This window comes from Cucumis melo, chromosome 8 (genome assembly GCF_025177605.1).
Source record: "Cucumis melo cultivar AY chromosome 8, USDA_Cmelo_AY_1.0, whole genome shotgun sequence".
Taxonomy (NCBI): Eukaryota; Viridiplantae; Streptophyta; class Magnoliopsida; order Cucurbitales; family Cucurbitaceae; genus Cucumis; species Cucumis melo.
The window spans coordinates 11,922,215-12,066,393 of NC_066864.1; the positions used below are offsets into that span (position 1 = coordinate 11,922,215).

The 144,179-nt window shown below is 31.7% G+C and overlaps 4 protein-coding genes, 1 long non-coding RNA gene and 1 other non-coding gene across 23 annotated transcripts; 2 read left to right on the forward strand and 4 right to left on the reverse strand.

Moving 5' to 3' along the window:
* Positions 1 to 12,186: 12,186 nt before the first annotated feature.
* On the reverse strand, positions 12,187 to 22,087 carry LOC103495898 (uncharacterized). 3 transcript variants are annotated; one of them, XM_051088230.1, is made up of 4 exons: positions 21,647 to 22,077; positions 17,975 to 18,204; positions 16,767 to 16,980; positions 12,240 to 12,414 (listed from the first exon to the last, which is right to left on the reverse strand). In XM_051088230.1, the coding sequence occupies exons 1-4, from the start codon at positions 22,020 to 22,022 to the stop codon at positions 12,302 to 12,304; spliced, it is 933 nt and encodes a 310-aa protein (XP_050944187.1). In that variant the 5' UTR covers positions 22,023 to 22,077; the 3' UTR covers positions 12,240 to 12,301. The 3 variants fall into 3 exon arrangements, with proteins under 3 accessions (XP_016901828.1, XP_050944187.1, XP_008455802.3); XM_017046339.2 differs by lacking the exon at positions 16,767 to 16,980 and having other exon boundaries at positions 12,187 to 12,414; XM_008457580.3 differs by lacking the exon at positions 12,240 to 12,414 and having other exon boundaries at positions 16,588 to 16,980; positions 21,647 to 22,087.
* Positions 22,088 to 41,596: 19,509 nt separating this feature from the next.
* LOC103495831 (uncharacterized) lies at positions 41,597 to 51,045 on the forward strand. 5 transcript variants are annotated; one of them, XR_007822776.1, is made up of 4 exons: positions 41,597 to 42,411; positions 42,630 to 42,859; positions 43,312 to 43,657; positions 50,499 to 51,045. XR_007822776.1 is itself a non-coding variant. In XM_008457507.3 (3 exons), exons 1-3 carry the CDS (start codon positions 42,066 to 42,068, stop codon positions 43,588 to 43,590), a joined length of 855 nt encoding a protein of 284 aa, XP_008455729.1. In that variant the 5' UTR covers positions 41,597 to 42,065; the 3' UTR covers positions 43,591 to 43,790. The 5 variants fall into 5 exon arrangements, 1 of the variants encoding a protein (XP_008455729.1); XR_007822773.1 differs by having other exon boundaries at positions 50,782 to 51,045; XR_007822774.1 differs by lacking the exon at positions 50,499 to 51,045 and adding an exon at positions 49,397 to 49,807.
* Positions 51,046 to 58,253: 7,208 nt separating this feature from the next.
* LOC103495833 (uncharacterized) lies at positions 58,254 to 64,003 on the reverse strand. Of its 3 annotated transcripts, XM_051088232.1 has the most exons (4): positions 63,831 to 64,003; positions 63,160 to 63,328; positions 58,631 to 58,752; positions 58,254 to 58,518 (listed from the first exon to the last, which is right to left on the reverse strand). In XM_051088232.1, exons 1-4 carry the CDS (start codon positions 63,855 to 63,857, stop codon positions 58,483 to 58,485), a joined length of 354 nt encoding a protein of 117 aa, XP_050944189.1. In that variant the 5' UTR covers positions 63,858 to 64,003; the 3' UTR covers positions 58,254 to 58,482. The 3 variants fall into 3 exon arrangements, 2 of the variants coding, with proteins under 2 accessions (XP_050944189.1, XP_050944188.1); XR_007822777.1 differs by lacking the exon at positions 63,160 to 63,328 and having other exon boundaries at positions 63,831 to 63,997; XM_051088231.1 differs by lacking the exons at positions 63,160 to 63,328; positions 63,831 to 64,003 and adding an exon at positions 59,594 to 60,365.
* Positions 61,193 to 62,478, forward strand: LOC103495832 (protein P21-like). The gene has a single exon (XM_008457508.3). It carries the CDS (start codon positions 61,467 to 61,469, stop codon positions 62,298 to 62,300), a length of 834 nt encoding a protein of 277 aa, XP_008455730.1. The 5' UTR covers positions 61,193 to 61,466; the 3' UTR covers positions 62,301 to 62,478.
* On the reverse strand, positions 63,148 to 63,250 carry LOC127150774 (U6 spliceosomal RNA). Its single transcript, XR_007823353.1, has one exon. It is a non-coding gene; the product is annotated as a U6 spliceosomal RNA (small nuclear RNA).
* A 48,703-nt stretch (positions 64,004 to 112,706) lies between the features above and the next one.
* Positions 112,707 to 118,658, reverse strand: LOC103495835 (uncharacterized). Of its 10 annotated transcripts, none has more exons than XR_007822782.1 (11): positions 118,351 to 118,658; positions 117,755 to 117,880; positions 117,590 to 117,661; positions 117,220 to 117,288; positions 117,008 to 117,147; positions 116,282 to 116,343; positions 115,009 to 115,059; positions 114,800 to 114,903; positions 113,934 to 114,246; positions 113,745 to 113,805; positions 112,707 to 112,902 (listed from the first exon to the last, which is right to left on the reverse strand). It is a non-coding gene; the product is annotated as an uncharacterized LOC103495835 (long non-coding RNA). The 10 variants fall into 10 exon arrangements; XR_007822779.1 differs by having other exon boundaries at positions 113,651 to 113,805; XR_007822784.1 differs by lacking the exon at positions 113,745 to 113,805.
* Positions 118,659 to 144,179: the final 25,521 nt, after the last annotated feature.

Consider the following 144,179-nt stretch of genomic DNA (forward strand, 5'->3'; position numbering starts at 1 on the left):
GACAAAGGACAATGACAATGCCCACATCTACATCTTGGCTAGTATGTCTAGCATACTAAGCAAGAAACACGAGACCATGGTCACTGTATGTTAGATCATGGACTCCTTCCAAGAGATGTTTAAGGGATAGAAAGAAGGAGAGGTAAATGTTGCCCATTCCAGGAGGTTTTAGAAGGGTTCATCCTCTAGAACCAAATCTTCACCTTCATTCGCTGGGTCTTAGAAAATCCAAAAGAAGAAAGGAGAGAAAGGGAAGGTCTTGTTGCTGCTGCTAAGGGCAAAAGGGAAGACTAAGGTAGCCACTAAGGGGAAATCTTTCCTCTGTAATGTGGATGGATATTGTAAGAGATATTGTCCCAAATACCTTGTTGAGAAAAAGAATAAAAAATAAGGTAAATATGATTTACTTGTCTTAGAAATTTGTTTAGTGAAAAATGACCAAAATGCTTGGATACTTGATTCAAGAGCCATTAATTATGTTTTTTCTTGTTTACAAGAAACTAGTTCCTTCCAGTAGCTCTAGGAGGATGAGATGATGCTCAAAGTTGGAATGAGAGACTTCATTTCAGCTTGTGTAGTAGGAGGGGCCAAGTTGTTTTTCGAAAATAGATTCATGTTTGTTCGGAAAACTTGTACATAGTTCCTAAAATTAAGTGGAACTTAATTTTCTTGTCTTGTCTTATTGAAAATATGTACTCAATTAATTTTTCTATGAATGAAGCATTCATTTCTAAGAATGGTGTATATATATGTTCAGCTAAGCATGAAAACAACTTGTATGTATTAAGACCTAATGAATTGAAAGCAATTTAAAATCATGAGATATTTAAAGCTTCTAAAACTAAAAATAAATAAAGGCAAAAAAAATTCTCCAAATAACAATACTTATCTTTGGCATTTAAGAATAGGTCACATGAATCTCAATCAGATTGGGAGATTGGTAAAGAATGAACTTCTAAATGAGTCAAAAGATAATTCATTAGCTCCATGTGAATCTTGTCTTGAAGGAAAATTGACTAAAAGATCTTTTACTAGAAAAGGTTAAGAGCCAAAGAGCCCTTAGAACTTGTACATTCAGACCTCTATGGTCCGATGAATGTGAAAGGTCGAGGAGACTTTGAATACTTCATATCTTTTCTAGATGATTATTCAAGGTATGGTTATTTATACTTAATGAAGCTCTTGAAAAGTTCAAGGAGATAAGGCTAAAGTTGAAAAACTATTAAGTAAAAAGATTAAAATACTTTGATTTGATCGAAGTGGAGAGTACATGGATTCGAGATTCCAGGATTATATGATAGAACATGAAATCTAATCCTAACTCTGAACACTTGGTACATATCAACAGAATTGTGTATCAGAAAGGAGAAATAGAACCCTTTTAGACATGCTTCGTTCAATGATGAGCTATGTTCAATTGCTTAGCTTGTTCTGGGGGTATGCAGTAGAGACTACAGTTCATATCTTGAACAATGTTCCTTCGAAAAGTGTTTTTGAAACACCTTTTGAGTTATGGAAAGGATGTAAACCTAGTTCAAGTCACTTCAAAATCTAGTGTTGTCCAGCACACGTGTTAATGATAAATTCCAAAAAGATTGAAACTCGTTCAAGGTTATGCCAATTTGTTGGTTACCCTAAAGAAACAAGAGGTAGATTATTCTTTGATCCCCAAGAAAATAAAGTGTTTGTATCGACAAATGCTACTTTCTTGGAAGAATGTCACATGAGAGATCATAAACCACAAAGCAAATTAGTATTAAATGAAGTTACTAATGAATCAACAAGAGTTGTTGATGACGGTGGTCCCTCATCAAGAATTAATGAAACTAACACATCCTTCTCATTATTGAGAATGCCTCGATGCAGTGGGAGGATTGTATCACAACCTAACTGTTACTTGGGTTTAACTAAAACTCAGGTTGTCATTGCAGATGATGGCGTTGAGAATCCATTGTCCTATAAACAGACAATGAAAGATGCAGATAAGGACCAATGGGTCAAAGCCATGGACCTTGAAATGGAGTCTATGCACTTCAATTCAGTGTGGGGGCTTATAGATCTACCTGAAATGATGCAACCTATAGGGTGCAAATAGATCTATAAGAGAAAGAGAGATTTAGTTGAAAAGGTACAAACTTTCATAGCTAGGCTTGTAGCAAAAGGGCAATACCCAAAGGGAATGAGTTGACTATGAGGAAACTTTTTTCCCTTTTGCTATGTTAAAGTTTATAAGGATTGTTTTATCCATAGCCACATTTTATGATTATAAAATATGACAAATGGATGTCAAGACTGCTTTTCTGAATGATAATCTTGAAGAGAGTATCTTTATGTCTCAGCTTAAGAGGTTCATAACCAAAGGTTAGGAGCAAAAAGTTGGTAAGTTGAATTGATACATTTATGGGTGAAGCAAGCATCCATATCTTGGAACATTAGATTTAATACTGTGATCAAATCTTACGGTTTTTGACCAAAACGTTGATTAACCTTGTGTAGACAAGAAAATCAACAAAGGTAAAGTAGCTTTCATAGTACTTTATATGGACTATATCCTTCTTATTGAAAATGATGTGGGATACCTAATCAATGTGAAAACTTGGCTGGGAGCTCAATTCCAAATGAAAGATTTGGAAGAGGCGCAATATGTTATTGGGATCCAAATCACTAGCACTGTCTCATTCAATTTATATCGACAAAATATTTGTTCAATATTCGATGCATAACTCTAAAAAAGATTTATTATCTTTCAGACACGAGGTTCACTTGTCTAAGGAAAAGTGTCCTAAGACACCTCAAGGAGTTGAGGATGGGAGACATATTCCTATGCCTCAGTTGTAGGTAGCTTAATGTATGCTATGCTCTAAACTAGGTCAAACATTTGTTATGTAGTGGGAATAGTCAGTAGGTATCTGTCCAACTCAGAGTTAGACTACTGGACGACTATTAAAATTATTCTCAAGTATCTTGGGAGGACGAGAGATTACATATTTATGTATGAAACTAAAGATTTGATCCTTATAGGATACACTGACTCTGATTTCTAAAGCAATAAGGATTCTATGAAATCCATGTCGAGATCAGTGTTCACCAAGAACGAGGAAGTTGTGATATGGCTTAGCATCAAGCAAGGATGCATTGCAAACTGTACTATGAAGGTTGAGTACGTCGCTGCTTGTGAAGCTGCAAAAGAAACAGTTTGGCTCAGAAAGTTCTTGCATGATTTGAAAGTTGTTCCAAACATGAACAAGTTCATCACTTTATATTATGATAACATTGTCACAATAGCCAATACAAATGAGGGAAACACATAGAGAGGAAGTATCGCCTGATACGAGAGATTGTGCAACGAGAGGATGTGATCGTCACTAAGATCGCTTCAGAGCACAACATTGTTGTTCTGTTTACGAAAACTCTCATGACTAAAATGTTCGAGGGTCATCTAGAAAGTTTAAGTCTGCGAGATATGTACAATAGGTAATCTAGGGCAAGTGGAATATGTGTAATGGATATGCAGATGCCTTAGTTTATTGTATTTGTATATATACATTTTATGTAATATACTTGTACATTTTACAATTTCCAATATTTGAGGATTACTTTATTATGTACACCCTATAAAGACTTGAGTTTTAGTGTAAGTGGGAATTTGTTGGGTTTTACGTCCTAAAACTCGTAGATAGTAAATGTAATCCATTGACCATTATTAATAAAATGCTATTATTATAATTTCAATAAAGAAGTATTGATTATATTATTAGTTTTGTCTTAATAACCTAAATCCAATAAAACTAACATTTTAAGTTGTTTGATGAGTCTTGAACAATATGTAAAGACATACAGAGATCAATGTCCAAGATCAGCTTAAAGGGTCTATAGTATAGGGATAAGGTTGGGTACCTGAATATCCTAATAACACTATGGATATGACTAATTTTGTATTTGACGAATGCAATGATCCAACGTGTTCGTGTAGGTGAAATGCGATTGAGGGTATCCTATGTAATGAGTTTGCATAAGATCGAACCACGAAATAGTAAACACTAGATATAGTTAGGTTTCTATTTCATTAGGATGACCTAGGTAACTTAATCTTAATCTTAAGTGTATTATGTACTCTTGTTCGCTAGGGATTGTCCTTTGATTTGTATAGGTGAGAGTGGCCAGATTTTCGATTCAATATGCTTATCATGTTAGGGACACGACCGAGTGTGGAGCTAGAAACATAATCGCACAAGATAAAATTCACTCATTCCCGACTTTAGAGTAAGTAGATGAGTGTTTCCTTAAACGGTGTCTTTGAGACTTGAACAAAGGGTTCTACCATCTCTATGACACGAGAGAGATTTCTTTTTAGTGGTTGGATCATAAACTGGTTTTTTAGTAAAGGAGCACTGGTATTTAAGGACTAAAAGTAACATATGGGTAAAATGGTAATTTAACCCAGCTGGTGTTACGAACACTTGTGAATGACTAACTTACTATTATTAGTCTATATTCGTGGACATAGAAATATATCTACAGTGAGAAGAGTTGAGTTGTGAGTCTTTAGTGGAGTGTACACAATTAACGAATATTGATTAATGTGGTTAATGAGTTTAGCCAATTAATCTCATTGTAGCTTATGATCTGTAGGTCCATTAGGTCCCCATTCCTAGCTTGTAAAGTGTAATAAGATTTATTTATCTTGGTTGTAATTAGAAATGTCAAATTTTCTTGAGAATTAATATAACGTATGGTATCATACATTATACTATAAAGTTTATATTTTAGTTAAACTTTATTATATAAATATAATTTTGGATATGATTTCAAAATTAATTTATGAGAGAATAAAATATTTAAATGAGTTCAAATATTAAATTAATGTGTCTTAGATTCATATTAAAACTATAGGTTATGAGATAATTTATATTTGAATGTGATTCAAATTTAGATTAAATTAAATATAAGATATTTAATAATTAATCGGAGAATTAATTAATAGTTTAGTTTAATTTAATTTAATTAATTAATTTAATTAAAACTATAGGTTATGTGAGAGATGTTCATTTAAATATGATTTAAATGAAATATTAATTAAATATGATTTAATTGATTATTAATTAAATTTAATTATTTATTTAAAGTAAATTAATATGGAACATACGTGAGTGGTTTTCCCACGTTCCTATATTCTCTCTAACTTCTAGAAGAGGAAGTTATCAATACGAAAAATATTAACAGAGGGCTTCTATTACTCTGGAAAAGAAAAATTTTTACAAAATTCCCCTTTTAATTTTTGGTTTCCACAAGCTAAGATCTCTAGCTCAAAGAATAGGAAGATCTCCAAGTGGTGATGCCTCATATTAGCGTTTGACAAATATAGAGTCGCCAATGAGAGTAAGTTTTTTCTTCTCTGTATTTTTCTTAAAATGCATGCTTAGCATATAAATTTGTTTATGTTCTTTAGTTAATGTATTGGTATTTGTAGATCCCAATTAATTTGAATTATGGTTCTCTGTTTAAATCTTCTACTGCGTAGGCTATCCCTTCAAACTGAAGGTTAACTACACTGATTACTAGAAAAGAGTTGCCAAAAGTTGGCCGACGACAATCGTTGATAAATGCTAATCAAAAGTTGGACAACGACGTTCACCAAAAAGTAGTTGTCGGAGGTTACATTGTTCGAAAAAATTGTACCAAAAAATTGACTCTGTAAGCAATCCAAAAATAATAGTTGCAGAAAAACGATAACTAGTGACGATCGATGGTGGCATATAGTGTGTTGACGATAATCATTTGAAAACAATCATAAATAAATGTCGTCGAAAGTTTGGTTGGCGATGGTTATCAAAAATTGGTGATAAAAGGATGTGAATGATCGTCGTTGAAAAACGATTGTCGAAAGTTGGCAAGTGGCAGACATAAAAAAGTTTCTTTGATAGTTGGTTGATGATGGTTGTCAAATTTTTTTTTCAGAGGTTGGTTGACAACAATTGTCGTAAAAGCAATAAACGAAAGGTTACTATCAACGATTTGCAAAAAGTAGTAGCTAAAAAACGGTGATTAGAGGTTTGTCAATGACAATAAATGTGGCGATCAATAGTTGTTTTGCGATGGTCTCCAGAAAACGTCCACCGAAGTTTAGTCGGTGACAGATTCCCAGAAAGCATTGGTTTGAAGTTGGCAAGAAGCGATTGTGGAGAAAACAATAGATGAAAATTGGATGTCGATGATCTCTCGTGAAAAACAATGGTTGAAAGTCATGGACGACGGTTCCTGGAGACGATCGTCAGATGTCGGCCGAGGCGGTTGTTGGAAGTTGGCTAGTGAGTATAGCTTAAGGTGGTGATCGGAGTGTTTATACAAATTAGAGAGATTAATCATTAAACACTCGAAATTCATTATTCTAAAAGTTGGTTCTAAGTGTTTATCTTATAACACATTATTTTATAAACCCATTTTTTCAAAAATCATTTTAGGTGGATGACAAATTTTAATAAATAGTTCTCAAAAAGTTGTTTTTGTTTTTTGGATTTTAGCCAAAAATTGAATGGTCGTATCTAAAAAAATGGAAACCAGTGTAAGACACGTTGGGAAAAAAAGTTTAATTTGAAAAAAAAAAAAACAAAAAGAAAAGAAATTGGTTACCAAACCCAAGCTAAAAGTATTTATTAGATTTTAATTTCTAGATATAAAGTTGGTAAATAAAACACATATATTAAACTTTTTGTATATTATTTATATCTTTAATATATAAAAAGGCATAATGTTTAAAAAATTCCATCTAAACCCTCATTCAAATGATATTTCTTTTTTAAATTTCTGCTTAATATCGTTCCACCAAATGGAATTTATTACAAAGTTGATATATTATATATTAGTAATCAATACCTAAACTGTTTTCGTTTTTAAATTTATATATTATATATTAGTAATTAATACCTAAATCGTTTTCTTTTTTAAAAAGTCATTAAAAATATATTTTTAAATTACAATCATTTATATAAAAGACTTTAAAGATTCTTAACAAATAATAATAAACAATTGTCGTTTTATTTTTAAAAAACTAATAGACCATTGATTTAAGCACATTTTGAAATGTTTAATTGAGTAGTAACTAATCATAATTAATTTCTATTTTGTTTTTTCAATATAAATTCACCTCTGTTCAACCAAAAATGAAAATGGAGGATGGTTTGCAACTGAACATGATAGTTCATTAGGTATATTTCATCTTTCGACTCCATCTTTTTTTTAATGATCACAATTTGGAATTCACAATTTGGTTCTCTCCATTTTTATTGGCTCCTTCCATCATAATTAATTTTTATTTTATTGAATTGTATATAAACTTAGATCTTATTCTAGCAATAATGAAAAATATAGAAGGTTTACATTGAACATGATAGTTTTTGAGGTATATTTCATTTTTTAGTGCATTTTTTCTTTTATAAGATCATGATTTGGATTTTAAAATTCAGTGTCTTTCATCTTTTCATTGGTAATAGATTTAAAGGCTGAAGAGATTGAAAGGAAGCTGAAAACCAAACAAAGCGTAAGGACATATGAATAAAATTGTGTGGACAACATTTGGTAAGCAACGACAATCTACTTATATGACTTTAAAGTAGAAGAAATGAAAAAAAGAAGATAATGTTGGAGGGAATTGTGAGTCCTCAATTATGAGGTTGGAGAAAGGAGAAGATAGAGATGGTAAGATGGTGAGATGGTGAGATGGTGAGATTGGAAAAGAGGATATACAAATTTTGTTTATTATTCTTTAGTTTAAACAATTACCGTATCAACTTAATATCATTTTGAGTTCATTTTCTCGTAATCTAACAATAGGAAATCACATGTTCTTAAAAATAATGTAAAATAATTGGGTATGAAGTGGTAAGGGAGGAGAAAGATTTTGAGACTTGAGAGTAGAAAATGAGTGAGAGATTTAGAGAGTGTTAGACAATAACAGGAAATTCGATATTTGTTCAAATATTTTTTATTCTACTTTATTTAAATGGGTACTATTACTTTTTATATTAAAAAATTATCATATCATTTTGTGTTTTCTCCCTAATATTCTAGCAATAGAAAATAATATTATCTTTAAATATAGAAATTAATATTATTAGTTTTTGTTTTTAGATTGGAAAATTTTCATAAATATAACAAACAGGTAAAATATTTACAGTCCGTGTAACAAAATGAAAAAGCCCAGGAAGTTGGTATTTTTAAAAAATTCCAGGTTATTTGGTTTTTTCGTCTTTTCTTCTCTTTTATCGTTTTTCTTCTTCTCTTCTTCTGCGATTTTTTTTCTCTTTCCATTATCTTTCCTCTCTTCATATTTTTTTTCCAAACTGTTATTTGTTTCAAGATTGTGTATTAAATATAAAAAATCTATTCTTTTTTATATTTTTTTAAACTATTATTTGGTTGTTCAAAATCGTGTACTAGATATAAAAGATCTTGAAAAAAATGTTGTTTAGATTTTGGTAGCCAAATTTAAACAATCATATACAAAAATAGCCAAATCTAAACGATCATGTACCAAAGAATTTTTTAAAAAAATAGATTAGATTTGGGTAGCCAAATCTAAACGATCGTGTAAAAAAAAACGATCGTATAGCCAAATCTAACCGATTGTGTACCAAAAGAATCTTGAAAAAAATCGTTTAGCCAAATCTAAACGATTGTGTAGTCAAATTTAAATGATTGTGTACCAGAGAATCTTGAAAAAAAATTGTTTAGATTCAGCTACCCAAATCTAAACGATCGTATACAAAAAAAATAAACGATCATGTAGCCAAATCTAAACAATCGTGTATTAAAAGAATCTTGAAAAAAATTGTTTAGCCAAATATAAACGATTGTGTAACCAAATTAAACAATCGTGTATAGAGAATCTTGAAAAAATCGTTTAGATTTGGCTATCCAAATCTAAACGATCAAATTTAAACGATTGTGTACCAAATAATAGCCAAATCAAATACTCGTGTACCAAATATATTATGTACGTTGTTGACAGCGTGGTTGACGGAGAATTTTTAGAAGGTAAATATTTTGCCTGTGGACTTTTTTCATTTATGAGCCTGTAGACTTTTTTCATTTTTTGGAATTATTCTATATAAGGTAAATATTTTGCCGTTTTGTTATATTTTGTAAGTGAAAGTTAGAATGTTCTTTTCACTTAGGGCCCGTTTGGGAGAAGGAAAGAATTGTATAGTCCTTTCCATGTTTGGGACAAGAAATAAGGGGAGGGGAAGGAATATATTTAATCCCATTCTTTGTTAATCATTCTCATTCTTCCTCTCAATCCCTTCTTATTTCTTCTCTTTCTTCCTTAAAAAGTATTATATTATTACAATTATTATTACAATTACAATTATTATTATTACAATTACTATTACAATTACTATTACTATTAGTATTACTATTACTATTAGAATTACTGTTAGTATTACTATTACTATTAGTATTACTGTTAGTATTACTGTTAGTATTATGTTAGTATTACTGTTAGTGTTACTGTTAGTGTTACTGTTAGTGTTACTGTTAGTGTTACTCTTAGTGTTACTGTTACTGTTAGTGTTAGTGTTACTGTTACTGTTACTGTTAGTGTTACTGTTAGTGTTAGTGTTATTGTTACTGTTATTGTTAGTGTTATTGTTACTGTTATTGTTAGTGTTATTGTTACTGTTATTGTTACTGATTGTTACTGTTATTGTTACTGTTATTGTTACTGTTATTGTTACTGTTATTGTTACTGTTATTGTTACTGTTATTGTTATTGTTATTGTTATTGTTAACTTTCTTATTTTGCAACTGGATTTTATATATTATTTGGATTTTTGGAATATATAAAATTTTAAAGTGTTTGTTATTTGTTACATTGTTTGTTGTTTTCTCATAATATTGATTGCAACTTTTGTTCTTGGAATAACTTTGAGAATGATCTTAACTTAATTTATCATAAACTCCGTTAGAGATCAAATAATGAGAGTTAATATATTGCATATGAAACAATAATTGTATAACTTACGTAGTTTGCTATTCATTATTAGGGCTTCCAAATTTGCAAGAAAGAAGAAGCCTCTGTGGAGAGTAATCAAGATATGGGGGTGAGGATTTAGTAAAAGAAAGAGGTAAGCGTACTTTATGTTTTGTAACGTAACTTAACTTTTTTATTTTAGGAATCATGTTAACATGTACTTAGGAATGTTGCTTTGACTATCCTGCAGTGGTAGCCATTGAAAATCTATTTTGTGCGATTCGCTTAGACATATGTTTTAGGAATCATGTTGACATGTATTTAGGAACTTGATACTTTGTTGTGTTGACTATTCTGCAGTTATGGTAGTCATTGAAAAGCTATTTCATTCAATTCGCTTAGACATATGTTATAGGAATCATGTTGTTTTGTATTTACTTTGGAGAAGGGGGGCTAAGGTAAGTTTATGCTAAGTTTCAATTTGATGCAAACTAGAACATTGCTTGGTCTGTAAAGATTGAATCGAAACTTACATTTACAACATTTATATACTATGCTTATGCCTATGCTTATGTAGTCGGTGTCTTTTTTTTAATCTTTTGCATTCCTTATGGGTCTTTTATTAAAAATCTTGGTTGTATGAACTTTGGACGCTTATTTTGAAAAGTTTATTGGTCTGCTTATTAAGAAGGTGATTTTAGCTTAGCATGTACTTAATGTTTATGCTTAAGCTTATGCTTATGCATTTTCCATAATGAATGTTGGCTAAGGTTTATTTTTTTCAAATTTGCAGGTAGTTGAAGAATCCATGAACCATGGTATCAATCAAGTTCTCATTTATGCGTCAGTTTGATTAGATTAGGTCACACATACATGTAATATTAGCGTAAATTTATCTTTTGAATTATTGTAAAATCTTTACCGATAATGTAAGTTATATTTTTATTATTAATATAAATATATTTCCAAACATATGTGGGTAATGCTGAAATTTAGTATTTAATTTTTTCGAAAGAAGAAATATATGATAGAAAAATGTGTTGCAAAAATGAAGAATAACGACACCAAACATGTGTCGACATATAAGCCTTTATTAAACAGAAAAAGTGTCGTTAAAGCACATTTCTTGACAACAATTTTGTGTAACGAAATATTTACAACGACAATATATTAGTGTTGAGTTATATTGAAAGGTGACATGCTTAAAGCATCGTTATAAGAGTACTAGTGACAATATATTGGTGTCGAGTGATAGATAACGGTGACATATTTAAATTGTCAATGTAATAGTATTAATGACAATATATTTGTGTCGAGTGACAGATTATAGTGACATATTTAAAGTGTCAATGTAAGGGTATTAATGACAATATATTTGTGTCAAGGTATAAATAACAGTGACATATTTAAAGCATTAATACAAGTTTATTAATGACAATAAATACGTGTTGAGTAATAGATAATGGGACACATTTAAAACATCAATATAAGAGTATTAATGACAATATAATGTCAAGGTATAGATAACGGTGACACATGATTTGCGTCAATATAAGGGTATTGATGACAATATATTGGTGTCAAGTTATAGATAACGGTGACATACTTATTGCGTCAAGGTAAAGGTATTAATGACACAATTTTGGTGTTATCTAAGCATATTTAATGACACGTCTTTCAAAGTGTCGTTAAATAGTCTTTCTTGACAGTGGCATCAATGACGCAAAAATTGTGTCGTTGAAAGTCTTTATGACGCAAAACTTGCGTTATTAAAACCCAAATTTGTAGTAGTGACTAATGTTGATAACCTTGGTCAAGCCAAAAGTCTTTTTCCGAGACATGCCATTATTTCATAGGTTTTATTGAGATTAGATGAAGTTTATAATTTCGTCATTGCTGTTATTCAAGGAAAGCCAGAGATATCATGGCTTGATATGCAGTTAGAACTTCTTATATTTGAAGAAGAAGTTGGAACATCAAAATACTCAAAAGAACATTGGGAAAATTATCCAAAATTATTCTTTTTATAACTTCTAAGCTTGGTATTGGAAATGTATAGGGTATTCAAATGGAAAGCCTTACATATACGGGTCACAAAATTATGCTATTGTTTAACTACACAATGCACAATTTCATCACTAAAAATGAAATCTACAAAATTCATCCATATGAAAAAGAAGAAAAACAGAATCGCAAACACCAAATTCAACCCACAAATTAAGCTAAATTAATTACAGAACTTCACGCAAAGTCCAAAACCAACAGCAAATAACAAAATTCAAAGCTAAAACATCCACAAGCATATCAATGGCTAAAAGCAAGAAAAAATGATCAAACGATGCAATAGCACAAAGTACGAAAGAAGAGAAAAACAACCTTTTGAATGAAAATGGATTCTGAAGTGCTGGGATTTGAAGTAGAAGGCTGAGAAGAACTTTTAGCGCCTGGCAAGTAAAACAGAATGTCACATCTCAGCAAATAATGTAATATAGAGACAGAAAACCAAATGAAAGAAATGAGAATAAAGAAAATCTAAGAGTCACATAATAAGGACGGACAGGAGGGGACATTAACATGCCTTCCTCGAATTTTGTGCTACTTATAAACCCCAATGCAAAATTAACATGCTTGAAAAAGTTACAAGGCCACTTGATTTTCTTATGTTTCAAATAAAATTTCAAACATTTGTTTTAATCCTAAGATATAAGCATATATCTTAATTAACATTATGTGTAAAATGGACATAAGCACATATTCTAATCAATAAAACTCTAAAATGTTTTAAAACATAAGTACTTTTTCTTAATAGTAAATTACAAGAACGAAAACAATTCAAATCTCAAAGACTTCATACATATGATGACAAAAAATCATTCACAATCCAACACAGCACGCAACCAGAATTCTTTAGTGTCCATTTAAATAGAAGACCAACAACATATGCAAGTATATAATCAGATCAACTTCAAACACTGCATTTTACTAAGCTCTAAGATAACCTTACCTCATTGATATTGAACATGGTAGTTGTATTTTCCTCGAGCACTATATTTTCCATGGTAGCTCGAGCATAAAAATATGTGACAAAATATATGACAAAACATGGTCCAGTATGGTACCTTTTCGTGAATGGAAAATAATTCTTTCTTGATTGGCTTGATCACCAAGATTTCTTAGATTAAAGTTTAATTTCTAGTGGCGCTAAGCACATTTTTTGAAACATGATTGACTGAGAACTGTTGTATGAATCTTTAAGATGTCTACTCTATTGATAGCATGTTGTTTGATTGATAATCTTTTGTGCCATTGTATAATTCTTTGCATCTTTTTCTTCCAAATGACTACTATTTTAAGGATATCATTCTTGGTGATATGTAAAAAAGTCAAGAACAATTTTACTTGATACTTGAGAAATGTCAAGATGTTTGGTATTTAATACGTGATAAATGACAAGAATGTTAGTGTTGTTGACATATTAAAAACGTCGAGAATTTTTGTACTTGATATGTAAAAGACGTCAAGGTGTTTTATACTTGATACGAAAAAAAATGTCAAGAACATATGTGTTTTTACAAAACATCAAGTCTTTTTGGGTTTTATAATTAAAAATTTGGATATTTCCCTTCTAATTGTTTTTCTATTTGCTCATGTGTTAGAAAATCCAAATTTGACGAAGTTTTCCACACCCGACTCATAATTTTTGGATAATCTACTCTTATATCTTCATGATTTATCAATAATTCTAAATCTAGAAAAGATGATGATCAATTGAAAAAAGGTTTTGAAAAACCAACAAGTCTCAAATACATAAAACTAGTAATTAAAACCATGATAGGAGAAGACTCTTAAATTATACAAATTAAAGGATACCCACATATTAAAAAGAGAGAATGAACTATCATGAAGAAATCATAAAGAGCAAATATTTCACATTTTCCAATTTCTATCAACATTTTAAAATGAACTTTTTCACGAAGATATCAACTAAAGAAGAGAGGAGAAGAGTTTGATAATTGAAAGGAAAGTAAATGAGGGCACATCCTATTTTGGTTAATCCCATAACTCTTCCATCTCCAAGAAATCCAAAATTAAAAAAAAGCAACTTAAGGGAGAGATATGTGCATATATTGATTAAACCCGACAGAGATTGGGAAAACAAAGAAAGTAAAACAAATCTCAGTAATAATAAAAGTTCACAAACCATATATTCAATCATAATAAAAAACCAATATGTAAAAGTCCAAGCAACTCGCAAATGAACACTAATACTCACTCAACAAAAACTTTCAAGAAAATAAATCTATCAACCACTTTAAGGGCTTGGTCCATTTAATAGGCAAAAATAGATAGAAAATTCGATTAATAACCACTTAATAGGAAGAAATAATCACTCAACAGGCATTCAAATGCAGAGAAAACCATATTGGTCATCACAAATTAAGAAGGGAAAGAACAGAGAAAATGCATAACAACTTGACGATTTTCAAAAGAACAACCGACCAAAAGAACAAGAATCTTCAAAAACTCTACACATTAATTAGAACGATCACGGTTGGAATGCGAAGAAGGGTTTGCGAGTTTGAGTGCAGAGAAGGGGGAGGGTGGATAATATTCGAGATTAGAAGAAAGGCGCATGGAATATTTGATTTTTAGGATTTGGGCACCTAATTATATCAAATCAGCACATACACACTTCAACAATAGTAACTTCTAAACTTGGCAGTGAATTATTCTTTTCTATAACTTTTAAGTTTGGTATTGTAAATGTAGAGAGTATTCAAACGGAAAGCCCCTCTGGTCCTCAACAGCAACTTGTTTTGTATTTCGCTCTCGTTCAGAGATAATAATATATGTTTTCAGTGAGAGGCAACATAAGCGAAGGCATGGATTTCTTCTTCTTCTTTCTATTCCTCTCTTGCTCTTGTTTAAAATGGGCAGATAGAAAATGTGAGAGGCAAATGCAAGAACATTAAAGGAATAGTGAGTTCTGCTGCAAGAGAAACGTGCTTTATAAACATTTAACATAGAGAGAAAGAAGAAAAAGACTGATATTGTCTTCTTTAAGAAAACTGTCTCTGCCTTTGTCCTGTTTTCAAGCCAAACCTTTTGACACTTTTTCAGGATTTGTACAACTAGATTAAAATTCGGATTAGAAAACTAAGCCCTGAATTTTAAACAACATGCACATTTAAGGAATATGCCCCTGGACTTACAATTTTAGTATGATGCATATAAATAATCAAGTTTTTATTCAAAATATAAAAATATTAGTTATATATATAGAGTCAAATTGTGTTATGTAATATATTAGAAAGATGGAACTCAAAGAATAGGAGTAGTAGTGCATAAGAAAAATGAGGAGGACTAGTCTTGTCTTCTTCTTCTGACTTGAATCTCCTAGACTTTCCTTCCGCCTCAATTTATCTTGGTGGGGTTGATCCTAGGTTCTTGCTTCAGTTACTTGAGTACCATTTATCTACCGGAGCACTATTGAGGCTTTACAATATGACACTCAGATTTGTCCATATATTGCTTATGTAGTTAATCACCTCAATCAGATCGTCTAGTGTCCTACAGATATTCATTTGCAAGCAATGAAATGAGTGTTTCGTTATCTCAATGGTACACAGTCATTGGTCTTCTGTTCCACCCTAGTAATGATCTCTCTATCACCGTCTGTTCTGATGCCAATTGGGCAGCCAATATTGATGGCAGAAAATCTATTGCAACCTAGTACTGTGTCTTTATTTGAGCTAACTTAGTTTCATGGTCTCTAAAGAAACAAACTGTCGTTGCTCGGTATAGCACGGAATCTAAGTATTGCGCACTTGCCCTAGCTACATCTGAAATAATTTGGTTGAAACAACTTCTGGAAGAGTTACATGTCTCTCAACCCCAAAAACCTGTGTTATGGTGTGATAATCTCAATGCTGTGCTCTTGCTACTAATCTAGTGTTCCATGCTCGGACTAAATGCATATAAATTGATGTTCATTTTATCAGGGATCAAGTCCTTCGTGGGTTTTTAGATGTTCAATATGTTCCCTCTACCGATCAGTTAGCTGACTGCTTGACAAAATCTCTTACTCACTCCAGTTTCAAATCTTGCGATCCAAACTCGGGGTGATAAATCTACCCTCTCGTTTGAGGGGGATGTTACAGGAAAAGGTAAAAGTGATGAAGCATCCACTTCAATAATTAGAGTTAGAAGGCAGACTGACATATCCAACCTAGGACGATTTGGTAAATTAAATATATATAATTTGTGTATTGGAGTTAGAATAGGAATTAAAAAAATTAATAATTTATTGGTACGAAACGCTTAAAAAACATTGAAAATGGACATTGTATTTAAGAAAACTAATGGAACTTGTTTTACGAAAATATGACAATTTGGTAAATTAAATATATTAATATTTGAGTATTGGATTTAGAATATGAATTTTTTTAAAAAAATAATAAACTAATTTTCATAATTATTCCCCTAAACAAATATTATCATAAACTACCTTTTATAATTCTTTCCCCAAACACAAACTATCATAACACTAACAATAATAAACCTTCTCCCAAACTCTTTCCCTCCCCCAAACGCACCCTAAAATATAAACAAAATAATAACAAAATCAAAATTCCGTTGTATATTATTTCATTATTTATGGTGGATGAAATTATACTTCCAAGTAAAAATGATCATACATAAATTATCAACTGAAAGCAAAGATAAATTCATCAAAGGGATGAGAAGATTGGAACACCAAGTAATGAGTTTCCTGAATCGACTATAAAAATGTTACCGGAGACGTATTTAGAAGAGTCGTGCACCAAGTATCGAATGGTCGTCGTTAATGCTGGATTTGAAGTTCCAAATGTTCCTAAAGGGTTCATTCTCCTAGCTACATTCTTAATCCAATCTTTTTCCATAAGATCTTTTGTAATTTCAGATTTAAACAGTCCAGGACAAATACAATTCACTCTAATATTGTGTTCTCCTAATTCCATGGCCATAACCTGTCACAATAAATAATTTCATGTTTCACATAATTACAATTCATCATTCTTTTTAATTAATTAATAGAGTTTAATGTTAACAACAGAAAATGAGTATTTGTTATTAAAACTATATTCAAATTTAATTCCAACCAAACCATTTCATAAATAAAATTGTGATTTTAAGAAATATAACTCGAAATTAGACTAAATAATGATTAAAAGTATTAACATTTTTTAATATAAAACTAAATTGAAACTAGATCTAAGTGTGTTTTTCCAGCTAAAAAAATCTAACTCTTGGACCTGAAATTTCAAACTGCATTTTAATTCCTCTCAAGTCCTTATGTGAATTTTTATTTCTCTCATTTTTCTTCTTCGTGTTTGCCTTTCCCCTTCTCTCAAACTTTTCACTACCGCCTATTTAAGAAAATTTCTACTACTACAGTAAAATTGAAAACTTTTAACACTCCTCTCGTTCATGGCTTACCACAATAGTAGCATTTAATAATTATGTAGGATTTACAAAATAAATAAATAACAGTAGATTAATAAAACATTTAATGACACATGATAAATAATAAACAAAGAACATTAGTACTAGACTTTTTACATAGTTTAATAACCATGTGTTAATTATTTTTTTTAAAGAGCAACATTACCTTTAAAGTTAGAGAGCTTGTATAACACAGTACTCGTTTAAATCATAAGGTCGAGCCGTAAAGAACATAAATATGTAAAATACAAATTTAACTTAGGTCATTGTTTGATCGTACTAGATATGAGACAAGTTTGCTTGACACTCAAATATTATGTAGGGTTAGACAGATTGTCTCATAAGATGAAGTCAAGATATACATAAGCTGACCATATTTAAAGATAAAAAGACTATAAATGATACATGCACACAAAACACATACATGCACAAAACCTGATTGATCTCATAATTAATTAAAGCTACAAACCAAAAAACTAATCTATTGAAGAAAGTTTAAATTTGTTCAAATGAGTTTACCTTAGTCAGAGTGTTTAAGGCAGCCTTTGAAGTAATATAAGCAAGTGCTCCCCTCTGTAGTGCTCTATCGAGACCACTAATGGAAGAAATATTGATAATTGACCCACCTCTATTGGCTTTGTTCATGAGTATGCATACATATTTTGATACCAACCATTGTCCTTTAAGATTTGTTGCCATAGTATCATCCCATTCTTTCTCACTCAGTTCAAGTGGAGACTTCACATTCCCTACAAGCAATAATGTTATATAACAAAATGGTCAATGAAATAATATCATTTTATATTTGTCGGGGAAAATGACTTTAACTTTCGACATGCTTTCTGTAACGCCCCAACAATTTAGATTTTTTTTCATTTGATCATCTTAAGTGTGGTTAGTGGAATTTTGAATTTACTTGAGGAGACTTGATTAATTATTTTATGATTTTGTGATTTACTAAGTTTTGAAGATTATATTTATTTTATTTGGAGGATAAAATATTGGTAGAATTATTGTGGTAAATAAAGATATTTGGGTTGAGGAGAGAGAGAATTGATTTTTTTTGTTAAAGGTAATGGTGATATATTATTTGAAAAAAAAAGAAAAAGAAAGAGAAGGGATTGATGTGATTGGTTGAAATTAAAGAGAGAGAGTGTGGAGATTTTTGGGGAAAGGGAGTAAAGTAATAAATTAAAGTAAAATAAAATAAAATAAAAGGATTTATTTTATTTAAATTGGGCATTGGGATGTGCAATTAATGCACCATCACCATTATCTTTACCAAAGAGAAAAACCCTAGCCCTAAGCCACCGCCACCGTCGACGTCATCACAGAACAGCCGAGCCGACCGACACCCATCCGAGCCGCCACTCTTCGCGTCTTCAAGTCGTCGGACCCGCGCCGCCAGTCGCCCAAGTCCGAAAGCCGTGCGTCGCGCCTCGTCACGCGACCCGATCGCGTCTCCGCCCCGCTCCCAAATGGAACACCTGCCGGACCGCGTCTCCTCCGCCTGCAAGCCATCGTCGAGCGCTGCGTTCCGTCTGCACGCCGTCGCCCGAACCCGAAGACGCGACCCGCACGTCCGAAAGTCCGCTATCGCCCGAAGCCGACCTGACCCGCGCTTCTCCCTCACGACCTGAGCTGCCCCCCTTTCGCATCGAGCCACGCGCGGGCGCGCCTGCACTGTAGCCTAGCCGCATGCCGCGTGAGCCGAGCATTCGTGAGTCGCGCGCCTCCTACCGTAAGCCACGTTCGCGCCTGTGCCAGCATTCGTGAGCCAAGCTTTCCAGCCGAGCCGCCAGCTGATTTTTTTCACCTCTCCAGCCAAGGCAGCTGAGCTGCCAAGATCCCTTTTAGCCCTGTTTTGACCCACACTTTTCGATAAGCCTCGGTAGGTCGATTTTGATTTTTCCTATCCAATTAGGGTAGTTTGACCCTAACTAAATTTGTTGTTGGATTACACTGACTCAGCTAACTGGAAGCCAAGCTGGGGATTTGTCCAACTAATTCCAAACCAAGTCTGACCTTGATCTTGGGTAAGTCGCTTCAAGTGAGTTTTGAACCATTTTTTCTTTGAGGGTTAAATTATTAAATTGTGGGTTCTTGATCCTTTAGAACTTTCGCCACTTGGGGGAGCGTGTTGTTACTGCTAGGACTCGTTGAGTAATCTCCAGGTAAGATATTCTTCTACTGGACCGTCGATTTACATCAAGGAAACTGCATGTTTGAGTTTATGGTTACGTACTGATGATGGCTAAGTACCTATCTTAAAGTTGTAGAGAGAGAGGCAGATTTTTGACATTGTGCCTGCTGATTGACCTTATGGTTAGCGTGAATAGTATGTCGATGCTACTGTCTTCGTTTTAGAGACCTGGTGGTAGTTGGGGATGACTGATATGATATGTTAGGATTGGTACGTTATGGTTGATATGTTATGGCATGAATTGATGAAATTATGATATGTATGACCAGTTATGATATGATTGATGAGAGGTCGTGTACATGCGATGTGTAAGGTGTATGTTAGCTTCTTATTAGAGTCGTACCCACATGAGTGTCCTTCAGGATCACCACTATTATGACACAGACATGATGGAGAGACCCGACGGGGTCGCTCCACTTATGACTGCGTAGTCTGACGGGATTACTAGTCTGACATTGACATTGACATAGACATGACGTGAGTGATCCGACGGGACCGCTCACAGCCCGAGCATCTTGGGTATTCCCTTGGGAATTACCAAGGACCAGTTTGTCCCTACGGGGGCACATGTTGCACGTGTTCGGGGACGTGCCAGTTCAGGGGTACCACGTTCAGGGCTCTAATAGGGAGTTAACAGGCACCTAGTGGGACTAGTAGGGGGTCCCTTACTGAGTATTTTTATGCTCACTCTTTCCATTTCCATTTTTTTCAGGTAGAGGCAGAGGTAGAAACAAGGGCAAGCTGGCGAGTGACCAGAAGTGATCGTGGTGGGCCATAGGGACGAGCTTGCTTTTGCTTGTGTCAAAATTGGATTTCATTATTGCATTTCAGTTTTTCGTTTATTTTATTGATTATTTTATTTCGTTAAAAGTAGATAGGGCCCGAGTTAGGACTTTGCTTTACCCTTATTTCACATTTTCTTGTTAAACATTTTTATGTTATTTGAAAACTTGAGGTTTTGACTTATTCTGTTTTTAAAACTTTACAAACTTATATGTTCTTTTAAATAGTAATGACTTCGACTTAGTATAAGGAGTTGGGTCGTTATACTTTCGGTGCTAAATAGTTTGAATTTTACCTACTAGATAGGCAATGACTACCCGCACGTGTATGGAAAAATTATCTTAACATCAATGTTACTATAACAAATAAGTGTAATATACATAAATAGTAAACCAACTTTCAATTTCTCAATTTAGATTTTTTTTAATCAAAGCGTTGGTTTAGTTTAGCACTAAAATAAACCTAACGCTTTGATAATACTTGTCATGACCTTCTTTGATAATACTTGTAATATACACTCACTTAAATGATCGATATCCTACCTTGTGGTTGTTGTACTATAATAATAATTATAATAAGGTAGAATTTTTCAAAAGATAAAAAACTCAACTCTTTCCTAACTAATATAATATAATATCTTATAATAAAACAATTTTTAATTAATATAATATCTTGTAATAAAACAACTTTTTATTAAAATATTAATTTAATTAAATTTTATAAGTACAAATTACTTATTTACTTAGCTAATTACTTAATGAGCAAACGATATCATGAATATATTTAAGTAGTTAATTATGATTCGTTTTATTAATTACAGTAAAAATTTTCATTTTTATAAATAATTTGTTTATTTGAGGTTAAAAATACAATTTATAAAATACAGAGACTAAATCATTTGATAAGACTAAAGTATGGTATTTGAGGATCAAATTGTTTACTTTCTTTCCAAACCAAAAAAAATTGTTTAACCCAAATATGTCTTTAAAGCAACTGAAATTGGCTTTTATAACAATAGATCGATAACAAATATGTCTAATTCAAGTAGCAATAATTTGTATTACTGACCTCAAAGTTAGATATTCAATTTTTTATCTAAATATTATAATTAAAAAGAGAAGAAAAAGAATTCTAACGTTCCCTTCTTCATGATCTCTAAATAAATGCATTAGAATTCAACCTGATGAAACAATTAATGCACTTACCTCTTATACCAGCATTGTTAACCAATGTGTCAATGAATCCAAAATAATCCCAAGCTTTTGTTACACTCTCCTCAATACTCTTTCCATTCGCACAAACATCAAGCTCCACAGCCACGGCTCGGCGGCTCTCAACTGCACCCATAGGGGAGGTGAGTGCCGATGACAAGATTGAAAAGTCGAGTTGATTAATTTCATCGCAAAGAGATTGGAGTCTATTGGTTCGGCGTGCTGCAGCGATGATTTTGCATCCAGCTCTAGCGAGATCGAGACAGAACTCACGACCAAGCCCTGCAGATGCTCCGGTCACCATCACCACTTTGCCTTTCAAGTCATTCCATGGTTCAAGCTTAAGAGGTGAATGTTGCTGAATTGCCATATATTGTTTACTTCTTTATGGGAAATTAAGCTGTGAACGTGAAAATAGGAAGGAGAAAAGGGAGAGATAGGAGTTTTTTATAGTATTCTATGCATCTATTTATTTATTATAATTGTTGGTAAATTATGCATTAGTATGAACATTTTCAAATATAGTATAATGAATCAAACAAAAAATATTTACAAAATATAGCAAAATTTTAAATTTTATCAATGATAAACACTCTGATAGAGATTGATAAATGTCCATCGATATCTAATAAAATATAAAATTTTACTAACTATCTTTTATATATATTTTTAGCAATTTTGCCATATACAATACTTCTATTTATTATGTGATTTGAAATATATGGCATTAAGATCGCATTATTTTATTTTAAGTTGGGCAAATTTTCAAATATAAATGTAAAATAATGGACTAGTTATATAGCCGTAGAATTATTGTTTCATCAAGTTGTGTTAGATTATCCTTTTAAAAAAATATAATAATATGTAAGGCTCTCAAAATTAAAATAATTGTAGAGTTAATTATCTTAGTTTTGTTTAATTAAACTTAATTTATTGAGCATTATTTTGAATTTATTTAATAAAAATTATTTGTTTTTGTTGGAATTAATTAATTAATATATATATATATATATATATATATATATATATATATACTCAATTAAATCCAATTCCACCACAACCAACTTTTTCTTCCAAAATCTCAAATTAACTTAAATTCTCAATTATTTTAATCAATCAAATTTTTTCCAATAAATCACTTATAACTTCCAACATCAATTATATTAACCCAACCATAACAACTTCACTCCATAATCAATATTTATCTTTTTCCAAAATAATTAATTATTATTTATCTTTCTCCAAAATAATTAATTATCTTATGCAATAATTAATTATTATTTATCTTTCTCCAAAATAATAAATTATCTTCCACAATAATTAATTATTATTTATTTTTCTCCAAAATAATTAATTATCTTCCACAATTATTATTTAGGTTCCTACAACTTTGTTAAATTGATGGTTAATAATAAGGGCCAATTACGTTGACGACATTCCCAGGAATTGGTTGTGATAGTATCCATCCAATTTTTCCTCCAAAAAATATCAACATGCCTACAAAAATTCTAAAATAACAAAAAAATATTTTTAATAAAATTCAAATTATTAGAAAAGGAAAATACCATGACAATAAATAACTAAAGTTATGAATTGATTAAGAAAAATCTCAAATTAAAAAAATACAATAAATTTCAAATCACAGCAGCTTTAATTGAATAACAAATAATCTTTAAATTTATAAGATAATTTTTTCTTATCTTTTAAAAGGAATTCAATGACATAAATTCAATTTTATAGAAAAATATGTCATTCCTTTACATTTAAAAAACACACACAAACACCTAGTCATTTAACCAAAAACAAAATCCATATCATCAAAAAATTAAACCATCTTAAAAATTGTGGTATACAATTTTAATATAATTAAATAAATACTTTGTATTTGTTGAAATTGAAAAATAAATGTCAATATGCAAGATTGAAGGAAAAAATGAGTATATTAACAAAAGTGAAAGTTTAAGCATACTTAAATATTAAAGAATTTAAGAAAATTTTACCATTCAAATAATGAAAATTAAATGTGAATACAAAATACCTTGTATTTGCTATTTTATTTATTGCATAAAATCATTAAATACTCTGGGTACTAGGTAGTTCACTATTCAAATACGATGTACTTCCAGCAGCACTAGCCGATACAGAGTTAACAACTCAACTTAATGATTCCAATAAACTATAACAAATAAGGTTCGAATTGTTGCAGTCATCCCAGTAAACTATCAAGCGAGACACAAATAGATTGGAGGACGGGAAAAGTTTACCTTGAATACATTTGAAAAATTATTGAAATGAAGATGCAAATGGAACACCTCAACCACGTGATGATCGTGATATTGGGAAGTTTCGATCTATCTACCATAAAAAATAGTCTTTGCTCGTTGTAAGGCCATAATAAAAACTTATTCTATAGTTCTATTATTGTCTTTCAGTTGTATAACATACACAACCTTTTAAAATGCTAAAAGATGTATTACATAGAATATAATTAATATACAGAAATCATGTTAAACAAACAAGATATAGTCTAAAAACTAGTTTAATCCAACAATAAAATAATAAAAACAAATAGGATAAATATAAAAATTTTGAAATCTTATTAAAAATATATATCTTCAAAAAGTTATTGAAGATACATTTTTTCAAAATCTAACTAAAAATATATTAACAATTTATTAAACATATATTTTCTTGAAACCTTAGTAATAAATATATAAAAATTTATTAAAAATAGATATAATCAATTTAATACAACTTTCAAGGAATAAGATAAACAAACATATTTTGAAACCTTATTAAAACTAAGTATTTTCAAAATCTAACTAAAAAGATATTACGAACTACTTAGTTATATATTTTTTAAATCTTTCTAAATAAATCTTTTTATAAAGATAGAGATTCAGTTAGAATATAGGGCAAGGAATATTAAGGATAGAGATTTCACTAATATGTGAAAGATTTGTTGTAAACTTTACTGGCAAAAATAAATGTTCAATTAAGATATAATCCCATGACCAATTGAGCAAAATACATTTTTCATAATCTAGTCACGTATGTGCATGTCAATATTTTACTGAAAATTTATTTCACACATATTTTGTTATATTTCTAACAAAAACCTCCAATTTGGTCATTGATGAAAATATCTATTTTCGTTATTGTTGATAATAATTTTCCAAATGTAGTCCACGACCTAAAAAATCCAGAATGAAAGCAATTGGGACCATCTGCTCCTCATAGTCCATAACCTAACAAATCCAGAAAGAAAGCAATTGGACCATCTGGTCCTCGTAGGCTCTTCACTTAGAGATTATCCTTTTTTTGACTTTGCATGCATATAATCTAAACAAATATGTTTAACTAAACAATTCGACTTTCCTTTTTTTTTTTTTACATAACTAAATGAGATATTATTGTGTACAAAAGTCTAGCTTAATTTACTTATTTATCCCACTTTTAAATAATAATTATAATAATTATAATACTAGTAATAATAATAATAATCTATAACATCTACCATATTAAATGGGGCTACATAGGAGAAATATTTATATGCCATTTTTATCCTTATATTTTTCATAAATTTTCACATTGTCCTTCGTCAAATGGCTGTGATTTTTCGAAAGAAATCTTAGATGGCCTAATACATTTGATGTTGATAGGAGGTGAATCTTTTGAGATTGGATGCATATTTCCTTTCCAAGTGAAGATGTGTTAGATTAGTACATTGGTTCTTTCGATGTATATGTTAAATGAATGTGTAGAAGAAAAACAAAATAAATACATGTGTATATATTCTTAAAAAATAATTTAATTAATGAGATCCAAAAATGAGAGAAAACATAAAAAAAAAAAAAGTTTTAGTTGATTGAAAGTAATAATTAATATGATAAAACAATGCATTATTTCAAGTTTAAAAACATTACAATAAAATTGGGGTAATTATAAAATGTAGCAATTTTAAGAATAATTATTAAGTATGTGGCAATATTTTAAAAAAATTACAAATATAGCAAAGTCTATCAGTGATAGACTTCTATCGTTGATAGACTCCTATGGTTTATCAGTCATAAACCAACATTTGCTACATGGTCTATCACTAATACACTCCTATCATTGAGAGATTTTGACAGATTTTGCTATATTTGTAATTTTTAAAAAATGTTGTTATGTACTTAGTTATTTTGAATATTATTACTACATTTACAACTATTCCATAAATTTGTTGTATTATATATATTGCAATAATGGAATATTAACATATTAATTCAATAATTTAATTACTAGAAGGCTTTTTTTTCTTTTTAAGCTACACTGACGATTGTGTTTTCTAAAAGACAATAATATAAAAGGACTAAAATAAAATTTATTACATTATTAGGTTTATTTATTATGTTATGAAATTACTATTTAAAAGAAACTAATTGAAACTACAAGATTTCACATGCGTGATACATGTTTCTTGTTTAGTCTATTTATATATAATCTATAGTATATATAAAAGTCTCAATGTAGGGAATTTTTTTTTCTCTTCCTTATACCTTTAAGTTTAGTTTTGTATTTCAAATCATTTTTTGGTTTTATGGTAAATTCATTTTTAATTATGTTTTTCTTTTTGTAATATAATTAGTTATCGAACTCTCTCTTCCACTACTTTTTAAATTAATTATATTTAAGTTTAGTGGAATTAAAATAATTAAAGTATGAGGATGTAAAAAGTTGGGAAAGTAAATGTTTTTTCCTTTACATTTTAGATATTAATTTAAAATTAAATATCTTATAAAACCATTCACATCCATCTATCTTCCATCTATTCATATTCCCACTCTCACACTAATTATTTTTTCCCCTTTTTAAATATTTGGTATAAATATCTCATTCTTTTTCTTTTCTATTCATGTTCACAAGTCACAACAAAAGGTTAAGGGTGTGAAGAAAAAATCAAATCATACTTTTTACTCTCTTCTAATTTTCTTTTTCTTAATTTTAATTGTTCCCTATCTTTTATATAGAAATATGTTTATGTACATTTTTTCATTTATAGATTTTTGATGCCTACGAGCAATTAATCGACCCAATAAAAAAGATGCAGAGAAATGGATGAGGATTAAAAGATGAAAAATGTAAAAGTGGGAGACTAAAGAGAGAACGGTTAGAAGTGTCATTTGCATTTTTTCAAAAATAACAAAGTGACGAGGATGCCAAAGAATTAGGTTTTTCTATTTTTTATCATTGCTTTGTAATTAAGTATGCTTTTGATATAAAGATGTAGGATGTGCTTACCAATCTAGTATATTTGATCTTATAATCGAATGATTGATGGAAAAAATTGTTTTCTCTACTTGTATTATTTCAATAATATAATTTCTTTTAAATTTAATTATTCATTTCAAAACAATAACTAATTTTACTTCTTGGGAAATGTCAAAATAATAATCAAGTCAACGTCGATGTCCAAAATTCCAATCCTTTTAAACATTTATGTAATTGGTACATATAAAAAAACCTACTCATTAATCTAAAAATTTTATTGAATGGATTGTTTCATAGTCATACTATCAAATTTTTTATATCTTTTAGCTCATTTGATTTATACACATGCGTATAACAAGTTTTGAGTAAGAGGTTTCTCAAGAATGAAGCTGAAAAATGTATTTCAAAAAATTCATGAATAAATAAATACAGCTTGATACTATTTGTGTAATTAATTACTCTCTTTTTATTTAATTAAGTAAAATGAAAAATTAACGTGCATAACACGTTTTACCAACTAGTATATATATATTTATAATAGACAAGGAGAGACATTATAATTGAGTATCCTCCAAAGTTAGAAAATTTTTAAAATTCTAATTTGCAGAGAGATGAATATTATTCATTAGTTACTAATTAGTAATTACGTGAATGATTTGATAACAAGGTACTTTCCTTGTAGTATATAGTGAACAACTTTTATACTTCCAGAGCTTTGAACTTTTTCTTCTGAGATCCTACCATTCATTTGAATTCATATGTATGTGGTCAAAAAGTTGACTAGAGAATCCAAAAAGAGAACTTTTTTTTGGACATATTTATTCTTCTACATATTGATTAATTACATTTATATTCTTTTTCTAATTTGAAATAAATGGCCAGTTTAAAATTAAATGTATTAAATTAAAAATTTATTACATAACTTGATTTTTAAGAACTCCTCAAGCTCTCTCTAGTATAATCGTAACATATAATTGATAATTAATGTAATAATCGACTATATTAAATTTAGTTTCCATTTAGATAACATATTTTAGCCATTTATTTTTTATATTTACTTTACTTTATTTTATTTATTTATTTTTATTAAATCAAGTTGGTTTGAATTGGAATTTGTTTATTTTTTTAAAAAGAAAAGAAAACAGTAATTAAATTTCATATCTCTTCCCTATTTCCTCTCAACCACTTCCTCCACAAGTCCCACGATTTTCCCTCCTCCCTCTCAACGATTCTCCCTCTTTACGATTCTTCCCACTTTTCCACTATCAAACACGATCCTCACGATCCTGGCGTCTTAAAAAAACTACCATCTCAGTGTCATATAAAAAGAAAGAAAAAATAAGAAGGAAAATATTTTTTTGGAAGAAGGAGAGATCAGTTAAAAGGTGAAAAGCAAAAAAAAAACAAAAAAACATTTTTGCCAAAAGCTAAGTTTTTTTTTCATCTTTTCCCTTTACGTAGATTGTTCTTCCATTCTCCAAATTTGTTTTTGTTTTTAATTCATTAAATTGATTTTATTCCTTCAACCAAATTTATCTAGTTGTGTTTAATTTTTTTATGGTTAGGGTGTTTTAATTTTGTTAGGTTTAGACCAATTGAATCTATTTTTCATTAGCATATGTTTTGTATTTTAATTTTGTTGGGTTAAACCAATTGACTATTGTTGCTGTTGGGTTAAACCAATTGGATATTGTTGCTAATTTTATTGGGTTAAACCAATTGGCTTAAGGTGTTTTAATTTTGTTAAGTTTAGATCAATCGAATCTATTTTTCTTTAAATTATGGGTGTATTAATTTTGTTAGGTTAAACCAATTGAATACCAATAGAATAGTGTTACATCAAATTTGCTTCTGTGTTTAATTTTGTTAGGAATACTATCACATCAAATCTGCTTGTGTGCTTTAATTTCGTTAGGTTTAGGTCATTTGAAAATTGTTATATCAAATTATCTATGCTTTAAATTTGATTTAAATTAAGCCATTTGATTAAAATTAGTTAAATTTAGGGTTTAATTTGGTTGTTTTTATTGTTTATTAAATATGTTTGATATTCATTGATTAGATTGGTTGAATGACAGAATACCACCGTATATTATTTACTTTCCAAACATTATTTTTCAAACATTATATATTTCTAATGTAGTATATTATTTCTAATATTTTATTTTTGAATATGTGGATATTATCTCCAACTTGTATTATTTGGCAACATATATTGTTAATTGTATTATTTGTCATATTTGCCAACTATTTTATACCATAATTATTTATGGGAAAGAGTAACGTTTATTTATGGATTTTATGGTTAAAATTCCATAAATACATGAAATTTCTCAATTTTTAAAAATTAGTATATTATTTTTAAACAAAGTATATCTAACAATTTTATATTTTAGAATGAGACTGATTAGTGTTTTATTTAGAATTTATTAATTCTTTAGATACATGAAATTTTCCATTAAAAACCTATGATGGAGATCAAAATATCAAAGTTTGATATTTTAATATTCTTGAGGTAAATAAAAAAATCTATTTAAATAAAAATTAAATTCTATTTTTCTAATGGCTCTCATGCCACCCATATAATCATCAATTCATGCTTAGTTTTTTAGGTTATGAATTGATAACCATGGGACATTTAAAAAATATCAAACAAAAAACTTTGTTTTGTGAACCTCGTTAGTTTAGTTTAAAAGATAAATTTTGGTTATCATTTTTATGGGTGTTATAGAGTGCTAATATCATCCCTACACACAATTTACTCCTGAACCTTAAATTTGAATTTACATAAACCATTTTTTTTTTGTGACCAATCACACCTTAATATGATTGGTGGCGACTCCAAACCTTTTAAATATTAAAAATAAAAATGGTTGGGGATGTCGGTCGCTTCGCGTCGCAATCACGTCGCGACAGCTTGGCGAGTCCACTGGGGATTTTTGAATAATGTGTAAGAGAGTCGAGCCGTTACGTTTTTTTATCTTGAATTATTATTCTATTATAATTTATTGGTTCACTTATTTATTTATTTATTTATTTTTAATTAATTTGAATGAAATATTTGTACTATTTTTATTGGTACATTTATTTTAAATTAGTCATCATGCATTTTACACACACTCACAAGCCTTCTACCCGGGTTACAACCTTTTAGGATTAAAATTGAGGATGGAGTAGTGTTGACCTTCGAGGGGTTTCGACTCCCGTGCAGGCACATGAAAAATCCTCACTCAGATTAATTCTTTTGTTATTTCTTGAATTAACATTGGAATAAATTTTAGGGTCTTTCTCTTCTAGAAGTTTAGATGATACCAACACCATGAAATTATATTTTGACATATTTTTATCTGAAAGTTAAATTGTCCAAGTTATTTTTATTTTTTCTAAACAAAGTTTTGCATTCTTCTAAAATTTTTAAATCATACATATTTCTTTGTTTTACAAAAAAAGAAAGAAAGGTTCAATCACAATACTGATTTGTTAGGAAAAGCTTGATTTCAATAATTATTTATCATACATCCTTTAAAGGAGAATAGTGTTTACCTTGTAAAGGTACATGAAAATTGTTACATCTTCTAAAATTAAATAATTTTTTCCCAAAAATAATAATAAGAAGAGTAGTGTTTACTTTTGTTAAGACACTAAAGTGCATGAAAATCTTATTTACTTTTTCTTATTTCTGATGAGCTAAGTGATGTTCTTAAATGGGTTGAAGAGATGCAACAAAAATTTGGGAACTGTATAAACAATTCTTCTCAAATATCAGTACTGTCCAGGTGCCAACTCTCTTTTACACAAAATGATTTAGCGAACCTAAAGATGATCTGAGAAGCATTGATACCTCAGCGTAGATTCATGTTCTCGAAGAAGTATGGACATATAGCAGAGTTGATGTACATACGGTGAATTATTTTGCCTTAAGAGCCATAATTAGTTTTTGGGATCCAGCATATGGTTGTTTCACATTTGGGTCATGTGATTTACTGCCAACCATAGAAGAATATCGAGCTATGCTTAGCATGCTTGAAAAAGAAAGAGAAATTGTTTATTTCTTTAACCCCAAGCAAACAACAAAAAGGACATTGTCAAAGTTTTTAGAAACCGTCCATGCCACAGAAATTCAAAAGTATATAAAAGTTAAGGGTGGGGAAGAGAATGTGCCCTTTGATTATCTAATAAAGATGACGCAAACATACATTGATGAAGACAAAGGTCTTACACTTTTGGCATTGTGCATTTACGGAGCGGTGATTTTTCCTAAGGCAGAGGGATATGTTGATGGGAAAGTGATCAAATTATTTTTTGAAATAGAACGAGGAGTCAATCTTATTATGCTTATACTGGCTGAAACTTTTCGATCTCTTAACTATTGTAGAAATAAAGGGGAAGGAAAATTGAATTGTTGTGTTCCTTTATAATATATTTGGATACACAACCATATCAAATTTCCTGCAGAGTTTAGGTGTCCAAGGTTAAATTTCAGTAGCCCATGGAATTTAATGCGCAACACAATCAGTGAGTTTGGTATGACAATTTGGGATCCAACATATCCAAGGAAGGAGGCTTGGTTGTCTTTCTTTGTAAAACTGACTTATGAAAATGTCATATGGAAGGCTTAAAGGATGCCTTTGAAGGCAGTAATATATAGATGCAGAGATTTTCACAGTGTGCCTTTGTTGGGACCATGGGGAGGTGTTAACTATACACCATTGTTAGTTTTGCATCAGGTGTGGCTCAAACAGTTTATACCACCAACTCATAATCTGCAAGAGTCTAACTTTTCATACGATCCTGAAGATTGCCAAGGGAAAAAACGTCAAGCACTATGCGCATGGAAATCTGTAAGGAAGATAAAAGAAAAAGGACATTAAGAAGGAGTTACTAATGAGTACGAGACATGGCAGACAAACAGAAGGAAGAATATAATAGATATCTCAAGGGAGGTAGTTGAAAGGGAAAAAGAGACAAGCTTCGAACAACCAAATCAATGGATTGAGAATAGTATAGAACTAGAAGAGAAAAATCGACTGTTAGAGCAAGAGAACGAGAAACTTCATAAAGAGACAAGTCAATGGATGGATCATGCGACTTATTTGCAGAACAAACTCGAAAAGACTAAGAGTTTCTTAAAAAATCAAGATAAGTTAGAAAAGAATCTTGAGATGTTAGATAAGGAGATGAGGCGAATGAATAAAGCAAATAGGAGCTTGAAAACTGAGAAGACAATATTACAAGCAACAGTGAGGTTGTAAGATGAATATATTAAAGATTTAGAAAGTAGGAAGGAAGATTTTCTCGAGCTTGTCAATGATTTGAATACATCAATTGGAAAACAAGAAACACAAATAATGGATTTGAAAGCACACAATCATTCTTTGCTTCAAACTGTTGATAGCCTACATCTGAAGATGGCCGAGCGCTCTGAAGAGTATGAGATACTGAAAAATTATGTCGATTCCTTACACTATCAACTTACTGCATTTCAAAATTCAAGTAAGAGGATAATAAAAGAATATGAGTCATTGAAGATAGATTACGTGCAAATGAAGGTTGATTATGATCTGCAAACGAGAGAACAAATGGAACGTGTAAATCAGACAATCGAATTTCTCAAAATGGTGTCCAAAAGAGCAAATGGTTTTGTAGAATGGGCAGCTGATTTGAGAGTTAATTTTTTCTCAATGCAACCTCATGCAGATGATCTAAATAGATTCTTGAAGATGATATGCAAAGAACTAGGATATTTTGGTCGTTTTCATTAATTGTTCATTTTGCAATTTACAATAGGAGTGATGTTCATTACATTTTGTTTGTTTCTAGTTTCAGTTTGATTTCCTTTATTCTGTCAAGCTTACATTATGTTTGTTTGATTTTATTATTGTTGTTTAAATTTTATATATACTAAGATTTGCTTCTCTCTCCCTCTCTCTCTCTCTCTCTCTCTCTCTCTCTCTCTCTCTCTCTCTCTCTCTCTCTCTCTCTCTCTCTCTCTCTCTCTCTCTCTCTCTCTCTCTCTCTCTCTCTCTCTCTTTCCCCTCTTCTCTTTTACTTCAATTTTTTATTTTTTATTTATTTTATTTTATTTTTTAAAAAAGAGGGAAATATAGCTCGTCCTACTCCAATTCGTCATCCTTACAACACTAGGTATAAAAGCCGAATCATGAAAAAATAAGGATATGGATAAAATGAGACAAGAGATTAATAATCTTGAGGAACAAGTTTCAAAAATATTGGAATTGCTTTCAATGGAGAAAGGAAAAGTAGTTGTAGATACAACATAATCAAGCAATCCAATTCAAGACACAGATGATCCCATTTATTCTCCAAGATTCACTCCATGTCATATGAATGTTCCGCAGTCTCAAACTACTCAACACTATGTTCCTACGAATCTGTTGTATGTTGTTCCACCCATTGTCCCAGGTATAGAACATTTGGAAGCTTATGCTAAAATTCAAGACATGGGACAAAACGAGAACACTCCGGCTAAGAAAAAGTTAGATGTTTTGGAAGAAAGGTTGCGAGCAATTAAAGGGATCGATGTCTATGGAAATATAGATGCAACACAATTGTGCTTGGTGCCAGGCTTGATCATTCCAGCAAAGTTTAAAGTTCCTTAATTCGATAAATATGATGGATCAACGTGTCCAAGGAGTCATCTTATAATGTACTGCAGAAAGATGGCGGCGCATATTAATAATGATAAATTGCTAGTCCATTGCTTCCAGGATAGCTTGACTGGTCCAACTAGTCGATGGTATATTCAATTAGATAATGCACACATTCACGTTTGGAAGGATTTAGCTGATGCATTTCTAAAGCAATACAAACACAACATTGATATGGCTCCAGACCATTTAGACTAGCAACGGATGGAGAAGAAGAGTTCGGAAAGCTTCAAAGAATATGCTCAACGATAGAGAGATATGGCTGCCAAGGTTCAGCCACCGTTAACAGACAAAGAAACGACATCTATGTTTATGAATACCTTGCGGGCTCCATTTTATGAGCGAATGATTGGTAATGCATCAACAAATTTTTCAGATATTATTGTTATTGATGAAAGAATTGAATATGGGATAAAAAACGAGATATCAGTTAAAGGGTGAAAAGCAAAAAAAAAAAAAAAAAAAACTTTATGCCAAAAGGTAAGTTTTTTTTCATCTTTTCCCTTTATGTAGATTATTCTTCCATTCTCCAAATTTGTTTTGTTTTTAATTCATTAAATTTATTTTATTCCTTCATCCAAATTTACCTAGTTGTGTTTAATTTTTTAGGGTTAGGGTGTTTTAATTTTGTTAGGTTTAGACCAATTGAATCTATTTTTCATTAGCGTATGTTTTCTATTCTAATTTTGTTGGGTTAAACCAATTGAATATTGTTGCTAATTTTGTTGGGTTAAACCAATTGGCTTAGGGTGTTTTAATTTTGTTAAGTTTAGACCAATCGAATCTATTTTTCTTTAAATTATGAGTGTTTTAATTTTGTTAGGTTAAACCAATTGAATACCAATAGAATAGTGTTACATCAAATTTGCTTCTGTGTTTAATTATGTTAGGAATACTATCACATCAAATCTGCTTGTGTGCTTTAATTTCGTTAGGTTTAGGTCATTTGAAAATTGTTACATCAAATTATCTATGCTTTAAATTTGATTTAAATTAAGCCATTTGATTAAAAATTGTTAAATTTAGGGTTTAATTTGGTTGTTTTTACTGTTTATTAAATATGTTTGATATTGATTGATTAGATTGGTTGAATGACAGAATTCTTATTTCACCACCGTATATTATTTACTTTCCAAACATTATTTCTCAAACATTATATATTTCTAATGTAGTATATTATTTCATATATTTTATTTTTGAATATGTGGATATTATCTCCAACTTGTATTATTTGACAACATATGTTGTTGGTTGTATTATTTGTCATATTTGCCAAATATTTTATACTGTAATTATTTATGGGAAAGAGTAATGTTTATTTATGGATTTTATGGTTAAAATTTCATAAATACATGAAATTTCTCAATTTTTAAAAATTAGTAAATTATTTTTAAACAAAGTATATCTAACAATTTTATATTTTAGAATTAGACTGAGTAGTGTTTCCTTTAGAATTCATTAATTCTTTAGATACATGAAATTTTCCATTAAAGGCCTATGATGGAGATCAAAATATCAAAGTTTGATATTTTAATATTCTTGAGGTAAATAAAAAAATCTTTTTAAATAAAAATTAAATTCTATTTTTCTAATGGCTCTCATGCTGCCCATATAATCATCAATTCATGCTTAGTTTTTTAGGTTATGAATTTATAACCATGGGACATTTAAAAAATATCAAACAAAAAACTTTGTTTTGTGAACCTCGTTAATTTAATTTAAAAGATAAATTTCGATAATCATTTTTATGGGTGTTGTAGGGTGCTAATACCTTCCCTACACACAATTGACTACTAAACCTTAAATCTGAATTTACGTAGATCAATTTTCTTTTGTGATCAATCACACCTTAATATGTTTTTCATTGCATTGTGTTTGTAATAGGGTCTAGATTCTAATTCTGTATAAAATTATAAAAATAATGAATATATGCATGATATAGGTAGAGAGAGCCTACACTTTCGCGTTTTTGGTAGAAAGAGAAAATATGTTATTGTCATATAATTTTAATTTCGTGAGAGAGGGAATTAACAAATTTTGAAATTTGAGGTTTTTTTATTTCGAAATTTTTTAAATGACACAAAAAAATTGTTGATAATTAACGACGCTTTAAATGTGTCAAGAAAAATTAAATCGTGTCAATTGAATTGTGCCAATAAATAATTTTCAACGACACAGTTATACCTCACCCCATCTTTTTTATTTTCAACGACAGAATATCTTGATTAGTAGTATCATTAAAACCCATTTTTCTAGTAGTCATGGGAGAAGAGAAATCGAAGCGGTCAAGATTTTTCGACGGCAGTCTCTTAGATTGGTGGGTTCGACGGCAGTCCCTTAGACAATGTTTGCTTGTTCGACGGTGTTTGCTTGTTGGACGGGGTTTGCTTGTTTGACAGTGTGAGATTAGTTGGTTTGACGACAGTCTCTTAGATTTGGAGATGAGTAAAGTTGTTTCCCGTTTTTTGGTAGGAAAAGAGAGAAAATGTTGAACAAATTGTAAAACTCTCTTTGAATGTCGCGCGAAGAAGGAATTGAAATTTTTTTAATTTTTGGTTTTTTTATTTCAAAATTTATTTAATGACACAAAGAATTTGTCATTAATTAATGACATTGTAAATGTGTCAAGAAAAATTAAATTGTGACAATAGAATTGTGTCAAGAAATAGTGTGTCACTTCTATTTTCAACGACACATTTTACTTCTATCCTACCCCTTTTTTATTTTTAACGACACAATGTTTTGATTTGTAGTGTCGTTAAAACCCAAATTTGTACTAGTGAGTTTTCATAATTCTTCGATAATCCTCCATTTTTAGAGTTACCTCTTCTGGTGGTCTGAAAGGTCTGTTGAAGGAAGTCCTCCTCAACTCTGAATTGAACGCCAAAAAGGTCCTGCATAGCTTCCCCCATATCATTGGCATTTTGTGAATCCCATCAACTAAATTGCTACTTCAGGCATCGTTGAGTTATATAGCCAGCTAAGCAAAAGTAAATCTGTTGTTACCCATTGTTCAAAAACAGGGTTCACGATTGTAGGCATTGATGAGCTTGAAGATGTTGGGATAATAACTCTAAATCTCGTGGTCTTGTAGTTTGTCATTGTATATATTATACAAACTTTTATTTATCTAATAAAATAAAGTGCTTTATTTTATTTGATATTTAGTTGCATTAACTCACAAAACCAATAAACTAACCAAAGTTATCTTCTATGACCTAAACATGTATGTGGAGACATACAAGTGGATCATGTTTAAGTGATAACCTAAATGGTCTGTAATAAATGGATAAGATTGGATACCTTATCCTGGTGACACTACGAATACGGCCTGCTTTGTAGTTGTTACAATTGTTATAAAGTGCTACAAATGATTTTATCATAATCATTCATGTCGAGACATTAGAGCGGGGGTATTCTATACAAAGAGTTTGTATAAGACCGTACCATGAAATGAATAGTCTCTCTAAATAACACTATTACTAGTTAAATCTACATTTCACCAGGATGACCATAGGTGACTTGATTTGAATCTTGAGTGAGTTGTGAACTTCTGCCTATGCGATCCTTTGATTTGCATGAGTGAGAGTGGCCTTTGTTGCCGACTTAACATGGCTACCATTTTGGAGATTTGTTTGATTGGGGAGTTGGGAACATAGCTACACAAGAAGGAATTCACTCCTTCTCTATAGATAGAGTAAGTAGAGAAATTGCTCTTTTAAGGGCTAATTCCAGGGCTTGAACAATGTGGCGCCACACTTCTCTTAGCCTAAGAGGAGTTCAGTTATAGTAGAACTATAATTATTGTTCATTAGAGGAATCAGTGGTACATAAGGAGTTAGATGTAATTACAGGGGGAAAACGGTAATTTTTGGCTTAACTGTACTTACGAGCAATTTGTGAAGGGTCATTGCACTGTTGATTGGTTATATCTAATGGACACAACAATATATCTACAGTAAGAACAGTGCAACTATTAGCCTTTAGTGGAATGACTAATAGGTTAATGAATAGAGATTAATTTAATTAAAGAATTTAATTAATTAATCCCATTTCATTGGAGCTTCAATCTGTAGGTCCATAAGGTCTTCTTGTTAGCTCAATAATGATAAATGAAAATCAAATTTATTTTGGTTTAATTTGAATTGTTCAAATTGATTATAAGGAATAAATTATATATGATACAATTAATATAATATATTTGATACATTATAATACAAAGTTTTTATGAGAGAAGTTAATATTTGAATATGATTCAAATAATAATAATAATAATAATATGGATAAGATTCATAAATAAACTATAGGTTAAAATAAATATGGATTCGATTCATATTAGAACTATAGATCATATGAGATATCTAAACCATTAGTTATATTATATATGATATAATATAACCTATAGTATAGGTTAAATTTATATTGTATCTTTTCATAACAGGGGGTGCAAATGTCAACCATGACAAATAGTTGCTTCAATCTAGCTTGGTTGTCGTTAGTTGATTCAAAACTTGGTTTAATAGCACACTGGATATATTTGTGGCAGGTGTCAAGAAAAGAGGAGCTTGGTGTGGCGTTGGCCATTTAAGGCTCTGATACCAAATCAAGTAGAGAGGAACTAGGGTAGAAGAGATTTGAAAATATTACCTGATTTTCTACATCAAAAGAGTTACCCGAATGGTCACTTATATACACTTGTTATCCATTATTTTGTGGGAATAAACAAATAAAATGAATACATTGAATTTGTATGAAGGACAAATGTCAAATAATGATTGACACAATCCTAACTTAATATCCTCTTGTTTTAAGGGAAAGGAATGAGCCAGAGAATAAAATTTTTATTTTCTCATCGAGTCATCTTCCAACATGGCAATATTTATTGATGTGGATGCTTCATCACTTTTACCTTTTGCTCTAACAATATGAATTCAGGAATGAACACAACTCAACGTTTTAGGAGAGAATTTATTTGTATCACCAATAAGTTATACCCATTTTTACCAACTTGGTAACAGTGCATTCAACCTTCATCACCATTGATGCTCCCTATTGTCATTCTGCCTAACACTCGTGCAACCATTTAGGCAACCATGACCGACAACCAACTCGAACGACCTTCGACTATGGCCACTTCTATCAACTCCAATAGAAAATATTTTAAATTATTAGTCAATAATATTTTATAATGATTTTTTATAGTATAAATATTGAGTTAGTGGACCAACCATTGAGTTGATACATTTTCCAACTTAAGACTCAAATTCCTTATTTATTAAGGACAATGCAAAATTGAGTTAACGCATCTTGATTAACCAAAAATATTTATTGAATCATTTTTTTCGAATTCTATATATACTTTTATTAATCATCACATGATGATATGAATATTTTAAATTTTAACATTAAATAATAATTGCTTTTTTATGTTTCACTACATGAGGAAAAAACAAAGTAAAGTCACATTCCACAACACAAAATAAATGGAAAGAAAAAAGAAAAAGGAAGAAAGAAAGAAGAAAAAAATTGAACAAATACCTAAAATTTGGTATTTTCTTAAAACAAAAGAAAAGTGGCTTTCTGTTAATGTCGTGGCTATGTAAATTACCACTTTAACTCAAAATGAATTCTTCTTCCTTTTTCTGATTTGTTTTTTAATTTCTTCTTCCGTTTTTTTAATTGTATTTTTTATAGGTTCTTTTTTTTTTCTGTTTTTTCTACATTTCTAGTTTCCTTTTTACTTTCCGTGTTTTTTCAAGTATCGGACATCGAGCATCCTGCATCGAGTGACATTCTTAATTGATTAGCAAGCACGTGGATAGTTTTCAAGGGTAAATTGGTAAATTTATAAAATGCTGAAGCATGTAGGAAATCAGTTTCCATTGATTTTAATCTCGATCATGCATACATTCAAACTCAATTCAAATTTTTCTACACAAATACATTTGTTAAAATGAGCATAGCAAAGTAATAGTTAATAAATTGTACATATACTTTTATATCAGTTTCTGCTTCATCTTTATTTATATTTTTCAAAACTAAATAATTTTCCACTAATGGAGTTAGTGCATAGTATTAATAAATAATAATAATAATAATAATAAGGAACTTTTAAAAAATATAACAAAGTGGCAAAATATTTACACTGTATAAAACAATTTTGAAAACAGAAACAACTCGTAGGCCCACAATGAAAAATACCAAAAATGTCCCGTCAACCACGCTGTCAACAACACGCCAAATATATTTGATACATGAACATTTAGATTTGGTTACACAATCGTTTATATTTGATCGTTTAGATTTGGGTAGTCAAATCTAAATGATTTTTTCATGATTCTTTCTACATGATCATTTAATTTGGTTACACGATCGTTTAGATTTGATTCTTTAGTTTTAAGTAACTAAATTTAAACGATTTTTTAAATATTCTTTGGTACAAAATCGTTTAGATTTGGCTATACAATTTTTTCAAGATTCTTTTGGTACACTATCGTTTATTTTTTTTGTACACAATCATTTAGATTTGGGTAATTTGTCTACCCAAATCTAAACAATCTTTTTTAGGATTCCTTGGTACACGATTGTTAAGATTTGATTATTTTTTTTGTAAATGATCGTATAGATTTGGCTAGGCTACCCAAATATGTACCAAATTAATCTTGAACCATCAAATAACAGTTTGAAAAAAATTTAAAAAATAGATATTTTATATTTGATACATGATCTTAAACCAAATAACAGTTAAAAAAACAGAAGAGGAAGAGAAGAAAGACGATAGAAAAAAATATGAAAAAAATCGCAGAGGATGAAAAGAAGAAAAATGATGAGAAGGAAGACAAATTTGGAATATTTAAAAACAATTACCACTTTCATGGGGTTTTTCATTTTGTTACACGAGCTGCAAATATTTTATCGGCTTCTTATATTTATGAAAATTTTTCTAATAATAATAATAATAATAATAATAATAATAATAATAATAATAATATTTATTATTTATTTTTGAAAAACCAGGCCCTTTCTTTCGCCTTTCAAAAAGAAAAAATAATCTCTTCATCACTTTTACCTTTTTCTCTAAGAGTATGAATTGAGAAGTGAACACAACTCATTGTTTTGGGGAGAATTTATTTGTAGGACCAATAAATTATACTCATTTTTACTATCTTGGCAACAGTGCACTCAACCTTCATCACCATTAATGCCCCCTATTGTCATTCTGCCTAACACTTTTGTGCAACTATTTGAGTGACCATTTTCGACCACCAATTTGAATGATCTTTGACGATGATCACCTCCATCAATTCTAATGAAAAATATTTTAAATTATTAATTTATAATATTTTATAATAATTTTTTATAGTATAAATATTAAGTTGGTGGACCAAACAATGGAATTAATATATTTTCCAATTCAATACTCAAGTTCCTTGTTTATTAGGGAGAATAAATTGAGTTAACTCATCTTAGTTAACCAAACAATATTGATTGAATCTTTCTTTTCAAATTCTATATATACTTTTATTAATCATTACATAATGTTAATGAATATTTTAATAATTGCTTTTTCATGTTTCACTACATGTGGAAACAAAGTAAAGTCACATTCCACGCAACAAAATAAATGAAAAAATATATAAAAAAAAAAAAAGAAGAAGAAATTTGAACAGATACCTAAACTTTGGTATTTTTTAAAACCAATGAAATGTGGCTTTCACTTCGTAAAAATAACCACTTTTAACTCTAAATGAATTCTTCTTCTTTTTTTCAGATTTCTTTTCTCATTTCTTCTTCAGTTTTTCAATTGTATTTTTTATAGATTTTTTTTTTGTCTTTTCTACAATTCTAGTCATCATTTTTTCCTTTTCTTTTTGTGTTTCTTTAGGCGTCGAACATCGACCATCATACATCGATTGACATTCTTAATTGATTAGCAAGCAAGTGAATAGTTTTTAGGAACGAATGGATAAATTCACAAAGTACTCATATAAATAGAAAAACACTTTTCCTTAATTTCGATCTCTGTCTTACATACACTCAAATTCTCAAACTCAATTCAAATTTATGTACACAAATATGTTTGTTAGTAAAGTTATGGTTAATAAATTGTACATATAGTTTTGTATTGGTTTCAGCTTCTATCTTTATTTATATTTTCAAAATTAAATAATTTTCCACTAATGGAGTTAGTGCATAGTATTAATAAATATATAATAAGAAAATATTTATTTATTAATTTATTTCGAAAAAAGGCACTTTCTTTCCCCTTTCGAAAAGGAAAAAAAAAAATCCAATTTTTATTAGAAAATCTTTTTTTCATTTTTCAAAAAAAAGTAGGTCATTTCGATAAAAAAGAAAAAGAATAATAATAGACATAAGAAAACGACAATATTCTATTTTCAATTTCCTTATTTATTTCCACTGAAATCAGCAGACTCTTCCCCGGAGTCGATCAATCATCTTCTTCCTCTCTGTTTCCTTCACCCCAAGTTATGGAGGACCGCCGATCTTCACCTACTCATCTTGAGCCTTGGAACTGCCTTCACGGCAAAGTGGTCATGGTCACCGGAGCCTCCTCCGGCCTCGGCCGTGAGTTCTGTCTCGATCTTGCTAAAGCCGGTTGCAGAGTCATCGCCGCCGCACGCCGAATCGATAGGCTCCAATCTCTTTGCGACGAAATCAATTGCCTTAATGTCTCTTCATCTTCCTCCCTCCCTAGAGCCATAGCTGTCGAGCTCGATATTAGCGCCGATGGAAAAAGCATAGAGAAATCAGTCAAAAATGCTTGGGAGTCCTTCGGCTTCATCGATGCCTTAGTGAATAATGCAGGTTTTAGAGGTAATATCTTCATTCGAACTTCAAATTCATTTCTCTTTGGTTTTGGAGGAAAACTTTAGGTCGGATAAGCAAATTTACGGTAGGTTTTGATTGAAATCAGAAGTTAACATTCACTAGATTGCAACATAATCTGTACTATGACTTGATATTGAACAAAATTTTAAGAAGGCTATTTCATTAACTCTGTATTTCAATGGCGATTCATTATGAAATTATAGGTACTGTGAAGACTTGTCTAGAATTGTCTGAAGAGGAATGGGATCAAGTGATGGGAACAAATCTTAAAGGTTCTTGGTTGGTATCAAAGTATGTGTGTGGTCATATGCGTGACTCGAAACGAGGTGGTTCTGTTATCAGTATTTCTTCCATTTCTGGTATTGAAAGAGGCCAACTACCTGGTGGTCTTGCCTATGCTGCTTCAAAGGCAGGCATAAACACTTTGACAAAGGTATATGTTTATTTGTATGAACTAGTTTTCCCTCTGGATATTGAAGGATTTAGTGTTAATGCAGTATGAATAAAGATGAAGATGAGTTTGTGTTTAATTTGTAGATTCATGAGGGTGAGAGTTTCCAAAGTTGGATTAGCAAACTGCATAAGATTAACAAAATCTTTATACTAAACATAAGCATAGTTTCACAATCTCATACCATTCAAGTCTAACTTATAAGCTAAAACAGATTGATATAACTGAAATTAACATACTATAGAGTAGGAGGTCATGTACCCATAGGGGAGGGAGGTTATAATGTGTATTTTTGCGTCAATCGAGTGATTTAATACAATGACATTTTCAACGGTCATAGTTAGTGAATCATGGCTGGTTTGATTTTATGCTTTTGTTTTGTATTGTTCTTGCTTGCATAGTTCATGTTATATATAATTTGTATGAATATGCAGGTTATGGCTCTTGAGTTAGGGCCATACAATATCAGAGTAAATTCTATAGCGCCTGGGCTTTTCAAATCTGAGATTACAGAGGGTCTCATGCAAAAAGATTGGCTAAATACTGTAGCCTACAAAACTACCCCTTTAAGGACATTTGGTACTTCAGATCCAGCATTAACAACACTCATTCGATATCTGATCGACGATTCTTCTCGATATGTCTCGGGCAACATTTACATAGTTGATACTGGAGCTACATTACCTGGTTTCCCAATTTTCTCATCTCTTTGAATATTTATGCTGCAGTTGATGATTTGCTTAGAATTGTCAGATCATCTACTTCATGAAAATTTGAAAGGTAATTTCTTTGAACTTTACACCAATTTTGCACCCTCAGGATTCTCAATTACTTTAGAGCTACTTTAAACAATGTTCACTTCGTTAAAAATAAAAAATAAAAAATAAAAAATTGTGTGTTAGGTGTCTTAAAAGTTTGGTGCATTATTTAATTGAAATTCCATTGTCTTTTTTTACCCCAATTTATTTATTTGGACTCTTTAACCTATCCCATGTGAAGAATCATAGAAACAGAGAAGAAACGATCTAAAAACAAAATAATAAAACAATAAGATTCTTTGCATATACAATAAAAGAAAAGCTATGAGAATATATAAACTATGTGAGCTTTGTTAATATTCTTTTTGGTGGTATTTCTCTCTTTAGCTATCAATACATTTTAAAAATAAATAAATCAAAAGTTGAATATAATAAGACGTTTGATTCCCATTTGGTTGTTGGGTTTGAGAAAGAAATTTGTTGAAGATACTGGCCACTGAGATTTGTTCAGTTTCATTTAAGCTTAACTTTCAATCAACTCTTTAATTTAGTACATATTACTATTTTATTTTTTTAATTATCTGTTGGCGTTTTTACTATCGGTTTTGGAAATATATTTAACATATTTTTGTTGCATGACAATTATCACTATTAGACAACCAATTTCAGTAGACTATCACCCAGTAGACTTCCATTAGTTTAGTGATATAGTTTATTGTTGATAAATTTCTACTAAACAATATGATTTATAATGAATGGATTGAAATTTTGTTATATTTAGGGTCTATTTACTATTATTTTCGGCAAAATTGTTAATATTTACATCTACCCCTTGGAAGTAAAAACGACATCATCCTTTCGAATTAATAAGAAGAATGACATAATAAGAAGTTTACTTTGGATACATGACAAATTTATTTTTAAATTAATAAAATAAAATAAAAAACTGAAAATCTGAAGAAAAAATAATTGTCGAAGCAATGTCTAAAATGCCTTTACCTAAGTAACAAACTTGAATTCTAAATACAATTGTGAACCCCAAATACTCTATAATTAAATAAAACTTTCCACACAATTAAAATCTATGACAATTCTAATTTCCTCCCAAAAAAAAATAACACATCAAAGCTCCACCTAAGTTCTGCAACCATTTCTCATCAAATTATGCAGCCGGAAATTTTGAAAGGTCTTCACTGATTTTGAACCCTATATCTTTTGTTTCCTACTGAAAAAGATTGTTGCAAAACGCAATTTCCTATCTTCTCTTCTGCATTGGTTCCACCGAAAAGGATTGTTGCATAATGGGTTTAGTCGACTTTCACCGCTTCAAATATCCATCTGCTTCAAAATTTTCGTTCCTCAACTTTGCCTGCTTCAAAATCTTCCATCAGTAGTAGAAAGGCTTCGTCCTCGATAAATTTAAAAGGATGTACCGTAAAGATTGAAAGCCTTTGATGAAAACCGTTGAACGAAAAAGAAAATGATTAATGAAAATAAACAAGAATAACACAAACGTCTAAAAATAATTAACTGGAAAATACTCCTAAAATATTATTAAATTAGCACGATTTTAGGGAAATGATTGAAAATTTAAATTCAAATTGTTATTAAAAATATGTATTATACATTATTTAACAAATTTTTAATAAATATTTTGAAATATTAATAGACCGAAAATGTTGAATTTACCTTTGCCATTATTTTAGGATTATGGTGTAAAATTTGAATTAGAATTGAAGGATGATATAAACTCAAATTGTTAATAAAAATATGTATTATGTATTCTTTATCTATACATGTTTTTGATAAATAGTTTGAAATATAAAAAATTTGAAAATATTAAATTTATTTAAGGGACGTGATGTAAAATTTGAATTCAAATTGACGATTTTAGGAGATGATATAGAATATAAATTTAAATTGTTATTAAAAATATATACTATATAATAAAGTTTGGATAAATATTATGAAATATAAAGAATTCGAACCTATCGATAGGGGATTATCTAAAATTTGAATTTAAAACGTTATTAAACATATCTATTGTGAATTATAGAAATAAATTATTAATTAATTAATTTAAATCCTAATAATCCGAAAATCACCCGCTGCAATCTTTTCCAGCAGGAAAATATCATGTTTAGTTAAGACTTAGTAAAAATGAATAGATCTAATAAAAATGAATGTTGCATTTTTTTACCTATCCAAATACAATGTATTTATGAGAAATGAATTATTTTAGGTATAAAAACCTAAAGAAAAAAAAAAAAAAGTCTGCAGTTGACGGTTTTGCTGTAAATGAGAAGATTTTCGAGATTTACTGAGTTTGTTATTAACCATTTTGCTTTTAGTCGTGAGGTAGCGTGCTTTATTAGGTTAGGTTGAAAATTGGATGAAAATGGAAGGAAGAATTGGGCCTTTTAAGTTCAAGAATGATGTCGGGTGGGGGGACTAAAGAGTAAAAGCCATGGAACATGAAGGCCCATTTGGCCCATTACGCAAAGGAAATTTCTGAATTACCGAATCGTAAAATATACAAAACAAAATCCACTTATATATAACATGAACTATGCAGGCAAAGGAAATTTGTGTCTCATCCAAGTGCAAGTGGTGATTGTTTCCTCTAATATATAATATTTGAAGCCATACAAGTAATAGTGGCTATAGGACACCAAATTTTGAAAATTATATGAAAGCACGAAAATAGAAGAAACTTAATGGGTGCCCTTCCTTGGGAGATTCAACTTTTGAACCTCAACAAACAAATAAATTGGATGTGGCATAAGCAAGCCTACTCCCTCACATGCACTAGCGATCAAGGATTCCAAAACTGCCCTATGTTTCACTCATATATCATCCAATTCCTTGAGATTTCGGGAAATTGTCAGTGGATATATTGTTAACATATTGGAGAAATATCATATGTATCATGTAGATTTCACCCAAATAATAATAGCAATAATAAAATAATAAGTATTATATCTCCCTAGTAATATTATATAAATGTAATAAACCAAAATATATTCATCGTCCGTGTAACAAAAAAAACGAAAGCCCATAAGCTCAGTAAAATATTTTCATAATTTTCAAGTTTGCTCTTGTGTCACTTCTCTTCCTCTTTTTTCTTCTTTGCAATTTCTTCCCTTTCAATTTCTTTTCTTTTATTTTTAAACGATTTTTTTTGTTTAAATCTTCTATTTCCTCTGCCATAATTTTTTTTGCAAGATTCTTGAAAACTACTTCATCTTTCGCATATTCTAGAATCTCAAAATCGTTTAAATATCATTTTGACATTATCTTAATGATTGTTTGTCATGGTAAACACGATTGTTTAAGACCAAAGCCCTAATGATCATTTAGATTTGAAGCTCTTTTTCTCATCATTTAAAAAGAACTTACGATCGTATGGATATGATCTAAATGAGCATTTAGTATGGCCAATACGATCGTTTAAAATTGAAGCCTTTTTTTTCATCGTTAAAAAGAAACTACATGATTGTGTTTTATGATTTAAATGATTGTAGATCATTCATTTCGACTGTAGTATACGATCGTTCACAAGAAGATTACTAATGCATGTGTGTGGTCATTTAATCGCGTGTTAACTGGGGTATTTTTGGTATTTCTCATTGTGAGTCAGTGGATTTTTTCCGTTTTTGAGATTGTTCTATATATAGAGTATAAATATTTTACCAGTTTGTTATATTTTTTAAAAAACCTTCTATTATATATTATTATTAATAATAATATATCCATAATAATAATATATCGATAATATTGAATATATTCGTCCTTATTCATATGTGGGGGTTGCTTAATATTTAGTAACTTCAACCCTAACTCTCTCAATACTCATATGTTGCAATTGAAGATGTAGATACGGTCGATGTTGATGGAGTTGTGTACTATGATTTGCATGCATTTGGCCAATCTTGGGAACTATTTTTTCTGCCATTTTTATTTGTTCTACTCAAATTTCGTTGAATTTGGTTAAGATGTGTTTAAAGTGAATTTGAAACGACTAAAATCACTCTCCCATGGATAAAGCCATTTTGTTCTAAAATAATCATGTTTGACAAGAAAATAATGACTTTTAAAAATAAAAAACCACTTTAACTTGATTTTTCCTACCACTTTTTTTTTCTTTTTGCAACTACTATTGGCTAACCTTTGACGACCGATTTTTAGTTGTCATTGTTGACCAACTTTCGATGATCATTTTTCAATGCTCATTGTCGACCAACTTTTGGTGACCATTTTTCAATGACGATCACGGGCCAACCTCAGTGACTGTCGTCAGTCAACCTCCGATCATGTTTACATTAATTGTTTCTCGACGACAAACAAAAACCAACTTTTAGCTGTCGTTTTTTTTACAACTATTGTCGACTACCTCCGTGAACACTTTTCAACGACAGTCGTTGGTCAACTTTCAAAATATATTTTTTGGTGACCGTCATCAACTACGGGTGTAAACGGGTTGAGTTTAGTTGGGTTGGGAGACATTTTCAACAACCCATATTTTTGGGTTGATTGGGTTACCAACTCGAATAACTCGAATTAAGTTTCCAACCCAAATCGTAAAATAGGAGTTGGGTTGGGTTGTTGGATTGTATTATTATATATTTTTTTCTGTTTCTAAATTGCAATGTTTGTAAATGGAAATCATCAAGCATAAATCAAATATGTTTCGCATCAAGTTAAGCAAAAAAAAAAAAAAAAAAAATCCCCAAACTCATAGGATTATTTAACTTTTATTAAATAAATAAATAATAATAAAATATTATATATATATATATATATATATATATATATATATATGTTATAAAATAAAGAACCAAAAACTAAATAAGAACAATGCAAGAACACAAAAGAAGAATAGAGAAAGAGGGAGAAGAGAAGACAATTGGACTCAATTGTGGTGTGTCTTACAAAGACACAAAACTCTTTGATTTATAGGACATATTATGGTATAATATGTTACAATATGAAGTTTAATGGGATAAATGTTACAATATGGAATTGAATGAGAGAGTTATATGAAAATTGTAATCTATGTAGGTTATAGATATCTACATTTATCATTTATATTTACAATACTCCCCTTTAGATATCCATATTATATAAAAATAAATGTCTTGTTAAAACCTTACTAGAAAAAACCCAATGGAAAAAAAATCCTAGTAAAGGAAAAAGAGTACATCATTTTTATATATTAATAACTACCTCATTAAAAATCTTGCTAAGAAATCCCAATGAGAAAAATCATAGTCAAGGGAAAAAGAGTGCAGTATTCCTATTCCGTGAGGGCAATATTTCTACTCCCCTTATGGATACATCACTTGAGTTCTCAGAATCGTCGCATTCCAATGTTGTGCACCAGCTTTTCAAATGTTAATGTGGGTAATGCTTTTGTGAATAAGTTCGCCAAATTGTCTTGTGAATAAGTCCGCCAAATTGTCTTGTGAAGAAATTTGTTGAACACTGATGTCACAATTTTCTTCAAGGTCATATGTATGGAAGAGTTTTGGTGAGATATGCTTTGTTCTATCTCCTTTTATATACCCTCATTTGATTTGTGCTATACATGCGGTATTATCTTCAAATAATATTGTTGGTAAATTTTTACTGAAAGAAAAACCACATGTTTTTCGAATATGATAAGTCATTGACCTCAACCATACACATTCTTTACTAGCTTCATGAATTGCAAGAATTTCTACATGATTCGATGAAGTGACCATAATGGTTTGCTTTACAGACCGCCAAGATATAGCAGTTCCTCCACATGTAAACAGATAACCTGTTTGAGATCTTGCTTTGTATGGGTCAGATAAATATCCAGCATCCGGATAACCAACTAGATCAAAGTTTGATTTATTTGAATAAGACAAACCCATATCAATGGTCCCTCGAAGATAATGAAGTACATGCTTAACTTCATTCCAATGTCTTTTTGTTGGAGAAGAACTATATCTTCCTAATAAATTTACTAAAAATACTATATCTGGTCTTGTGTTATTAGCAAGATACATTAGTGCACCTATTGCACTAAGGTACGGTACTCCAGGACCATGTAATTCTTTATTATCTTTTCGAGGTCGAAAGATATCCTTTTTTATATCTAGTGATTGAACCACCATTAGAATGTTCAATGGGTGTGCTTTGTCCATGTAGAATTTTTTTAAAATCTTTTATGTATATGTCGATGGTCGATTGATGAATAAAAATTCCATCGATTAAATGCTCGATTTGCAAGTCAAGGCAAAATTTTGTCTTACCAAGATCTTTCATTTCAAATTTCTTTTTGAGATATTCTATTGCCTTTGAAAGCTCTTCAGAAGTTCCAATTATATTTAAATCATCAACATATACAACTATAATCGTAAATTCTGACTGTGATTTCTTAATAAAAACACATGGACAAATTGGATTATTTTGATAACCTTTTTTGAATAAATATTCACTTAAGCGATTGTACCACATTCGTCTTGATTGTTTCAAACCATATAATGATCTTTATAATTTGTTTCAACATAATTCTCTAGAGTTTGAATTATATGATTCATATATCTTAAATCCTTCAAGGATTTTCATGTAGATTTCATTTTTCAAAGATCCATAAAAGTATGCTGTAACTACATCCATAAGATGTATATCAAGATTTTCACATACAGTCAGACTAATTAAATATCTTAATGTAATAACATCCACCACAGGAGAATATGTTTCCTCATAATCAATGCCTGGTCTTTGAGAAAATCCTTGTGCAAGAAGTTGTGCTTTATATCCAGTGACCTCATTATTTTTATTTCGTTTACGCACAAATACCCATTTAAATCTCACAGATTTTACACCTTTAGGTGTATGAACTACAGGTCCAAAAACTTCACGTTTCGTGAGTGAGTTTAATTCTGCATGGATGGCTTTTTGTGCAACATTATACGCAAAAATGTTGTCCACAACTACATTAGTTCTATTTTATCTTTTTTCTGTCATGGTATAATTTATCGAGATCTCATTGTTAGCTTCATATACTTGAGTCTCTTCAACATTTTTACCATTAGTCGTGTTTAGGACTTTTTCTTGAATGTTTCTATTGTCAATTAAGTCATTTTTGACTATTTGTCACTTTTCTTTTTCAAGGATTTTTATTCTTTGAACCCATCAATCTACCACGCTTTTGACGCAGCGCTGATTCATTAATTGTATCAACTTGTTGAGTTGGGATTTCAATTCTAGATGAAGCATTTACAGCTGGAATATATGACTTTGTCACTTTCTTAGTATTTGCAAATGCATTTGACATTTAGTTTGCTACACTTTGTAAATGAATTATCTTTTGAACTTCTAGTTCATATTGCTTTGTAGGAGGATCTAAATGAGACAATAACAATACATTCTAGACAATTTCATTTTCCAACTTCTTAATTCCTCCCCTTAATGTTGGAAAATTTGTCTCATTAAAATGACAATTAGCGAATCGTGCAGCAAATACATTTCCCGTCAAGGGTTCAAGATATCTAATAATTAATGGGGATTCAAATCCGACATATATTCCTAACCTTTTTTGAGGTCCTATTTTAGTACGTTGTGATAGGAAAATTGGAATATATACTGCACAATCAAAAATTCGCAAATGAGAAATATTTAGTTCTTGACCATAAGTTAATTGTGTTGGAAAATACTTATGATAAGATGTCGGTCTTATGCGTATAAGTGCCGCTGCATGCAGTATAGCATGACCTCATATAGATAATGGAAGTTTTGCGCTCATAAGTAATGGTCTGACAATCAGTTGTAAGCGCTTGATAAATGATTCTACCAAACCCTTTTGTGTATGAACATGAGCTAAAGAATGTTCAATATTTATCTCAATTGACATACAATAATTATTAAATGCTTGGGATGTAAATTCACCAGCATTATCAAGTTGAATATTTTTTATTGTATAATCAGGAAACTGTGCTCTTAATTTGATTATTTGAGCAAGTAATCTTGCAAATGCAAGGTTTCGTCTTGATAATAAACACACATGTGACCATCTACTTGATGTGTCAATTAAAACCATGAAGTATCTAAATGGTCCACTTGGTGAATTGATGGGTTCACATATGTCACCATGAATCCGTTCCAAAAATGTAGGTGACTCAACTCCCACTTTGGCTGGTGATGGCCTGATAATTAATTTTCCTTGAGAGCAAGCAATACACGATAATTCATTGGATTGAAGAATCTTCTGGTTCTTTAGTGGATGTCCATGAAAATTTTCAATAATTCTTCTCACAGGATGACCCAATCGATCATGCCAAACAGTAAACATATTTAAATTCATAAACTTCGGGTTCATGGTTGCGTATATTTCAATTACTCGTATATGAGTATAATATAATCCAGAATAAAAGACAGACAATGTCTCCAATATACGCTTCTCACATAAAACAATAAATGTAATATAAAGATATTCTCTATTATTTTTATTGTTAGTTTCAACATGATAACCATTTTGACGTATATCTTTGAAACTCAATAAGTTTCTTTTTGACTTACTAGAGAATAAAGCATTACTAATTGTGAATTTTGTTCCTCTAGGCAAAATAAGGTTTGCTTTTCCAAAACCTTCAATCAAGTTTGTAGAACCTGATATTTTATTGACATTTGTTTCAAGCATTGTCAATGTAGAAAAATATTTTTTACTTTTAATTGTGTGCGTAGTTGCACTATCTGCCAAACACAAGTCTTCATTATTCATCTTTGAGTCAGTCAAAATATGAGAAATGTTCATAACTCTTTATTTAAAAAAAATGATTACAATAAGTCTCTTGGTAAAAAGAAAAAAAACCAACCTTGAAATGTAAATAATGTAAATAAACTGATAAATGTTAAATAGAGAAAACATAATGCATATATTAATTTTAGACATTATCATAATTAAATGAAGCATTTACTACTCCTTCATTAAATGTTAAATAGAGAAAGCATTTTTCTCTTCAGGAGACTCAAAGAAGTACATCCAAATGGGTCATGTTGGAATGGTCAAATACATCATCTTGATAGGCAAAATTTACTTTCACATTCTTCCCTTTTTCTTTCAATGAGGCTTGATAGAGGTCGACTAAGTGCTTGGATGTACTACAAGTATGAGTCCAATGACCATTCATACCACAACGGAAGCATTAATTTTCACCACTTTTAATTTTCTTATTTTGTGGAGTCTTCCTTCTATGATCATCATTTGTAGTTTTCTTGAAATCTAAATGATTATTACCACGTAAAGTATAATTACTTCTTTCTCTACCACGGTCACGACCTCGATCACGACTACGACCACGACCTCGACCTCGACCATTAATATTATTTAAAAATACAACATTCGCTTCAGGGAATGGTGTTGCTCCAGTTGGTCGAGATTCATGGTTTTTCATTAATAATTCGTTATTTTGTTCAGCCACAAAAAGACACAATATGAGTTCTGAATACTTTTAAAAACTTCTTTCTCGATATTACTGCTATAGAAGCATATTCAAGACATGAAATGTTGAAAATGTTTTATAACATATCTTTATAAGTAACTTTTTCCCCGCATAACAATAATTTTGAATAAATTTTAATTAATGTGGAATTATAGTCACTTACCAATTTAAAATTTTGCAACCTTAAGTGCATCCAATCATTTCGAGCTTTAGGAAGAATCACACTTTTTTTATGATCATACATTTCTTATAAACCTTGTCATAGTTCATAGGGATCTTTTATCGTAAGATATTCAATCTCTAGTCCCTCATGAAGATGATGTCGAAGGAAAATCATGGTTTTCGCTTTTTCTTGACTTGAAGTCGTGTTTCCTTCTTTAATCGTTTCTCCAAGATTCATGAAATCCAAATGAATTTAACATCAACCACCCATGATAAATAATTATCACCATTGATATCTAATTTGGTAAGACTTGACATGATAAAACTATAACAAAAAACAAAGAAACCAACTTATATTAGAAATTTAATAAACATGTCAAACATGCATTCTAAGACAACTTAGATAAATATCATATCATACACATGATACAAAAACCAATGGAACCCATATATAATAATTCAAAACATGCATGTTAATGTTCAATAATTAAAATTACAAATAAAAATTACATATACATATTATGAAAAATTAACAATAATACACACTAAAAATGTTAATTTTACAACATACTTATACCTAATATGTTAAAACAACATACGTAGGTAAATTGATAAAAGCATTTAGATCATAAAAACAATTACAAGACTTATACTAATAGAAAATAAACAACTAAATTATAAACACAAATCATAAAGAACCCATAAACTATACATAGATCTTAAAATAATTGAAATAAGAACGAAACATAAACAATCACATAAATCATAAAGAAATTAAGATGAACTAAATCATAATCTTATTATGAACTAAAATTATTTTTTACATAATATGTAAAATTACAATATGCAATTGGCATAAAATATTACATTCTCAAACATTTAAACTATGCATGATGTATACATGGATTGTTTCATGCAATTTCACAAATACCAAAAAAAAAAATAATAATAAAACTAACTAATATTATAATCTACCTTTTGCAAATGATAAAATTGTAGAGTGTCGTGCTGATAACGTGTTATGAAATAAAGAACCAAAAACTAAATAAGAACAATGCAATAACACAAAAGAAGAATAGAGAAGAGAATGAGAAGAGAATGAGAAGAGAAGACAATTAAACTCAATTGTGGTGTGTCTTACAAATGCACCACACTCCTCTATTTATAGGATATATTATGGTATAGGTTACATTATAGAATTCAATGGAATAAATATTACAAGAGAGAGTTGTATGAAAATTGTAACATATGTAGTTTATGGATATCTACATTTTTATCATTATATTTATAATAATATATATTATATTATATTAGTTCAAGTTGGATTGGGGTGACCTGAATTTTTCAACCCTCCAACTTGAGACCTAAAAAGAATCAAAACTTTTAACTCAGGTTATTTTTACACCCCTATTATCAACCAACTTTCGTTGATCGTTGTTGCCAACTTTTGACGACTAATTTTCTACTGTCACCATCGACCAATTTTCAGTGACCATTTTTCAGCGACGGTCGTCGATAACCTTTGGTCACCATTTTTTGACAACCATCACTAGGCGATTTTTGTCAGCTTTTTTAAATGACTACCACAAACCAACTTTAGGTGACAATTTTCGACAATTGTCTTTTCGACTACCACTTTTTGATAAATGGTATCAACCAACCTCCAATGATCGCTTTTCAACAATCATACTCCGTTAACTTTCAACTGTTGTTTTCCGACAATTGTGCCACCAACCAACTTTCAGCGACTGTTTTTCGATGATAGTTGCGGCCAACCTCCAACCACCATGTCGGATGAATGCTTTTAACTCTGAATGATTATTTTACTAGAATTGTTGTCGTCCAACTATCAGCGACCATTTTTCAATGGTTGTTACCAACCAACTTTTGGCTATTGTTGCCCTCAACATCCGATCATCGTTTTTTAGTGACAGTCATTGATCACCCCTGACTGTCGTCTCCAACTTTTTTTTTCGACAATCGTCGAAGGCTGACTTTTATTTCATATGTTTGAATGAAAACGAAAAATAAATTTCCAATTATAAAATAATTTGGTAATTTTAAGGTCATATTTGGAACCAAACATATAGTAATTCAAAATCATTTTTAAGTATTTGAAAATCACTTGGAACTAAACATAAGTTTAATTGTTAAAATCACTTTTACATATTTAATTTTATATAAATCACTTCTTCTAAAATTATCCTTGCAATATGAAGAAAAGACGTATCTATAGATTATTTGTGACCATTCGAATAGTAATGTCTCTTTTTCAAGGTGTTCAATTTTGAAGGGACTTGTGCATTCATGAAACATGCAACCTTACACATGTATGCCACTTATTCGTGACGTAATGAATGTACAATTATGTTCTCAATAAATGGTTATGTACTTACCCAACTCAATTCTCCACGTATCTTAAGTTAGAAACTTTGAACAGTTTTACACTTGAGGGTCCCAACTTCTAAGAAACTTTTTTTTTCAAAGTTCCCAACTTTTTCAAAGGAATAATTTTCTTTCCTTTTTAGAGTTCCAAAAGACACATGTATGTTTTATCATCGAATGAAGCCAAAATTTTATGTATGTTTTATCATCGAATGAAGCCAAAATTTTACTTTTTGCAAAGTTTATCTACAAAATTCTTAGTTATTTGGAAAATTCTTTTTGGAGGATTTTAATACCTTCTCAAAGTTTTATCAAAAAAATTGGAGAGAAAATTTCAAAATAAATGTTAACGGACCATGATTCAATATGAGGAAAAAACTACTTTTTTATGTGAGTTTTCTGTAAAATAAACTTTAGGAAACAAATTGACAAAAACTCAGATGCCTCGTAAAATTCACTTAGGCAACATTACGTACGAGACAAATCACATAACATATCTACATTTTTCTCCCAATCAACTTTCAGCACCCAAGTCTTTTTGGTTTCTTGTTAACTAACTTGGTTCAAGTTTCACATAAAATTTACTTGGCTCAAGTTTCTTTTAAAGCTTACTTTGTTCAACTTTCTCATAAATTTCACTTGGTCAACTTTTTCATAAACCGTCACTCATATATTTTCTTGACCAATCAGTTTTATCTTCATTTTCATAATGTCTCACGCGTTTGTTTGTTTAAGTGGTATTTGGAATGAAGATAAGAATGAGACGTAAGATAGACGTTAGTACTTGAAGACACATTTTACAGTTTCTCTCAAATTCGTTGAAGTTGAAATATGTAAACGTATGAACACTCTGACTTGTTAAAATTTATATTGTTGTTAAAAGGAGTTTTGGTTTCCTACCAGAAATCACACAAATACTCCCTACAATCAATAGAATCCATTGACAAGGAAAGAAAATGGAAAGGTACTTTTGTAGCTTTGTTAAAATTGAATTAAAAGTGAAAAGTAAATAGAAGCTAATGAATTCTAATAAACACGAACAACGATTCAAAAGAGGTCTATGAGTCTTTTTTACCAAGAAAGTGGAGTTATTGAAAGAAAAGATGGTCTACAATGGTTGGAAAACACTAACTTAATGACAAGAAAAAAACGAAGAAACCTTTAGTTATCGGAAAGATGAAGTGATCACTTGAAGGGCAAACTTGTGCATAGACTTCACGGGCCCTTCCACTTAAAATTGTGTTGGAATGCCTTGAATTTATTATGTGACACTAGGAAGCTCTTTAGTTTTCATAATTGAGCATATGTAGTTATTTACGTTTTTGCTCCTAGTGTTGAAAGAAGTACAATATATAAACTCTCTAGCCTAGTGGTGCCATATTGTAATTCTAAAATTCTCCTAATAATATTTGTTCTCTCTTTGCTCATGGACGTAACGAACAAAGTGTTAGTGAACCTATTTGTATGTCGATCTTTGTAATAGTTTGAAATGTAAAATTAAAGAAGTTAATAAAATAGATATAAAAAATAAAATTACTTTTGAAAGTTGTACGTGAAGGAGCTGCTTAGGTTGCATGGAGTTTCTATATTGATTATATCTAAAAGAGTTGCTCTCGTTTCACCTCTAATGTTAGGAAATGTCTTCAAGCCATCTTGGACACACAATTGGATTTTAGTACAGATTTCGACCTATAGACTGATGGTCAAACTGAACGTTTGAACCAAACCTTTTAGAATATGCTACGAGCTTGTGCATTGGAATGTTGTCAGGGAGTTGAGATTCTCACTTGCACTTGATGGAGTTCGTGTATAGTAATAGTTACTAGGCTAATATTGTCATGACGCTGTGTTGAGGCCTTGTATGGTAAGAGTTGCAAGTCTCTTGTGTGTTGGGTTGATGTTGGTGAACAGAGATTGATCGGTCTTGAGTTAGTCCAATCTACTAATTAAAGTCATACAGAAGATTAGAGCATGTAAGTAGACAGCTTAGAGTAGACAAAAAAGTTATTTTGATGTAAGGCGTGACGACCTTGAGTTTGATGTTGGGGATAAGGTGTTCGTGAAAGTATCACCTAAGAAAAGTGTTCGGAGATTTGAAAAGAATGGGAAGCTGAGTCCTCGTTTCCTTAAGCCATTTGAAATTCTCGAGAGAATTAGCCTTGTGGCTTATTGTTTAGCATTTTTACCATTTTCACCTTTTCACGTCTTGTTTGTTGTCGAAAGATTTATAATGGAATCACCAAGTTGAGGAGGCTATGAGACTTATCAAGACTAAGAGTGGAAAATGATTAGGAAACGCATAAAAAAAAGCTTAGAGATTCTCTAATTTGCCTACAATACATTTACATGTTTGCAATACTTTAATTTCTTGATATATATTATGACTTCGGGAATAGGATTTGGTTAAAACAAGGAACATTCAATTCAACCCCAATGTAAGGAATCATCGACGATGCATGGTCTGAAGGAGAGATTGAACAAGTTTGGCTCATAGTAAGGAAACAAAAAGCGTTCAGAGTATCTAAGCTGTAACGACTCAACTCTTTATACTAAGCTGATGTCATTACTACTTAAAAGAAAATGAAAACTTTCTTAAAATAAAATGAAAAATAAAACTAGATTTCATAATTGAACCTTAAGTACTCATTCAAATCATAAATAAACTAATGTAAGTAAAAATAAATCTAAAAAACAAAATCTTAATTCGGGCCTTATCTAGTTTTAAAATGATAATAATGAAAGTACAAAAATATTGAAATCAAAACTAACAACATAATGGCGGAAGCAAAATGTTTCCCTACGACACGCCACGGTCCCTTCTTGTCATTCACCAGCTTTCTTTTACCTCCACCTTTACCTTCGCCTGTAACATTAAACATTAAAGAGTGAGTATAAAAATATACTTAGTAAGGGACCTACTACTAGTCCCGCTAGGTGCCTGTTAATTTTCCTATTAGAGTCCTGTGAAGTAGTACCCCTAAACTAACGCATTCTCGAACACGTGCAATATGTGATCTCGTAGGAACATCTCTGGTCTTCGGTGCATCCAAAGGAACAACTAGGACAAAACTGGTCTTCGACGAACACAAAGGAACACCTAGAACAAACTAGTCTTTAGTGAACTCGAAAGAATACTAAGGCAATCAGGTTGTGAGTGACCCCGTCGAGTCACTCATATACATATCATCTCATACTGGACTATTGATCCCATCATACTACATAGTCATAAAAAGTGGTGATCTCGAGGGACACCTTTATGGGTACGACGCTAATAAATAAAGCTAACAATACACCGCTAATAAATAAAGCTAACAATACACCTTATCCATAGCATGTAGTATAACATAACATTATAAGCATGACATGAATATTAATCATAGCATTCTTAATCATGAGATTAATATTTCATGCATTAACATCAACATCATCAATCATCATCATCAGCATAATTCAGTCATAACTCTTAATCATCATAACATAAACTCAGTCATGACTATCAATTATCATCAATATAAATACATTATGCATATTAGCTACATCAATGCATATTGGAAAATTACACGCAAGCTCTTAACTGCTCTTAACTTCAGTTCGAATTTCTAGTAGGAGAATCTTTTACTTGGAGATTAACTTAACCAAGTTCTGACAGCAATAGTAAGCTTTCTCAAACAATGAAGTCCTAAACAGTAAGGGAGAATAGTAGATTCAATAACTTAATTAACAGTTGCCTCAAGGCCCAAAACCAAATAGTCCAACTTACTCAAGGTTGAGGTCAAATCTAATTCAACCTTAATTTAGGAACAAACTCCACAGCACCAAAACTCCCAAGTGATCTAACCAGTCCTTTAAAAAAATAATTCAATTTATTACAAAATTAAATTATTTAGGGTCCAAAGTTAATCTTTGTTGGACATTAACCAAAACTCAATCAAACTTACCAAAAAAATAGGTGAAAAAGACCAAAATACAAGCTTCCAGCTTGGCTAAAGGGATCGACTCGAGCGCGGCTCGGGCTGAGGTTGGAAGCGGCTTGTGCGGGTTAGAGTTCGCGCACGGCTCGGCGACTGTGCTCACGGCTTCAGTTGAAGGAAGGATTGGCTCACTAGTGGCTTGCGTGAGTTTCGACTGACGAACAACAGATGGCTTACGAAAATGCAGAAAGTTCGATGACGCTGATTGAGGTGTGTGACAATCGACGATCGACGAGGGCATCGTGGCTTCAAATGAACGAGCAGCGAACACGCGACGACCGACAGAGAAGACGCGACGATCGACGGACGACGAAGGAGACTAGTGGCTTGCAAAAGGTCAGCGATTTATGGTGGCTGCCAAATGGAGAAAGGTGGCGGCGACGACGGCGGAATTGGTTGCTAAGGTTTTGTGAGATTAGGGTTTTGCGATGAAGAAATGATGAATAGTAAAGTTTCACGCCTTCCAAGGAGCCTATCTAAAGCATAATATTGATAATAATATAATTATCATTATTTTACTTTCTTTTTTCCTATTCCTTCAAAACAAAAATATTTCTTCATTTAAAATCCACAAAATATCTTTTTAAACTCAAATATTCTCTCTCTCCAATCACATCACTCTTCTCTTTCCAAAATAAAATGATATATACCCTTCATAATATAATTATTTTAACTTCAAATTCAATTAATTATATAATCATATATATAAATAATCATAATTCTCTCAAATACAATTTCTCCAACCACAATTCACCTAAAACAACTCATCCAATCATAAATTCCAAATTTCAAATAATTAATTAGATATTTTTCTAAATATCTAATTAATTCTAATTTCTACAAAATTAATAATTTCAACAATTAAATTAAATAACACCAAAAATAATTTTAACATTAACTAAAATTAAACGTAAGATAATTAAAATTTTAAATTATCTTAATTTTGTACGTTACAACTCCGATCCACTAAAATTGAAGAAAAGTTTGATAGGACAAATTGAGAAAGAAACTAATTAAATTTTATAAACTCAAGAAAAACGTAATTACGAAAAATATTTATTAAATTAATATATATGAAAAATCAAGATTAATTTTCATAAAAATGTAACAAAACATTTATAATCCGTGTAACAAAAACTAAAAACTAATAGACTTCATAGAAACATATCAATGTCTATCAATATCTATTATCGATAGAATCTAAAAATTTTGTTGTATTTTATAAATATTTAGTCAAAATTACCATTTTTTATAATTTTCATTTAAAAAATAATAAAATATTTATTTTAAATTTAGTTTATGATTTTTTTTTTGTTTTTATAACTTTTTAGAAACATCCACCTAAATCAAAATTAAATTAAGACTTCAATACATCCATCAACTAACATAGATATTTTAAAATTAAATATAAAATTAACATAAAATTACACAAAGTTTAAAGAAAATCTCCTTAAAACATAATACAACAATACCTAGTCAAATGAAAAAAAAATATCATATCATATAGAAAAATTATCATAGAGAAAAATTAATTGATCAGATTGTTAAAAGTTAAATACATATTGTTTTAAATTAATAAAAAAAAAAAACAAGTAGGATTTTCATTTTAGAACAGGTAATGAACAGACCGGTTTTGGTTACTTTCATCAACATGTAATTCATTTAATTTAATTTTTTTTTGTTAACGAAATTCAAAATGTAGGGTTTATTTTTTAATTGGTGGGGAAAAGATAGGATCCCACCGCCACCACATATTTTTCTTTTTTTAAAGTTGTTTAAAAACACAAATTCAATTGTTAGTGATTATTGGGTCAACTCAGATATCCACCAAATTCCAGCCATGTTCTTGTTTTGCTGCAAACATCACATTTCCATTTCCATTTCCATTTCCATTTTCATTTCTGTTTCTGTTATGATAAAGGATGACTTAATTGAAGCTCAAATAATGAAAATGGATCCAAATTTTGACCGATCCCTTCTCCCCTTCGGCTCAATGGCAAACACCGGTGTTGGTTTCATCACAAGATGTGCATTAATTCCACAAGACAGTTTCTCCACTTTCACTGTTCTCAATAACTGCCCCTACACAGTATGGGCAGCGGCCTACCCCGGCGGTGGACGACGTCTGGACACAAACCAGACTTGGCTCTTGAAATTACCCTCCCCTACAACGGGAAGAATCTGGGGCAGAACCAATTGCAAGTTTGACAGTACAGGGCACGGAATTTGCGAAACTGGCGACTGCGGCGGCAAACTTGAATGCCAATTCTCCGGCTCACCACCCAATACTTTGGTTGAATTTTCGTTAAACCAAGGCAAGAATTTGGATATATTTGGCATATCTCTAGTGGACGGGTTCAATATACCAGTGGAATTGAAACCCAAGTCTAAGGGATGCAACAGGGTCGTGGGTTGCACCGCTGACATCAATGGGGAGTGCCCAGAGGCGTTGAAGGCAGATGGTGGGTGCAACAACCCCTGCCAAGTCTTCAAAACGGAGAAGTATTGTTGTTTTAGTGTTACGGAGAGGTGTAGGCCCACAGATTATTCTAAGTTTTTCAAAGACAGGTGCCCTGATGCTTATACTTACCCAACCGATGACGCAACCAGCACATTCACGTGTCCCTCCACTGGTGCCACTGGCTACCACGTCCTTTTCTGCCCTACTAACTAGTTATGGTTTTGGATTTTTTCTTCTTTAACAGTGTCCCTTGCAACCAAAGTCTTGCAAGTGATGTGGGATCTCCATTTCCTATTATAGGTTCCATGTCCAGTCCTTTACATCTAAAGGCTGTAACAAATGAGATGAAAGCAGATTATCTACAAAGCAAACTCAACGATATTCATCCCAATGCTCTCTCTTCCCATATATATCAATTATGCTCAAATCATAGGCCATGAATAAGCCATCTTCCATCTAAAGTCTATAACAGAATCTGGAGCTCTATTAAATTAACTAAGCCTAATTTCATATTTGAAACATAAAGCTAGGGGAATATTTTCATTCCATTCAATCAAATCTTGATTATGACGAGGAGAATCAGGATAATTAGTATATGTAGTTTAATAATTAATAAGATGTTAATTTAGATTAATTAGCGTGTATTAGAATTAATTAGTTAATTGTGTTAATTCCTTATAAATCTATAAGTAGACATCCTAGGGATGTAATTGAGGGACTTTTTATCAATATTTTCATTACAGAATTTTGTTCTCTTGAGAGCTTTGCTCTTTGGGGAGGATTTCCCTTCTTTGGTCATGTTGATGCAAAATTATTTAAACATTGATTTTGAAATGTTTTCTTAATTAACTTTTTACCGTTGAACGTTTCAACCATTATGGACTTCTTTAGTACCACATGTGTTTAGAAAATCAGTGAAAGTGAGTTATGTCTTTAGTACCACCTGTCTTTAGAAAATTACTAACTTCGCACAGCAAATTAAGGAATTAATAACCATTCTAAACATCCAGAGGTATATATTGGGAATAGGATATAGGACCAAAGGGCAAAAGGGAGGAAAAAAAATTTGGACCATTTCTCGATTTGTGCGTGTCATCCTTGCGCAGGGGCCATGCTAATCTTCTCTGTATCGTTCCAATTTTATCGGATGTCCCCGAAGGGACAATCAGGTGTTTCACTAACTTGAATATATAGGATATATCATTGTTGAACCTAAGCGATGTGGGAATCTCTCCAAAGCCCTGTTCGGTTATAGACTATTAAATTAAAGGTATCCCAACCCCACATGAAAAGAGAGCATTAAAGTTAGAGAAATGCCCAAACAAAACCCTTACGAGAAATGCCCAAATAAAACCCTTACCAGAAATTCCCAAACAAAACCCTTACAATAATAACACCAAACTCTCATAACTTCAAATAAACCAAAGGGGGGTTCGGAAATCCCTCAAATACAACTCTTTCAGGGGCCATTTGATTTTGGTTGAACTTAATTTCTTGTAAGCAGTCAAGCTGAATGAATTCAATCAGAGAAATAGAATCGACTTGAAGCAATGAACAACTATGAACTCCAACGATTCCATATGGAATCGAGAATATGTAATCAATGAACAACTATGAACAAATATGGAATCATTTACTAAAACGAGTTATAAAATGAAAATCAAAAGGGAGCTTTGTATTGGGTGATTCAGCAAAGAAAAAGAAATGAAATGCCAAAAGAGGAATAAGAAAGAAGGAACTAACCTTGAGGTGGGTTGACGAAATCCTCATGTGAGAGGAACGGAGAAAGCTAGAGAATTAGTAAAAGTGGAGCACAGATTGGAAGAATTTAAGGTAATAAGAGGATGGCCATGAGAGCAGCAGCTACGTGTCGTCGCCATTACTCTCCAACACCAAAAGAAAAAATAAAGGTTAAAATAGTTTCATTTGAGGTAAAGAGTTATTTATTCTTTTTGGCAATTTGCAATGGAAGCACTATAATTACAATTAACGTTTAATTTTTTTAATTTTAAAATTTAATTCTTTCATTTTTTTTATTATTTTTTTTTTTTTGTGTTAAAATTGTGTTAAATTAGACCTTCAAAGCATTTGTACAAATTTAAAGGTTTAATTTTATAGTGATAAAATTTCTACAATCGTTATAGGTTTGGGATCCAATATTAACACTTCTAGAAGTTTAGGGGTCCAAATTTTACAATCAAAAGATCTATGGTATAATTGTAACTACTACCATACTTGAAGGGTGACTTTTATGATTTACCTTTATAATATGAGATGATAACAACAAATGTCGGATGACCTAAAGATAAAATAGAACATTGTTTTAAATATTTTTTGTTGTTTTAAGAACTTTTTCTGTTTCAAGATAAAGTTTTGGCCACTTCTCGACATAAACTATTTCAATTTGAAAGATAGCAAAAAATAAAATAATAATTGGTAGAAAATAAAAAAAATTTGAAATAACATTGATGGCGACTAACTGGTGATCATTATAAAATAGTATTTACAGAGGTTATTATTATGACATTGGATAAACTTTGCTTGAAATGTCCTCTTATAAATAAATATTTTTAACATTGTTCAATAAATAACATATTGATAAGATAAGTTTTTATATTTAAGTTTGAAATTTCAATTTCAGGTATATTGTCTTACATTTTTAGAAATACATATTCCTTGTCAAAAAAGACAAAAAAAAAAAAAACCACCCCTTGATTTCATTAAAAGTTTCATAAATGTCTCTATAAAGTTACTTTTGGAGTCTCGCGCTCCCAGAAAATCTTGGAGCCATTGCTTATGGAATTTACCAAAAACTTCGTTTCTTTAGTAAATTCTTTCCATAGAATGACAACTTAAAAAAGCTAAAGCTAAAGTTATAAAGATAAAAAGAAAAAAAAAAAAAGCAATAAAGTTATAAAGATATAGTTCATTTTTTAAGGGGTTGTGAGGTTTTAGGATTGTTGGGGGGAGAAAATTAGACTTTAAAGATAAAAAAGAAAAAAAAAGAGTAAAAAGTCCAATTTAGCCTTGAATGAAATTTTCCCTTCTTTTTCACCCAACAAACTCACAATCTTCTCCCACTTGTTATCTTCTTCCTCTAACTTCTCTCTAACCTCTTTCAAATTCTCTTTCTCTTCAAAATTTGTTTATTTTAATTATTAAAAAGTATTTTTAAAATAAATTTATATATTAATTGTTTTAAGTTTCCATCAACTCCCTCCCATTTTCGATTCTTTTTTTAAACATGTCATAAATTTAAACAAGTAATAAATTAGATTGTTTTTCCTTTTTATAGTTTGATAAGATATTTTTTTAACTACGTTATATTAACTTATCTAGTTGAATTTGGATATGATTTTTTTTACAATTAAACATTTATATAGTTTCATCTCTTTGATTTAAATTTTAGAACAAAATATTTAGGTTTATGATTATTTTATTTTATCTTTTTATGTGAAATTAGATAGGTGTGTACCTTAACCTTAATTTGCTTATTTATTTATTTAATAATTTATTAAACTTATTCTTTCAGACTTTTATGGTTAATTTTCATAAATATAACAAAGCATTAAAATATTTATCGTCTGTATAACAAAATCAAAAAACCCATAAAGCTTGCTATTTTTTTTTTAATATTCCAAGTTTCATTGTTCTTCCTTTCAATATTCTTTCTTATCTTCTTCTGTAATTTTCTTTTCCTTTCTATCTTCTTTCTTCTTTTCTTCTGCAATTTTTCATTTATACTTTTTTGAAATCATGATCTTTGTTTCCAATCAATCATAAATCTTGCATTATTTTTTTTAAAGTGTTTTTGGTTCAAGATTGTGTACCAAATATAAAAAATCTTGGTACATGATCATGAACAAAAATCAAAGTTCTACCTCTCTTAAGAAAGATTAAGAATAAGTTTGAAAGAATAAGTTTAATAAATCATTAAATAAATAAGTAAATCAAGGCTTGGATACACACCTATCTAATTTCACATAAACAGATAAAATAAAATAAAATAAAATAATCATAAGCCTATATATATATATATAGATGAAGCAATATATATATATATATATATATATATATATATATATATATATATATATATATATATATATATATAACAACAAACCACATCCAAATTCAATTAATAAGTTAATCTAACACAATTAAAAGGAATATCTCATCTAACTATAAAAAGTAAAAAAAAAAAAAAAAACAATCTAACTTATTACTTGTTTAAATTTATGACATGTTTAAAAAAAGAATCAGAAATAAGGAAAAAAAAGTTGATGGAAACTTAAAACAAAAACGGTGTAAGAGTAGAAAATTAATGTAAATTTATTTCAAAAATACTTTTTAATAATTAAAATAAACAATTTTCAAGAGAATGAGAGTTTGAAAGAAGTTAGAGAGAAGTTAGAGGAAAAAGATAAGAAATGGCAGAAAAGAGTGAGTTTGTTATGTGAAAGAGAGGAGAAATTTCAATCAAGGGTAAATTGAAGTCATGTATCAAGTACACGACTTTGCTTGCCCGTCCACGACTTCAATTCGTGGACCCCACACTTTCTTCTTTTTTTAAGATATTTATTATATAAAAAAAATATATATATATATATAAGGAAACTCTTGTAAATGTAAGAAAACATCAAACTATTTATGGTTTGTCCTTCCATCTTTCTTTTCTTCTTCGCGATTCATCTTCTTCCTGCTATTTCTTTCATCGTCTTCCTCATCGTGCGATTTCGTCCTTCTTCTTTCCGCTTTTTTTATGCAATTTCTTTCCATCATCTTTCTTATTTTTCAATTCTTTATTTATGCTGTTTAATTTTTCTATCATTTTTCTTCTTTTCCTCTTTTTTTTTTTTCAGTTTTCTATCGTCTTTCTACTTTTCCTCTTTTTTTTTTCGTTGCGATTTCTTTCCATCGTCTTTTTTCTTACAAAAAATAGCAAAATCTAAAAGATCGTGTATAAAGAATCTTGAAAAAAAATCATTTAGATTGGAAAGCCAAATGTAAACTATCGTGTAAAAAAGTAAACAAGTAAAGAAAATAAAAGATCGTGTATAAAGAATCTTGAAATAAAAATCATTTAGATTGGAGTATCCCGATGTAAATGATCGTGTAAAAAAAATAAAAGATTGTGTATAAAGAATCTTGAAAAAAAATCATTTAGATTGAAGTAGCCAATGTAAACGATCATTTTAAAAAAAGAAAATGATTGTGTAAAAAAAATTAAAAGATCGTGTATAAAGAATTTTGAAAAAAATCATTTGGATTCGCGTAAAAAAGGTAAACAATCGTATAAAGAAATCTAAATGATCGTGTACCAAAAGAATTAAAAAAATCATGTATCAAATTTTGAAAAAACAAATCATATCTAAACGATCACGTATAAATTGTAGTCATATTTAAACGATCGTTTAGATTCGCAAATATATTACATGCGCGTTGTTGACGACATGGTTGACGAGACATTTTTGGTATTTTACACGATGGATCTCTGAGTTTTTTTCGTTTTTGGAATTGTTTTATACAATGTAAATATTTTGCCGCTTTTTTATATTTTTGAAAAGACTCCATATATATATATATATATATATATATTATATTATATTAAATATTCAAATTTCCAAATCAATTTCCACAAATATCTTTCTTATTAAATATTTTTCCAAATTCTAATTTTCAATTTTCAAAAATACATTTCCTTATTAAATATATTTTCAAATTTCAAATTCCAATCTCCAATTTTTTTTAAAAAATATATATTAACAAATATATTATTAAATATTTAAATCTTCTAAATGTTGAAATTTGTGTCCTAAAACTCATACTTTGTTATTTGATTCAATAAAATTTATTATTGAATGCTATAATCTTAAAACCAATAACTTTAAGGTCCCGAGGCTATTTACTAGTTTGTCATTTACTAGTTTGTCATATATACTTGAACTTTATGTGGAGACATAAACATGGATTAAGTTCAAGTTAATAGCCCAAATGGTCTATAGTATATGAATAAGGTTGGGCGCCTTATTCTGGATAAACACTATGGATGCGGTCCGCTTCGTAGTTAGTACAAACGATGTAATCCTGAATCGTTCATGTAGAGACATGGGAGTAGGGGCATCCTATGTAAATGGTTTGCATAAGACTGGAACCACGAAGTAGTCACTTTTAGTTATAACACCGTAAACTATAAACTGACTATTTCAATTATGATGACCTAGGTAACTTGATCTTAATCCTGAGCTAACTATGAACTTCTGTTCATTTGATAGTATCCTTAGATCTGCATAGGTGAGGGCAGTTCAACATCGCTGGCCCAATAAGCCTCCCATTCCAGAGGTAAGACCGAGTGGATAGCTAGGGACATTGGGTGCAAGATGGAATTCACTCCTACCTACTTCTGGGATAGTAGATAGGTTGTTATCTTAAGGACCGAATCCAAGTCTTGAACAAGGGGCCCCACCTTCTTATTGGCCCGAGAAGGATTCTGGTTTATTAGTTGGACCTTAAACCAATTGTTCAATAATGGATCAGTGGGTCTTAAGGAGTAAGATGTAATCTCAGGGGTACAACGGTATTTTGACCCAGCCAGGATTATGAACAACCTGTGAAGTATCGACTTTCTTATCATGGTTATATCAGATGGACAAAAATATATCTATAGTGAGGGAAGTGCAACTAAGAGTCTTTAGTGGAATGACTCTTTAGTTAACGAATGTTGATTAACTTTGGTCTAAAAGAGTTTAGCTAGTTAGTCTCGAATCGTTGGAGCCCATGATCTATAGGTCATTAGGTTCCCCTACTAGCTCATATGGATTCAACTAAGAACAAGTATGTTGAAGTAATTCGAATTGTTCTAATAAAGATAAGAGAGAGAAACTGACAAAAATATATATATGATATAAGTCAATTTTGTGTTTAAATATGATTTAAATAAATATGAATATAGATTCATATTTAAAAGCTTGAAAAGTTTAGAAAACGGTCAAAAGTCAACATGTTGATTTTGAACTTTGATCGAATTTATATTCAAATATGATTTGAATTTTAGAAAATCAATATGAATTCATACTAGGGAGGTTAGAATTAGTCAAGACGGAAAATAGTAAAAAAACAAGTTGACTTTTGATTAAGAAAAGTCAAAGTTTGACTTTGACTTAAGTTGGTCAAATGACCAAAATGCCCCTTTGGCTAATTACTTTAATAATTAACGGTTAATGGGAAATGTGACAAATTATTATGAACTTGAAGCCATTAATTTCATTAAAGAGTTAATGAATTGATTAGGTGTTGATAAGATATGAAATAATTTACATACAAATTTGCATATAAATTTCATATAAAACTTCTCATTACCGAATGAGAAAAGGAGGTTTTTTCTGGAAAAACACCTAAACGGTTGACTCCCATCTCTCTCCAAAATTCTCTTCGTATAACCAAGTCCCACAACTCCGTTCTTGGTCCTAGCATAGTAGGTCAGCTTGGTTGTTGTCCTTGCTTGATTTTCAGGAAGAGAAGAAGTTTTAGACCAAAGAAGAAGTTTAGAACTACAACGGTAAGTACATCGTTTACCTTCCTCTCTCTTCGTTTAGGTTCATCGCATAGTAGATGTATGTTAACTTCTAAATCATTTAGATGCATATAGAGTAAAGCATAATCCTTTAAATTCCGCTGCTGCATGTCTTTGCTTTGTTTTTTCCATCACAAAAATATTTTTCCTTATTAAATATATTTTCAATTTTCAATTTTCAATTTTAAAAAATATCTTTCCAAATTAGATACCTTATTAAATATGTTATTGAAAAATATAATATCTAATTTTAGAACTATTCTTGCCATACTTTTTCATTTTGGTTCTAAAAAAAGTTAGATATTTTGTTAATTTTAGTGGATTGCAAATATTTGTTTAATATATTTTTTAATAACATATTTTTTAATATATATATCTTTTAAAAGAATTGGAAAAATATTTAATAAGAAAGACATTTTTGGAAATTAAAATTTAGAGATTTGAATATTTAATATAAATATATTAAAAAAAGAAGAAATTGTGGGGTCAACGCATTGAAGTCATGGACCCCGTCCACAACTTCCAAGCAAAGTCGTGTATATGGTACATGCCTTCGCCCAAATTATCATATTTTATAAAATACATTATTTAAAAAAAAAACTCATTGTCCTTATTATAATGTACTTAAAATAGTATTTTAAAGATTTTTTAAAAGAAGTCTATTCAAAATGACATTGTGGGAAGAAGGTGTGTTCTTTATTTTCAATATATTTCATAATTTTAATAGATCTAAATTTTGCACAGATTAATATATAAATTTATAATAATTTTTGAAATTTAAATTGCAATAAAATTTTAACAAATGTTACTACGAAATTCATTCAAATTTGTACTGCAGATTGATTTTTCAGTAATTATTTCAAAGAAAATTTTAAGTGCACTATAATAATATTAAAATGAAGTGTAACTTAGCATGTTTAAAAATAAAAGTTGATTTACTTTAACACATTGGATAGCAAAATTGTTGTTGCACTTCGCTCTTCAATGTAAAAATTCGTCCAAGTCCGACAAATAGTGGTGAACAAATTGTTAACAGGAACAGAGACTGCAAAACAGAAACTAGATTAGTGAAAGGCTGAGTCATGGAACACGCTCTCTTTAAGACATTTCGTGGATCTACTCTGAATTGTGTAAACAGAATTATGCATCGTCGTCCCTAGGATAAAACAGTCCTTTTTCGTCAATTAGTTTTACTCAGAAACTAATTGGAACCGAAACACTAAAAAAAGAACACAACTCGGAAAAACTTTGTAAGAAATGAGAAGAATGTTTGTTGTGTGTTTTGAGAATGAGAGTGAGGGATCTATTTATAGTGTGGGCGGATTACCAACGGTCATATTCACAACGGTCACAAATTAATTTTGGAAACGGTCAATTTAATTCTTAACGGTCAAAAAATTAATTTTGTAACGTTTAACGGTCAAAAAGTTAATTTGCAATAAACATTTCATAATTCCTTACAAATTTTTCATCTAATAATCCCCCAGTTTTAAAATTTTTACTATCAGTCCCCTACTTGAAAATTTTTAAAAACATTTTCATTGAGCAGTGTCTGTCTCTATAATGTTGTGCTTAAGTAAAGGTGTTTGATGACTTAAACCTTTACGTAGTGACAATAGTTTAGAGTATTGTAAAGTAACTCGAGGTTTTGAACTTTACTTCTAAAATAGCCCGTGCTTTATGGCGTTCTACGTATATCCCAGTTTAGTGAATGCTTTAGGAATCTGCCCAGAATTCCGTAGGAAGCGGCCCTCACTTCCACATTCACAAAGGTGAATCTATCAAGAGTACTCCTATAGCTAGGTACCCTACTTGATATCAAGTATAGATTTCATTAAGAACAAAGTTCAGCCTCATCATACGCTTCAGGATGTCATACTAATCACCAAAACATAAGAATGAGACTTTTAAATATTTAGCATGATTCTCATCATCTTACTTGTGATCAATTATTACCCATTGAACTTGTTTCTTGGGATCTCCAGTCTTTCAAGTTGGGTTTAACTCACAGTAATTCAAGTTTTAATAGGCTTGACTCCCATTCTTTCTGAGGTTTTAAAAACCTTTTCTCTAGCGAGTCCTTTCGTCAAAGGATCAGCCAAGTTATCGTCAGACCGCACATAATCCACTATCACTGCATCAGTAGTGAGCGATTCTCTAATGGTACTGTATTTACGACATATTTGTCGTCTCTTACCATTATAGTAACAGTTTTAAACTTTTGCGATAGCTGCAGTACTATCACAATGGATTAGTATGACTAGTATCGGTCTTTCCCATGTGGGAATCTCTGATAGCAAGCTTCGAAGCCAACTTGCTTCTTCACTAGCAGCAGCTAGTGCTATCATCTCTAACTCCATCTTTGACTGGGCTAAGATTGTATGTTTCTTGGATTTTCAAGCTACAACTCCTCCTGCTATATTAAAAATATAGCCACTTGTAGCCTTTGAGTCATATGAGAGGGAGTTCCAATCAGCATCGCTGTAACCTTCAAGTATAGAGGGAGTTCTCAGGAGGAGCTTTAATTTTGATAAATATGGACGGAGATGACTTGCCTAACCCATTAAGTGGGGATTATGTGATGAAATACTATGCATAGAGCAACGATTAGCTTTTGATTCTAGCATTTCTTCGCCAAGTCACTTATATTTTAAGGATTTGAGTTTGTATTTGAGGTTTCGGTACTTATGAACGTTATAGGCTATTACACATGTTTCGTTTTTTCTTAAGAAAAGTAAACAATGATTCAATTTTTTATACCTAATTAACATGTTCATGCATACATGACCTTTTACATTGTCTGCATTCCCATAGGTGGCATGGTATACATTCTTGATAGGAAAAGTTACATAAATATAACAAACTGTAAAATATTTACGGCCCGTATAACAAAGCCCATAAAGTTTCTATATTTTAAATATTCCAGATTTGCTCTTTCATCTTTCTTCCCCTCTTCATCTGGAACATCGTATGTTTCTTTTCTTCTTTTCTTTTTTTTTCTTTGCTTCCATCTTCGTTTGTTCCATCATCTGTTTCTTTTCTTTTTTTTTTCAAACTATTATTTGGTTCATCGTGCATTATTTTTTTCAGACTTTCTTATTTGGTTATTAAAAAACGTGTAATAAATATAAAAGACTGAAAAAAACGATGATTTTGGTAGTCAAATCTAAATGATCGTGTACAAAAAATAACCAAATCTAAACGACGATCCTGTACAAAGAATCTTAAAAAAATCGTTTAGATTGGGAGAGCCAAATATAAATGATCGTGTATAAAAAATAGCAAAATCTAAAAGATCGTGTATAAAGAATCTTGGAAAAAAATCATTTTGATTGGAGTAGGCAAATGTAAACGATCGTGTAAAAAAAATCATTATGTAGACAAATCTAAACGATCATGTACCAAAAGAATTAAAAAAATCGTTTAGCCAAATTTAAACGATCGTGTACCAAATTTTGAAAAAATTCGTTTAGATTTGGGTCCAAATTTAAACGATCGTGTAACCAAATTTAAACGATCGCGTAACATAATTAAACGATAGAATTGAAAAAAAATAAATTGTAACCAAATCTACACAATTGTCTACAAAACAATAGCCAAATCTAAACGATCGTGTACCAAATATATTATGCGCGCCTTGTTGACGGCATGATTGAAGAGGCATTTTTGGTATTTTACACGGTGGGCCTCTAGGCTTTTTATTTTTGAAATTGTTCTATATAGTGCAAATATTTGCCGCTTTTTTATATTATTAAAAAGACCCCTTCTTAATATGATAATTTAATATATGACCTTCAACTTGATTATTCATTCTTTTGTCATGAGGCACTTGTTTTATCCCTAGTCCTTGACACCATGTTGCTGCGATAGTGCTTGTTTTATCACTGGCCTCTAGCATATTTATTCCTTTGTCATGAGGCACCTGTCAATTTATCCATGGATCTTGACACTATGTTGTTGTGATGGCGCTTGTTTTATCATTTGCCTCAAGCTTATTTATTCTTTTGTTATGAGACGTTTGTTTTATCCCTGGCTCTTGACACCATATTGTTGCGATGACGCTTGTTTTATCCGTGACTTCTAACTTATTTATTCTTTTGTCATGAGGAGCTTGTTTTATCCCTAGCCCTTGACACCATGTTGTTGAGATGATACTTGTTTTATCCATGACCTCCAACTTATTTATTCTTTTGTCATGAAACGATTGTTTTATCCCTGACTTTTGATACTATGTTGCTGAGATGATGCTTGTTTTATCTCTGGCCTCCAGCTTATTTATTCTTTTGTCATAAGGAGCTTGTTTTATCCCTGACCCTTGACACTATGTTGCTGTGATGACGTCTGTTTTATCCCTAGCCTCCAGCTTATTTATTCTTTTGTCAATGAGACACTTGTTTTATCCTTGGCCCTTGATGCCGGTAATTTATCGAAAATATCTTAGTTTGATGAGTTAGTGGCTACACCTTCGTCCACCTTTTAATTTTATAAGAATGCAAGAAGGGGGCATGCTGTAGCCACCTAAAATATATAATAATTGTAATAATGGCTAAGATTTTTATTTATTTATTTATTTTAGAAGAAAAAAGGTAAAAGTTTTTGTAATAATATAAAATCTTATGATAATTATTATTAGGTAAATTTAAATAAATATAACAGACTACTAAAATATTTACGACACGTGTAACAAATCCCATAAAGTTAGTCATTTCTTAAATATTTCAGGTTTGTCCTTCCGTCTTTCTTCTCCCCTCCACTGCGATTTTTTTCAATCGTCATTCTTTATTTCCTCTTCTTTTTTTGATATCTTTCGATCGTCTTTCTTCTTTTCCTCTTCTCTTTTTTACGTCGTTTAGATTTGGGTAACCAAATTTGATTTCTTTCTATCGTCTTTCTTCTTTTTCTCTTCCTTTTTTCACTGCGATTTCTTTCCATCATCGTTCTTCTTTTCCTCCTATCTTTTTACGTCGTTTAGCTTAGGGTAACCAAATCTAAAAGATCGCATAGAAAGAATTTTGAAAAAATTCGTTTAGATTAAAATAGCAAAATCTAAATTATCGTGTAAAAAAAAATGATCGTGTACCAAAAGAATTAAAAAAATCGTTTTGTCAAATCTAAACGATCGTGTACCAAAGAATCTTGAAAAAATAAACGATCGTGTAAATAAATCTAAACAATCATGTACAAAAAGAATCTTGAAATTTTTCGTTTAGCTAAATCTAAACGATCCTGTGACCAAATCTAAACGATCCTGTAACCAAATTAAATGATAAAATTAAAAAAAATAAATCGTTTAGATTTGACTATCAAAATCTAAACGATCGTGTACCAAACAATAGCTAAATCTAAACGATTGTGTACCAAATATATTACGCGCGTTGTTGACAGCGTGGTTGACGGGGCATTTTGGATATTTCTCATTGTGGGTTGTGGGTTTTTTTCGTTTTTGAAATTATTCTATAAAGTGTAATTATTTTACCATTTTGTTATATTTTTTAAAAGACCCCTTCTTATTATTATTATTATTATTATTATTATTATTATTATTATTATTAAATCTTTTATTAAAAGGAAAAATAAAAACCATTAATGAAAATATCTATCATTTAAAAAAAATCAAATCAATTTATCACATTTGATTTATTTTTATCATTTTAGGAAGAAAAAATTAATTTATTTTATATAAAATCTTTTAATATCACATTTTTACTATTTTAGAAAAAAATTAATAAAATTAAATAATATATAATTTGATTTTATACTTATTAAATTTTTCTAATTTGTTCTACACCCCAGGCCTATAAATAGGGATCTTTGGTCATTTGAAAAAAAGAAAAAAAATTGGCTTAGAGAGAATTCTTACGAGAGAGAAAAAAAATTGTTTAGAGAGAATCTCTGTAAAAAAAATTCTTTGAAAAAACCTATTTCTTTGCAAAATGTGGGTTTTTAATTATTTGCTTTATTTCTTTTATTTTCATTTTTTATTTTTATTTTTATTTTTTTGTTGTTTTTTCTTTACCCTTAACAACCTAATCCTATAACGAAGAAAAACTTAGTTGGAGGTTGCATTAAGTAGGGATTTACTCCCAATGATCCGCACCTTATACAACAAGTAATTTCCTTTTTTAAAGGTAGAGAGAAAGAAAAAAAATGTATAAGGGAAATTTCATTATTTCTTTTATCATTTTTTTTATCATTATTCTATTAAAAAAAACCTTTTAACCTTTTTTATCCTCTCTAAAAAATAGAGAGAAAAGAAAAAGATATAAAGATTTTTTTTGTATAATAATTCATCGTTATTATCATCATCCTTTTTAAATCTCAACTCTTAAATCTCATTTTCTTTTTTCTAAAATATAGAGAGAAAGAATGAGGGATAGAGAAAATTATTATTATTATTATTACTACTATTATTAGTCTTTTTTTCTTTTTACTTATTTTTTTTAATTTCTTAGCATATTGTTGTTGTCATTATTATTATTAGGAGCCTTTTAAAAAATATAATAAAGCGGCAAAATATTTACACCGTATAAAACAATTCCAAAAACGAAAAAAACCCACAGACCCACAATGAAAAATACCAACAATGTCCCGTCAACCACGTGTAATATATTTGATACACGATCATTTAAATTTGGCTATTGTTTGGTACAAGATCATTTAGATTTGACTATTGTTTGATACATGATCGTTTAGATTTGGGTAGCCAAATCTAAACGATTTATTTTTTCAATTATATCGTTTGATTTTGTTACACAATCGTTTAGATTTGGTTACACGATCATTTAGATTTGGTTACAGGATCGTTTAGATTTGGCTACAAGATCGTTACCCCAAATTTAAACGATTTTTTTCAAAACTTGATACACGATCATTTAGATTTGGCCAAACGAGTTTTTTTTTTAATTCTTTTGATACATGATCGTTTATTTTTTTTACATGATCATTTAGATTTGGCTAATTCAATCTAAATGATTTATTTAAGATTCTTTATACACGATCTTTTAGATTTGGTTACCCTAATCTAAACGATGTAAAAGAAATAGGAGGAAAAGAAGAAAGAATATGGAAAGAAATCGCAACAAAAAAAAAGGAAGAGGAAAATAAGAAAGACGATAGAAAGAAATCAAATTTGATTACCCAAATCTAAACGATGTAAAGAAAAGAAGAGGAAAAGAAGAAAGACGATGGAAAGAAATCGCAGAGGAAAAGAAAAGATGAAAGGAAGAAAGACGATAGAAAAAAATCATAGGGGAGGGGAGAAGAAAGACGGAAGGACAAACTTAGAATATTTAACAAATGACTAACTTTATGGGCTTTATTACATGGACTGTAAATATTTTAGTAGTTTGTTATATTTATGAAAACTAGCCTACGTTACAATTATAGGATACGTTAAAAATAGTAAAGCCTGTAGGTTCTTTGTAACGCCCCAAAATTTGAGGAATTTAATTTTATTATTTTAAGTGAAATTTTGAGATTTTGGGTGTTATTTAAATGTTGAAGTATTTTACTCTATGGAGATTTGATTCTATTGGATATTTGAAAAATATCAAATTCTTGTTACGTTGGAATTTATGTTTGTTTTGGTTATTTATGTGTAGGTATTATTTGGCTTAAGGAATTAATAATTGTATTATGAAATAATATATTTATTATGAAAAGATAGTTGTAAATGGGTTCTAAGGAAGAAACTCAAACCTAATGGATAAGTAGATAAGTACAAAACTAGACTGATTGTAAAAGGTTTTAGATAGAGAGAAACATAGACTTTTTTAACACCTTCTCCCCAGTGACTAGAATCTAAAGTCTATAAGCTAGATAAATCCCTCGATGGCCTAAAACAAACTTCTAAGCAATGACAAAACGTTTGATAAATTAATCATGTCTAAAGGGTTCTAAGTAAATGAGAGTGATAGATGTTTCTGTTATAAGTCTAAGAATGACTATCATATGTTTATAGATAGATAACATGTTAATCTTTGGAACAAATTTGCACGTCATAAATGATGTAAAATCAATGCCGAGTGCAAATTTTGATATGAAAGACTTAGGGGAAGCTAATGTACATCCTAGGTATCAAAATCACTAGGATTGAAAAGGGAATTTCTTGGGATCAATCTCATTATGTAGAAAAGATTTTAAAGAAATTTAACTACTTTGATAGTAAATCAGCATGTACAACCTACAATCCTGGTGTTAAGTTGTTCAAGAACACTAGTGATAGTGTTAACCAATCTAAGTATATGAGCATAATAGGTAGTCTGAGATATAATGTTGACTACACTAGGCCAGATATAGATTATGTTCTAGGGTTACTATGCAAGTTTACTAGTAGACCTAATTAGAACACTGGGAAGCTATAGAATGAGTAATGAGATACCTTAAGAAAACCCAAAACCTATGATTACATTACCAAAAGTTTTCTATTGTCCTAGAAGGTTACAATGATGCTGATTGGAACTTCCCTTGGATGATTCAAAAGTGTACAAATGACTATATTTTTTATATAGCAGAAGGGGTTGTTGCTTGGAAATCCAAGAAAGAGAATATTTTAGCCTAGTCAACAATAAATTCAGAAGTGATAGCACTAGCTACTACTAGTGAAGAAGCAAGTTGGATTCGAAGCTTGCTATCAGAGATTCCCACATGGGAAAGACCGGTACTAGCCACATTGATCCATTACGATAGTACTATAGCTATCGCAAAAGTTTAAAAATGTTATTATTGCTGAAGGGATAAAAGCCATTTGTAGTGAAAATAATTTTACAGAACCATTAAACTCAAATTTAATTAGGATTTAGAAAAACCAATACATTAGAAAAATTATAGAATCTAAGATACTGTAACCTAAAAGTTAAGTGATAACGTAAGGCCCTAATCCGAAAAGAAATGGACCTTTGTAGAAGATCGATTTCGGATGTGTTGAGAATTTCTGAGAAAGGATGCGAAAATTGTTTGAAGCAATTACATTAAAAAAAAAAAACACTCTTCTAATCGCTGCGAACGCCATATTCGAATAAGTCTAAACCTACAATGACATAAAAGTAAATTTAGATATATAATGACTAATGAGAAATTAAACAAGCTAAACACAAATTACTTCAATCTTTACTTTACAATCCATTATACCCCCCTCCCCCAAATTTCAACAAACAAAACATAATAACAAATTTAAAACTAAAGACTACCATAACGGCAGAATAGTTAGAACAACTCAATCAAAATGCATGCTTCAATCTTTACAATCTAACTAACACTCAATTTCAACAAAAAAAAAACATAATAAAAAATTAAAACCTAAACGCTACCATAAAAATGATACAACTAACACTTTCAACAAACCATTTTCGCAATCCATTATAGGCCCTAATGAAGGGATAAGAGCCATTTCATAGCGGAAGAATTACAGAACCATTATTCAAATTAATTTGAAAATATAAAAATACCAATACATTGGAAAAAGAAATTACAAAAACTAATTTCTATGGCTATGGCTAAGCATGCTGTATTAAAAAAAAATACAGAGAAGAGGAAGAATACTTATGCATCTTGACAACTATGAATCTACTAAACTCCAAATTTGGAGCATCACCACTTGGAAACCTCCTTATTCTCTGGGTTAAGATTTTGGTTTGTGGGAACCAAAATTGGAAGAAGGGGAATTCTAAGAGAGCGAGAAATTTTTTCTTGAGAGAATTTCAATACGCATCCCAGAACAATCCTATCAATCCTTTTGCGTATCGATATCTCCCTCTTCTTTCGTCTAAATAATAGGGAAGTTGAGAGAAAAAATGAAAACGTGGAAAAACCACCTACATTCCCTATTAATTTAATAACTTATTATTAAATTAATATTAATATAAAATTAATTAATTAATTAAAACTTATTTAATTAATATTTCATTTAAATCATATTTAAATGAATATCTCTCACATAACCTATAGTTTTAAATTAATTAAATCAAATTAAACTAAACTATTTATTAATTCTCCAATTAATTAAATATCTTACATTTAATTTAATTCAAATTTGAATCATATTCAAATATAAATTTCTCTCGTAAACTATAGTTTTAATATGTATCATATATACATAAAATTTAACCTATAGTTTTAATATGAATCTAATTCACATTAAATTAATATTTGAACTCATTCAGATATTTTATCTCTCATAAATTAATTTTGAATCATATCCAAAATTAAATTTATATAATAAAGTTTAATTAAAATATAAACTTTGTATTATAATGTATCATCATTCATTTTATTAATTCCCAAAGTAAATTTGAACATTTCAAATTACAACCAATATAAATAAATCTCATTACCCTTTACGAACAAGGAAGGGGACCTAATGAACCTACAAATCAGAAGCTATAACGATATAAGATTAATTGGCTAAACTCATTAACCACATTAATCAATATTCATTAACTGTATGTATACTCCAGTAAAGATTCACGGCTGAACTCTTTAACTATTGACATATTTATGTGTACACGGATATAGATCAATACAAGTAAGTTAGTCCTTCATAAGTGCTCATAACACCAGTTTGGTCAAATTACCATTTTATCCCTAGGTTATTTCTTGTCCTTAAATACAAGTGCTCCTCTAATAAACAACCTGTTTATGGTCTAACCACTAAACAAAAACCCCTCTCATGCCATAGAGAGGGTAGGACCCTTTGTTTAAGTCTTGGAGACACCATTTAAGGGAACACTTATCTACTTGTGTGAATTCGATCTTGTGTGATTATGTTTCTAACTCCCCACTCAGTCTTGTCCCCAAAATGATAAAGATATTGAGTCGACAATCTGCCACTCTCACCCGTACAAATCAAAGGACAATTCTCACGAACAGGAGTTCATAATACACTCATGATTAAGACTAAGTTACCTAGACCATTTTTATGAAATAGAAACCCAACTAGTTAACAGAGTTACATTTAATGGTTACTATTTTGGGGTCTGATCTTATGTAAACTCATTGCATAGGATACCTTCACTTGCATGTCACCTACATGAACGCATTGGATTATTGCGTTTGTATCAAATACAAAGTGAGTCTTATCCATAGTGTTGTCAGGATAAGGTACCCAACGTTATTCTTATACTATAGACCCTTTAAGCTAATCTCGAACATTGATCTTTGTATGTCTCAATACTGTTCAAGACTCATCAAACAACTTAAGATGTTAGTTTATAAGATTTAGGTTATTAAGGCAAAACTAATAATAAAATACATCATTGCTTGATGCCACACCATGCCATAGCTCCTCCATTTAGGGTGAACACTGATCACGACGTGAATTTCCTAGAATCCTTGTCGATTTGGAAATTAGAGTCAGTGTATCCTAATAGACTTTAATATAGCAACAGGGAAAATTTTTCCTTATAGTCAATCGTTTCCCTTTAGGTATACCCTTTTGCTACAAGCCTAGCTTTGAAGGTCTGTACCTTCCCAGCCGAATCTCTCTTTCTCTTATAGATCCATTTATACCCTATAGGTTTTACACCTTCAAGTAGATCTAGAAGCTCCCACACTGAATTGAAGTACATGATGGAAAAAAAAAAAACATCAGAGAAACATGTAGCGGAAGACTAGGATCATGCTTTACTCTATATGCATTTAAATGATTTAGACATTAACATGTTGTAACTAAACAACAAACGTAAACGAAGAAAATAGAAGGGAAACGATGAGCTTACCTTTGTAGTTCTCAACTTCTTCTTCGTTCTAAAACTTCTTCTTTGCCTGAAGATCACGAGCAAAGGACGACCATTATGTTGACCTACTAATCTCAGGACTAAGAACTGAGTTGTGGGACTCGTTTTAAGAAGGATATCTTAGAGAGATGGAAAGAGGAATGTGTATCATTTAGAGGGTTTTCATGAGATTTTCATCATCTTCTTCTCATTCTGTAAATGGAAGTTTATATAGAAAATTACATGTAAAATACATGCAATTTTCTTTTATGTAATCTCAACACCTAATTAATCCATTAACCCTTAATGAAATTAGTGGCTTATAAGTTCATTACAAGCTGTCATATCTTCCACTAATATTTAGTAATAAATATATTAGTCAAAGGACAATTTGGTCATTTGACCAATTAGGTCAAAGTCAAACTTGACTTTTCTTAGTCAAAAGTCAACTTTTTGACTTTTTGCTATTTTATCCATCTTGACTACTTTCAACCTCCCGAGCATGAATCCGCATTCATTTTTCTACAATTCAAATCATATTTGAATATAAATTCGGTCAAAGTTGTCTTTCAAAGTGAAAAGTCAACATGTTGACTTTTACAACTTTGATCGTTTTAAAACTTTCCAAACTTTTAAATATGAATCCATATTCATAATTTTATTATTTATATTATTTATTTAAATCATATTTAAACATAAAGTTTGAAGTTCATATTTACCGACTTATATCATATACACTTGTCAATTTCTCTCTCTTTACCTAATTCAAACAGTTTGAGTTATTCCAACATATTGTTCCTAGTTGAATCCATATGAGCTAGTAGGGGAACCTAATGGACCTATAGATCATGGGCTCCAACAATTCGAGATTAACTAGCTAAACTCTTTTAGACCATGCTTAATCAACATTCTTTAACTAAAGAGTCATTCCACTAAAGACTCTTAGTTGCACTCCCCTCACTATAGATATATTTTTGTCACATGATATAACCATGATGAGTAAGTTGATCATTCACAGGTTGTTCGTAATCTTGGTTGGGTCAAAATACCATTTTACCCCCGAGATTATCTTCTCCTCAAGACCCACTGATCCACTATTGAACAATTAGTTTAAGGTCCAACCTATAAACCTGAATCCTTCTCGGGCCAATAAGAAGGTGGGGCCCCTTGTTCAAGACTTGGATTCAGTCCTTAAGGGAACGACCTATCTACTATCCCAAAAATGGGTAGGAGTGAATTTCATCTTGTACCCTATGTCCCTAGCTATCCACTCGGTCTTATCCCTGAAATGGGAGGCTTATTGGGCCAGCGATGATGAGCTGCCCTCACCTATGCACATCTAAGGATACTACCGAATGAACAGAAGTTCTTAGTTAGCTCAGGTTTAAGATCAAGTTACCTAGGTCATTAAAAATAAAATAGTCAGTTTATAGTTTACGGCGTTATAACTAAAAGTGACTATTTTGTGGTTCCAGTCTTATGCAAACCATTTACATAGGACGCCCTCACTCCCATGTCTCTACATGAATGATTCAGGATTACATCGTTTCTACTAACTACGGAGCGGACCGCATCCATAGTGTTTTTCCAGAATAAGGCGTCCAACCTTATTCATACACTATAGACTATTTGGACTATTAACTCGAACTTAATCCATGTTTATGTCTCTACATAAAGATCAAGTGTATTGACAAACTTAGTAAAATAGCCTCAGGACCTTAATTTATTGATTTTAAGATTATAACATTCAATAACAAATTTTATTGAATCAAATAACAAAGTATGAGTTTTAGGACATAAATTCCAACAAACTCCCACTTGGACTAAAACTCCCAGTAGGATATACAAAGTTAGAATTTTAACAATGAGAGAAGAATATATATGAATACAATAAACATATATATATTAAACTAGGGCATATTCCCAATAAGTCTCCCACTTGTCCTAGTTTACAAACAACGTAGACCTAAACCATGTAGGTGGCTCTCAAACACTTTATCCGTGAGAGATTTTGTAAACGGATCAACTATGTTTTGCTCGAAGGAGATTTTTGTTACTGTAACATCTCCTCGATGTACGATTTCCCTGATAAGATGGTAATTTCATTTAATTTATTTTTCTCGTTTATGACTTCTAGGTTCTCGTGAATTTGCAATTGCACCACTGTTGTCACAGTATAAGGTGATTGGCAGATGCATATTTGAAACAATTTCCAAATCTGTTAAGAACTTTTTAAGCCATACTGCTTCCTTTGCTGCTTCACAAGCTACTACATATTCAGCTTCGATAGTGGAGTCAGCAATACAGGATTGTTTTATGCTTCTTCATACTACTGCTCCTCCATTCAGAGTGAAAACTGATCCTGATGTAGACTTTCTAGCATCTTTATCAGATTGAAAATCAGAATCAGTGTATCCAGTAAGGATCAGATCCTTAGAACCATACACAAACATGTAGTCTTTTGTTCTTCTAAGATATTTTAGAATATTCTTAATGGTTGTCCAATGACCATGTCCAGGATTGGATTGATATCTACTAACTATCCCTACTGAATAGCAAATGTCAGGTCTAGTTCATAACATTGCATACATCAAGCTCCCAACAGCAGAAGCATAGGGAATGTTACTCATATCCTCAACTTATTGAGGTGTTTAGGGACATTGTTCTTTTGATAAATGAATTTCATATCTGTACGACAACATACCTTTTTTTTAGAATTCTGCATCTTATATCTTGACAACATTTTGTCTATATAAGATGTTTGAGACATGGCTAGTGTTTTGTTCTTTCGGTTCCGAACTATTTGGATACTAAGAACATATTGAGCATTTCCCAAATCTTTCATTTGGAATTGCGTAGCTAGCCATTTCTTAATATTAGTTAGATGACCTATATCATTCCCAATGAGTAGAATTTCATCTACATACAGAACTAAGAATGCTACAGTGGATTTGATGATCCTTTTGTAAACGCAAAGTTCATCAACATTTTGTTCAAAACCATAAGATTTGATCACAATATCAAACCTTATATTCTAGGATCTAGATGCTTGTTTTAATCCATAAATGGATTTTTGAAGCTTACATACCTTTTGTTCTTGACCCTTTTGTATAAACCCCTCTGGTTGGACCATATAAATACTCTCCTCAAGATTTCTGTTCAAAAAGGCTGTCTTGACATCTATCTGCCAAATTTCATAATCATAAAAAGTGATAATGGATAAGAGTATTCTAATAGACTTCAGCATGGCAACAGGAGAGAAAGTTTCTTCATAATCCACTCCCTCCTTTTGTGTATAACCTTTTGCCACTAGTCAAGCTTTGAAAGTCTGTACTTTACCAGCTTGGTCTCGTTTTCTCTAGTACCTGTAGACATAGAGAAACAAACATTGATTAAGCAAGTACGAATATCTACTTAGATTGGAAATATAAACTAATTAAATATGCGGGTACGTGGTTCGTCACTATCATTCATCGTCGCTTGATTCGATTTGATGTGACAATTGTTCATCTCCATCATCTATGAAGTCGTCAACGACATGACGCACAACTGATCTTTCAACGATTTTAGGATCAACCCAGGCCTACACAGATTGTCATCCTCAATATGTTCATCCACTCGATGACAACAATGATTTTGAGTACATTCAGTTGCTCCTTCTCAACATCGTCCAATTCGGACATGTCCCAAATACTCTTATTTTGGACCACTTGGACAACTTTCCCATTACTACCATTTTTGGGTCATCTAGGTAAAATACTTAATGTGCCTGCATCGCAAGAATGATCGGTTCCTCGGTAAACCAAAAACTAAACGTGTTGAATGCTTTGTAACCTAATTTCACATGTGTCCTTTGGCTTTTGTTGTTGTTGGTGTCATACAACCGACACTTAAATAGCCAAACACTTCTTCCCACTTGATATTGAACGTACAAGACTTCATCCAAAACATCGTAAAAATTGTTGTCGTCACTTCCACTGACATTGCTTTCACCAATTACCATCACTCCACTATTTTGTGTAGTGCATCGAAAATCACGTTTTGTAGTGTAGAATTTCACCCCATCGACAATGCATCTATGATAACACCGAATGTCAAGTGATGGTCCCATCATAAGTGTGAAGAAATTGTGAGATAAATTTTTTTATCTCACATAATACTATAACTTGAAATCCATGTGACAATGATTATATACATTCACGTTGAAATAGGTTATTGCGTATATGTCAGTTATCAAATGTGTGCCCGCTATATACCTGATTTTGAAACCATTTAGGAAATTCCCATTGGTGTCTTTTGTACAAATCAGTAGTGTTTTGAGCTTGCTGGCGTATTAATCTGAAATGTTTCCTAACGACGATGATTATGAGTTTATTTTGTGTAACAACAATGTATAACAAATACTCAATAACTATACCTAAGAAATACGAAGGTAAGAAATGCTTACTTACGATACTCCGATATTTCGTCTACATTGTTAAGGATGTACCAATGGAAGAGAAACGACCTGTGATAGAGTTCAGAGACTTGATGCACTTAAAGGTCGTACTTTCTACTTGAAAATTTCGAACTCACCAATTACCTCGTCATCTGAAATGGTATCATCATTTCGCTCATCTCTAGTGAATTGAGTCTCAATACCACTTAGGTAACGCAAAGAAAAAGTGTCCAATTCATTCATCACATATGCTTCTACAATAGATTCCTCATGAATGCTTTGTTCCAAACATACTGTTTCCAAATGCATAGACTTCTTTCAATGGGATACATCCAACTATAAGAAACTGGACAGTAACCTTGATTTCATATGGTAAGTGAACGACAAAGTGTACCATAACGCTGAAGAAGGAAAGTAGAAATATTCTTTCCAACTTGCAAATAATGATTATGATATATGCTTGTAATCTGTCCAAACCACTTACTCTTATCGTTCTAGCGCACAAATCACGAAAAAAACTATATAGTTCAATAATAGTGGTATACACGTTTTTTGATATGAATGCTCCAATACCAATAGGTAGCAGTCGATGTAGTAAAATATAATAGTCGTGCGTATTGAGACTTGATATTTTCCTTTCTCTTTCATGCACACATCGTGAAGTACTAGAAACAAATCCATCAGAAAACTTAATTGATTTCAGGAACTTGCAAAACTCAACTCGCTCGCTGCTATTCAACATGTAGCTCGCATGTGGCTTGACCAATTGGTTACCAACTTCTATAAGGTGTAAATTCTTTCTTATCTTCAAATCTTGAAGGTCCAATCGAGCAATCGTGTCATCCTTGGTTTTTCCTTCGATATTCAATAAGGTACCAACCAAGTTGTCACAAACATTCTTATCAATAAGCATCACATCAAGTTTGTGACATAACAATAGTCTCGACCAGTAAGGAAGTTCGAAAAAAATATTTCTCTTTGTCCAATTAGGAGCTCTATTTCGTTTCTTATCTTTTAGTGAAGGATGTTTACTTATAACTGAAAACTCAAACTGAGCTAGTTGTTCCAACATTTCATGCCCATTCATTACCATTGGAGGAGGCATACGCTCTACCTTTACATCATGTAGCCTACTTCTATGCCACATGTAATTCTCTTGAAGATAGCGTCGATATTCTTTGAAAGATATTGTACCTCATATATTGAACGACAATCTATCTCCCATGCATATGAGACATGCTTGATACCTCTTCATACTCCACCCTGATAGGTCACCATACACCGAAAAGTCATTAATTGTCCACAACAAGGCTGCATGTAGCTAGAAGAACTGACCGATAAGAGAATCATACATACGCACCCCAAAATTCCATAACTCTTTCAGTTTCTTAATCAATGGTTGGAGATAAACATCGATTTTCCTACCAAGAGATCTAAGACCGGGTATGAGCAATGACATGAACAAAATTTGACTCTTTCATGCACTTTCAAGGTAATAAATTGTAAGCAATTAACGCAATAGGTCACATACTATATGAAGTACTCATATGACTAAAAGGATTAAATCCATTTGAAGCTAACCCCAAACGAACATTTTGTGGATCAGAAGCAAAATTAGGAAATTCACAATCAAAGTGCTTCCATCCCTCTGCATCAGCTGGATGTCTCAACACATCATCTGTTTCAACACGTTTATCTCTATGTCATCTCATGTCAGTGGACCCTTCTTGCAAGATAAATAAGCGCTGTAATCTCGGTACCAACAAAAATGGTGCAATACTTATGCAAAACTTTACTTCCTTTATTCAGATTAACCTTGTACCGAGTCTCGTCACATGTAGGACAATATTGTAAATCGCCAAACTCCTTCTAGTATGATACACAGTTGTACTTGCACGCGTGTATAGTCTCGTATCCCAAGCCTAAGTCATATAGTTTCGTTTGGCTTCATAAAATAAACTAGGGATGGTACTACTAAACATTGGAAATGTCGCTCTTAACAGTTCTTACAACATGTCAACAGACTTGTTACTCCAAACGTTGAAAACCTTGACGTGCATCAACTTAACCAAAAAATTCAAGGAGAAAAATTTTGAACAACCGAGGTACTGCTCACTACGTGCTTCATTCAATATCCCCTGAAATATGTTTGTTCTATCTTGTTCTATATCTACCCCAATGTTAGACGAAATTTCATTCTCCAAATGACCTTCCTCTGTTCCTTCTTCCTATTCAATCGAAGCTCGTAAATCATTCACCATACCTAATATATCTTCTTCATGAAAGTGGCTACTATTAGTTCTTTCATCAAAAGGGTTACTATTAGTTCCTTCATCAAAGTTTTCAATACCTCTGTTTAAGTTAACTAGCTCTCCATGATACACTCATTCTGTCTAGTAGAGGGATGTTCCAATAGTAAGTACATGTTGTTCTACACCCTCTAATGAGTTCCAATTTGAGTTCATTCATCTCTTGCATGGACACCTTATTCGCTCATAATCATCGACTTGAAACTTGGCAACCTTTAAAAATTAGACCACTCCTTCTCTATACTCAACGGAAAACATATTTCTAAGTTTCATCCAACTCTTATCCATCATGAAAGCCCTTAAAACATAAAGAGGTTTGATAAGAAGTATATTCCTCCTTTCACACCTAAAACTTACTCCGCTGAATAAGCAATAACAATCTCCCAAACGTTTCACTAAAGCTAAGTTTAAATTACAGAGATTACTGTTAGGGCTATTTTAGACCTAACATTATTAGACTAATTTTTCCCAACCTTTATCCATTTACTTACTAAAATGCCATTTTTATGTAGAATATGAAACACCACTGAAATCACTTAAATCGGAGTTATAACGAAGAAGAACGGTAAAAAACAAGTTCAAGGGCAAAACCGAGAAATTGGACGAACCAGATCGTACCACGCGTCCGTCTCGAAGTCACGTGTTTGAACCCCAGGCGCGCCTTTATTTTCCTTTCATTTTCCACGCGACCCGAAATTCAATCCGACAACCTACTCTGCGAACCGGTTCGCGACCCACGCGTCCACCACGTGTCGATCCCTCGTCCGGCGCGCCTCTCCTCCATCGTGAGTTCGAATCTCAGCATCTGCATTTTTTTTCTTTTCAATTGGGCCAACCCAAGACCCGATATAAACCCATTTGTGACCCAGTTCATTATTTTCCCCAAAATTAAGTGCAAAATGGCAGTTTTAAAACTAATTCCATTTTTTTCTCCCATTTTCCCTTCTATAAAATCCCTCATATTTTTTGATAGAGAGATAAGAAATTTCAATGTAAAAAAAATCCTCGTTCTCATTCTTGTAGCAAATTCTTGAAATTTTATCAATAAAAGATTACTTTTGTTAAATAAATGGATTCTTTCCTCAACATCTCTTCAAGAATTTCATCAATCTTCATGGGTTAAGGTAATCTTTTGAGACTTTTTCTTGGGTTAAATTACCATGTTTTCTTTGAGAATTAATTACCTTTCTATATCTTTTCAATTTTTTTATTTGATTGCTTGTTTCCCTTTGAATTTTTTTACAAACTCTTAAAGTGCTGAAGTTAAATTTGATTTGCAATGGTTTGTTATGATGAATTAATTGTTGAGATTGCCTTTAATTTTCTATTAATTGATTCTTGCATAACAAGTTTGAAATGGGCATTAATTTTGCTAAGGGTAGTGACTATCCCCTCCTTAGCAAATCTTGAATATGATGAATTTTGTCTCAATTTAAACATGCTTTGGTTGCTGAAATTGATCATGTTTTAATAGAGATTTGGTTACTTTCTTTTTGTAAAAATTCCATTCTTGCATATTCAAGAAAAGATTAATTGATCTTCTTTCTTTTTCAATGATAAGAAACATGGTAATTGCCCAAGAAAAAGTCCTACTAAACTTGAAAGAAAAACTTTGCTTGAATTACTTGTTGTCACTAATCATCCCTTAATGCTTGTTCTTTACTATAGTTCAAAAATTACTTCCACAAACTCCCCTTTTGTGTTTCTAATTTTCTTTTAGATCCTGAAGCTACTAATCGACCTTGTTTGTGAATCTTGAAGTTTTAAATCTTAAATGCTCTCTAGGGTTCGACACTTTTCTTCCCCATACTATTCTCAATTTCCACAAAGGTAAGAAGGGTTAAAAAGATAACTTTGAAAGGTAATTGAGGTAATCCCTAACCCTCATATTTCATCTAGTCTTTCTCTATTCTTGTATTCTTTTATTTTAGACTAGGAATAAATTCTTGTTTTGCATACTTACATCCATAACAACATATCATTTTGATAACGGCTTACCTAAAATAACATCATTTCAACTACCATAACTACAGGATAGCCACTACAAGCTAACCACAAACAACTTTAATCTTTGCAACCTACCTACCCCTTCCAGCAACGCTACTTTACAAGCTACCTACCACATCTTCAAACCCTTAGAAATACTAACAAATTGAAAACGAAATTGGCACAAAAAAGGTTACCATAATTGCATTATAGCTATAATAAATCAACAACAAATGATTTCAAAACTACTAAGAAATAAACAACTAAATTTGAGCTAAAGGCTACCATAACTACAAGTAGCTAAAACAAATCTCAACCACAAATTATAGAACTTTTAAAACAATAATAACCCTCACCCCTATAAAGTTTTCAATACGACCCCCCGTAAATTTTCGACCTTGACCCCCTCAAATTTTCAATTCAAACCCCTCCACTCCTTTCTAAACCCAATTAAACCCCCTCACCCCCTCCAAAATTTTAATTCAACCCCCCTCCTTCAAAATTTCAATTCAACCTCCCTAATTTTCAACTCACCCCCTTCAAATTTTCAATTAAACCTCCCCCCCCCTCCTCCTCAACCCTTTAATTCAAACTTCAAAATTTCAATTCCCAACTTCAATTTTTCAAATAAATCCCCCGCCCCCTCAAATTTTCAATCTACACCATTCAAAATTTTAACTTCAAAACCAAAATCTATTAAAAAACAATATCCTAAAACTAATACACAATCAAAATCTTAAAACTAATTCACAATCAAAATCCTAAAACTAATTCTAAAAAACATAAAAAATAAACTAAATTAACCCTAACCTAAGCTAACAAACATTTTAGGGTTTATACTTACCGAAATAGGGATGAGCGGCGGCAGGGACTCAACGAAGACGTCTTAGTTCTCTTTCTCTTCTCCTTTCGATGTTTCTCTCTTTCTTCGTTTCGGTTTTATGAATTATAGAACTGAAACATATTTTTATAGGAAAACTCTTGACGCACGACAAAAACGTCAGAAGATCCCCCATATTCCCGACACCATTAGTGATCTGTCGAGTATAACCAGACACATTCTCGATGAATTACCAATGGGGTCAGGAAACTCTAAATTCATTATCAATGCCATCCATGAGGCATCGTGAATAGTGACCTGACGTAATTAATTTTTTACTATTGTCGATACCCTATACACGACGCACAACGAGTGACGTCAGAAATATGGTTGCCCATGCTCGATTTATAACGAGTGGCGTCGGGAACAGCAGTGTCCATTCCCGATGCCATGCGTAGGGCGTTGTGAGAAGAGCTATATATTATTTAATTGCTAACCATTGGCTATCCAAATCTATACGATTAAATCTAAACGACTCTGTGTTCGTGTGACCAAATTAGACAATAGAATTGAAAAAATAAATCGTTTGGATTTGGTTATCCAAATCTAAATGACCAAATCTAAACGATCATGTACCAAACAATAGCCAAATCTAAACGATCGTGTACCAAATATATTACATGGGTTGTTGACGGCGTGGTTGACGAGGCATTTTTATATTTCCTATTGTGGGCCTATGAGCTTTTTCCATTTTTGGAATTGTTCTATACAGTGTAAATATTTTGCCACTTTGTTATATTTTTAAAGAGACCCCTAATTTTAAAATCATAACAAAAATAAAAATTTTGACTTATTAAAAACATTGCATCTAGAAAACTATTTATAAAAATTTAAATAACTAAAAAAAAAAGGATTAGATGGAAAAAAAAAAAGTTAGCAAACAAAAGCTGATTTAATTTTGTTTAAACTCACATAACAAAATAGAAAAATAATCACAAACCAAAAACGAATTATAGCGTAATTTTTCAAGATTCAAACACAAAAACTTCGAAAGAAACTTCAACGGTAAGGTAAGATTACTCAGGGCCCAACGTTTTATTTTTGCTGTGATGGTGCTTGTTTATCCCTTACCTCTAGTATTTTATTTTGTCATGCGGTGCTTGTTTATCCCTGACCCTTGACATCTTTTGCTATGGAGGTGATTGTTTATCTCTGGCCCCCAGCATCTTATTTTTGTTGTGATGACACTTGTTTATCTCTGGCCTCCAATGTTTTATTTCATCATGTGATGCTTGGTTATTCCTAGCGCTTGACAATTTTTCTTGTGATGACACTTGTTTATCCCTGGCCTCCAGCGTTTTATTTCATCATGTGGTACTTGTTTGTCCTTTGACAGTTTACGCTATGATGACGCTTGTTTATCCCTAGCCTCCAGCGTTTTATTCGTCATGTGGTACTTGTTTATCTCTAGCCCTTGACACTTTTTGTTGGAGAGATGCCTGTTTATCCCTGGCCCCTAACGTTTTATTTTGTTGTGATGGTGCTTGTTTATTTTTGGCCCCTAACGTTTTATTTTTGCTATGATGACACTTGTTTATCCCTGGCCTACAGCATCTTTGTCTTCTCAAGAGGTGCTTGTTTATCCCTAATCCTTGACACTGTTAATATGTTCGAAGTATTTTATTCCAACAAAATAGTGGTTGCGCCTTCGTCCAGTTTCTATTTCAACAAATTTGTACGAGGAGGGAGGGGAGGGGGCATGCTGTAGCCACCTAATTTTGTCCGACCTTATTTAAAATTAATATAATTACTAGATTAATTTTTGCCTTAATTTGGTTATTTTTTTATTTTGTGATTAACCAACTTTTATAAAAACAAATGTTATTTAATTACTTTTAAAAGTTTTGTGAGTAGTTTCGTTGAAGTAACTAAACCATTTGGCTTTGTTAATAAAGGCTTCATACCATTTTAAGATGTATGCCAAGTTAATATTATTTTCAAATGCAAAAAAATCCCACCATTTTGATTTTTTAACCATTTAAAGACATAATTTTGGCTATAAATAATCCTTTCTTCTTCATCCATGAAAAACAAAACATAAAAAAAAGGACCAAAAAAAAAAAAAAAATGGAAAACTTTTACCACATTCACATCCTCTTTTCTTCGTCTAAATCTCTAACTTCCATAGCCCCTACTTTTAACCTTCATATCTTCTTAAAAAAAAAAAAAAAAAACCAAAAGTTCTACATCTATTTTATTTTTTTCAAAGGTTTTTATTTTTTTCTTATTCTTACTATTCTCATTATTTTATTTAGCTTTCTTCAAGCTTCCATAAAAAAATGCAAAACATAAAAAAGAAAAAAAAGAAAAAAAAGACTAAATGATTAAATATTTACTTATTATTCTTGTTCTTATTTCTTTACTTTTCTTTCTCTTTTAATTATTTATTTATTGTCTTGTGAACTTCTCTTTTATAGTTTTTTTATTACATATTTCTTCATATCTTGTTTAATTATCTCTTTTTTATTTTTTATTTATTATTATGTCTTTCCTCTGTTAATATATTATTAAGTTTTATTCTCTACATATTATGTCTTTACTTTATATATATATATATATATATATATATATATATATAATTAACATTTTTATTTATTTAATTCTTTTTTCTTTTTATAACATTAATTTTGCTTCTTGACTATTGCTTCTTTAATATAATTTTCTCATCTTGATTATTACTTCTTAATATGTTCTCGTTTTTTATATATTATTTAATACTTTATGTTTTTCAATTTAATATGTTATTGCTAATAATTATCGAAATTTGTTAATATTTTAAATTATGTTTTCTTTTAAAAAAAAAACAACCAATGTCGGAATCTAGAAAATTTAGGAGTTCGATTTTCTAGAATTCTTGAAGTGAGGAGTCGATTCATTGGGAATCTGAGATAGATCTCCAATATATTTTTATCTCAATAAAAATATAGAGGTGTTATGATGTTACGATGTTATGATGTTTCTTTACTCTTGTTTTTACTTATTTAATTTTTCTATTAAGCCTTCATTCGATTTTTATTTATAATTTATAAATCTTTCTAATTTAAAATTCTCTAAGTTTTAAAATTTTTCACAAAACCTTTGTTTTTAAATCGTTTAGAACATTTTTCTTTAAAGTTATAAATTTTTTTCAAACGTTCAAAATTTAATCTACGATTTCATTAGGTTTCTTCATCAATATTTTCCAATAACTTATACCGTTTTTCTTAAACAAAATTCTATGACGGAATCTTGGAAATTTAAAAGTTTGATTTTCTAGAATTCTTGAGGTGAGAATTCACATCTTTGGAAGTCTAAGATTTGAGTCCAAGAAAAAAATGATTTTAATTAATATTTTTTAAAAAAGTTATCTCTTTATTAGAAGGCTATTCTTACGATGGATTTTTGAGAAATTGTATTAATTTCTCACTTTCTTAAGGTGAGAAAATTTTCTTCAATGTAATTTAATTAATGGAATACTCTCCACTTATTTTATGAGATCATTGCTTCAAATATTGAAGCAATGAGGGGTAAAATAAGACCTTTTTTTTAAATTAAAAAATATTTTCAATTCAAGATTTGAAATTTGGCAACCGTTTTCTAAATGGGTGTTGTGAGGTGCTAACATCTTCCTCATTCAGAAATGACTCCCAAATTCAACTCTAGTTTTTGCATATTATTTTTTAAAGATTTTATTTAAAAAATGTTTACTATATATTTCGGTGTCCAATCACATCGTAAAAAGGATCGGTGGCAACTTCTATTTTGTTATAAAACTAACCATTTTGAGAACGTCGGTCGCTCTGCGTCGTTTCAGGCACGTGGCGACACAGTAAATACATGCAGGCTTTTAAATTTAGGTTCGGAAGTCTAGTAGCTAGTAGAATCTCTTACAACTCATCTATATACACCTATTGCCAATGCCTAATAAGTCAATACATGCAGCCTCTTTAAAATTTCATTCGAGGACCCAATAGAAGAATCTCTTACCTGAGATTGACTAAAAGAAAATCCTTGGTTGATATAGTCAATTTTTCCCAATTAAATAGATCCTAAACAATAAGGAAAAATTTTAATAACTTAACTAATTAATAAAGTTTATCAATGGCTAGTATCCAAAATTTTTCCAATTTAACCTACCCAGAATTGAGGTTGAAACCAATTTATCATTTGATGGGAAAGTTCCATTGATTAATCTTCCAAAATTTGTCAATTAAACCTTCAAAGAAAAGAATCCAAACTTTAATGCAAAAATTAATTTTATCAAAACTTTAACTTTTGTAGGTAAAACTCACGTTAAACATACACAATTAATTATCCTTTACACCTTGGCCTAATTCAATGGCTACTGTTCACAATTGAACAATAGCCATAGGTTGTACAGATAATTCACCATCACAAATATATTACAGACTATGCATATATTTGTATCACCATTATCTCTTACCTTAGGTTATGTTAAGTGCAAAAGACAATTCACCTATGCATAACCAAAATTAAATTAAGAAATTTTACCAACAAATTATTGATTTAATTACCTAGCTTAACAAAGCTTATCCAAATGGAGATTGAAAAATCTTATCAACCTTTATATGGAAAAAATTCATAACTTAAATCCTCAAGTTTTGTAAAGGATCTTCCAAAGGCATGTAACCAAAATCAATTCCAATAATAAACTTAATTTGAGTCCTAATTAACCTTTAATGGGTGTTAAAATATGATCACAATAAAGATCCAAGCACACTCACCTAAACTCACCAACCCAAGATCGGTGAGCGGGGGTGACGGTTAAGATTATCTTAGGGAAGAAAATGAAGAATATATATTTTTTTTTTGAATTTACACATTATTCTAATCTAATTTTTATAAACCCAAATAATAATAATATTATTATTATTTATCATTATTATCTTCGTTTCTTTTCACTATATGTATATATATATATTCTCCATTATCTTTCCTCAATCCTAAAGTTTTGAATTTTACCAGATGAGTATTGAATTAATGCGCATCTTCTTCATATTAATACTTCTCCTTTTTCATATTTCCACATCTTTTTATTCGTGATTTCTTCAACTTCTCTTCATGAATTTCTTCCTTGTTTGTCATCTCTCATCTTCTTTTTTTCTTTTTTTTTTCACTACACGATCGTTTATCAAAATTTAAACGATCAGTCGTTTATCCCAGATAGACTGAGCTGGTTAGATAGATCACTATCAGTTTCTATCCCAAATAGATAAGTAATAGATTTAAACGATCGTTCGTCAAGAACAAAACGATCGTCTACCAATATCTAAACGATCAGTTGTCTATCCCAAATAGAAAGAGATAGACAATGATAATTTTCTATCTCACATAGATAAGTGATAGATTCAAACAATGGTTTACCAATATCTAAACGATCTTTTAGATTATATTGTCTATATCATTTTTTATTCCAGATAAACTAAAAGTTTTTTACACGTGTATGTGATCAATTAATTGCAGAGTATTTTTGTTATTTCATATTATGACTTGTGGATTTTTTCCTTTTCCAAGATTTTTCTATACGGTATAAATATTTTTATGTTTTGTTCTATTATTTAAAAAACCCAAGGTATCTATCTTTTAAGTTCCATTAATTGATTAAAGCATTGGTAAATTTCTAATTTGATTAACAAAATGTAATCATGATTAGCCATTTTGTTTGAATAAAAATATCTTTCATATTGACGAGGCAAAAGTTCTTGTCTATCATCATCATCTGCTTTTCTTTCGAACAAATAAAGCTAATTATAATTGAAGTGGGAAATCAATGAGAGGTTATATTTTTAATCATGATTTGCAATTATTTATAAATATATTATTCTTTTTATATATTTTATATATTTCTATGAAAGTTAACTTTCAAATATTAATGAAAGAGGGTGGAATAAAAGCTCACAATTGTTTCATTCCATTTTTATCGCATACTTGGCAATAATCCACAGACATGTTTCGACTATATTTTTTTACCTGTTTTAGGATATCTTTACTTACATGATTTCTACGTTAAGCGTTTGGATCAAATTGTTTGAACACTTATAAAATGCATAATGTTACTAAGATAATACAACAAATTTTATCCGTATCTTTTAGATTATTACTTAAACACAATCTACGTATGTTGACCATATACTATTCAAGTTACATAAATTAGTCTTGAAACTTTGTTTATAGAATTAAATAAATAAATAATACTTCAATTATATAATAATTTGTTTATAAAATTACATACTACGACTCTAGTACATAAATCCTATGGAGAGGAGGGATCAAAATTTTTCCCTCACACTATAAGAAGAAAAGAAAAGAAAGGATCTTTCGATGAACAAATCAATCATGGGAAGATAGTGTGTCAGGAAAAACAAAAATTCCCAAGAGAAAAAAAAGGTTAAAATAGTGATAAATTTATTGTTGTTGTATGTTTGTGGAGGCTTGAGTGTGAAATGTTATGATTCGGACTTGTTCAATGTCTTAGAATCATTGGTAGAATTCATCGGAGGGGTTGAATTGTTACCATTCTTTCACTAAGACCTAAATAATATCCAAATATTCAATAATGAGGGGGTGCTTCAAATTGTTAAAAATTAGAGGGCCAATAATGGGTGAGGTCAGCATTCAAATTGATTTTCATATTACTATTTTAGCCTTCAATATGGTTTAGTTTGTAAGGCGTTGTTCCTCCAATATACCATCATTAAATCCGAAGATCTCTCCTCCAAAATAGTTACAAACCCTATGGATCATTCATCCAAAAAAAAATTAACAAACTTATGTACCCTTTGGATCCACTTAAGTAAAAAAATATTTTTAAAAAAGTTTATATTTGTTTAAATTCATTTTTGATGAAAATGATTTAAAATACACTTAAAAAAACTATTTTTGAGTATCTTCCAAACACTCTAATCTTTTTTAAAATAACTTATTTTTTAAATTAAACACTTGACAATCTAAATCTTCTAATGGTATGTTTTGATTAGATTATACGCATCTGAGAGAAAAAAATAAGACAAGAGACCATCACTTATAACTTTAAACAAAAAATAGAACTTTAATTCATCACTACAAATCAATAAAATGAATCTCATTTTCATTAACTAAATTTTCTTCTCAAAATCTATCGTGAACAACTTGTAATAAATCTAATTAATTCAAACATATAGTTTAATGGATAAAACAACACGCATCATTCCTTTAAAATTTATAAATTAAATATTATATTTATCTCTAGGTTATCAATTAATTCTAAACGTATTAGATTCATCTCTAAGGGTGTTTGGCAGGTTCGAAATCAAATTATTGTAAATTGAATGTATGTGGACTTATTTGATGGGTCCTGATGCATGAAAATTATAAATGACTGTGTTTGGGGTGTGGGATTGGAGTATCTGGATTTCTGATGCATGTTGGTTTTGAATTTCTGAGTTTAGCTAATCTAATTATTATTATTTTTTTAATTGCATAACCTAAATTTATCATGTATCAAAATTTTAATTGATTTTTTTTTTTTTCATATTTTGTACTTCTAATTCAATTTCTTAGCTCTATTGATTTTTCGTGACAATCATGCAGAGATACCTTTAGCCATAGTTATGGTTACGTTGCTTTCCTATGATGTGCATGCAATGTATTTTAAACCACTTTTATCAAAAGAGTTTAAATAAAAACGAGTTTTTTTATACACCTTTATCTTAAGTCATTCCAATAAGTTCTAAGTCTTCTAGATAGTTAAATTGACCAATGAAAAAAATGAAAATCGTTATTAAACTAAAAATATATACATGTGATATATATTTAAAATTTCTACCATATTACCAATATATTAATATTTGATTTATATATACTTGAGATCACAATGGATAATTCATCAATTTTCATCGAGAAAAAATATAACAAAATATAGCAAATTAATTTTTCAAGGTTTGTGGCGGTTGTCGGAGTTGGTGGTCAGAAGTTCGCCGACGTAGTTGTTAGAAATGACACCCAATAGTTGACCGACAATGGTCACCGAGGGTGGTGTTCGAAGTTGGCTGACGAATTTTCTAGATTGAATTAGAAAAAAAAAGGGTAATCCATGGGCTTGAATAATGTTTACTATTCAAACCCATGGGAAAGAGTGTAAGAAGCCTTGGTGAAAACTGTCGTTGATCATTGGTGAAGATGGTCAACGGTCGCCAATGTTTAATTAATTAAGACAATTGGTTGGTCGTTGATCATCATGACAATTGGTCGCCAAGAGTCATAGCTATTGGTCATCAACGATAACGATTGGTCGCCATCGATTAAGATGTTCACCTTACGACAATAACGTCCAAAGTTGTAGGTCACCAACGATCAAAATGGTTGGTCACCAACGATCGATAATCGACAGTCAGACGACCCAAAGACGATAATCAAGATGATTCGGAGTTGAAAGTTAAGATAACCGATCATCGTGACCGTCGATTGGTTATTATGATTGATCGTCAAGTTGGCTAATATTTGTTGTTAACGATCATTAATGATCAGTGATAAGTGGTTGAACGGAAAAATTTTCTAAAACATTTGGAATTCAATATAAAAAATATATATATATATATATATATATATATATATATATATATATATATATATATATATTAAAACCCATGAGTTTGGTTTCTTAGTTCTAGGAATTTTATTCTAGTGGTCCAAACATGGGTTTGGCTTCAAATGTCAAATCCCCTAATTGCAAACTCATGGACCAAAGAACTCCTTTATGTTATCAATGTACTAATCAATGTACTAACGTGTCCACTTTACTTACAAGTGTTTGTAAAAGATTCTTAGATTCAAATCTTTTAACTAGTTTAAGATACTTTTATATTAACAAATAAAGTCACATGTTACCAATAATAATTATTTGGGTCATAATTCTTTAATTACAATTGAAATTATAAATAAAACTACTAAATAATAATTCAATCATATGTGGACATAGATTATTTAGCCATTTCATCATTTTATTACATCCTTCCTCGTGACAAATACTGGAAATAAAAAACAAAAAACAATAATTAAAAGAGACACAAATCTATAATTTATAATTGAATACACTTGCATTCCTATTTTCAAATATATTAACTTTAGTTTCTTGACATCGTCTCTTAAATATCTCCCTCCCCCTCAACTCTAATTGGTTAATAATAATGATGTGGTGACTCAAAATTAAATATAGTTTTTTTTTAAAAAAAAGAAAGTAAATTTAATGTGAAATTACAAGGAAATAAATTAAAATTAAAGAAAAATGTAAGAATGTGGGGATAAAAAAAAAAAAAAAAACAAAAGAAGAATGATAGATATATCAAGTACTTTGACCAACAAAAGAAAAAGTTAGAAATGAAAATTCTTAAGGTTAATGATGTTGTGTGTACTCATCAAGACAATGCCTCATCTAAAGGATTTTATCTTTTTTGCTTATTGCTTCTCTAACTTATTATATAAATTAAACTTAAATGATACTCATTTCTATTTTCCACAATATTCTTTTAATTTAAGACACATAAAAATGGTAAATTTATTAACATAAAACATGGCCACTTTTAATTTCTTTGTGGAATCACAAACTTTAGACTATACACAATTTTAAGACTTCGTAGGAAAACATTATTTTTTTGCAAAATCTGAAAGCCAATATTACATTCAACTTTTAAGTGCGTAAACTTAGTATTTCAACTTCAATTTTAAAATTAAAATTTTGAAATGCATCCTTAAAACTTTCTTTTTTTGTTCTATCATTATACAAAATTTATTAAAAATTTGGTTCCTCATTCAAAAAAAGAAAAAAAATGCAAATCAATCTAATAGGTATTAGATATGTTTCTTTTTTTAATCCAAATATTTACGGCCCGTGTATCAAAATAAAAAAATCCATAAAATTGGTCATTTTTTAAATATTCCAAGTTTGCCCTTCCTTTTTGTCGTCTTTCTTATCTTCCTCTCTGCGATTTTTTTTTCTTTTCATTGTCTTTTTCTCTTCTTCTTCTACATTTTTTAAAATATTTTCGTTTGCCCTTTCATTCCATCTTCTTTTTTCTCCAATGTTTTTCCTTTTTATTGTCTTTTTCTATTCTTCTACAATTTTTTTCAAGTTGTTATTTGGTTTAAGACCGTGTAATAGATATAAAAGATCCATTTTTTTTTATTTTTTTAAACTGTTATTTGGTTGTTTAAGAATGTGTGCCAAATATAAAAGATCGTGAAAAAAAAAATGGTTGGGATATTGGATAGCTAAATCTAAACGATTATGTAACACAGAATTTTAGAAAAATTGTTTAGATTTGGGTAGCCAAATTTAAACGATCAAATCTGAATGATTATGTACTAAACAATCTTGAAAAAAATAGTTGAGATTTTGGCTAACCAAATTTAAACGATCCAATCTAAACGATTGTATACAAAATATACACGATTGTGTACCAAATCTAAACAATCGTGTACCAAAATCTTGAAAAAAATAGTTGAGATTTGGCTATCCAAATTTAAATGATCAAATTAGCTAAACGATAGTGTACCAAATATAAACCATTCAAGCACCAATTTTTTTTTTGGAAAAAATCATTTAGATTTGGCTATCCAAATAGCTAAATCTAAACGATCGTATATCAAATCTAAACGATTGTGTACCAAAAACTCTTTTAAAAAATCGTTTAGATTTTCCTACCCAAATTTAAACGATTAAATATAAACGATCGTGTACCAAAAAATAGTCAGATTCAAAAAATCTTGAAAAGAAAATCGTTTAGATTTGGGTAGTCAAGTCTAAACGATCATATTTGGGTAGCTAAGTCTAGATGATCTAAACAATTAAATCTAAACAATTGTATAGGAAAGAATAAACAAATCTAAATGATCCTTTACCAAATATATTATGTGCACTAGATGTGAATTATTCACGGGGCATTTTTGATATTTTTTACTATGAGTCTTTGTGTCTTTTCTATTTTTGAAATTGTTTTATACGTACAATATAAATTTTTGTCATTTTGTTATATTTTCTAAAAGATCCTTAATTTCATTTTTTGTTATTTTGAATATAATAAACATGCAATAGAAAATTTAAAAAATTTACACATTTTTTAAATTTAAAGCTCCTACAAAATTTAAAGTTCAGAAAATTAATGTAACACCCCAAAATTTTGGAATTTAAATTTCTATCTTTGTGTAGTTATCGAAATTTTGGATTTACTTGAGGAAACTTGACTAATGATATTTTGGTTGTGTAATTAATTAAGTTGAGGATAATAATTATTTTATTTGGATAATGAATTTGGTAGAGATATTGGTTTGAAGATAAGGGAGATTTGGTGATTTTAAATGAAAAGAGAGAGTGTGAAGATTTTGGGGAAAGAGAATAAAGTAATAAAATAAAATAAAAGGAATTATTTTATTTAAATTGGGTATTGGAATGTGCAATTAATGCCCCATCATCATCTTCACCAAGAAGGAGAAAACCCTAACCCTAAATAGCCGCCGCCACCCTATTTCCTCACCGTTGGCCGCCGCGACCCGCCACCCTAATCGCCGCGCCGTCGTCTCGAGCAGCCAGTCGTCCGACGCAACCAAGCTGAAGCCAGCTGCGGATCCTTCCGTCCTCACCGCCGGGAATGGAGCGCAGTCGTCTGCCCAAGCTTTCCGTCAGCTGTCGTTGCAAGCCTAGCCGCGTCGCACGAGCCGACCCATCCGCGCAACGTCGTTCCTCGCCGAGCGATAGCGTCATCAACGGACCTTCTCCGACCGTCGATCGTCCCGTAGCTGACCCGCTCTGAAACCATCGAGCGTGTGTGCATCCCCTCTCCGCGAATCGAAACTCGACCCACACCCTTCTCCGTAGAGCGAATCCTGACCCGCGTCCCTTCTCCGCAAATTGAACCCGACCCGTGTCTTCGCCCGAGCCTGTGCCAGCCTTCGTGTGAGTCGCAGTCGCGTGTGCCTTAGCCGAGTCGTGCGCCTGGAGTCGCCCGCCTCAGCCATCTGTGAGCCGCTTCTACCATCCAGCTGAGCCGTCCAGTTACTGTTGAGCCGCCTAGCCTGTTTTTGACCTTCCTACCTGTTTTGGTAAGTTGTGATTGGGTTTTTGGTATGCCCAACCAAGATTAATCTTTTGACCAAATTGATTTAATTTTAGATTAAATTAAATTAAATTATTTTATCCTAAAGGACCGGTTGGACCACTGGAGTCGGGCTGTGGAACCCCTTCTGATTAAAGGAAATTATTGCAACCTTGATCTTGGGTAAGTTGCTTCAAATGAGTTTTTGGACCAAATTTCTTTGAGGGTTAAATTATTATATTGTGGGTTCCTGACCATTTAGGACTTTCGTCGCTTAGGGAGCGTGTTGTTACTGCTAGGACTTGTTGAGTAACCTTCAGGTAAGAGATTCTCCTACTAGCCCTTCGATTTATATTAAAGAGACCGCATGTTTGAATTTATGGTTACGTATGAATGGTAGCTAAGTACCTAACTCAAGGTTGTTGAGAGAGAGAGAGATTGATATTGACATTGTGTCTGCTGATTTACTTTATGGTTAGCATGAATAGTATGTCGATGCTACCGTCTTTGTTCAAACGACATAGTTGTAGTTGAGAATGACTGATATGATATGTTAGGGTTGATACGCTATGGTTTGTTATGTTATAGCATGAATTGACGTAATTATGACATGTATGATAAGTTATGATATGATTGATGCGATTTTATGTACATGCTATGGGTAGGGTGTATGTTAGCTTCTTATTAGAGTCGTACCCACATGGGTGTCCTTCGGGATCACCACTATTATGACACAGACATGATGGAGAGACCTGATGGGGTCACTCACACTTATGACTGCGTAGTCTGACTAAATTATCAGTCTGATATTGACATTGACATAGACATGATGTGAGTGATCCGACGGGACCGCTCACAACCCGATCGTCTTAGGTATTCCCTTGAGAATCACCAAAGACCAGCTTGTTCCTACGGGGGCACAGATTGCACGTGTTCGGGGACGTGCCAGTTCAGGGGTACCACTTTTAGGACATTAATAGGAAGTTAACAGACATCTAGTGGGACTAGTAGTGGGTCCCTTACTGAGTATTTTTATGCTCACTCTTTCCATTTCCATTTTTCAGGCAAAGACAGAGGTAAGAACAAGGACAAGCTGGCGAGTGACCAGAAGTGATCGTGGCAGGCCATAGGGATACGTTTGCTTCCGCTTATTTTAAAAATTAGATTTTAGTATAGCATTTTCAGTTCTTGCTCTATTGGTTAATTTATTTCTTTAAAAGTAGATAGGGCTCGAGTTAGGACTTTATTTTATACTTATTTCACATTTTCTTTGTTTATTTTTTTATTATTTGAAAATTTGAGGTTTTTGTCTTATTCTATTTTTAAAACTTTACAAACTTATATACCTTTTTTAAATAGTAATGGCTTCGAAAGGAGTTGGGTCGTTACAGTTGGTATCAAAGCCTAGGTTCTAGGTTCTGTAGACTGGCTTACGATGTAAGTCTTTGTTTTGTGTTGTTTTATTTTACCCCTATGGCTATACGATCCTTCGTCACTCGTCAGGTATGTCTTAAGACTTTGCTAAATGTTATGATTACAACTTGCCTGAATAAAACGAGTGTAGTTAGTATAAGTGTTGTGGTTGTTTTGTGAAAAGTTCTTCTGGTGAAACTTTAGGAAAAGATGTCGCCGCGTAAAGGTGCACATCGAGGGGGTGGTAGGGGAGGTAGAGGGGATGGACGTACCCAGCCGGAGGAGCAACCTGCTGTGCAGGCAGCCGACCCCTAACGTATCTGTCACCTAGGCGGATCTCGCCACGATGGAGCAGCAATATCAAGACATGCTACAGGCTGCTTTAGCACCTTTTCTCGCTGCCAGTAGACCCAGACCGTCCCTCCTCCAGCACCTGTGGGAGCTCAACCCGCACCAGTTCAACTGTTGGCTGAGGCCAAGCACCAGTTCAACTGTTGGCTGAGGCCCAAATGTGATTGACGTCCATAGAGACTATCTTTCGGTACATGAAGTGCCCAGACGACCAGAAGGTGCAGTGTGCAGTTTTCTTTCTGGAGGATCGAGGCACCGCCTGGTGGGCGACTACTGAGAGGATGCTGGGGGGCGACGTCAGCAAAATAACTTGGGAGCAGTTCAAGGAGAGCTTCTATGCTAAGTTCTTCTCTGCCAACGTGAAGCACGCTAAGCAGCAAGAGTTACTAAACTTGGAGCAAAGCGACATGACTGTAGAGCAGTACGATGCCGAGTTCGACATGTTATCCCATTTTGCTCCCGATGTGGTAAGGGATGAGACTGCCCGGACTGAGAAGTTCGTTAGAGGTCTCAGACTAGACCTCCAGGGCATCGTCCGAGCCCTCCAGTCAGCCACTCATGCTGATGCACTACGCATAGCACTGGACTTGAGTCTGCAGGAGAGAGCTGATCCGTCCAAGGATGCAAGCAAAGGGTCAAGCCTTGGTCAGAAGAGGAAGGTTGAGTTCCAGCCTGCCTTGGCACCGCAGCGAGACCTGAGGTCAGGAGGTGTCTTCTAGCGGCACCGTCAAGAGCTGGCAGCTGCAGGAAGAACATTGAGAGAGCTACCTGCTTGTGGGAGGTGTGGAAGAATTCATGGAGGTCGTTGCTTGGTAGGGAGCAGGGTTTGCTTCAGGTGCAAACAACCAGGACATAACGCCGACGTTTGTCCTTAGAAACTCATTGGGACTACCCCGCACCAGCCTCTCGCTTCACAGTAGGGAAGAGTTTTTGCCACGACTCGTCAGGAGGCCGAGCGAGCTGGTACTGTAGTGAGGTACGCTCCCAATCTTGGGGCATTATGCACTTGTACTGTTTGACTCCGGGTCATCCCATTCTTTTATATCTTCAGTTTTTTTCGACAAATGGGTTTAGAAGTTGAACCGTTGGGTAGTATACTGTCAGATTCACCCCATCGGGGGGGGGGGGGGTCATGTTGTCAAAAGAAAAGATAAAGGCATGTCAAGTAGGGGTAGGGAACCATATGTTAGACATGACCCTACTAATGTTAGATATGCAGGATTTCGATGTAATACTAGGCATGGATTGACTGTTTGCTAACCATGCAAGCATAGACTGTTTCCGTAAGGAAGTCGTCTTTAACCCTCCATCTGGGACTAGTTTTAAATTTAAGGGGGCAAGAATCGTATGTATACCCAAGGTCATCTCAGCCATGAAGGCTAGTAAACTACTCAGCTTGGGTACCTAGAGCATCTTGACAAGCGTAGTAGATACCAGAGAACCAGAAGTTTCCCTGTCCTCCGAACCAGTGGTAAGGAAGTACCCCGATGTTTTTCCTGACGAGCTTCAAAGACTTCTCCCTCCTATGGAGATAGACTTCGCAATTGAGTTAGAGCCAGGCACTGCTCCTATCTCGAGGGCCCCTTACAGAATGGCCCTAGCTGAGCTAAAGGAGCTGAAGGTGCAGTTGCAGGAGTTACTAGACAAGGGTTTTATTCGACTCAGTGTGTCACCTTGGGGAGCACCAGTGTTGTTTGTGAAGAAGAAGGATGGGTCGATGCGCCTTTGCATTGACTACAGAGAGCTGAACAAGGTGACAATTAAGAATCGCTATCCCTTGCCCATGATTGATGATTTTTTCGATCAGTTGCAAGGAACCACCATCTTTTCTAAGATTGACCTACGATCAGGCTACCACCAACTAAGGATTAGAGATAGTGATATTCCTAAGGCCGCTTTCCGTTCAAGATACAGACATTACGAGTTCATTGTGATGTTTTTTAGGTTGACTAATGCTCCTGCGGTATTCATGGACTTGATGAACAGGATGTTTAAGGATTTCTTAGACACGTTTGTCATAGTTTTCATTGATGACATTTTGATTTACTCCAAGACTGAGGCTGAGCATGAGGAGCACTTGCACCATGTTTTGGAGACTCTTCGAGCTAATAAGCTGTATGTCAAGTTCTCCAAGTGTGAGTTCTGGCTGAAGAAGGTATCATTTCTTGCACATGTGGTGTCCAGTGAGGGAATTTCTGTAGACCCAACAAAGATTGAAGCCGATACTAGTTGGCCTCGACCGTTTACAGTCAGTGAGATCCGTAGCTTTCTGGGTCTAGCAGGTTGTTATAGGAGGTTCGTGGAAGACTTTTCTCGTATTGCTAGTCCCTTGACTCAGTTGACCAGGAAGGGGACTCTATTTGTTTGGAATCCAAGCTTGTGAGTCTAGTTTCCAGGAGCTCAAGCAGAAGCTTGTGTCTACTCCAGTCCTGACAGTACCAGATGGGTCTGGAAGTTTCGTGATCTACAGTGATGCCTCAAAGAAAGGATTGGGCTGTGTTCTGATGCAGCAATGTAAGGTAGTGACTTATGCCTCCCGTCAATTGAACTGTCATGAGCAGAACTACCCTCCCCATGACCTAGAGTTGGCAGCAGTGGTTTTTACACTGAAGATATGGAGGCACTACTTGTACGGTGAGAAGATACAGATTTTCATTTACCATAAGAGCCTGAAGTACTTCTTCACCCAGAAGGAGTTGGGTTAAGAAGTTGAACATGAGGCAGAGGAGGTGGCTTGAGTTAGTGAAAGACTATGACTGCGAGATTTTGTATCACCTAGGTAAGGCAAACGTAGTAGCTGACGCGTTGAGTAGGAAGGTTGCGCATTCAGCAACGCTTATCACCAAGCAAGCTCCCTTACTAAGAGATCTCGAGAGAGCTGAGATTGCAGTCTCAGTAGGGGAAGTAACCTCACAGTTGGCTCAGTTGACCGTGCAGCCAACCTTGAGACAGAGGATTATTGTTGCTCAGCTAAATGATCCTTATTTGGTCGAGAAGCATCTATTAGTAGAGGCAGGGCAAAGTCAGGATTTCTCCATATCCTCTGATGACGGACTTACTTTCGATGGACGTTTGTGCGTGCCAGAAGACAGTGCAGTCAAGGTAGAGCTTTTGAATGAGGCTCACAGTTCTCCATTTTCTATGCACCCTAGAAGTACGAAGATGTACCAAGACTTGAGGTGTGTCTATTGGTGGAGGAACATGAAGAGAGAAGTGGCAAACTTTGTCAGTAGATGCTTGGTGTGCCAGCAGGTGAAGGCACCTAGACAGAGGCCAGCAGGGCTGTTGCAACCCTTGAGTGTGCCAGGATGGAAATGGGAGAGCGTGTCGATGGACTTCATTACAGGACTGCCCAAGACCCTAAAGGGCTATACAGTCATTTGGGTTGTTGTCGACAGACTCACGAAGTCAGCCCACTTTATTCTAGGGAAATCCACTTACACTGCCAGTAAGTGGGGGCAGTTATATATGACGGAGATAGTGAGACTGCATGGAGTACCCGTATCCATCGTTTCAGACAGAGATGCTCGTTTCACATCGAAGTTCTGGAAAGGACTTCAACTAGCCTTGGCCACGAGGCTAGACTTCAGTACAACTTTTCATCCTCAGACTGACGGTCAAACAGAGAGGTTGAACCAGGTTTTGGAAGATATGCTGCGAGCCTGTGTTCTGGAGTTCTCAGAGAGTTGGGACTCTCACTTGCACTTGATGGAATTCGCCTATAATAACAGTTACCGGCTACCATCGGCATGGCACCATTCGAGGCTCTGTATGGTAAGTATTGTAGGTCTCCTGTTTGTTGGGGTGAGGTTAGTGAGCAGAGAATGCTAGGCCCCGAGTTAGTTCAGACCATCAACGCAGCCATCCAGAAGATTAGAGCTCGTATGTTGGCAACTCAGAGCAGACAGAAGAGTTATGCTGATGTACGGCGTAAGGATCTCGAGTTTGATATGGGAGACATGGTCTTTTTAAAGGTAGCACCTGTGAAGGGTGTTCTGAGGTTCGAGAAGAAGGGCAAGTTAAGTCCGCGTTTTGTAGGGCCATTTGAGATACTGGAGCGAATTGGTCCTGTAGCTTATCGCTTGGCGTTGCCCCCATCTCTTTCTACAGTGCATGACGTATTCCATGTTTCCATGCTGAGGAAGTATGTCGCAGATCCGACGCATGTAGTGGACTTCGAGCCATTGCAACTTAGTGAGAACTTGAGCTTCGAGGAACAGCCTATTGAGATTTTGGTAAGGGAGGTCAATAAGCTCCGTAATCGAGAAATTTCACTGGTCAAAGTTCTTTGCCGAAACCACGGAGTTAAAGAGGCCACTTGGGAGAGAGAAGAGGACATGAGAGCCCAGTACCCCGAGCTGTTCGAGGATTAGAACTTTCGAGGACGAAAGTTTTTCAAAGGGGGGAAGGTTGTAACACCCCAAAATTTTGGAATTTAAATTTCTATCTTAGTGTAGTTATCGAAAATTTGGATTTACTTGAGCAAACTTGACTAATTATATTTTGGTTGCATAATTAATTAAGTTGAAAATAATAATTATTTTATTTGGATAATGAATTTGGTAGAGATATTGGTTTAAAGATAAGGGAGATTGGTGATTTTAAATGAAGAGAGAGAGTGTGAAGATTTTGGGGAAAGAGAATAAAGTAATAAAATAAAATAAAATAAAAGGAATTATTTTATTTAAATTAGGTATTGGGATGTGCAATTAATGCCCCATCATCATCTTCACCAAGAAGGAGAAAACCCTAACCCTAAATCGCCGCCGCCACCCTATTTCCTCACCGTTGGCTGCTGCGACCCGCCACCCTAATCGTCGCGCCGTCGTCTCAAGTAGCCAGTCGTCCGATGCAACCAAGCCGAAGCCAGTCGCGGATCCTTCCGTCCTCGCCGCCTGAAGTGGAGCTCAGCCGTCCGTCCAAGCTTTCCGTCAGCTGTCGTTGCAAGCCTAGCCTCGCCGTACGAGTCGGCCCATTCGCATAACGTCGTTGCTCATCGAACGATATTGTCGTCAACGGATCTTTTCCGACTATCCATCGTCGCGTAGCCGACCCGCTCCGAAACTGCTTAGCGTGTGTGCGTCCTTTCTCCGCTGATCGAAACCCAACCCGCACCCTTCTCCGCGAATCGAAACCTGTTCCGCGTCCCCTCTCCGTAAACTGAACCCGACCCATGTCTTCGCTCGAGTTTGTGCCAGCCACCTTTTGAGCTGATTATGACATGATGGAGAAATCCGACGGGGTCGCTCACACTTATGACTGCGTAGTCTGACGGGATTACCAGTTTGACATTGACATTGACATAGACATGACAGAGTGATTAGACGGGATTGCTCATAGCTCGATCGTCTTAGGTATTCCCTTGGGAATCACCAAAGACCAGCTTGTTCCTACGGGGCACAGATTGCACGTGTTCGGGGACGTGCCAGTTCACCACTTTTAGGACTCTAATAGGAAGTTAACAGGCATCTAGTGGGACTAGTAGTGGATCCCTTACTGAGTATTTTTATGCTCACTCTTTCTATTTCCATTTTTCAGGCAGAGGCAGAGGTAAGAACAAGAGCAAGCTGGCGAGTGACCAGAAGTGATCGTGGCAGGCCAGAGGGATACGTTTGCTTCTGCTTATGTCAAAATTTAGATTTTAGTATTGCATTTTCAGTTCTTTCTCTATTGGTTAATTAATTTCTTTAAAAGTAGATAGGACCCGAGTTAGGACTTTATTTTATACTTATTTCACATTTTCTTTGTTTATTTTTTTTATTATTTGAAAATTTGAGGTTTTTGTCTTATTATATTTTTAAAATTTTACAAACTTATATATCCTTTTTAAATAGTAATGGCTTCGACTTAGTATAAGGAGTTGGGTCGTTACAATTAATTAGATATTTTAATTAAAAGAACAAAGTTTTAAGAACTAGCAAGGCTTACCTTTTATTTCTATGACAATTTATTTAAATATTTCAATTTAATAAAATACAATATATTATTATTCCATTTATCATAGTGAACTTAGTTTTAGTAATGGACATAAACTTAACTTCCATACTAAAAATGGGATGCTAAATCCTTGCCCATTCCTACAATATTTTAAGCTCACAGAAATTATTCTTGGTTTCCTCCCTCATAAGCAACGTCAAGAGGCCTTCAACGCACAAAATGAACAGATAAGGAGAGATTGTATCCCTTGTCTAATACCTCTTTCTAGAAGAAAAGTCTTAGAAGGAGCATCATTGATCAGCACCGAGAAGCTCACAGATTTAACACATGCCATAACCTTACCAATCCAACCTTTCGAAAAATCCCAACTAAGCCATCACCTTTTTCAAGGAAAATCCACCCAACAAAATCATAGCTTTACTTATATCGAGTTTCAAAGACAAAACACCATTCATTTCTTTTCTCTTGTATTCAAGACATGTACGCATCCAAAACCCAAAAGCAAATTATCTGAAATTAACCGCTCTAGGATATAAGCATATTGATTAGGGGTCATAATATCGTTTATGACCTCTCCAGCCTATTCGCCAGAACCTTCGAGATCAGTTTATAAACAACATTGCACGAACTTATCTATCCGAAATCAGGCATATTCTTTAGCTGTTTCACCATCCGAATAAGCACAATAATATATATGAATAGTTAAGATCCTCCAAACTCTTACTTAAATTAAGAGTGCACAGGCACACATGCATTATATTCTTACCCACAATGTTCCAATAATGTTGAAAAAATAGAGCATGAATATTATCAGGATCCGACGCATTATGGGATTCCTATGTAATCAATATTATCATCACAACAAACTGAAACTCATATATGTATCATTGATTTAAGCTCAACGAATTCACTTTGTCTCCTTAAGACAAATTTACTCACCCCTATTGCTTGAGTTTCAAGAGTAATAATTGTCTCTTAGGATAGATCAGATCAATTTTCTTCTAAAAATAGCACCCCCTTCTAGAAGATCAACGAACGTAACTTTGTAGATCTACCGAACGTTAAGATTGTGGATAATGGAGAGAATTCTTTTTTAAGAACCCAAGGCATTATAGACAATGATTTGCCTTCAACCAAATAGAAAGAACTTATTTATAGACTTATTCGTGGCCATTTGAAAGTCATGCCATTTTCTATAATTTAGTTATTAATACTTTTCATGAAGTGATGCATCACTTCACGAAGAAACACAAATAATAACCCTTTCTTACAAAATCATATCTTTCAAAGCTCTTTCAATATGATCATTAGTAAAACTTGCCTCAAGCATCTAGTTATGGTGAAACTTTTGCCTCAATTCCTTTTAAAACTTTATAATATCCTCTGGCAAATAAAGTAGAAAAATATACTAGTAGAAAAAGGGCTTACGATGACAATTAAATGTTGTCATTAAAAGCTTTCATAACAATTTTTTGCAGTCATTGATGTGGACGTCATGGAAAGTATTTTATGACAGTTCTCCAAAACTGTCACGAAATGTGGTTTTTCATGACATAGAATAAATATCACGAATTCAATATCTTATAACAGATTATAACTGTCATTATTTATTTTCGATGACAATTAATAACTATCATTGTTTATATTTTATGACATCAAATAACTATCATTGTTTACATTTTACGACAGCGAATAACTGTCGTTGTTAATATTGTATGACAGATATTAAATGTCATTATTTATCTTTTATGACACTTATTAACTGTCATCATTTCACTTTCCATCACATTAATTAACTGTGGATAAAACTTTTTCGATGACAGTTTTTTTTTACATTTAAATGTCATAATTTTGTTTTTAGTCACTGTTTTTCTTGCACTATTTTTTATTGAATCTTGTTTTTCATGTTGCCCTGGCATTACACAGACCACTACAATCACATATGGAAAGAAATGGTGAACGCTTTAGTATAAAGAAACATACACTTTATAATATCGCTGTAAGTGTTGGTACATATATTGTTTGTTACAAACAAGCTATTTAAATAACTATATTTAAGTTAGAAATTTTCCTACCAAACCTACAAAAATGCCTATACATCAATGAATTGCTACAAATATGGCTTCGCTGCTCCAATGGATTCTAGCAAAACCTAGTAAGAAAATAAAAGAAAACAAAATTGATTCAACAATACAGCAGATTCACTTCAACAACACAATACACATTCACTTCAACAACACAAGCACATACACACTTCAACAATGGTAACTTCCAAGCTTGGCAGTAAGTTATTCTTTTCTATAACTTCTAAGCTTGGTATTGTAAATGTAGAGGGTATTCAAATGGAAAGTCTTACATATACGGGTCACAAAATTATGCTATTGTTTAAGTACACAATGCACAATTTCATCACTAAAAATGAAATCTACAAATTCATCCATATGAAAAAGAAGAAAAACAAAATCACAAATACCAAATTCAGCCCACAAACTCAGCTAAATTAATTACAAAACTTCACACAAGTCCAAAACAAACAACAAATAACAAAACTCAAAGCTAAAAATGGGCTTTGCATAATTACGAGCATGTATAGCCGGTAGAGATGAAAATTTGAGTGCCACACCATATTTTTCACAAAAGTATTATGAATAGAGACTCGGATTTTCTAATCATCATGAGTAAACCTAAAAATAAACTAAGAATAGCAATAAATTTAAAAAGTCAAAACAAAAGTGTCGTTCATTCCTTGCTAGCCACTTCAAGATGAAACTATAACACAAATAGTTTAAATTTTATAGCTTCTTCAAAGTCTTCTTTCACAACAATCTTTACATTATGAGACAATAAAACTAAACTACATTATGAGACAATAAAACTATAACATAGTGAGAGGTACGTACATTTGCAAAGGATTTAAAAGCTCATTGATGTGCACTAAAAAGTTTTATGCCCAACACACCTTGATACATATAATAAAGTATGAGGAAGAATTACTCGCTATAATTTACAAGCACTAACTTTTGGAAGAAACTCTCCAAAAACATTTACAAGGTTTCTGCAATGAGAAATACCCAAATTAGATCAAAATTCCTTAATCACAATTTCTTTATTATAAATCCACTAAAAATAAACCAAATTATCACTATATAATATTATATATAATTCCACAAAGAAGTTTCCTACCAAAGATAGGACTCCATGTTTAGTTCATAGTATCCTAACGAACCGAGCCTGACCTAAAATACATAAACATATATATAAATCTCAACAATCCACCCCATAAGAAAATAAGGTCTTATCCATATTAAGAACTAATGTAATAGGTGTTGAAATATAGCAACTCATATTTTATTTAACATCACTCATTATTGCAAGAATTATTATGACCATCTTAAAGTTAAAAAGTTAACACTATATCTAATTGATCACTTATTGCAAGAATAACACCACTCCTTATTGATCACTTCCGATCCAGCCAATACTTTCTGCTCTACATCTGAAAGAGAATCAGGTGGTTACTTAATGTTTAAGACAAGGTTGTGACAGTGAACTTTAAAGCTAGGCTTGAACCAATTACAATGAGTAACTAGATTAGTTACCTTCGCCTCTGTCATTTAGAAACTTCAAAGGAACTACACGTTTACAGATAACTCATCGGTGGTGTGTTCGAGCTAAATCTATTTGAAAAGTCAATACCCGACCTAACGTGTGTGATTTGAATTCTCAAACAAATCATTTTCAACCTAAGAAACTACTAGAGAACCAATGCATCTAACTACAAATTCTTCAACTTAAAGGATATCTAGCATGAAGGTTAACGATCATTGCCTAAGAAATTTGAATGTAACAGGATCACTCGAACTAGACCAGAAACTTTGAAATTCTATCATAGTTCAGCATTTCTAAAAGGGTATCATTCAACTTATCTAAACCCAATCAAACCACCAAACTCAACAAAATTTCATTACTTCACGAAAAAGAATCAAACAAACAGTTTTAACAAAAACAAGAAAGAACAGTTTAAGTAGAGGAATTAACAAAAAACTCACTTCTTCAGCATCACCAAAAGCTCATCCAACACAGAAGAATCCATATCAGCCAACTCAACCGAATCATCCGAGGCCGAACCAGGCCCCGAGCCAGTCCAATTAAGCTTCAATTGAAATAAAACAAAATAATAGCAACAACACTATACCAAACTGCCAAAAAAATGCGTAGCAATACGATAAAAAATAAATAAGAAATGGGAGAAAGAAACCTTTTCTTCATTCTTCTTCTTCTCAGGGTCTTCCGTTTCAAGTTTTTTGTCCTAAAAATCAAATGAACCAATAACGTGAAGAAACCAAGCACCAATTATGGACTCTTAGGGAGGAAATCTATATCAAAATTTTAGCCCAAACAAATAACAAAATTGGTAAGAAAAGATAAAAACAAACAGACCATAATAACATAGAAACAATCAAAATTTTGAAATGTATCATAAACTTATAGTAAAGCTAGTTCGATCGTGCAAAATCTTTCAGAAAAAGGATACTAAACCTACAAGTAAGGTTATTACATTAGCACCATGGACTAAAAATAGTAAATCCAAATGCACGGGAGGATACTAACCTCCAAAATCCAAAAGGATTAACACCATTGAGAATAATATTTTACTAACCCAATATGCAAAATCAACATTCAATTTAACAAAATCCTACAAAATGTCAACATTTTCGTGCCCCAAATTTTTTTATCAAGCCATTCTACATTAATTTCCATTGGATCAAAAACAAAATATATCTTCCATGCTTCCCTTCTATGCTTCCTTCTTATTATCGGATTTGAATTATGGAATGAATATGCACCATAGCATATTTTAACATAAAACTCTACAGAAAAGTCAATATGATTCTTGATACACATGAATAAAGGTAATATTGTTTCAAACTGGACCATGTTTCCAAGTTGTACTTTGTTGAGCTATATGTGGAAGCTGTGTTGGTAGCGGTGTGCCTAGGCTTACAAATGAACTAGTAACCTTAACTCTTTTAGTCATTCTTATAATTTGACTAAGAGAAAAAATGAGAGAAAGAAGAACGACCCAAAGGGCAAGGGTAGAGGTTACCCCTCCCCACCAAAACAGTTATATGAAAGTCTTTCAACTGTGTAAATAAGCATATGATGATTATATAATTACAAAAGAATTTAGGATGATTGTGTTGCACCAAAATACAAAAATACTCAAAGCAAAAGAAATTATCTTCAAACAAGTGATCATATCTTTTCATAAATGTGAAGCCTAATTCAAGCTAAAACTAAGCTACAAATTTGAAAAAACCAGTAAGCTAATAACTTAAGAAAATCAGCAAAGTTGTATTAATATTAAGAATCCTATTAATATCAAGAATCAACAACTAAATATATTAAAAAGCTTGAGAAATTGCATAATGTTGACAGGAATAGATTTCTTATATGAAGATGAGCTTCACTATATCTAATGTTTTCATATGTTTTATACTTCATTGTTTGAGAAATTGAAAGACATATACCTCACCAGGGTGTATGACAGTCTTGTACTTCTACACAAATGGTGAGCGTGCTTCTTCACAATCTTCTTATATAGAAGAAATACCGTCAATCATTAGAGGAAGGAATATAACGAATACATCAAGGAATATAACAAATAAAAATAATAAAACAAGTATGAACAACCAAGTGCATAAAAAAATTAATAAAACAAGTCAGCTGGAACATGAATAAGAAAGAAAAAGATATGAATTTTTTTCCATAGCATTGGATAGCAGAAAATATCCATTCTCAAATTGTTTTTGTCTAGACTCCATCTTTGTAATATCTGGCTTATAGCCTAATACTTCAGACATAATATATGTATATTTATCTAGAGTACATTACTTATGCAATGGACTAAAAATGCTTTCATCTAAAACACTTCCACAAAACATTTACATTTACAAATGACAACCCAACCTTGTGCTTGAAAATCAATACAGCTGAAAAAACACGCATTTTATTAGACATTATTAATACTCAAGCTCTTCCTCTCTATATTGATTGCCAACTCTTTTATTAATTTCTCAATTGCCTGCCAAACAACCCCAGTCTGGAGAGTTAGGATCCCCATTCAATTCTAACTCTTCTAAACCCTATACACTAGATAACCTTACTCGTTGCAAGCAAGAGAATGATTAAGAGGCGGATGAAGGCAACAAGTCTATTCAAAGAAATGTAAAGGTGAAAAATGTTGGCTAACGTACCAGTCCTCATGATGAACTATTTTTCCTTCAACAACATACAACTTGACGATCATGGATTCCAAATCTATGTTTCTTCCCAAAAACTTTAGTGTTGCTTCTTATTGACAATAATTTGTGTTCAAAATTGAAACTCTCATCAACTGTAAACATTAATAAATTGATAATAGAAACTAGAAAGAAAACAATAATAGTGACTGTGCTTGGTCATGCACCTCGTGTTTTTTAGGGGAAATAAGTCTTTCTTTGAAATCGTATTCCACAATTCTTGATTCACTGAAGACCTGAGAAATACCAAACAAAAAAAAAAAACCCTAAAAAACTGCAACAAGAAGTAGAAAATTATTTAACGGGTTTTGAAGAAACCATAAAATGGAAGCAAAATATCAAATGGGTTTTGATTTCTAAGTAAAGGGGTATATGAAAAAAAAAAAAAGCAGAAAATCAAAGAAATAAAAACCCAATACTAAATCTGAACAAAAGAGTTGAAGAAACATAAAATGGAAGCAAAATTTGAAATGGGTTTTGGGTTCAAAGAAAAAGAAGATAGAAAATGGAATGAAGAAGAGAAAAAAGAAAGAATACCTTTGAGTTTCTGAGATTGCCTTCATGGCATTGAAATTTGAGGGATTTGATTTCTTTTTGTGGGGCACTCATCTATTAAGTAAACGAATTGAAAACCGATAAGTTTTAGATTATGGAAAGGGCTGCAAGAATTAATGACTTTTTAACAAGGAAGATGATGAATACCCAAACTCGTCAAAAATTCTTTTCGGGCCGAAACTCCAGCTGCTCCTTGACAAGTAGAGGAAACATGTATCCTTCATAGAAAGTGTCATAGGTTTTGCTCTTGAAACTCCAACTCCCCAATTCACCCTACAAATCAGATTTCAAGTTTAGCATTCCCATCTGAAACAAGAAGCAATTTTCAACCAAGATAAATACAAACACTAGTTGACTTTTTCTCCTTCAGATTGGATCACCATCGGGTTCAGTTCCATGTTCTTTACCACAATTAGTGTAAACTCGGTCTAATATTCCATTTCCTAATCTTAAAACATTATTAATCAACTTTCAAATAATAGCAACCCAAAACTACTCAAAACAACAGAAACTTTTACCACTTTTTACAACTAATGTCCCAACTTTCTACATCAAAGATCCAAATGTCCCAATACCCCAAGAAGCATTCTATCCAAACCCATGAATCCAAAAACCTAATTAAATTAAACTAAAACGCTAAAACTCAATAACATAAATTTAAGGCAATGTTATATGTCGTATTTCAATGCACACTGTAATAGGGAGGAGAAAACTGAAGAACGGAAAATGAAGAAAATCCTAACCTGATGAAACGCTGCCGACGGTGAGCGAGGAACACGAGGGACGGATAGCTGATTGGATCCTTGAATGGGCGGTGGAACATGAAACTCCTCTGATGGCCGGCATTTGGATTACTTGAGAGTGGAGTTCGGTCCTCTTATATCAAACGGAGATGGTCAGCGACATTTACAGAGGGTGGAGTTCGTGTGTTTGATGGCCGACAGCGTTTGAAGGAAATTGAGAGGTGTGCGTGAGGTTTATCGTAATGGTTTGAGGAAAGCAAGGGTCAACGGCTTTGAACGAAAGGAAAGGGAGACGAAGAGCGTAAGGGTTTTTCTTTTTCTATTAAAATGTATTTTAATTAACTTTTTCTTTTTCTATTAAAATGTATTTTAATAACTTTATTTTAATAAATTTAAATAATAAAATATTTTTATTAATTATTTAATGAATTTACCTTTTATAACAATAAATAATTGTCATGTATAAGTGTAATATGAAAATAGCGTTTATTCCCGCCAAAAACGCAAATTTTGACATTTAGAATTGATGACATTTAAAAAATATTTGTAATTGATGACATTTAAAAATTGTCATCGATTTATGACACTTAAAAACTGTCATAAATTCTTCAAATCCGACAAATTCCGCCTTTTCCCGTCAAAAACGTGTTTTTTGACCTTTGATGACAGTTATTTATCTTCCTTCCTTTCAATTTGGGATGAAACCAACTGTCATAATAGATGGTTTTTCTTGTAGTGATAAATGATAGCTTCAAGCTCAATTTCTTCGTCATTATCGAACCATTTTCCATCTATGTCAAAAAAAAATTCGATTTTGTTCCTCTTCGATCGTCGGTTAACCCGAGAATGGAACCATTTGGTGTTCCTATCACCCCACTTAAGCAACTCTTCAGAGGACCTAATTTTCCAATACTGCTCCTGTTCAACAACTAACAAGGCTTCGATATCCTTCTCTATGCTAATAATAAACTCATTAGTGGCGTTGTTGTCCCCATAGTCTAAAGAGTTGCCTTTGCACAATATCTTTACACTCCTCGAATTTAATCCAACTATCTTCAAATCTAATAACTCCTCTAAAAGTTGTTTGTAGATTTTAATATAATTTAATCTCTACAACTATACTTTTGTTTACAGAATCTTCGCATCCACAATTTTACGTATTTAAAGAAATTACCTAATTTATATTATTTCAGCTATGTTTAAATTAATATTGTAACATGTTGAATCCGTCCAAATGAATTTTGCAATAAATAGGTTGATATATTAGTTTGAACAATATATAAATAACACGTGTAAAAAGGAAAATTAAAGGAAAATGGTAAAAGAATGACAAATTCTACCAAATATTTATAAAATATATCAAAATTTTAGATTCTATCAATGATAGTTATTGATAGATACTCGTATTTTTCTATCAGTCATATTGATAGACAATAATAGAAGTCTATCAATATCTATTATATCGGTAGAATTTAAAATTAATATTAGTTTATTTTACTATATTTCAAAATATCTCAAAATTAAAATTAAATTAATTTAAAAAAATGTTATTTTTAGAAAAATAAGATGATTATTAACCAAGTTGATCTAAAACATTATTATTAATTAAAAAAAAAAACAGAAATCCTAACTCATCTCAACCCAACATGATTTTGCATCTCTTCCTCCAACTCACATCAAAAGAATATCGAGATATATATATAATTAAAGAAAAGAAAAATATGACACATGACAATTTATGATTGGATAATTTAGTAGAATGCACAAAGATAAGTATATTGAGATAGGCATTAATATTTCCATAAATAAATAAATAAATAATTCTATTATATTGTATATTATATATTTTTTTTTGGTAAGTCCTTGTTACCATGACATTCAAATTAAAGCCTAAGTCTCCTCCTCCCTCTCTTCTTCCACAATGAGAATATTAAACTTCAATATCAAAACACGGATGTAGCAGATGATATGGACAAATATTTTAATTCTTGTTAACATTTATTTTTATATTATCCGTAAGATTTCCATATTTTGATCAATAAAGGTTGTAAGTCCCCTTGAATAGATTAATAGGAACAATCAAAAGTTTAAAAAATTGACAAATATTATAATCATTGTTAACAATAATTCAAAAAATATATATATATATATATTGTTTTTGTTGTAATTCTTTTATTTGATTGGATATCTTAATGTACCTACTGTTTAACAGGTAACTAAAAAGGGAAGAGAGGGAAATTAGGAATGAATTTTTGTTGAAATAGCTTTATGATATGGGCATTTGATGGCCTTCTTCCTTTCTATTCTCTTTATAAAAGGTATTGCAAAAGACATCATTATTTCGATTAAGAACTCAAGTTTATATATCTGACTTTCATCCTCTCTTTCTTTTCGTTAATTTAGTGGTCCAATAATCGTCTGTATGTCTCTCTTTAAAAACAAACAAAAAAATAATAATAAAAATGGCAAAGTTTTTCTTAGCTCCAAGAAAAATCCACAAGAATTTCTCTTCTCCCAAAATCAGTGTGATAATATATATTTCAAAAAACTCCAAAGTTAATAATGACAAAGAGGCATTAATCATCAGCTGCCCACACATTCAAAATGGCTCTTCATCTCAGCAGAGATTGCAGGACTGGGACTGCCCCCAACAATAACTCTCTGCTTTATCTTTTTGAACTTCTTTGCTTTTTTTTTTTCTTTTTTTTTTTTTAAAAAAATAATAATAAATCACTGAACAATTTCTTTTTATATATTTATGAAAGAAAATACTTCTTTTCTTAATTAAGTTTTTTATTTAATTTTTATTTGGTTTCTACATATTTAAAAAAATTTAACATTTTATTCTTGAGATAACACTACCGTCCATCACTTAACAAAGATGACTCGAACGATGATCGGACTAAGTTTAAACCAAAATAGATTTGGGTTGAAGGGGTGTTTATTTATTTATTTTTACTTTTGTTAGATTTGTATTTTTGTGGTTTGGATATTTTTGTTTCTCTTTCTAAAAGTTGTTTATATATATATTTTGAAAATTGTCTCTACCAACTGTGATTTAAATTACATCAGAAGAAGAAAAAGTTTAATATTCTTCAAATACTCCTTAGAAAGGTTTGGTTTCTTTTTATAATGAGATAAACTTGATGTATGCATGTAGTGTAGTTGATGACAGTATTCTTTCAAAGAACCTTTTGGCTTTTAGGTTGAAAGTTGTTTGCTTAGTCAACAAGTTAGAGAAGTTGATTATGACTAAACCAGAACCAAAAATCCAACACACTCTATGTGCAACTAAGCCACAAAGAAAAGGTTTGTGGTCTCCTTCCTTTAGGTAACTAAATTTTAAAGTTAATCCTTAAAAAAAAAAATGAACTGTTAGGAAAAGTAAAATAGAATTCTACTATGTTTCTAAATTTTTATAAATTACATTTTAAAAACTCGACAACTAAATATATATATTTTAAAAAACATCAATACCATAGAAAAGGTTTTCACACGATGGAAACTTAGAGATTATAAATAAAACAAAATTTGACATTAAATTAAAGTAGGGTGGCAAGTGTAGTAAAATAAAATAAAATAAAAAAGAAATATAGTTAGAGATACAAAATGAAACCGTAAGATCTAAGAATACTCGATTAAACTCACCACATTCCCACACCCACCGACCATATAATTTTGCATTTCTAGGAATAATAAAAATTAACAAAGCTTTCCAACTTTTTGCTTTTTTCTTTCTTTCTTTTTTTTTCTTCCTCTTTGCCTTAGGGTCCACGAAAGTATTTAGACTACTTCTAAATTTTGTCCCTAGAAAAGAAAAAAAAAAAAACATATTTATTATTTATTTTTCTAAACAGTAATTATCTTTTTCTTTCTTTTTTTTTCTTTTTCTAATCTGTCTTTCAGTTGTTTTAAGGGTTTTTCCAAAGTTAGAAACATAAAAGGGCTCTGAAATCAGCAACCAAAGAACTTTCCAACAACACACCCAGTAACCCATTTTTGTATTTTTTTTTACCTTCACCAAATCCTATGCATTTTGGACTCACTCTTCATTGATTCTACGCAAGCAGTGAAAAAGAAAATTAATTTTTTTGAGTGAGAGAGAAAGAAAGATGCAAACTTTGGAGTGAAAAGAGAAAACCCATTAACCCGGAAACCTTTTTATTTTGTTGCTAAGAAAAAAAAATGAAATTGAAGAACATTTCAGAGCTCATAAGTTTGTTTTTTCTTCTTATTCTTTTTCTTCTTCCCTTCAATATTGAAAGAATAATACCCACCTCCGCCATCGCTGCCGACGTAGATGCCGATTCCAATGTCCCCACCACTGCCACCGTCTTCCGCCCGAAAGACCACCACCACGACGGTCACGCTGCCGTGTTTGGCGCTCAGAAGAGAAGAGTCTACACTGGCCCAAATCCTCTTCATAACAGATAAGTAATTGAAGAAGCGGGGAAAAAAAAAAAAAGAAAAAGGAATTAAAATTTCTTCCTTCTTCATATATTCTTTTTTTATTTTACTTTTCTAGTAATATTTTTTTTGGGTTGAAAGTGAAATATTCTTCTTCTTCTTCTTCTTGCTCTTCTTGGTTGTACTCTCTGATGGAAAAGAGAATGATTATTGTTAATTATTTTATGTTGAAGTTATAATCCTCCCTATATATATATGTAAACGAGATTTTGTTTAGCAAAAAGTATATATAATAGTTTTCTGTTTGTAATTAAAAAGATTGAAATCAATGAATTATTTTGGTTTGGTTTGGTTATTTTATTTTATTTTTAAATTTGTTCCTCGTTTGAGGGTTTACATTAAATTGATGAAATGTCGATTCTTCTTCTCTCGTTAGGGTTTTAATTTTTCAAGAGAAAATTTCCTGGAATTTTATATTTTTTTATTCATTTCTTTTTTTTCAACTGAGAAAATTTGATCAAACGAGTGCATTATATATAAGTATATATGAATGAATTTACATGACACAAGTTTGAATTTTTGAATGGTCTCAAACATGATTTTTTGGTTAGGGAATTAATTATAAAGTAATATTGCTACAATTTTTTTTTTTTTTTTTTTTTTTGGAAAATGTAAGAGTAGTTTAATTTGGAGAATTCCTAAAAACCCATTCCCCATCCTTCTTAATTTCTTTGTATAAAATGATTGCCAAAGGACCCACTTCTTTGATCTTATAATATATTTTCACCCTCCACCATGTCATGTCCACCTCTATAAGAAAAGATAAACTAAACCACACATATATGTATATATTTAGTAATTCATGAAAATGTCGAAGTTTTCAAAATTAATTTGATTTATTTATCTTATATAAATAGTTAAACGATTCACAATATTTATAAAATATATTAAAATTTTAAAGTTTATTAGTGGCAGAAATAGTTAGCAATTTTACCATTTAAAATAAACTTTATTTTGAAAATAAATGTTTGTTGGATTATAAATTCAATTATAACCAAATCATTTGAAATGCATCTATAATTATGTTATAATATAATAACGTTGCATTCTTTATTGAGCCCAAGTCTAAATCTCTGTTCTTTACTCTTTTGAGGGAAAATAAAAATCAAGAGTAGAAGAAATATTATCACTATACATTAATTGGAGAAATCATTACCAATGATAAAGTAATGTTAAAAATATTTTCAAAATATTAGTAAAACTTAAAATAGAAACCGCTACCTATCATTAATAAAATTTAATTTTATTGATATTTTAAATGATAAATTCTAAAATAATTTAATATATTTTATAAATATGTTAGTTGATTTTTCTATTATTAAAAATGTCTCATTTAATTATTAGATATAATTATTTTTTAAATAAATGACAGTTAGATTTAAAATATTAAAAATTAACCCACATAATAATTTTAGTAAAATATACATAATAATACAAAATATTTCAAATGAGACTAAAAAAAGAAGAAGGAAGAATAGAAAGTGTTTTTCATTGAAATGATTATGATTGTGTACACAAAAAAAAGAAGAAGGGTGCTCAAGGCATTGTGTGTTGGGGGGTGGTGATTGAAATTCGAATGGGTTTTTCTTTTTCCTTATCTCTTTTACTGTTTCTTTTTATTTGAAATAAATGAGTAGGAAAGAACAATGATGATAAATTGGAAAGTTAGCTAAAGAGTGAGAATGGGAAATTACTTTGTTTTTGTTCTATTTTTTTCATCTTTTTCAACTTTTCTTTTTGCTATTTGACCATTTGATGGGGGTTTTTTTTTCCTCTTTCCTTTCATATCTCAACATGCCTTCATCTTCATGTTTGAGTATCCCATTCTCACAAAGAATGAATTAAAATGAGACTGATTTAGCTTTATGTATGATTTGGGTCTGATAAGGATGTATTAAGAAATTGATTCGACTCAATTATTAATTGTTTTTTTAATGAAAATAAATATTGAATTGTTTTCTTCTAAATGAATATTCCTATCTTATAAAAACAATTATCGAGATCAACTAAAAAAATTGTCATAACCAATTTAAATTGATCGAAATAAAAAATAAGTTTAATTTGAACAGAATTTAACTGTTTTATATACTTACATAAGATGTTCGAACAATCTTAATGTTGGTTGGGATCACCAACTACGTATAAGTTAACTAATTGCTCGAATTTCTTATTGTGTACTAAAAATTAATGAAAATAATAATTTCTGATACAAATTAAAAGATAAATTTTGTCGTAGAAACTAAAATATACCCGTGAAGTTCACTAAAATTTTGAAAGTTAAACTATTAAAGTAATTAATACCAAGAGGAAAATAACTTGCTCAAACCTTTATCGATAAGAATGGACACTATAAATACCTAAGGAGCTTACAAATAAGTGGGAAAGTTTTAAGAAAACTACGTACCAAGCAAAATAACAAGGATATTTAAAAATATAACTAATTCTTGTTATATCCCAAAACTCCCCTTCACATAATATGTTTAAGACACCCATCTTGGACATTAAGAGCGTGAATGATGAGGAAGATTACACTGCCTTTGTGAAAATACCACCCAATTGGAAATGACTGCAAATGGGCATCAACTTGATGTTGTCTTTTCTTACACGATCTCTTACGAAACAACAATCCAACTCTATGTGCTTCGTTTTTTCGTAAAAGGTTAGATCAGAGGCAATATGAATGGCAGCAGTACTATCACAAAATACCAAAGGGGTCGACGGACAGTGATAATGTGCAAGTCTTTAAGCAATTGAATGATCCATAAAACTTCAATAACGATGGCGGTTAAGGCTCTATATTTGGCTTCAGCCAAGGAGTTTAACACGATTGTTTTTTTCTTTGATTTCCATGAGACTAAGGAATCACTGTGAAAGACTGAGGATTTAAGCAATTGATCATTATTTGTAGATCTATGGGTGTCAGGGCAAGAAGCCCAACCTACATTATTAGAAGCACGTAATTGAAAAGGCATTTAAGAAGAGACCTTGTTCCGATGTTCCTTTAAGGTATCTGAGCAAGGTGTGGACTTTTGTTAAGCGTGATTGCCTTGGATGAGCTACATACTAGCTGCGGTTGTGGACAATAAACATGATGTCTAGTTGGCTAATAGTGAGATATAGTAGTCTTCCAACAATTCTTCAATAAGCTCGTTTATCAAGTAATTTTCCATCTTCAGATATTATCTTTAGTAAAGGATATTCCATGAGTAAAGTTGTTGGTTTAGAGGCTAAAAAACCACTATCTTCAAGTAATTGAAGTGTGTGTAATGTCTTTGAGAAATAAAAAATTCACCAGATGAACAAGCCAACTCTAGACCTAAAAAGTATTTTAAACAGACAAGGTCTTTCAGTTTGAACACAGTGTTCAAGTGTTATTTTAGGTTGGAGATGTTAGTAGAAGAAGCACCGGTTATTACTATGTCATCAACATATACTAGTAGTGCTAAAAGAGCCTGATCACAGCCATGGGTAAATAAAGAATAGTCAAATTTGGACTGTGTGAGGAAGCCAAGAGATAAAAGAGGATGAGAAAACTTATCAAACCATTGTCGAGATAAACTTGTTTCAGCCCATATATTGACTTATGAGATCTACAAACTAAATATTTCCCCTTTTTTGCAACTTTCCATTGTTTGTATCCTAATGGTAGATTCATATAGACTTCTTCAACGAAATCACCATTTAGAAATGTATTGTTGACATCAAGTTGTATTGGCTCTCATTTCATTATTGATATAGCCGATGCTAGTAGGACTTTTTCACTGTCACAAGTTTGGCTACTCGAGTAAAGGTCTCAATGTGATCAAGCACTTCTTGTTGAGTGTATCCTTTGGCCCACAAATCTTGCTTTGTATCTTTAAATAGAACCATTATCTTTGTGCTTTATTTTGTACACCTATTTGCACGCTATGGAATGTTGAGTAGAACAAAGGGGGAAGACAGACAAAGTCTTATTTGTTTCCATGGATTTTAATTTGTCTGTCATGCATCTCACCTTTCTTTAAAGGTGACAACTTGATGATAGAATTTTGGTTCGTAGTTGAAGCTGACATTAAGCAAGAAATTCTTGTGGCTTGAGGATAGCTTGTCATAAGACATAAAGTTCTTAATCGGGAACTTTGTGGAAACGTCATGTACTCCATTGAAGTTTCCTGAAGTAAGTTGCAGTGATACTCACGAAGATAAGAAGGTGCTTTGGTGGGACGAGTAGATCTTCTAACATTTTGAGATGTTGTTTGTAGAAGAAATAATAGGTACTTGGCTTTGTACCGCTGACTTAGTCTCAACTAAAGTACTGTCATGTTGTTCATGGACATCATTGTTTCTGTTAGCTGGAGAATTGATGACTTCTTCAAGAAAATGGTTGGTCCTAACTTCAACTGAGGGAACTTCAGCAAATTAAAAAACAATGGGGGCAACAAGCTTTGGAAGTGGATCAATAAGAGAATCTTGTGAAGTAATATGTTGAAAAGGAAAGATATTCTCATGAAATACAATATGGTCTCTGGATACGAAAAATGTTTTCCTTTCAACACCGTATAGCTTGTACCCTTTCATTCCTAAAGGATATCTTATGAAGACTGAGGTAATTGAACTAGGTTGAAATTTGGATCTATGTGCAGTGAGTGATGGGGCAAAACAAAGACAGCAAAAATTTCGTGTTGAGGAGCATCCAACATGGGAGCCATTCAACCGAAAATAAGGGTTCTACCAATTGAGAATGGAAGATGGAGTCTGATTGATGAGGTAATTGGCTGTCAATATGCACTCTCCCTATAATTGAATAAGAACTTTGAACTGAAAATAAAGGGCTTGAGCTATGTTAAGTGGATGTTGATGTTTTCTCTCTACAACTGAATTTTGTTATGGGTGGCCAACACAAGAAAATTAAGAGTTCTAGGGCATTGTCTGATCGCAACACCTTATTATTAAGTCCATACCGATTTTCAATAAGTGTAAAAAATCTTAGTATAACATGTAATGCATTAAATTTGTGTTGGATTTAGGTAAACCCAAGAGTACCTTGTAAAGTCATCAACAAAGGCTATAAAGAAATGATGCCTTGAATATGTTGAAGATTTATAAGGATCCCATATGTCACAATGCATTAGATAAAAAGCTTTATTTGTTATATTAATTGTGCTAAAGGACATACATGACATATATGTTTTCCAGTGGAATGTGTGATATGCAATTCATCTTTCAATGATAACAAGTGTTTGTAGTTAGGGTGACCCAATCTTTCATGCCTTGTAGTAACAAGATTTTGAGCATGAAAACTAGTAGTAGTATCGAAAATAGAGATTGTAGACAAATCTGGATGAAGATGCTTCTAAGATTTTAATGACTCAAATTCTTAAACTAAGTAAGGTTAATCAAAAGAAAAATATCATTATTTGACCCTTTCTTGAAAAGAGAAAAACTAAATTATTATTAAAATACTATCAAATATATGTTCAAAAAACATAAAATTGACAAAATCAATAAAAATAATATGAAAACATGACCCGCAAGTTCTAAAACTTTTAAAGAGAATAAAGATAAATATATAAGATAAAACTTTAATTAAAATGTCTAAAAATAAAAATAATGAAAACTAATGATGAAAATGCAGAAGCAAAATGAGGTCCCGATATGGCATGTCACAAGCCATTCGTGTAGTTCGCCAGCTTTCCAGATCCTCTACCTTTTACCTGAAATATTCAACATAGAAAAGAGTGAGTATATGAAAATATGCCTAGTAAGTGACTCACTACAGGTCCCGCTAGGTGATATGTTAACTTCTCGTTAGGTGATGTTGTGTGTCCAGTGGGGCACATCTGGGTTAAGTAAGACCGTACAAACACCTTTAAACGTGCGAGTGATCCTGTAAGAACACTCCTAATTGTGCGAGTGATTCGTAGGTACAAACTCCTAATCATGTTTGTGATTAGTAGGTACACCTTAATAGAATGAGTGATCCCGTTGGAACACCCCTAGTCATGCGAGTGATTTTGCACGAACACATTATAAATTACCCCTAACCGTGCATGTGTGATCAGTAAGTATACCCCTAATTGTGCAAGTAGTCCCGTAGGAACACCCCTAGTCATGTGAGTAACCTCATCGGTAGGAACATCAAGTGGACTACCAAGCCTAACTGCAAAAGTCAAGAGACACACCATGGTCCAAAAGTATGTAACAATCAACATAAACATGACATGAATCATCAGTCACAACAGTCCATAAGACTTGCATAAATCATATCATATTAGCAACAACTACACAACTCAATGATGCATTTTATAACCATTAATAATGCATACTTAGTAAACACGTGGGTTTCTTATTTTAGTTCGAAGGTCCAATAGTAGAATCTCTTACTTCGAGATTAGATAAAATTTCTTGGATGCACCAAACCCGACCTAAACATAAACAAAATTAAATTAATATAATTTTTTCAACCTATATTCATCCAATTATTTGCCTTAGCTTCTACCCAAAATGGAGATTGAATCTTCTTTTCAATCTAATTTGAGGGAAAATCCCAATTTAAATCAAAATGTTTCAAATGCACCTTCAAAGTTAGGCAAAAACCCAATTTAAACTAATAAAAATGCATTCAATCTTCTTATAGTTCAATTATAAACTTTTAATTTGGGAAGATATGAATTTGAAAAAAAAAAAAAAAAGCTCTCATACAAAGTGATGAAGAAGAATTTCAAATTTCATCTCATGAAACTATAATAATGATCTTATGGAACCGTAATTTTGACTAAGTTAGGATTATAGACTTATTTAAGTCTAGGTCTGCTTTTCTCTCTATTTTTTGATAATGTGACTTATTTAATCATGTCTAAATCCATCCATAAGTCATAACCATATAAGTAACATGTAACGATCCAACTTCTTATACTAAGCCGAAGTCATTACTAATTAAAAAATAAATAAAATTTCTTAAATTAAAAATAGAAAATAAAACAAAAGCTCAAATTACTCATTAAAAATCATAAACAATGTATGTAAAAATAAATTTAAATAAAATCCTAACTTGGGCTCTATCTAGCTTTAAAAGGAGAAAGTCAATAAAAACAAATATATAAATACTAAAATATGAACAAATAACGTAAGGCGGAAGCAAAAGTGTTCCCTATATATGGCTCGCCACGGTCACTTCTTGTCATTCGCCAGCTTTCCTCTGCCCTTACTTCTACCTCGCCCATAAAATAAAACAAAAAATAGTTAGTATAAAAATATACTCAGTAAAGGACCTACTACTTGTCCCGCTAGGTGCCTATTAACTTCCTATTAGAGTTCTGTAAAGTGGTACCCCTAACTGGTACGTTCCCAAACACGTGCAATTTGTGATCCCGAGGGAACAATCTGGTCTTCGGTGAACCCAATGGAACACCTAGAACAAACTGGTCTTTAGTGTACCCCAAGTAAACACTAAGACAATCAGGTTGTGAGTGACCCCGTCGAATCACTCATAATCATGTTTATGTCATAATGGACTGGTGATCCCGTCGAACTACACAGTCATAAAAAAATGTGGTGATTTCGAGGGACACTCATGTGGGTACGACTCTAATAGATAAAGATAATCGTACACCCTATTCATAGCATGAATATATCATCACATCAGCATAAACATGGCATAAGTATCAATCATAACATTCATATTCAAATATAATCATCATAACATATCTCGATTGGACCTATCAGTCATCATAATCAATCATCCATATACTGACAGTCATTATCAACAGCATCAAGTTATGCATTTTAGCTACCATCAATGCATAATCATAATTACATGCAGTTTCTTAAATTCAGTTTAAAGGTCTAATAGGAGAATCTCTTACCTGGAGATTAGCTCAAACTAAAATTATCCTAATAGTCACGGTCAAGCTTTCCCACAGTCAAGTCCTAAACAACAAGGGAACCCAATAACTAAAGTAAATAATTTAATTAACAACCGCTTGAGGATAAAAATCCAATTGATTCAACTTACCCAAAGTTGAGGTTGAATTCAATTTACCCTTAACTAGAAAAGTTCAGTTCAACTTCTAATTGATTTAACCGGTCCTTTAAGAAAAATAATCCAATTTAATCCAAAATTAAATTGTTTGGGTTCAAAATTAATCTTTGTTGGTCATGCCAAAACCGAATCAACTTACCAAAATAGGTGGAAAGAAGGACAAAAAATAGGACTGGCGGCTGAAAACGGCTTGGCTAAGGAGAAACAGCTAGACAGCTCGGCTAGAAGACAGGACAGCTGGCGGGTGGCTTCAATCGGCGCGAAGACACACGCGTGGCTGAAGAGAAGTGGCTGCGTGACTCGGTGGCTTCGTATGTGGCTTGCAGACATTGGCGCGCAGCTGAAGAACGACTGACGCGGCTCACGCTAAGGACAACTCGGAAGCTCTGGGTTCGAACGACGACTAATGAAGGAGGCGCGGCGAAACACGATGGTAATCTGCGGCGGACGGCTGGGCTTCGAACAACGACAACCGGAGGAGGCACGACGGAACGCGACACACAGACGACTTGTGACGAGCAGCTCGACTTGCGATGGAAACCATGACGACGACGGTGATTGGCTGTTTAATGGTTGGCGACGACGGCTAGGGTTCTTAGTGGTGGATTAGGGTTTCTTTGAAGAAGATATGAATAGTGCTTTTCCAAGGAGCCTATTTAATGCATTAATAATAATAAATTATTATTAATTTTTTTTTTCTTTTCCTTATTTTCCCAATTAAACCAACCAAATCTTCTTCACTTCATTTAAACCCATCAAATCCCCCTTTTAAAACAAATATTCTCCTCCTCTCCAATCACATCACTTTATCTTTCCAAAAATATAATAACCTTAAATAATTACATTATATGTATAATATAATTATTTTATCCTCATTTTAATTAATTACATACTCAAATATATAATTAATTAAAATTCTTTCAAAGAAGAACATAACACTTGAATAATTATATTATTCTTATAATATAATTATTTTAACTTAATTTCCACAAATATAAGGATGAATGAGATATTTTTCCAAAATATTTAATAAGTTACAATTTCAATCAATCAAATATTTCAACAATTAAATAACACCAAAAAATTAAAAAATTAAACTTAAGATAATTATAAATAAATTAGATGTAAAATGTTTATTGTTAAGAGTCCAAATGTGTTAAAATATGGTGATGTGTATGGAAAATGTATAAGCGTATGGAGATGTGTATTTGTATGGACGTCAACGTATAAAGTTATAAACCTCGTAAAAGACAATACCATTGAGAAAGACTCATCATTTAGCCTCATGGTTGTGATTAATGCCGTCTTTTTTAGGGTATATGTCTCTATTCACTGTAATCAATTTAAAGGGTAACTCTGCCATTTACCACAGTTTCATTGGTGGTCATTGTTATGTTTTGTAGTGGAGTATGTTTTATGAAACTTATCTTTCAAAGTGCATTATGGTAATTTTATTTTATTTGTGGAAGTACTTAAAAAAATATTTTATATTCATAAATGTTACCGTACACCAAACTATTCATGTCTCCTATAATGAAGTTTATAAAGTCAATCATTTTTCAAATATTTCAAGTTTGTATTTTCATTTTTCTTTTCTTACTCGCGATTTCTTTGCATCGTCTTTCTTCTTTTCTGATTCTTTTTTTACGTCGTTTATTTATCGTATTTCTTCTTTCCTTCTTTTTTTTTTCGCTGTGATTTCTTTCCATCGTCTTTCCTTTTTTTCTCTTTTTTTTATATCGTTTAAATTTGGATAACCAAATCTAAACGACCGTATACAAAAAATAACAAAATCTAAAAGATCGTGTATAAAGAATTTTGAAAAAGATCATTTAGATTGGAGTAGCTAAATGTAAAAGATCGTGTAAAAAAATTAAACGCTTGGGTAAACAAAAAAAATAAAAGATCGTGTATAAGAAATCTTGAAAAAAAATCATTTAGATTGGAGTAGCAAAATGTAAAAGATCGTGTAAAAAAAGTAAATGATTGTGTAAAAAAAAAAAAAGATCGTGTATAAAAAATCTTGAAAAAAAAATCATTTAAATTGAAATAGGCAAATGTAAACGATCGTTTAGATTTTGGTCCCTAAATCTAAACGATAGCGTAACCAAATTTAAATATAGTCAAATTAAACAATCGTGTAATAAACGTAGAATTGAAAAGGTAAATTATAGTCATATCTAAACGATTGTGTACCAAACAATAGCCAAATCTAAACGATCGTAAATATATTATCCGGACGTTGTTGACGGTATGATTGACGAGACATCTTTTATATTTTACACGATGGACCTTTGGGCTTTTCCTATTTTTGGAATTGTTCTATAAGTATAAATACTTTGACGTTTTGTTATATTTTTGAAAAGACCCTTTTTTATACGAATACTATCGGAGTATTTATTTATTTTTCAACCCAATAGTTTTTTTAATAACAAATATTTTTAAGTATAGTAAATTATTATTATCTATCCAATGCTAATAAATACAAAATTTTTAAATACTTGTATAATTTTAAATTTTAGTTCGACTAAAAATTAAAATCTTTGAGTACATAATTGAGTAAAAATAAGTTGAATATTTAGAAGAGGGTTATTTTATCCATCAGATACACAAACTTGTAGAATGGTGGTTGTTCAAATTATAAAAGAAATAAACATAACATAGTAGAGGGTCTGTATATATTAATTATATAAATAATAGTGTGATATTTCGTTTTCACTTTATTCACATAATTGCTTCGTAAATAGGAATTGCAGGTGATGGTGTGGTGGTCACACCATTCTCCTTACCAATTTACAACTCTACACCCAATGTAGTATTTGTCCTTCAAATATCATTTTATTTTAGTTTTTTTCTATTTTGATGTTCATTTCAAATTTTAGGTTTATTGCCTCTTTTTCAATTTTTATCCTGTGAAGTCCTGAGTTAATCATAAGCTCTTCTTCTTCTACTATTTTTTCATGTCAACCATGATTTATTTATTTGGTCACAAAGTGTGAGACATTCAATTAACTGAATCACTAAGTTTTAATTTAATTTAATTTAATTTGGAGACTTAAATTAGTCTGTTGAGTTAAATAATTTAGGTTAATGCGAAAAGGTTCCACTCAATTTCTACAACTTTGTCGCCTCCAGATTTTGGTCAAAGAAAAATTACAATTTTAATGTTTTACTCTTTCTAACTTTCACCATTCTTAATTTTCAACTTTATTTTCAATTCGAAAGTTTTATTCCTAAACAAGTTGAATTTGGAAAAAGCACACAAAAGAATGTATATTTGTTTTTAACTTCATTTGAACTTCTTTCGTTGAATTTTCACATCATTTCACTTTAACCTTGAAGTGATGAGTCCTTTTTTTCTTTTTATCATCAAAAACTTTGATTGTTTTTAGACATGCACCGTACATATTACTCTAATTGTTATTAATTAACATCAAACTCTAAATTAAATTGAATTTGGGTTAAGTGAATTTTTACCTTCGGAGTCCCATAAAATTCTTCACATGAACTCAATCGGACCACTACTAGAATTGACCCACTATTCTTCCAAATCAAAATTGGGTTATGGGACTCGATGGATGAAGGAATTAGGAGAGAGAAAGCGATGGAAATTATTTATCCGGGTTTGGTGAATGGGCTTTCTTGGTGAGACAAATTTTGGTGGAATATCTCATCCCAAAAACTCAAAATGACCCAAACCCATTTTATAGAGAATTTACATGCAAATTGCATGTCCATGCAAGATTATATCCAACAACTCAAAGTCCACTTTTTGTAGTGCATTTTTTATCTTCATCAAATGGAAACACCTAGCCCATTAGAGTTAGTGGGATTATCCAACAAAATGTTGGATTTTTCCACTAACTAGTCAAAGGAGAAAATGGTCATTTGGTCAAAATCAAACTTTGACTTTTTAAAACAAAAGTAAACATTTTAACTTTTTACCATTATCTTAACTAATTTCAACCTCCCGAATATGAAACCGCATTCATTTTCTCGAAATTCAAATCACATTTGAATATATTGCGGGTCAAAGTTTGACTTTTCAAAGTCAAAAGTCTAATTCTTTGACTTTAGTTAACTAACGTGTCATTCCACTGAAGTCTCGTAGTTGCACTCCTCTCACTAAAGTGATATTTGAGTCCACCTAATATAACCATGATAGTAAGTTAATTCTTTACAGGTTGTTCAAAACCTCTACTAGGTTAAAATATTGTATTGCCCCTTCAGATTACAACTTGCTTCTTAAGTCTCACTGATCCACTATCGAACAATTGGTTTAAGGTCCAACATATAAATTGAATTCTTCTTGGGCCAATAATAGGGTGGGGCTTTTGATCAACACTTGGATTTAGTTCTTAAGGGAACAACATATCTACTAACCCTATAATGGGCAAAAGTGAATTTCGTCTTGCACCACGTGTCTTCCACTTGGTCTTACCCCTAAAATGGAAGGCTTATTGGGCAAGTGTTGATGAGATTTTCTCACCTATGCAGATATGAGGATAATCCGATATGAATAGGAATTTATAGTTAGTTTATCATAATTAAGATTAAGTTATCTAGATCATCAATAATCGAAATAGTAAGTTTTATATAGTTAGTCATTATAAGAAATCGGGGCTCTCCCAATGCATAAAAAATCATCGTGGAAAAGGCCTCCTCCGACGCCGTCAGGGGTACATCAAGAACATGAATCATTTCAAACGTATTGTTAATGACGTTAGAGAAGGCTAGACCATCTCCAACGCCTAACATTTACACGTTGGGGAAGGTGGAACATTTAAATAATAGTTTCATTTTTCCCAATGCGAAGTTGAAAAACATTAGACTAGCTTTAATATATATTGTCAACATCAATCTATATGGCATTGAGAAAAATGAAATTATTATTTAATTACATCACCTTTTCCGATGCTCTGCACGAGAATGTTGGTAAAATGGAAACCAGTCCCGATGTGATCACCCACAACGTCAGGGGAAAGGAAACAAGTAAAAAATATATCTCGTTTCCCCTGACGGTTGTTGCATGGCATCGAGAACGTGAACAAGTAGTCCCAATTTCATTAGTAATACATTAAGAATAGGGGAATTTATTTCCAACATATTACTTATAATGGTGTCGGGAATAGGGGTTGTTCCAACGTTTTCGTGATTTGTCTGGATTTCCCTTATAAAAACACCCTTTCAGTTTTGTAAATCACAAAACCTAAAGAGAGAAAAAAAAAGAGAGATTGAGGGAGACCAAGAAGAAGAGAAGAGAAGTCCACCGTGCTCGTTGTCGCTCGACACTGTTCCCTCGTCGTTGTTCGTCATCGTTTACCATCGCTGCTCCTAATTTCGGTAAGTTTCGGCTTAATTCTAGTTTGGTTTAGTTTAGTTTTAGTTTTGGTATATACTTGGATTTAAGATTTAGAATTAGAATTAGAATTAGTTTTAGGATTTAGATTTTAAATTAGTTTTAGGATTTAGTTTTTGAAATAGTTTTAGGTTTTAATATTGAATTTGAATTTGATTTGTTTTAGGATTTAAAAATTAATTTTAAATTGAAATTGAGATTGTGATTGAATTTGAGATTGTGGTTGAATTTGAATTTGTTATATTAATTGAATTTGTGGGGTTGTATTTGTAACGCCCCAAAATATAAGTTAATTTTTAATTTTAATTATCTTGGAGTAATTTTAATTACCTCAAAATTATTTTGAGTGTAAAGTGAGTTAATTGGTGAGATTTGTTTGATTTTGTGGGAGTTAGGTTTAATTAAATATTTTTTGGAGAATATTTAATTAGTTTGGAGATTTGAAATTTTTGGCGTCGAAATATTTGATTTAAATTAAATGTTATTGGTCGATTTATATGGTTGAAGTTTAGAGAATTTTGGAAAATTGTATATGTGTATATATAATTAATTTGATTACTGGAGATAATAATAATTATATTATATAAATAATATAATTAATTAAGGAAATTTTATATTGTTTTGAGGAAAGCTGGCGAATGACAAGAAGTGACCGCAACTTGCCATAGGGAAACGTTGTGTTTCCGCCTTTATGTTATCGTTTTGATTTCAATATTTTTGTATTCTTTGACTATTTTTCTTTAAAAGTAGATAGCGCTTGAATTAGGAGTTTATTTTAGATTTATTTCTACATACTTTGATTTATTTATAACTATAACGAGCATTTCTGGTTTTCAGTTAAAGTTAGTGTTATTTTCCATTTTGGTTAAGAAAGTTTTTATTTTCTTTTAGTAGTAATGACCTCAACTTAGTATAAAGAGTTGAGTCGATACAGTATTGAAAATTTAGGGAGGGTTGTATTGAAAATTTTGTTTGTTAGAACTGTTAGGTAACTTGAAAAAATTAAAGTAATTTGTGGTTGATTTCTTATGGCTATCCTACAGTTATGGTAGCCTCTTTAGTGCAAACTTCATTTTGAATTTGTTAGTAGTTTTGAGGGTTCAAAGTGTTAGGTAGCTTGTAAAGTATGTTGGAAGGGGTAGGTAGGTTGTAAAAATTGAAGTTATTTGTGGTTAGTTTGTTATGGATATCCTACAGTTATGGTAGTCTCTATAGTTTAAACTTAGCTTTAGTGAAAATTTTGGGAGATTGGACATAGCTTATTCATGGGAGTAAGTTTAGGGTTTGAGAGGAGGAACATATGACTAATAAAACCTATTTATATTGTTTTAGGTCTTTAACGATGGACAAGGGTTGGATGAAACTTAGGAATAAGTTCTCGATTGAGTATAGAGAGGGAGTGGCTCAATTTTTAAAAGTTGCGAAGTTTCACGTTAATGATTATGAATGAATAAGGTGTCCATTCAAGAGAACTCAAGTTTGAGCTCATTAGAGGGTCTAGAACGACATCTATTAACAATTGGAATATCCCCCTCCTACATAAATTGAGTGTATCACGGAGAGTCAGTGAACTTGCATAGAGGTATAAAAATCTTTGATGAAGGAATTACTAGTAACCCTTTTGATGAAGGAACTAGTAGTAACCATTTTCATGAAAAAATGAAATGTCCGGTATGCTTAATGATTTACAAGCTCCGATTGAACACGAAGAGGAAACTGAGGAAGGTTTGAAGAATGAGATATCGTTTAATATTGGGGTAGATATAGAACAAGAGACAACAAACATATTTCAGGACTTATGGACTGAAGCATGTAGTGAGCTATACCTCAGTTGTTCAAAATTTTTCTCCTTGAATTTTTTGGTTAAGTTGATTGCATGTCAAGGTTCTCAATGATTGGAGTAACAACAAATCCTTTGACATGTTATTATAACTGTTAAAAAGAGTTCCCTAGCTCATTCTATGAAGTCAAACGAAAATTGCGTGACTTAGGCTTGAGATGCTGGACTATTCATGCATGTAAGTACGACTGTGTATTTTATTGGAAGGAGTTTGGCAGTTTGCAGCATTGTCGAACTTGTGGTGAGTCTTAATACAAGGTTAGTCCTAACAGAGGATAAATTCTGCACAAGGTATTGTGTTAATTTAGCGAGTGAAGGGTTTTGAGAAAAACTTTTTGGGGAAAATAGTCATAAGAAATCCACGAAAAAATAAACAATAAGTTAGAGCGCATGAAGTTTGACGCAACGAATTGTTAATATAAATCACGTAACCATTACAATTCAAATAATTATTCAACAGGTTACCAATTGTACCACCATCGTCGACATAAGATCATTTGGAGTCCTGGGAATCTCCACTCGCTAACCTAGGATTCGCTCCCACCAATATCATGTAAGTTACCTGAGATATTCAACAGCATCTTGCCACATTAACATTCTTAGACCTGAAAGTTACACTCCACCAATGTCTCATCAACATCGTTCCCACACCAAGCTCTACAACGCCATACGCTAGAATCAGTTTGCGACAAGTCCATTTTGAGACTTAGGAATCTCTCTTATCCTAGATTGAGATTCACACTCAACTAGTGTTATACGAGTTTCCTAGGATTTCCACCAACGTCTTGTAATAGATTTCATCTTCTCTCGATAACAACCATTACAAACAGTAAACAGACGGGTTAGCTCTTAATTTACTTTCCTTACACATTATTTCCGTAGTGACAGTTTCATACAACAAGAATCATGAAAGAATGATTTTAGATGATTATCAACAGAATACATGTTCCACACATTAGAACAAAAACACAGTATTAACTATTTATGAAGGTCACTCGTAAGGCCTTTCTTCCATTAATGGAAGATTTATAGTTATTCTACTTATAAGAAATACTAAAAAAATAAACATTGTTACAAAGATACTCCTTTGTCTAGGACGAACTACTTGCAATATTTATTTATAACTCATAAACAAACATAGAAAAGAATCAGTAATAAATAATAGCTTAATAATCACGTCGAATGTTGTTTCATCACTAAAAAATATACTTTAGCCTCAAACAATTCCTTTGCTTCTGTTAGATTCCTCTTCTTGACTAGCGGTTTCCTCATCTGTCGTTCAGCTCTTCAAACTTTTCTTGTCACTTGCATCAGAAAGTCTAACTCTTCCGAAAACTTCTTTTTCCTCTTTGGCCTTTTACCTCTTTTATAGTGACCTTTCATATTCAATGATCGTTTCAACACTTTACACGTGTGTCTCCTTACCAACTCATCTTGTCATGCAGCCAACCCAAACTTAACACATGGGTTATCCATCAGCGGCGATTGGACTTTTCCCTCGAGACACACACCTTATCTCTTTGAAAGCCAAACTCTTAAATCTCCTGGCCCTCCTATCTTCTCGGGAAGCAACCGACATTTATTTTCTCTTAGCGAATGGTCAAGTTATCTTAAAAAGATACTTCCTCGCCTCCTTTCTTAAGCGTAGGCACTTCTTTTTCACATTATTATGCTAAACACCTAACTTGTGGTGTTCGACGCATGCTTCTTCCTCGCCAGCTTATTTTCCTCGCGTTGCCTTCCTCCCTTTGCATATGTCCTCACGGAATGTTCTATACTCCTCTTCACTCGAACTTCCTTTTTTTGGGTCAAGGCCTCATGCTTATTCCTTTCACAGAACATATTTTATGGTCAAGAATCTTTCATTCAGTATCCCTGTCGCAGGGTCTTTATCGAGTTGGTGGTACGCAATCAGAGCCTTACATAACCAATCCCTTATTTTTGGAAAACGTCTCTTTTATTCTCACTATAAGAAGATTCATTGTCTATCAAATGTTTTATATCATGCAAGAAGATTTATTGGATCACCAATGTTAATTGTACTTGCATTCAATGAAAGGAGATTCTTTTGGCCATAGTTGTTTTCCCTCCAGGATTACTGCGTCGAGACATGTTGTATTAGCAGGGATTTTAACATCACAAGGCGGGCACATGAACGTTTTCCATTCGACAGAAATACATAAGGAATGTCGCATGTCAACAAGTTCGTAGACTTGACCAAGATTATGAAAATCCCCCTCCAAAATGCAAGATATACATGGTCTAGAGAGAGCAACACGGTCTCTAGATCTTTATTCGACAGATTCTTCATCAACAAAGAGTGGGATGAAGTTTTTTATAACACAAGAGTCATAAGACATGCTTAAACTTTTTCTGATCATTTCCCCTTGTTGTTGGAGGCATGAGTGGTATTATAAGGCCCTTTACTGTTTAGACTTTATGATGGTTGGTTGAAGATTGAAGATGAATTATTGATGAAGCTTTGTGTAATCTAGTTGTCAATGGTTGTTTTAGGCTTTGTTTTCCACAAGCATTTGAGAAAGTTAAAGCAATAGTAAAAACATGACATGTCTCTTTTTAGGCAAATCTCAAGCAAAAAGAAAAGGATTTATTAAAATCATTGGCTAATTTTGATGCAATAGAAAAAATCAGTGGTTTAAATGATAGAAATTGCTTTTAGAACCTTCTTGAAAGTTGACTTATTAAGTATCTACAGAATAGGAGAAAGAATTCTAATACAGAAAAGTAAGTTAAGTTGGTTGAAAGAAGGAGATAAAAATTTAGGATTTTTTTCCTCAATTTTTGAATACAAAGAAGAGGATGAATTTAATAACATAATTGGTAGATGTTCAAGGGGACTATAACTAGGTCCTTTTCAAGACATTGAAAGACTCATCTTGGATTTTCATGACACTTTATACACGAGGCGCCAGGAGAAAAGTTCATCCCCTTGTTTTTAGATTGCTCATGTGTCACCCTAAATGAAAAAACCCTTCTTGAAGGATTAAAGCCCTTACGCAACATAAATTTTTTATAGTGACCAATTCTCAAATTAATTGAAAAATTAAAAATATCAATACATTGACAACGATACATACACAAAATATAAAATAAATTAATGGCTAAGCATGCTTTTAAATCAAAATTATAGAAATATAAAGGAGAAGAATTCTTACTCTCGTTGTCATCTGTAAATATACAATTCACCAAGTTTGGTATCAAGAACACCACCACTTAGAACCTCTCCTATTCTCTAAGTAATTGAGATTTAAGATTTATGGACCTCCTCTCTCCAACTACTTCTCCTCTTCTCTTCTATACATAAATTCATCATCAAATCTCAGAACCCATCTGAATCTGAAAAACCCATTTCAAAAATTATTGATGATGCTCTAATTGCAACTTCATCCAAGCCATGTACCTCATCGCCTCAAGGTTTTGGCTCTTCATGGCCTCAATCAACATCCACGAGCAAATCAACTCTAAAGGATGTAATGCAAAAGGGTAAGCATCAAAGGGCATCCATTACCCATTCCCTAACAACTCCATTCCTCTTCGGTTAGAAACTGTAGATATAACGTTCTAAATTTCTTTTCGAACTAGTTTAAAGTTTTTTTAGATTGATCTCTAGGGCTTGGAAGCCTTTGTTTGTAGATTTGGCATAGTTTTGTTACTGTTTGAACACTTTGTCGGAATAAAACAAGTTTAATTTGATGGTTTTTTGGCTTTAAAATTCTGTTTAGACCCTTTCAGATTAATTTTAGGTGCTATAAATTAGTTTATTAATTTTGTTTTTTACTTTTTAATCGCACAATGAAGCTAAGCTCGAAAGAAATCAAAGAGATATATGACATACGACATATTGGGGGAGACCAAGCTCACGGGCTTGTTGGCCTAATGGATTTCTTTTGCTTTAGTAAGGTTTGTCAGTTTCCCTGCCTCGTTCCAGTTGTATGTTATGTCATTCATGAACTAAACCAATGAGAAGTATACATATACTGGTGAAAAAATCATGTTTAATGAATGTTATCTCTTAGTTTGCCATAGAAAAAGTATAACATAAATGATCTTGAATGATTAGATAACTTTAGTTGGTAGACATTTAAGTTCTGAATGGGCTAAAAATTACATATTAAAATATTTCTCACTAAAATTAAAGTTAATATGGATTTGCTTTTAAACCTAACCTAAGTCCACGTAGTTTTGTTTCTTAATTCGTCCATGAAGATATTGTTCTTACTTATACACTCTAGATCTTTAACAACTTTTACAAATCCTGTTATGTGTGATAATCTTACAATTTTTGATTCATATAAAGTCTTTGAGGATCATTACTTTTAGTTGTCTTCTAAAGATTTTATCCATGTGAGCTATGTTGAAAATTCACTTATTACTTATGAGGAGTTTTCTATAGTTCTACAAGAGTATTGTATTATCTACCATAGATTGTGGTTCATGATTTAGCTTTTAGATAATACAACATTTTTTTTTTCATTCAAGAACTTCCTCACTAACCATATAATGCTTTGAAAAAACTGCCTTAAGAAAGTTGTGAATGAGGCACAAAGCATATTTACTTGAGATTTGAGATAAGAGTGAAAGAGGAAGTTGAAGTATTTTTTTCCTTAAATGACAGAAGTTGGGTGCTTTCCAATGGCAACCCCAAGTCTACTACAAGTGATTGAGATCTATCAACTTTTCTATCTCCATTACAAACAAGTCACTGATTCAAAATGAAATGAGTCATTTACCAAGCTACTGGACCACCCAACACTCATTCTACTAGAACATAATATAACTAAGAGTAATTTGGTGGGGATAGCATAACTCTAACCGGATTATATCACAAACAAGACCGAGATTGTACATAATCTTTTCAAATCTTATGAATCTTATGTAATTATTTCAAATCTTCTGCAATTTATTTACTCCCATTTAAATTTGAGTGCATTAAGAGATCTGATCTTGCATGATGTTGTGGGTTGTTTAACAAGCTCTACATTTTTTGTTTTATATGTAATATCAACATCGAATATGAACTCACAGTACACTGGTAATAGTAGATTCATTTTGCTTATTAACTAAATGAATTTTAAATGTTGGCTAGTTGATAACTGTAAATTTGTAATCTCCATGTTTGCTGAGAAATGTACTCGCCTCTTCATTTACGAAATATCCAATTTTTGTAGTAGTGATTTTAAATTGAAGCTTAGTAGTTGAGGATAAAGTTTTCGTTGAATATAACACATGTGTTTGCTATTCGTATCTTTTATTTTTTCCTTAGGATACGGGACGATCAGTCCATAGTCGGCCCTTCGGCAAATGCAAGCGCATAAGATTGCTCCTCTCCTCCTCCAAAGACAATTGATGATTAATATGACCTAGAACTCTTGTATTTTAGTTTGTTAAATACTTCATTTATGATTGTCCTTGTCTTTCTTAGGTATTTCTAAATATTGTCTTTTGTTAAATACTCGAGGGATGGTTGTTCTAATGGTTGACTAGAGGATTCCTCATAGTATGAAGGTTAGTACAACATGTACATTCTTAACGTGCAACCATTTCATATTATCGTTTTTTATGTGTATGTGTTGAGATGATCGAACTACAAACTTTTAAAGATGAATTGTTTTTCTTTTTTGCTAAAACTTGCTAAATTTTATTGTAGGCCATTGCTTGAAGAATTATTTGGTGAAACTTACTACGAGGCTTCATGAAGTATTAACACTCGAAAAAACGTAATTATCGAGGGTCAGAACATAATTTAATGTTTTAGAGTCTTATAGTTAATTATTTTATTTATCATTGTAAATTGAGAGTAGTTTGTGGAGACACATGAATAGTCATACTACTTGTATAATATTATTGTAAATTATGCATATTATTGTAAATTATGTACATATATGACTTATTGTTGAAGAATGAAATTATTGTTGATTGGAAGGTTTATTTGTTGATGAATGTCTTTATTTGAATGAATGTAATACAAGAAATGATAAATGTAAAAAGTGTCAAGTATACTGCCTTACTTGACATATCTTACTTGATGTGCAAATATTGTCAAGTATACTATCTTACTTGACATAAAAACCGTCAAGTAAAACATTTTACTTGACACGTAAACAAAGTTAAGTATACTATCT

Bases quoted from the DNA above. Each gene is read 5' to 3' on its own strand.
- LOC103495898 (XM_051088230.1), bottom strand. From the start codon at position 22,022: ATGGCAATTCAGCAACATTCACCTCTTAAGCTTGAACCATGGAATGAC. The intron at 18,205-21,646 runs GTAAGTGCATTA...TATTGCTTGTAG, and splicing joins TAACAATGCTGGTATAAGAG to GGAATGTGAAGTCTCCACTT. The intron at 12,415-16,766 runs GTAACATTTTTA...TTTACTTGCCAG, and splicing joins CTCTTCTAAATACGTCTCCG to GCGCTAAAAGTTCTTCTCAG.
- LOC103495831 (XM_008457507.3), top strand. From the start codon at position 42,066: ATGGAGGACCGCCGATCTTCACCTACTCATCTTGAGCCTTGGAACTGC. The intron at 42,412-42,629 runs GTAATATCTTCA...ATGAAATTATAG, and splicing joins GAATAATGCAGGTTTTAGAG to GTACTGTGAAGACTTGTCTA. The intron at 42,860-43,311 runs GTATATGTTTAT...ATGAATATGCAG, and splicing joins GCATAAACACTTTGACAAAG to GTTATGGCTCTTGAGTTAGG.
- LOC103495833 (XM_051088231.1), bottom strand. From the start codon at position 59,867: ATGCCCTCGTCGATCGTCGATTGTCACACACCTCAATCAGCGTCATCG. The intron at 58,753-59,593 runs GTAAGTTTGATT...AGTTTGTTCTAG, and splicing joins CTTTTTCACCTATTTTTTTG to GTGTTCCTTTGTGTTCGTCG. The intron at 58,519-58,630 runs GTACTACTTCAC...TTAATGTTACAG, and splicing joins GAGAATGCGTTAGTTTAGGG to GCGAAGGTAAAGGTGGAGGT.
- LOC103495832 (XM_008457508.3), top strand. From the start codon at position 61,467: ATGTTCTTGTTTTGCTGCAAACATCACATTTCCATTTCCATTTCCATT.